This window comes from Bombus terrestris, unplaced genomic scaffold, assembly GCF_910591885.1.
Source record: "Bombus terrestris unplaced genomic scaffold, iyBomTerr1.2, whole genome shotgun sequence".
NCBI classification, from domain to species: Eukaryota; Metazoa; Arthropoda; class Insecta; order Hymenoptera; family Apidae; genus Bombus; species Bombus terrestris.
Window position 1 is genome coordinate 6170665 of NW_025963548.1, and position 144179 is coordinate 6314843.

Here is a 144179-nt window from a genome sequence, read left to right on the forward strand (position 1 = left end):
TTATATTGCATCACTATGTGACGTATAACGTTATATACAATTACGTTGTGGAGGAATAACGTTATATTGCATCACTATATGACGTATAACGTTATAGTGCATCACTGTATGACGTAGAACGTTATATACAATTACGTTGTGGAGGAATAACGTTATATTGCGTCACTACATGACGTATAACGCTATATTGCATCACTATAGGACATATTACGTTATATATTATTACGTTATAACGTATAACGTTATAGGGCATCACTATAGCAGGTATAACGTTATATTGCATCACTATATGACGTATAACGTTATATTGCATTACTAATTGACGTATAACGTTATATAGCTTCTCTTTATGACGTATAACGTTATGAACTATTACGTTATAACTTATAACATTATATTGCATCACTATATGACGTATAACGTCATATTGCATGACTATAGGACGTATAACGTTATATTGCTTCACTACATGACGTATCACGCTATATTGCATCACTACAGGACGTATTACGTTATATATTATTACGTTATAACGTATAACGTTATACGGCATCACTATGGCACGTATAACGTTATATTGCATCACTATATGACGTATAACGTTATATTGCATTACTAAATGACGTATAACGTTATGAACTACTACGTCATAACGTGTAACGTTATATTGCATCACTATATGACGTATAACGTCATATTGCATGACTACAGGACGTATAACGTTATATTGCATCACTATAGGATGTAATACGTTATGATATATTACGTTATTACGTATAACGTTATATTGCATCAGTACTGATCTTATAACGTTATATACTATTACGTTATAACGTATAACGTTGTATTGCATCACTATAGGACGTATAACGTTATATTGCATCACTATGTGACGTATAACGTTATATACAATTACGTTGTGGAGGAATAACGTTATATTGCATCACTATATGACGTATAACGTTATAGTGTATCACTGTATGACGTATAACGGTATATACTATTACGTTATAACGTATAACGTTATCTTTCACCACTGTAGGACGTATAACGTTATAATGCATCACTATATGACGTATAACGTTATATTGCATCACTATAGGACGTATTACGTTATATACTATCACGTTATAACGTATAATGTTATACTGCATCACTATATGACGTAGAACGTTATATACAATTACGTTGTGGAGGAATAACGTTATATTGCGTCACTACATGACGTATAACGCTATATTGCATCACTATAGGACATATTACGTTATATATTATTACGTTATAACGTATAACGTTATAGGGCATCACTATAGCAGGTATAACGTTATATTGCATCACTATATGACGTATAACGTTATATTGCATTACTAATTGACGTATAACGTTATATAGCTTCTCTTTATGACGTATAACGTTATGAACTATTACGTTATAACTTATAACATTATATTGCATCACTATATGACGTATAACGTCATATTGCATGACTATAGGACGTATAACGTTATATTGCTTCACTACATGACGTATCACGCTATATTGCATCACTATAGGACGTATTACGTTATATATTATTACGTTATAACGTATAACGTTATACGGCATCACTATGGCACGTATAACGTTATATTGCATCACCATATGACGTATAACGTTATATTGCATTACTAAATGACGTGTAACGTTATGAACTACTACGTCATAACGTGTAACGTTATATTGCATCACTATATGACGTATAACGTCATATTGCATGACTACAGGACGTATAACGTTATATTGCATCACTATAGGATGTAATACGTTATGATATATTACGTTCTTACGTATAACGTTATATTGCATCAGTACTGATCTTATAACGTTATATACTATTACGTTATAACGTATAACGTTGTATTGCATCACTATAGGACGTATAACGTTATATTGCATCACTATGTGACGTATAACGTTATATACAATTACGTTGTTGAGGAATAACGTTATATTGCATCACTATATGACGTATAACGTTATAGTGCATCACTGTATGACGTATAACGGTATATACTATTACGTTATAACGTATAACGTTATCTTTCACCACTATAGGACGTATAACGTTATAATGCATCACTATATGACGTATAACGTTATATTGCATCACTATAGGACGTATTACGTTATATACTATCACGTTATAACGTATAATGTTATACTGCATCACTATATGACGTAGAACGTTATATACAATCACGTTGTGGAGGAATAACGTTATATTGCGTCACTACATGACGTATAACGCTATATTGCATCACTATAGGACGTATTACGTTATATATTATTACGTTATAACGTATAACGTTATAGGGCATCACTATAGCACGTATAACGTTATATTGCATCACTATATGACGTATAACGTTATATTGCATTACTAACTGACGTATAACGTTATATAGCTTCTCTTTATGACGTATAACGTTATGAACTATTACGTTATAACTAATAACATTATATTGCATCACTATATGACGTATAACGTCATATTGCATGACTATAGGACGTATAACGTTATATTGCTTCACTACATGACGTATAACGCTATATTGCATCACTATAGGACGTATTACGTTATATATTATTACGTTATAACGTATAACGTTATACGGCATCACTATAACACGTATAACGTTATATTGCATCAGTATATGACGTATAACGTTATATTGCATTACTAAATGACGTATAACGTTATATACAATTACGTTGTGGAGGAATAACGTTATATTGCATCACTATATGACGTATAACGTTATAGTGCATCACCGTATGACGTATAACGGTATATACTATTACGTTATAACGTATAACGTTATCTTTCACCACTATAGGACGTATAACGTTATATTGCATCACTACTGGTCGTATAACGTTATATACTGTTACGTTATAACGTATAACGTTGTATTGCATCACTATAGGACGTATAACGTTATATTGCATCACTATATGACGTATAACGTTATATACAATTACGTTGTGGAGGAATAACGTTATATTGCATCACTATATGACGTATAACGTTATAGTGCATCACTGTATGACGTATAATGGTATATACTATTACGTTATAACGTATAACGTTATCTTTCATCACTATAGGACGTATAACGATATATTGCATCACTATATGACGTATAACGTTATATTGCATCACTATAGGACGTATTACGTTATATACTATCACGTTATAACGTATAACGTTATATTGCATCACTATATGACGGATAACGATATATTGCATGACTACAGTACGTATAACGTTATATTGCATCACTATAGGATGTAATACGTTATGATATATTACGTTATTACGTATAACCTTATATTGCATCAGTACTGATCATATAACGTTATATACTATTACGTTATAACGTATAACGTTGTATTGCATCACTATAGGACGTATAACGTTATATTGCATCACTATGTGACGTATAACGTTATATACAATTACGTTGTGGAGGAATAACGTTATATTGCATCACTATATGACGTATAACGTTATAGTGCATCACTGTATGACGTATAACGGTATATACTATTACGTTATAACGTATAACGTTATCTTTCACCACTGTAGGACGTATAACGTTATAATGCATCACTATATGACGTATAACGTCATATTGCATCACTATAGGACGTATTACGTTATATACTATCACGTTATAACGTATAATGTTATACTGCATCACTATATGACGTAGAACGTTATATACAATTACGTTGTGGAGGAATAACGTTATATTGCGTCACTACATGACGTATAACGCTATATTGCATCACTATAGGACATATTACGTTATATATTATTACGTTATAACGTATAACGTTATAGGGCATCACTATAGCAGGTATAACGTTATATTGCATCACTATATGACGTATAACGTTATATTGCATTACTAATTGACGTATAACGTTATGAACTACTACGTCATAACGTGTAACGTTATATTGCATCACTATATGACGTATAACGTCATATTGCATGACTACAGGACGTATAACGTTATATATTATTACGTTATAACGTATAAAGTTATAGGGCATCACTATAGTAGGTATAACGTTATATAGCTTCTCTTTATGACGTATAACGTTATGAACTATTACGTTATAACTTATAACATTATATTGCATCACTATATGACGTATAACGTCATATTGCATGACTATAGGACGTATAACGTTATATTGCTTCACTACATGACGTATCACGCTATATTGCATCACTATAGGACGTATTACGTTATATATTATTACGTTATAACGTATAACGTTATACGGCATCACTATGGCACGTATAACGTTATATTGCATCACTATATGACGTATAACGTTATATTGCATTACTAATTGACGTATAACGTTATGAACTACTACGTCATAACGTGTAACGTTATAATGCATCACTATATGACGTATAACGTCATATTGCATGACTACAGGACGTATAACGTTATATATTATTACGTTATAACGTATAAAGTTATAGGGCATCACTATAGTAGGTATAACGTTATATAGCTTCTCTTTATGACGTATAACGTTATGAACTACTACATCATATCGTGTAACGTTATATTGCATCACTATAGGACGTATTACGTTATATGCTATCACGTTATAACGTATAATGTTATACTGCGTCACTATATGACGTAGAACGTTATATACAATTACGTTGTGGAGGAATAACGTTATATTGCGTCACTACATGACGTATAACGCTATATTGCATCACTATAGGACATATTAAGTTATATATTATTACGTTATAACGTATAACGTTATAGGGCATCGCTATAGCACGTATAACGTTATATTGCATCACTATATGACGTATAACGTTATATTGCATTACTAATTGACGTATAACGTTATATAGCTTCTCTTTATGACGTATAACGTTATGAACTATTACGTTATAACTTATAACATTATATTGCATCACTATATGACGTATAACGTCATATTGCATGACTATAGGACGTATAACGTTATATTGCTTCACTACATGACGTATAACGCTATATTGCATCACTATAGGACGTATTACGTTATATATTATTACGTTATAACGTATAACGTTATACGGCATCACTATAGCACGTATAACGTTATATTGCATCACTATATGACGTATAACGTTATATTGCATTACTAAATGACGTATAACGTTATGAACTACTACGTCATAACGTGTAACGTTATATTGCATCACTATATGACGTATAACGTTATATACAATTACGTTGTGGAGGAATAACGTTATATTGCATCACTATATGACGTATAACGTTATAATTCGTCACTGTATGACGTACAATGTTATATACTATTACGTTATAACGTATAACGTTATCTTTCATCACTATAGGACGTATAACGATATATTGCATCACTATATGACGTATAACGTTATATTGCATCACTATAGGACGTATTACGTTATATACTATCACGTTATAACGTATAACGTTATATTGCATCACTATATGACGGATAACGATATATTGCATTACTAAATGACGTATAACGTTATATACAATTACGTTGTGGAGGAATAGCGTTATATTGCATCACTATATGACGTATAACGTTATAGTGCATCACTGTATGACGTATAACGTTATATTGCATCACTATAGGACGTATAACGTTATATTGCATCACTATGTGACGTATAACGTTATATACAATTACGTTGTGGAGGAATAACGTTATATTGCATCACTATATGACGTATAACGTTATAGTGCATCACCGTATGACGTATAACGGTATATACTATTACGTTATAACGTATAACGTTATCTTTCACCACTATAGGACGTATAAAGTTATAATGCATCACTATATGACGTATTACGTTATATACTATCACGTTATAACGTATAATGTTATACTGCATCACTATATGACGTAGAACGTTATATACAATTACGTTGTGGAGGAATAACGTTATATTGCGTCACTACATGACGTATAACGCTATATTGCATCACTATAGGACATATTACGTTATATATTATTACGTTATAACGTATAACGTTATAGGGCATCACTATAGCAGGTATAACGTTATATTGCATCACTATATGACGTATAACGTTATATTGCATTACTAATTGACGTATAACGTTATATAGCTTCTCCTTATGACGTATAACGTTATGAACTATTACGTTATAACTTATAACATTATATTGCATCACTATATGACGTATAACGTCATATTGCATGACTATAGGACGTATAACCTTATATTGCTTCACTACATGACGTATCACGCTATATTGCATCACTATAGGACGTATTACGTTATATATTATTACGTTATAACGTATAACGTTATACGGCATCACTATGGCACGTATAACGTTATATTGCATCACTATATGACGTATAACGTTATATTGCATTACTAATTGACGTATAACGTTATGAACTACTACGTCATAACGTGTAACGTTATAATGCATCACTATATGACGTATAACGTCATATTGCATGACTACAGGACGTATAACGTTATATATTATTACGTTATAACGTATAAAGTTATAGGGCATCACTATAGTAGGTATAACGTTATATAGCTTCTCTTTATGACGTATAACGTTATGAACTACTACGTCATATCGTGTAACGTTATATTGCATCACTATAGGACGTATTACGTTATATACTATCACGTTATAACGTATAATGTTATACTGCGTCACTATATGACGTAGAACGTTATATACAATTACGTTGTGGAGGAATAACGTTATATTGCGTCACTACATGACGTATAACGCTATATTGCATCACTATAGGACATATTAAGTTATATATTATTACGTTATAACGTATAACGTTATAGGGCATCGCTATAGCACGTATAACGTTATATTGCATCACTATATGACGTATAACGTTATATTGCATTACTAATTGACGTATAACGTTGTATAGCTTCTCTTTATGACGTATAACGTTATGAACTATTACGTTATAACTTATAACATTATATTGCATCACTATATGACGTATAACGTCATATTGCATGACTATAGGACGTATAACGTTATATTGCTTCACTACATGACGTATAACGCTATATTGCATCACTATAGGACGTATTACGTTATATATTATTACGTTATAACGTATAACGTTATACGGCATCACTATAGCACGTATAACGTTATATTGCATCACTATATGACGTATAACGTTATATTGCATTACTAAATGACGTATAACGTTATGAACTACTACGTCATAACGTGTAACGTTATATTGCATCACTATATGACGTATAACGTTATATACAATTACGTTGTGGAGGAATAACGTTATATTGCATCACTATATGACGTATAACGTTATAATTCATCACTGTATGACGTACAATGTTATATACTATTACGTTATAACGTATAACGTTATCTTTCATCACTATAGGACGTATAACGATATATTGCATCACTATATGACGTATAACGTTATATTGCGTCACTATAGGACGTATTACGTTATATACTATCACGTTATAACGTATAACGTTATATTGCATCACTATATGACGGATAACGATATATTGCATTACTAAATGACGTATAACGTTATATACAATTACGTTGTGGAGGAATAGCGTTATATTGCATCACTATATGACGTATAACGTTATAGTGCATCACTGTATGACGTATAACGTTATATTGCATCACTATAGGACGTATAACGTTATATTGCATCACTATGTGACGTATAACGTTATATACAATTACGTTGTGGAGGAATAACGTTATATTGCATCACTATATGACGTATAACGTTATAGTGCATCACCGTATGACGTATAACGGTATATACTATTACGTTATAACGTATAACGTTATCTTTCACCACTATAGGACGTATAACGTTATAATGCATCACTATATGACGTATTACGTTATATACTATCACGTTATAACGTATAATGTTATACTGCATCACTATATGACGTAGAACGTTATATACAATTACGTTGTGGAGGAATAACGTTATATTGCGTCACTACATGACGTATAACGCTATATTGCATCACTATAGGACATATTACGTTATATATTATTACGTTATAACGTATAACGTTATAGGGCATCACTATAGCAGGTATAACGTTATATTGCATCACTATATGACGTATAACGTTATATTGCATTACTAATTGACGTATAACGTTATATAGCTTCTCTTTATGACGTATAACGTTATGAACTATTACGTTATAGCTTATAACATTATATTGCATCACTATATGACGTATAACGTCATATTGCATGACTATAGGACGTATAACCTTATATTGCTTCACTACATGACGTATCACGCTATATTGCATCACTATAGGACGTATTACGTTATATATTATTACGTTATAACGTATAACGTTATACGGCATCACTATGGCACGTATAACGTTATATTGCATCACTAAATGACGTATAACGTTATATTGCATTACTAATTGACGTATAACGTTATGAACTACTACGTCATAACGTGTAACGTTATAATGCATCACTATATGACGTATAACGTCATATTGCATGACTACAGGACGTATAACGTTATATATTATTACGTTATAACGTATAAAGTTATAGGGCATCACTATAGTAGGTATAACGTTATATAGCTTCTCTTTATGACGTATAACGTTATGAACTACTACGTCATATCGTGTAACGTTATATTGCATCACTATAGGACGTATTACGTTATATACTATCACGTTATAACGTATAATGTTATACTGCGTCACTATATGACGTAGAACGTTATATACAATTACGTTGTGGAGGAATAACGTTATATTGCGTCACTACATGACGTATAACGCTATATTGCATCACTATAGGACATATTAAGTTATATATTATTACGTTATAACGTATGACGTTATAGGGCATCGCTATAGCACGTATAACGTTATATTGCATCACTATATGACGTATAACGTTATATTGCATTACTAATTGACGTATAACGTTATATAGCTTCTCTTTATGACGTATAACGTTATGAACTATTACGTTATAACTTATAACATTATATTGCATCACTATATGACGTATAACGTCATATTGCATGACTATAGGACGTATAACGTTATATTGCTTCACTACATGACGTATAACGCTATATTGCATCACTATAGGACGTATTACGTTATATATTATTACGTTATAACGTATAACGTTATACGGCATCACTATAGCACGTATAACGTTATATTGCATCACTATATGACGTATAACGTTATATTGCATTACTAAATGACGTATAACGTTATGAACTACTACGTCATAACGTGTAACGTTATATTGCATCACTATATGACGTATAACGTTATATACAATTACGTTGTGGAGGAATAACGTTATATTGCATCACTATATGACGTATAACGTTATAATTCGTCACTGTATGACGTACAATGTTATATACTATTACGTTATAACGTATAACGTTATCTTTCATCACTATTGGACGTATAACGATATATTGCATCACTATATGACGTATAACGTTATATTGCATCACTATAGGACGTATTACGTTATATACTATCACGTTATAACGTATAACGTTATATTGCATCACTATATGACGGATAACGATATATTGCATTACTAAATGACGTATAACGTTATATACAATTACGTTGTGGAGGAATAGCGTTATATTGCATCACTATATGACGTATAACGTTATAGTGCATCACTGTATGACGTATAACGTTATATTGCATCACTATAGGACGTATAACGTTATATTGCATCACTATGTGACGTATAACGTTATATACAATTACGTTGTGGAGGAATAACGTTATATTGCATCACTATATGACGTATAACGTTATAGTGCATCACCGTATGACGTATAACGGTATATACTATTACGTTATAACGTATAACGTTATCTTTCACCACTATAGGACGTATAACGTTATAATGCATCACTATATGACGTATTACGTTATATACTATCACGTTATAACGTATAATGTTATACTGCATCACTATATGACGTAGAACGTTATATACAATTACGTTGTGGAGGAATAACGTTATATTGCGTAACTACATGACGTATAACGCTATATTGCATCACTATAGGACATATTACGTTATATATTATTACGTTATAACGTATAACGTTATAGGGCATCACTATAGCAGGTATAACGTTATATTGCATCACTATATGACGTATAACGTTATATTGCATTACTAATTGACGTATAACGTTATATAGCTTCTCTTTATGACGTATAACGTTATGAACTATTACGTTATAACTTATAACATTATATTGCATCACTATATGACGTATAACGTCATATTGCATGACTATAGGACGTATAACCTTATATTGCTTCACTACATGACGTATCACGCTATATTGCATCACTATAGGACGTATTACGTTATATATTATTACGTTATAACGTATAACGTTATACGGCATCACTATGGCACGTATAACGTTATATTGCATCACTATATGACGTATAACGTTATATTGCATTACTAAATGACGTATAACGTTATGAACTACTACGTCATAACGTGTAACGTTATATTGCATCACTATATGACGTATAACGTCATATTGCATGACTACAGGACGTATAACGTTATATTGCATCACTATAGGATGTAATACGTTATGATATATTACGTTATTACGTATAACGTTATATTGCATCAGTACTGATCTTATAACGTTATATACTATTACGTTATAACGTATAACGTTGTATTGCATCACTATAGGACGTATAACGTTATATTGCATCACTATGTGACGTATAACGTTATATACAATTACGTTGTTGAGGAATAACGTTATATTGCATCACTATATGACGTATAACGTTATAGTGCATCACTGTATGACGTATAACGGTATATACTATTACGTTATAACGTATAACGTTATCTTTCACCACTATAGGACGTATAACGTTATAATGCATCACTATATGACGTATAACGTTATATTGCATCACTATAGGACGTATTACGTTATATACTATCACGTTATAACGTATAATGTTATACTGCGTCACTATATGACGTAGAACGTTATATACAATTACGTTGTGGAGGAATAACGTTATATTGCGTCACTACATGACGAATAACGCTATATTGCATTACTATAGGACATATTACGTTATATATTATTACGTTATAACGTATAACGTTATAGGGCATCACTATAGCAGGTATAACGTTATATTGCATCACTATATGACGTATAACGTTATATTGCATTACTAATTGACGTATAACGTTATGAACTACTACGTCATAACGTGTAACGTTATATTGCATCACTATATGACGTATAACGTCATATTGCATGACTACAGGACGTATAACGTTATATATTATTACGTTATAACGTATAAAGTTATAGGGCATCACTATAGTAGGTATAACGTTATATAGCTTCTCTTTATGACGTATAACGTTATGAACTATTACGTTATAACTTATAACATTATATTGCATCACTATATGACGTATAACGTCATATTGCATGACTATAGGACGTATAACGTTATATTGCTTCACTACATGACGTATCACGCTATATTGCATCACTATAGGACGTATTACGTTATATATTATTACGTTATAACGTATAACGTTATACGGCATCACTATGGCACGTATAACGTTATATTGCATCACTATATGACGTATAACGTTATATTGCATTACTAATTGACGTATAACGTTATGAACTACTACGTCATAACGTGTAACGTTATAATGCATCACTATATGACGTATAACGTCATATTGCATGACTACAGGACGTATAACGTTATATATTATTACGTTATAACGTATAAAGTTATAGGGCATCACTATAGTAGGTATAACGTTATATAGCTTCTCTTTATGACGTATAACGTTATGAACTACTACGTCATATCGTGTAACGTTATATTGCATCACTATATGACGTATAACGTCATATTGCATGACTACAGGACGTATAACGTTATATTGCATCACTATAGGATGTAATACGTTATGATATATTACGTTATTACGTATAACGTTATATTGCATCAGTACTGATCTTATAACGTTATATACTATTACGTTATAACGTATAACGTTGTATTGCATCACTATAGGACGTATAACGTTATATTGCATCACTATGTGACGTATAACGTTATATACAATTACGTTGTTGAGGAATAACGTTATATTGCATCACTATATGACGTATAACGTTATAGTGCATCACTGTATGACGTATAACGGTATATACTATTACGTTATAACGTATAACGTTATCTTTCACCACTATAGGACGTATAACGTTATAATGCATCACTATATGACGTATAACGTTATATTGCATCACTATAGGACGTATTACGTTATATACTATCACGTTATAACGTATAATGTTATACTACGTCACTATATGACGTAGAACGTTATATACAATTACGTTGTGGAGGAATAACGTTATATTGCGTCACTACATGACGTATAACGCTATATTGCATCACTATAGGACATATTACGTTATATATTATTACGTTATAACGTATAACGTTATAGGGCATCGCTATAGCACGTATAACGTTATATTGCATCACTATATGACGTATAACGTTATATTGCATTACTAATTGACGTATAACGTTATATAGCTTCTCTTTATGACGTATAACGTTATGAACTATTACGTTATAACTTATAACATTATATTGCATCACTATATGACGTATAACGTCATATTGCATGACTATAGGACGTATAACGTTATATTGCTTCACTACATGACGTATAACGCTATATTGCATCACTATAATACGTATTACGTTATATATTATTACGTTATAACGTATAACGTTATACGGCATCACTATAGCACGTATAACGTTATATTGCATCACTATATGACGTATAACGTTATATTGCATTACTAAATGACGTATAACGTTATGAACTACTACGTCATAACGTGTAACGTTATATTGCATCACTATATGACGTATAACGTTATATACAATTACGTTGTGGAGGAATAACGTTATATTGCATCACTATATGACGTATAACGTTATAATTCGTCACTGTATGACGTACAATGTTATATACTATTACGTTATAACGTATAACGTTATCTTTCATCACTATAGGACGTATAACGATATATTGCATCACTATATGACGTATAACGTTATATTGCATCACTATAGGACGTATTACGTTATATACTATCACGTTATAACGTATAACGTTATATTGCATCACTATATGACGGATAACGATATACTGCATTACTAAATGACGTATAACGTTATATACAATTACGTTGTGGAGGAATAGCGTTATATTGCATCACTATATGACGTATAACGTTATAGTGCACCACTGTATGACGTATAACGTTATATTGCATCACTATAGGACGTATAACGTTATATTGCATCACTATGTGACGTATAACGTTATATACAATTACGTTGTGGAGGAATAACGTTATATTGCATCACTATATGACGTATAACGTTATAGTGCATCACTGTATGACGTATAACGGTATATACTATTACGTTATAACGTATAACGTTATCTTTCACCACTATAGGACGTATAACGTTATAATGCATCACTATATGACGTATTACGTTATATACTATCACGTTATAACGTATAATGTTATACTGCATCACTATATGACGTAGAACGTTATATACAATTACGTTGTGGAGGAATAACGTTATATTGCGTCACTACATGACGTATAACGCTATATTGCATCACTATAGGACATATTACGTTATATATTATTACGTTATAACGTATAACGTTATAGGGCATCACTATAGCAGGTATAACGTTATATTGCATCACTATATGACGTATAACGTTATATTGCATTACTAATTGACGAATAACGTTATATAGCTTCTCTTTATGACGTATAACGTTATGAACTATTACGTTATAACTTATAACATTATATTGCATCACTATATGACGTATAACGTCATATTGCATGACTATAGGACGTATAACCTTATATTGCTTCACTACATGACGTATCACGCTATATTGCATCACTATAGGACGTATTACGTTATATATTATTACGTTATAACGTATAACGTTATACGGCATCACTATGGCACGTATAACGTTATATTGCATCACTATATGACGTATAACGTTATATTGCATTACTAAATGAGGTATAACGTTATGAACTACTACGTCATAACGTGTAACGTTATATTGCATCACTATATGACGTATAACGTCATATTGCATGACTACAGGACGTATAACGTTATATTGCATCACTATAGGATGTAATACGTTATGATATATTACGTTATTACGTATAACGTTATATTGCATCAGTACTGATCTTATAACGTTATATACTATTACGTTATAACGTATAACGTTGTATTGCATCACTATAGGACGTATAACGTTATATTGCATCACTATGTGACGTATAACGTTATATACAATTACGTTGTTGGGGAATAACGTTATATTGCATCACTATATGACGTATAACGTTATAGTGCATCACTGTATGACGTATAACGGTATATACTATTACGTTATAACGTATAACGTTATCTTTCACCACTATAGGACGTATAACGTTATAATGCATCACTATATGACGTATAACGTTATATTGCATCACTATAGGACGTATTACGTTATATACTATCACGTTATAACGTATAATGTTATACTACGTCACTATATGACGTAGAACGTTATATACAATTACGTTGTGGAGGAATAACGTTATATTGCGTCACTACATGACGTATAACGCTATATTGCATCACTATAGGACATATTACGTTATATATTATTACGTTATAACGTATAACGTTATAGGGCATCGCTATAGCACGTATAACGTTATATTGCATCACTATATGACGTATAACGTTATATTGCATTACTAATTGACGTATAACGTTATATAGCTTCTCTTTATGACGTATAACGTTATGAACTATTACGTTATAACTTATAACATTATATTGCATCACTATATGACGTATAACGTCATATTGCATGACTATAGGACGTATAACGTTATATTGCTTCACTACATGACGTATAACGCTATATTGCATCACTATAGGACGTATTACGTTATATATTATTACGTTATAGCGTATAACGTTATACGGCATCACTATAGCACGTATAACGTTATATTGCATCACTATATGACGTATAACGTTATATTGCATTACTAAATGACGTATAACGTTATGAACTACTACGTCATAACGTGTAACGTTATATTGCATCACTATATGACGTATAACGTTATATACAATTACGTTGTGGAGGAATAACGTTATATTGCATCACTATATGACGTATAACGTTATAATTCATCACTGTATGACGTATAATGTTATATACTATTACGTTATAACGTATAACGTTATCTTTCATCACTATAGGACGTATAACGATATATTGCATCACTATATGACGTATAACGTTATATTGCATCACTATAGGACGTATTACGTTATATACTATCACGTTATAACGTATAACGTTATATTGCATCACTATATGACGGATAACGATATATTGCATTACTAAATGACGTATAACGTTATATAGCTTCTCTTTATGACGTGTAACGTTATGAACTATTAAGTTATAACGTATAACGTTATATTGCATCCCTATATGACGTATAACGTTATATTGCATGACTACAGGACGTATAACGTTATATTGCATCACTATAGGATGTAATACGTTATGATATATTACGTTATTACGTATAACGTTGTATTGCATCACTATAGGACGTATAACGTTATATTGCATCACTATGTGACGTATAACGTTATATACAATTACGTTGTGGAGGAATAACGTTATATTGCATCACTATATGACGCATAACGTTATAGTGCATCACCGTATGACGTATAACGGTATATACTATTACGTTATAACGTATAACGTTATCTTTCACCACTATAGGACGTATAACGTTATAATCCATCACTATATGACGTATAACGTTATATTGCATCACTATAGGACGTATTACGTTATATACTATCACGTTATAACGTATAATGTTATACTGCATCACTATATGACGTAGAACGTTATTTACAATCACGTTGTGGAGGAATAACGTTATATTGCGTCACTATATGACGTATAACGTTATAGTGCATCACTGTATGACGTATAACGTTATATACAATTACGTTGTGGAGGAATAACGTTATATTGCGTCACTATATGACGTATAACGTTATATTGCATCAGTATATGACGTATAACATTATATTGCATTACTAAATGACGTATAACGTTATATACAATTACGTTGTGGAGGAATAACGTTATATTGCATCACTATATGACGTATAACGTTATAGTGCATCACCGTATGACGTATAACGGTATATACTATTACGTTATAACGTATAACGTTATCTTTCACCACTATAGGACGTATAACGTTATATTGCATCACTACTGGTCGTATAACGTTATATACTGTTACATTATAACGTATAACGTTGTATTGCATCACTATAGGACGTATAACGTTATATTGCATCACTATATGACGTATAACGTTATATACAATTACGTTGTGGAGGAATAACGTTATATTGCATCACTATATGACGTATAACGTTATAGTGCATCACTGTATGACGTATAATGGTATATACTATTACGTTATAACGTATAACGTTATCTTTCATCACTATAGGACGTATAACGATATATTGCATCACTATATGACGTATAACGTTATATTGCATCACTATAGGACGTATTACGTTATATACTATCACGTTATAACGTATAACGTTATATTGCATCACTATATGACGGATAACGATATATTGCACGACTACAGTACGTATAACGTTATATTGCATCACTATAGGATGTAATACGTTATGATATATTACGTTATTACGTATAACCTTATATTGCATCAGTACTGATCTTATAACGTTATATACTATTACGTTATAACGTATAACGTTGTATTGCATCACTATAGGACGTATAACGTTATATTGCATCACTATGTGACGTATAACGTTATATACAATTACGTTGTGGAGGAATAACGTTATATTGCATCACTATATGACGTATAACGTTATAGTGCATCACTGTATGACGTATAACGGTATATACTATTACGTTATAACGTATAACGTTATCTTTCACCACTGTAGGACGTATAACGTTATAATGCATCACTATATGACGTATAACGTTATATTGCATCACTATAGGACGTATTACGTTATATACTATCACGTTATAACGTATAATGTTATACTGCATCACTATATGACGTAGAACGTTATATACAATTACGTTGTGGAGGAATAACGTTATATTGCGTCACTACATGACGTATAACGCTATATTGCATCACTATAGGACATATTACGTTATATATTATTACGTTATAACGTATAACGTTATAGGGCATCACTATAGCAGGTATAACGTTATATTGCATCACTATATGACGTATAACGTTATATTGCATTACTAATTGACGTATAACGTTATGAACTACTACGTCATAACGTGTAACGTTATATTGCATCACTATATGACGTATAACGTCATATTGCATGACTACAGGACGTATAACGTTATATATTATTACGTTATAACGTATAAAGTTATAGGGCATCACTATAGTAGGTATAACGTTATATAGCTTCTCTTTATGACGTATAACGTTATGAACTATTACGTTATAACTTATAACATTATATTGCATCACTATATGACGTATAACGTCATATTGCATGACTATAGGACGTATAACGTTATATTGCTTCACTACATGACGTATCACGCTATATTGCATCACTATAGGACGTATTACGTTATATATTATTACGTTATAACGTATAACGTTATACGGCATCACTATGGCACGTATAACGTTATATTGCATCACTATATGACGTATAACGTTATATTGCATTACTAAATGACGTATAACGTTATGAACTACTACGTCATATCGTGTAACGTTATATTGCATCACTATATGACGTATAACGTCATATTGCATGACTACAGGACGTATAACGTTATATTGCATCACTATAGGATGTAATACGTTATGATATATTACGTTATTACGTATAACCTTATATTGCATCAGTACTGATCTTATAACGTTATATACTATTACGTTATAACGTATAACGTTGTATTGCATCACTATAGGACGTATAACGTTATATTGCATCACTATGTGACGTATAACGTTATATACAATTACGTTGTTGAGGAATAACGTTATATTGCATCACTATATGACGTATAACGTTATAGTGCATCACTGTATGACGTATAACGGTATATACTATTACGTTATAACGTATAACGTTATCTTTCACCACTATAGGACGTATAACGTTATAATGCATCACTATATGACGTATAACGTTATATTGCATCACTATAGGACGTATTACGTTATATACTATCACGTTATAACGTATAATGTTATACTGCGTCACTATATGACGTAGAACGTTATATACAATTACGTTGTGGAGGAATAACGTTATATTGCGTCACTACATGACGTATAACGCTATATTGCATCACTATAGGACATATTACGTTATATATTATTACGTTATAACGTATAACGTTATAGGGCATCGCTATAGCACGTATAACGTTATATTGCATCACTATATGACGTATAACGTTATATTGCATTACTAATTGACGTATAACGTTATATAGCTTCTCTTTATGACGTATAACGTTATGAACTATTACGTTATAACTTATAACATTATATTGCATCACTATATGATGTATAACGTCATATTGCATGACTATAGGACGTATAACGTTATATTGCTTCACTACATGACGTATAACGCTATATTGCATCACTATAGGACGTATTACGTTATATATTATTACGTTATAACGTATAACGTTATACGGCATCACTATAGCACGTATAACGTTATATTGCATCACTATATGACGTATAACGTTATATTGCATTACTAAATGACGTATAACGTTATGAACTACTACGTCATAACGTGTAACGTTATATTGCATCACTATATGACGTATAACGTTATATACAATTACGTTGTGGAGGAATAACGTTATATTGCATCACTATATGACGTATAACGTTATAATTCGTCACTGTATGACGTATAATGTTATATACTATTACGTTATAACGTATAACGTTATCTTTCATCACTATAGGACGTATAACGATATATTGCATCACTATATGACGTATAACGTTATATTGCATCACTATAGGACGTATTACGTTATATACTATCACGTTATAACGTATAACGTTATATTGCATCACTATATGACGGATAACGATATATTGCATTACTAAATGACGTATAACGTTATATACAATTACGTTGTGGAGGAATAGCGTTATATTGCATCACTATATGACGTATAACGTTATAGTGCATCACTGTATGACGTATAACGTTATATTGCATCACTATAGGACGTATAACGTTATATTGCATCACTATGTGACGTATAACGTTATATACAATTACGTTGTGGAGGAATAACGTTATATTGCATCACTATATGACGTATAACGTTATAGTGCATCACCGTATGACGTATAACGGTATATACTATTACGTTATAACGTATAACGTTATCTTTCACCACTATAGGACGTATAACGTTATAATGCATCACTATATGACGTATAACGTTATATTGCATCACTATAGGACGTATTACGTTATATACTATCACGTTATAACGTATAATGTTATACTGCATCACTATATGACGTAGAACGTTATATACAATCACGTTGTGGAGGAATAACGTTATATTGCGTCACTACATGACGTATAACGCTATATTGCATCACTATAGGACGTATTACGTTATATATTATTACGTTATAACGTATAACGTTATAGGGCATCACTATAGCACGTATAACGTTATATTGCATCACTATATGACGTATAACGTTATATTGCATTACTAACTGACGTATAACGTTATATAGCTTCTCTTTATGACGTATAACGTTATGAACTATTACGTTATAACTAATAACATTATATTGCATCACTATATGACGTATAACGTCATATTGCATGACTATAGGACGTATAACGTTATATTGCTTCACTACATGACGTATAACGCTATATTGCATCACTATAGGACGTATTACGTTATATATTATTACGTTATAACGTATAACGTTATACGGCATCACTATAGCACGTATAACGTTATATTGCATCACTATATGACGTATAACGTTATATTGCATTACTAAATGACGTATAACGTTATGAACTACTACGTCATAACGTGTAACGTTATATTGCATCACTATATGACGTATAACGTTATATACAATTACGTTGTGGAGGAATAGCGTTATATTGCATCACTATATGACGTATAACGTTATAGTGCATCACTGTATGACGTATAACGTTATATACTATTACGTTATAACGTATAACGTTGTTTTGCATCACTATAGGACGTATAACGTTATATTGCATCACTATATGACGTATAACGTTATATACAATTACGTTGTGGAGGAATAACGTTATATGGCGTCACTATATGACGTATAACGTTATATTGCATCACTATAGGACGTATTACGTTATATACTATCACGTTATAACGTATAACGTTATATTGCATCACTATATGACGGATAACGATATATTGCATTACTAAATGACGTATAACGTCATATTGCATGACTACAGGACGTATAATGTTATATTGCATCACTATAGGATGTAATACGTTATGATATATTACGTTATTACGTATAACGTTATATTGCATCAGTACTGATCGTATAACGTTATATACTATTACGTTATAACGTATAACGTTGTATTGCATCACTATAGGACGTATAACGTTATATTGCATCTCTACGTGACGTATAACGTTATATACAATTACGTTGTGGAGGAATAGCGTTATATTGCATCACTATATGACGTATAACGTTATAGTGCATCACTGTATGACGTATAACGTTATATACTATTACGTTATAACGTATAACGTTGTATTGCATCACTATAGGACGTATAACGTTATATTGCATCACTATATGACGTATAACGCTATATACAATTACGTTGTGGAGGAATAACGTTATATTGCGTCACTAAATGACGCATAACGTTATATACAATTACGTTGTGGAGGAATAACGTTATAGTGCATCACTGTATGACGTATAACGTTATATACTATTACGTTATAACGTATAACGTTATCTTGCATCACTATATGTCGTATAACGTTATATTGCATCACTACTGATCGTATAACGTTATATACTGTTACGTTATAACGTATAACGTTGTATTGCATCACTATAGGACGTATAACGTTATATTGCATCACTATATGACGTATAACGTTATATACAATTACGTTGTGGAGGAATAACGTTATATTGCATCACTATATGACGTATAACGTTATAGTGCATCACTGTATGACGTATAACGGTATATACTATTACGTTATAACGTATAACGTTATCTTTCATCACTATAGGACGTATAACGATATATTGCATCACTATATGACGTATAACGTTATATTGCATCACTATAGGACGTATTACGTTATATACTATCACGTTATGACGTATAACGTTATATTGCATCACTATATGACGGATAACGATATATTGCATGACTACAGTACGTATAACGTGATATTGCATCACTATAGGATGTAATACGTTATGATATATTACGTTATTACGTATAACGTTATATTGCATCAGTACTGATCTTATAACGTTATATACTATTACGTTATAACGTATAACGTTGTATTGCATCACTATAGGACGTATAACTTTATATTGCATCACTATGTGACGTATAACGTTATATACAATTACGTTGTGGAGGAATAACGTTATATTGCATCACTATATGACGTATAACGTTATAGTGCATCACTGTATGACGTATAACGGTATATACTATTACGTTATAACGTATAACGTTATCTTTCACCACTATAGGACGTATAACGTTATAATGCATCACTATATGACGTATAACGTTATATTGCATCACTATAGGACGTATTACGTTATATACTATCACGTTATAACGTATAATGTTATACTGCATCACTATATGACGTAGAACGTTATATACAATTACGTTGTGGAGGAATAACGTTATATTGCGTCACTACATGACGTATAACGCTATATTGCATCACTATAGGACATATTACGTTATATATTATTACGTTATAACGTATAACGTTATAGGGCATCGCTATAGCACGTATAACGTTATATTGCATCACTATATGACGTATAACGTTATATTGCATTACTAATTGACGTATAACGTTATATAGCTTCTCTTTTTGACGTATAACGTTATGAACTATTACGTTATAACTTATAACATTATATTGCATCACTATATGACGTATAACGTCATATTGCATGACTGTAGGACGTATAACGTTATATTGCTTCACTACATGACGTATAACGCTATATTGCATCACTATAGGACGTATTACGTTATATATTATTACGTTATAACGTATAACGTTATGGGGCATCACTATAGCACGTGTAACGTTATATTGCATCACTATATGACGTATAACGTTATATTGCATTACTAAATGACGTATAACGTTATGAACTACTACGTCATAACGTGTAACGTTATATTGCATCACTATATGACGTATAACGTTATATACAATTACGTTGTGGAGGAATAACGTCATATTGCATGACTACAGGACGTATAACGTTATATTGCATCACTATAGGATGTAATACGTTATGATATATTACGTTATTACGTATAACGTTATATTGCATCACTATATGACGTATAACGTCATATTGCATGACTACAGGACGTATAACGTTATATTGCATCACTATAGGATATAATACGTTATGATATATTACGTTATTACGTATAACGTTATATTGCATCAGTACTGATCGCATAACGTTATATACTATTACGTTATAACGTATAACGTTGTATTGCATCACTATAGGACGTATAACGTTATATTGCATCACTATATGACGTATAACGTTATAATTCATCACTGTATGACGTATAATGTTATATACTATTACGTTATAACGTATAACGTTATCTTTCATCACTATAGGACGTATAACGATATATTGCATCACTATATGACGTATAACGTTATATTGCATCACTATAGGACGTATTACGTTATATACTATCACGTTATAACGTATAACGTTATATTGCATCACTATATGACGGATAACGATATATTGCATTACTAAATGACGTATAACGTTATATAGCTTCTCTTTATGACGTGTAACGTTATGAACTATTAAGTTATAACGTATAACGTTATATTGCATCCCTATATGACGTATAACGTCATATTGCATGACTGCAGGACGTATAACGTTATATTGCATCACTATAGGATGTAATACGTTATGATATATTACGTTATTACGTATAACGTTGTATTGCATCACTATAGGACGTATAACGTTATATTGCATCACTATGTGACGTATAACGTTATATACAATTACGTTGTGGAGGAATAACGTTATATTGCATCACTATATGACGTATAACGTTATAGTGCATCACCGTATGACGTATAACGGTATATACTATTACGTTATAACGTATAACGTTATCTTTCACCACTATAGGACGTATAACGTTATAATGCATCACTATATGACGTATAACGTTATATTGCATCACTATATGACGTATAACGTTATATTGCATTACTAATTGACGTATAACGTTATATAGCTTCTCTTTATGACGTATAACGTTATGAACTATTACCTTATAACTTATAAAATTATATTGCATCACTATATGACGTATAACGTCATATTGCATGACTATAGGACGTATAACGTTATATTGCTTCACTACATGACGTATCACGCTATATTGCATCACTATAGGACGTATTACGTTATATATTATTACGTTATAACGTATAACGTTATACGGCATCACTATAGCACGTATAACGTTATATTGCATCACTATATGACGTATAACGTTATATTGCATTACTAAATGACGTATAACGTTATGAACTACTACGTCATAACGTGTAACGTTATATTGCATCACTATATGACGTATAACGTTATATACAATTACGTTGTGGAGGAATAACGTTATATTGCATCACTATATGACGTATAACGTTATATTGCCTCACTATAGGACGTATTACGTTATATACTATCACGTTATAACGTATAACGTTATATTGCATCACTATATGACGGATAACGATATATTGCATTACTAAATGACGTATAACGTTATATAGCTTCTCTTTATGACGTGTAACGTTATGAACTATTAAGTTATAACGTATAACGTTATATTGCATCCCTATATGACGTATAACGTCATATTGCATGACTGCAGGACGTATAACGTTATATTGCATCACTATAGGACGTATAACGTTATATTGCATCACTATGTGACGTATAACGTTATATACAATTACGATGTGGAGGAATAACGTTATATTGCATCACTATATGACGTATAACGTTATAGTGCATCACCGTATGACGTATAACGGTATATACTATTACGTTATAACGTATAACGTTATCTTTCACCACTATAGGACGTATAACGTTATAATGCATCACTATATGACGTATAACGTTATATTGCATCACTATAGGACGTATTACGTTATATACTATCACGTTATAACGTATAATGTTATACTGCATCACTATATGACGTAGAACGTTATATACAATTACGTTGTGGAGGAATAACGTTATATTGCGTCACTACATGACGTATAACGCTATATTGCATCACTATAGGACGTATTACGTTATATATTATTACGTTATAACGTATAACGTTATAGGGCATCACTATAGCACGTATAACGTTATATTGCATCACTATATGACGTATAACGTTATATTGCATTACTAACTGACGTATAACGTTATATAGCTTCTCTTTATGACGTATAACGTTATGAACTATTACGTTATAACTTATAACATTATATTGCATCACTATATGACGTATAACGTCATATTGCATGACTATAGGACGTATAACGTTATATTGCTTCACTACATGACGTATAACGCTATATTGCATCACTATAGGACGTATTACGTTGTATATTATTACGTTATAACGTATAACGTTATACGGCATCACTATAGCACGTATAACGTTATATTGCATCACTATATGACGTATAACGTTATATTGCATTACTAAATGACGTATAACGTTATGAACTACTACGTCATAACGTGTAACGTTATATTGCATCACTATATGACGTATAACGTTATATACAATTACGTTGTGGAGGAATAGCGTTATATTGCATGACTATATGACGTATAACGTTATAGTGCATCACTGTATGACGTATAACGTTATATACTATTACGTTATAACGTATAACGTTGTTTTGCATCACTATAGGACGTATAACGTTATATTGCATCACTATATGACGTATAACGTTATATACAATTACGTTGTGGAGGAATAACGTTATGTGGCGTCACTATATGACGTATAACGTTATATACAATTACGTTGAGGAGGAATAACGTTATAGTGCATCACTGTATGACGTATAACGTTATATACTATTACGTTATAACGTATAATGTTATCTTGCATCACTATATGTCGTACAACGTTATATTGCATCACTACTGATCGTATAACGTTATATACTGTTACGTTATAACGTATAACGTTGTATTGCATCACTATAGGACGTATAACGTTATATTGCATCACTATATGACGTATAACGTTATATACAATTACGTTGTGGAGGAATAACGTTATATTGCATCACTATAGGACGTATAACGTTATATTGCATCACTATATGACGTATAACGTTATATTGCATCACTATAGGACGTAATACGTTATATACTATCACGTTATAACGTATAACGTTATATTGCATCACTATATGACGGATAACGATATATTGCATTACTAAATGACGTATAACGTTATATAGCTTCTCTTTATGACGTGTAACGTTATGAACTATTACGTTATAACGTATAACGTTATATTGCATCACTATATGACGTATAACGTCATATTGCATGACTACAGGACGTATAACGTTATATTGCATCACTATAGGATGTAATACGTTATGATATATTACGTTATTACGTATAACGTTATATTGCATCAGTACTGATCGCATAACGTTATATACTATTACGTTATAACGTATAACGTTGTATTGCATCACTATGTGACGTATAACGTTATATACAATTACGTTGTGGAGGAATAACGTTATATTGCATCACTATATGACGTATAACGTTATAATTCATCACTGCATGACGTATAACGTTATATACTATTACGTTATAACGTATAACGTTATCTTTCATCACTATAGGACGTATAACGTTATATTGCATCACTATATGACGTATAACGTTATATTGCATCATCATAGGACGTATTACGTTATATACTATTACGTTATAACGTATAACGTTATACGGCATCACTATAGCACGTATAACGTTATATCGCGTTACTGAATGACGTATAACGTTATATAGCTTCTCTTTATGACGTATAACGTTATGAACTATTACGTTATAACTTATAACATTATATTGCATCACTGTATGACGTATAACGTCATATTGCATGACTATAGGACGTATAACGTTATATTGCTTCACTACATGACGTATAACGCTATATTGCATCACTATAGGACGTATTACGTTATATACTATTACGTTATAACGTATAACGTTATACGGCATCACTATAGCACGTATAACGTTATATCGCATTACTGAATGACGTATAACGTTATATAGCTTCTCTTTATGACGTATAACGTTATGAACTATTACGTTATAACGTATAACGTTATATTGCATCACTATATGACGTATAACGTCATATTGCATGACTAAAGGACGTATAACGTTATATTGCATCACTATATGACGTATAACGTTATAGTGCATCACTGCATGACGTATAACGTTATATACTATTACGTTATAACGTATAACGTTGTATTGCATCACTATAGGACGTATAACGTTATATTGCATCACTATATGACGTATAACGTTATATACAATTACGTTGTGGAGGAATAACGTTATATTGCGTCACTAAATGACGCATAACGTTATATACAATTACGTTGTGGAGGAATAACGTTATAGTGCATCACTGTATGACGTATAACGTTATATACTATTACGTTATAACGTATAACGTTATCTTTCATCACTATAGGACGTATAACGATATATTGCATCACTATATGACGTATAACGTTATATTGCATCACCATAGGACGTATTACGTTATATACTATCACGTTATAACGTATAATGTTATACTGCATCAATATATGACGTAGAACGTTATATACAATTACGTTGTGGAGGAATAACGTTATATTGCGTCACTACATGACGTATAACGCTATATTGCATCACTATAGGACGTATTACGTTATATATTATTACGTTATAACGTATAACGTTATCTTTCATCACTGTAGGACGTATAACGTTATATTGCATCAGTACTGATCGTATAACGTTATATACTATTACGTTATAACGTATAACGTTGTATTGCATCACTATAGGACGTATAACGTTATATTGCATCAGTATGTGACGTATAACGTTATATACAATTACGTTGTGGAGGAATAACGTTATATTGCCTCACTATATGACGTATAGCGTTATAGTTCATTACTATATGACGTATAACGTTATATTGGATCACTATAGGACGTATTACGTTATATGCTATTACGTTATAACGTATAACGTTATACGGCATCACTATAGCACGTATAACGTTATATCGCATTACTGAATGACGTATAACGTTATATAGCTTCTCTTTATGACATATAACGTTATGAACGATTACGTTATAACTTATAACATTATATTGCATCACTGTATGACGTATAACGTCATGTTGCATGACTATAGGACGTATAACGTTGTATTGCATCGCTATAAGACCTATAACGTTATATTGGATCACTATAGGACGTATTACGTTATGATCTTTAACGTCATATCGTGTAACGTTATATTGCATCACTACTGATCGTATAACGTTATATACTATTACGTCATAACGTACAACGTTGTATTGCATCACTATAGGGCGTATAACGTTATATTGCATCACTACATGACGTATAACGTTATATACAATTACGTTGTGGAGGAATAACGTTATATTGCCTCACTATATGACGTATAACGTTATAGTTCATTACTATATGACGTATAACGTTATATTGCATTACTAAATGACGTATAACGTTATATCGCTTCTGTTTATGACGTATAACGTTATGAACTACTACTTTATAACGTATAACGTTATATTGCATCACTATATGACGTATAACGTCATATTGCATGACTATAGGACGTATAACGTTATATTGCATCGCTATAAGACGTATACCGTTATATTGGATCACTATAGGACGTATTACGTTATGATCTTTAACGTCACAACGTGTAACGTTATATTGCATCTCTATATGACGTATAACGTTATATACAATTACGTTGTGGAGGAATAACGTTATATTGCATCACTATATGACGTATAACGTTATAGCGCATCACTGTATGACGTATAACGTTATATACTATTACGTTATAACGTATAACGTTGTATTGCATCACTATAGGACGTATAACGTTATATTGCATCACTATATGAAGTATAACGTTATATACAATTACGTTGTGGAGGAATAACGTTATATTGCGTCACTATATGACGTATAACGTTATAGTGCATCACTGTATGACGTATAGCGGTATATACTATTACGTTGTAACGTATAACGTTATCTTTCAACACTATAGGACGTATAACGATATATTGCATCACTATATGACGTATAACGCTATATTGCATCACTATAGGACGTATTACGTTATATACTATCACGTTATAACGTATAACGTTATATTGCATCACTATATGACGGATAACGATATATTGCATTACTAAATGACGTATAACGTTATATAGCTTCTCTTTATGACGTGTAACGTTATGAACTATTACGTTATAACGTATAACGTTATATTGCATCACTATATGACGTATAACGTCATATTGCATGACTACAGGACGTATAACGTTATATTGCATCACTATAGTATGTAATACGTTATGATATATTACGTTATTACGTATAACGTTATATTGCATCAGTACTGATCGTATAACGTTATATACTATTACGTTATAACGTATAACGTTGTATTGCATCACTATAGGACGTATAACGTTTTATTGCATCTCTATGTGACGTATAACGTTATATACAATTACGTTGTGGAGGAATAGCGTTATATTGCATCACTATATGACGTATAACGTTATAGTGCATCACTGTATGACGTATAACGTTATATACTATTACGTTATAACGTATAACGTTGTATTGCATCACTATATGACGTATAACGTTATATACAATTATGTTGTGGAGGAATAACGTTATATTGCATCACTATAGGACGTATAACGTTATATTGCATCACTATATGACGTATAACGTTATATTGCATCACTATAGGACGTAATACGTTATATACTATCACGTTATAACGTATAACGTTATATTGCATCACTATATGACGGATAACGATATATTGCATTACTAAATGACGTATAACGTTATATAGCTTCTCTTTATGACGTGTAACGTTATGAACTATTACGTTATAACGTATAACGTTATATTGCATCACTATATGACGTATAACGTCATATTGCATGACTACAGGACGTATAACGTTATATTGCATCACTATAGGATGTAATACGTTATGATATATTACGTTATTACGTATAACGTTATATTGCATCAGTACTGATCGCATAACGTTATATACTATTACGCTATAACGTATAACGTTGTATTGCATCACTATGTGACGTATAACGTTATATACAATTACGTTGTGGAGGAATAACGTTATATTGCATCACTATATGACGTATAACGTTATAATTCATCACTGTATGACGTATAACGTTATATACTATTACGTTATAACGTATAACGTTATCTTTCATCACTATAGGACGTATAACGTTATATTGCATCACTATATGACGTATAACGTTATATTGCATCATCATAGGACGTATTACGTTATATACTATTACGTTATAACGTATAACGTTATACGGCATCACTATAGCACGTATAACGTTATATCGCGTTACTGAATGACGTATAACGTTATATAGCTTCTCTTTATGACGTATAACGTTATGAACTATTACGTTATAACTTATAACATTATATTGCATCACTGTATGACGTATAACGTCATATTGCATGACTATAGGACGTATAACGTTATATTGCTTCACTACATGACGTATAAAGCTATATTGCATCACTATAGGACGTATTACGTTATATACTATTACGTTATAACGTATAACGTTATACGGCATCACTATAGCACGTATAACGTTATATCGCATTACTGAATGACGTATAACGTTATATAGCTTCTCTTTATGACGTATAACGTTATGAACTATTACGTTATAACGCATAACGTTATATTGCATCACTATATAACGTAGAACGTCATATTGCATGACTATAGGACGTATAACGTTATATTGCATCACTACATGACGTATAACGTTATATTGCATCACTATAGGACGTATTACGTTATTTACTATCTCGTTATAATGTATAACGTTATATTGCATCACTATATGACGTATAACGATATATTGCATTACTAAATGACGTATAACGTTATATAGCTTCTCTTTATGACGTGTAACGTTATGAACTATTACGTTATAACGTATAACGTTATATTGCATCACTATATGACGTATAACGTCATATTGCTTGACTACAGGACGTATAACGTTATATTGCATCACTACATGACGTATAACGTTATATTGCATCACTATAGGACGTATTACGTTATATACTATCTCGTTATAATGTATAACGTTATATTGCATCACTATATGACGTATAACGTCATATTGCATGACTACAGGACGTATAACGTTATATTGCATCACTATAGGATGTAACACGTTATGATATATTACGTTATTACGTATAACGTTATACGGCATCACTATAGCACGTATAACGTTATATCGCATTACTGAATGACGTATAACGTTATATAGCTTCTCTTTATGACGTATAACGTTATGAACTATTACGTTATAACGCATAATGTTATATTGCATCACTATATGACGTAAAACGTCATATTGCATGACTATAGGACGTATAACGTTATATTGCATCACTACATGACGTATAACGTTATATTGCATCACTATAGGACGTATTACGTTATATACTATCTCGTTATAATGTATAACGTTATATTGCATCACTATATGACGTATAACGTCATATTGCATGACTACAGGACGTATAACGTTATATTGCATCACTATAGGATGTAACACGTTATGATATATTACGTTATTACGTATAACGTTTTATTGCATCACTATATGAGGTATAACGTTATATACTATAACGTTATGAATTAATATCGTTATATTGCATCACTGTATGACGTATAATGTTATACTGCATCACTATACGACGTAGAACGTTGTATTGCATTACTATATGACGTATAACGTTATATACAATTACGTTGTGGAGGAATAACGTTATATTGCATCACTATAGGACGTATAACGTTATATTGCATCACTATATGACGTATAACGTTATATTGCATCACTATAGGACGTAATACGTTATATACTATCACGTTATAACGTATAACGTTATATTGCATCACTATATGACGTATAACGTCATATTGCATGACTACAGGACGTATAACGTTATATTGCATCACTATAGGATGTAATACGTTATGATATATTACGTTATTACGTATAACGTTATATTGCATCAGTACTGATCGCATAACGTTATATACTATTACGTTATAACGTATAACGTTGTATTGCATCACTATGTGACGTATAACGTTATATACAATTACGTTGTGGAGGAATAACGTTATATTGCATCACTATATGACGTATAACGTTATAATTCATCACTGCATGACGTATAACGTTATATACTATTACGTTATAACGTATAACGTTATCTTTCATCACTATAGGACGTATAACGTTATATTGCATCACTATATGACGCGTAACGTTATATTGCATCATCATAGGACGTATTACGTTATATACTATTACGTTATAACGTATAACGTTATACGGCATCACTATAGCACGTATAACGTTATATCGCGTTACTGAATGACGTATAACGTTATATAGCTTCTCTTTATGACGTATAACGTTATGAACTATTACGTTATAACGCATAACGTTATATTGCATCACTATATGACGTAGAACGTCATATTGCATGACTATAGAACGTATAACGTTATATTGCATCACTACATGACGTATAACGTTATATTGCATCACTATAGGACGTATTACGTTATGTACTATCTCGTTATAATGTATAACGTTATATTGCATCACTATATGACGTATAACGATATATTGCATTACTAAATGACGTATAACGTTATATAGCTTCTCTTTATGACGTGTAACGTTATGAACTATTACGTTATAACGTATAACGTTATATTGCATCACTATATGACGTATAACGTCATATTGCATGACTATAGGACGTATAACGTTATATTGCTTCACTACATGACGTATAACGCTATATTGCATCACTATAGGACGTATTACGTTATATACTATTACGTTATAACGTATAACGTTATATTGCATCACTATATGACGTAGAACGTCATATTGCATGACTATAGAACGTATAACGTTATATTGCATCACTACATGACGTATAACGTTATATTGCATCACTATAGGACGTATTACGTTATGTACTATCTCGTTATAATGTATAACGTTATATTGCATCACTATATGACGTATAACGATATATTGCATTACTAAATGACGTATAACGTTATATAGCTTCTCTTTATGACGTGTAACGTTATGAACTATTACGTTATAACGTATAACGTTATATTGCATCACTGTATGACGTATAACGTCATATTGCATGACTATAGGACGTATAACGTTATATTGCTTCACTACATGACGTATAACGCTATATTGCATCACTATAGGACGTATTACGTTATATACTATTACGTTATAACGTATAACGTTATACGGCATCACTATAGCACGTATAACGTTATATCGCATTACTGAATGACGTATAACGTTATATAGCTTCTCTTTATGACGTATAACGTTATGAACTATTACGTTATAACGCATAACGTTATATTGCATCACTATATGACGTAGAACGTCATATTGCATGACTATAGAACGTATAACGTTATATTGCATCACTACATGACGTATAACGTTATATTGCATCACTATAGGACGTATTACGTTATGTACTATCTCGTTATAATGTATAACGTTATATTGCATCACTATATGACGTATAACGATATATTGCATTACTAAATGACGTATGACGTTATATAGCTTCTCTTTATGACGTGTAACGTTATGAACTATTACGTTATAACGTATAACGTTATATTGCATCACTATATGACGTATAACGTCATATTGCATGACTATAGGACGTATAACGTTATATTGCTTCACTACATGACGTATAACGCTATATTGCATCACTATAGGACGTATTACGTTATATACTATTACGTTATAACGTATAACGTTATACGGCATCACTATAGCACGTATAACGTTATATCGCATTACTGAATGACGTATAACGTTATATAGCTTCTCTTTATGACGTATAACGTTATGAACTATTACGTTATAACGCATAATGTTATATTGCATCACTATATGACGTAAAACGTCATATTGCATGACTATAGGACGTATAACGTTATATTGCATCACTACATGACGTATAACGTTATATTGCATCACTATAGGACGTATTACGTTATATACTATCTCGTTATAATGTATAACGTTATATTGCATCACTATATGACGTATAACGATATATTGCATTACTAAATGACGTATAACGTTATATAGCTTCTCTTTATGACGTGTAACGTTATGAACTATTACGTTATAATGTATATCGTTATACTGCATCACTATATGACGTATAACGTCATATTGCATGACTATAGGACGTATAACGTTATATTGCATCACGATATGACGTATAACGTCATATTGCATGACTACAGGACGTATAACGTTATATTGCATCACTATAGGATGTAACACGTTATGATATATTACGTTATTACGTATAACGTTTTATTGCATCACTATATGAGGTATAACGTTATATACTATAACGTTATGAATTAATATCGTTATATTGCATCACTGTATGACGTATAATGTTATACTGCATCACTATACGACGTAGAACGTTGTATTGCATTACTAATTGACGTATAACGTTATATAGCTTCTCTTTATGACGTATAACGTTATGAACTATTACGTTATAACTTATAACATTATATTGCATCACTATATGACGTATAACGTCATATTGCATGACTATAGGACGTATTACGATATATACTATTACGTTATAACGTATAACGTTATACTGCATCACTATATGACGTATAACGATATATTGCATTACTAAATGACGCTTAACGTTATATAGCTTCTCTTTATGACGTGTAACGTTATGAACTATTACGTTATAACGTATAACGTTATATTGCATCACTATATGACGTATAACGTCATATTGCATGACTAAAGGACGTATAACGTTATATTGCATCACTATATGACGTATAACGTTATAGTGCATCACTGCATGACGTATAACGTTATATACTATTACGTTATAACGTATAACGTTGTATTGCATCACTATAGGACGTATAACGTTATATTGCATCACTATATGACGTATAACGTTATATACAATTACGTTGTGGAGGAATAACGTTATATTGCGTCACTACATGACGTATAACGCTATATTGCATCACTATAGGACGTATTACGTTATATATTATTACGTTATAACGTATAACGTTATCTTTCATCACTGTAGGACGTATAACGTTATATTGCATCAGTACTGATCGTATAACGTTATATACTATTACGTTATAACGTATCACGTTGTATTGCATCACTATAGGACGTATAACGTTATATTGCATCAGTATGTGACGTATAACGTTATATACAATTACGTTGTGGAGGAATAACGTTATATTGCCTCACTATATGACGTATAGCGTTATAGTTCATTACTATATGACGTATAACGTTATATTGGATCACTATAGGACGTATTACGTTATATGCTATTACGTTATAACTTATAACATTATATTGCATCACTGTATGACGTATAACGTCATGTTGCATGACTATAGGACGTATAACGTTGTATTGCATCGCTATAAGGCCTATAACGTTATATTGGATCACTATAGGACGTATTACGTTATGATCTTTAACGTCATATCGTGTAACGTTATATTGCATCACTACTGATCGTATAACGTTATATACTATTACGTCATAACGTACAACGTTGTATTGCATCACTATAGGGCGTATAACGTTATATTGCATCACTACATGACGTATAACGTTATATACAATTACGTTGTGGAGGAATAACGTTATATTGCCTCACTATATGACGTATAACGTTATAGTTCATTACTATATGACGTATAACGTTATATTGCATTACTAAATGACGTATAACGTTATATCGCTTCTGTTTATGACGTATAACGTTATGAACTACTACGTTATAACGTATAACGTTATATTGCATCACAATATGACGTATAACGTCATATTGCATGACTATAGGACGTATAACGTTATATTGCATCGCTATAAGACGTATACCGTTATATTGGATCACTATAGGACGTATTACGTTATGATCTTTAACGTCACAACGTGTAACGTTATATTGCATCTCTATATGACGTATAACGTTATAAACAATTACGTTGTGGAGGAATAACGTTATATTGCATCACTATATGACGTATAACGTTATAGCGCATCACTGTATGACGTATAACGTTATATACTATTACGTTATAACGTATAACGTTGTATTGCATCACTATAGGACGTATAACGTTATATTGCATCACTATATGACGTATAACGTTATATACAATTACGTTGTGGAGGAATAACGTTATATTGCCTCACTATATGACGTATAGCGTTATAGTTCATTACTATATGACGTATAACGTTATATTGGATCACTATAGGACGTATAACGTTGTATTGCATCGCTATAAGACCTATAACGTTATATTGGATCACTAAATGACGCATAACGTTATATACAATTACGTTGTGGAGGAATAACGTTATAGTGCATCACTGTATGACGTATAACGTTATATACTATTACGTTATAACGTATAACGTTATCTTGCATCACTATATGTCGTATAACGTTATATTGCACCACTACTGATCGTATAACGTTATATACTGTTACGCTATAACGTATAACGTTGTATTGCATCACTATAGGACGTATAACGTTATATTGCATCACTATATGACGTATAACGCTATATACAATTACGTTGTGGAGGAATAACGTTATATTGCATCACTACATGACGTATAACGTTATAGTGCATCACTCTATGACGTTTAACGGTATATACTATTACGTTATAACGTATAACGTTATCTTTCATCACTATAGGACGTATAACGATATATTGCATCACTATATGACGTATAACGTTATATTGCATCACTATAGGACGTACTACGTTATATACTATCACGTTATAACGTATAACGTTATATTGCATCACTATGTGACGTATAACGTTATATACAATTACGTTGTGGAGGAATAACGTTATATTGCATCACTATATGACGTATAACGTTATATACAATTACGTTGTGGAGGAATAACGTTATATTGCATCACTATATGACGTATAACGTTATATTGCATCACTATAGGACGTATTACGTTATATACTATCACGTTATAACGTATAACGTTATATTGCATCACTATATGACGGATAACGATATATTGCATTACTAAATGACGTATAACGTTATATAGCTTCTCTTTATGACGTGTAACGTTATGAACTATTACGTTATAACGTATAACGTTATATTGCATCACTATATGACGTATAACGTCATATTGCATGACTACAGGACGTATAACGTTATATTGCATCACTATACTATGAAATACGTTATGATATATTACGTTATTACGTATAACGTTATATTGCATCAGTACTGATCTTATAACGTTATATACTATTACGTTATAACGTATAACGTTGTATTGCATCACTATAGGACGTATAACGTTATATTGCATCACTATGTGACGTATAACGTTATATACAATTACGTTGTGGAGGAATAACGTTATATTGCATCACTATATGACGTATAACGTTATAGTGCATCACTGTATGACGTATAACGGTATATACTATCACGTTATAACGTATAACGTTATATTGCATCACTATATGCCGGATAACGATATATTGCATTACTAAATGACGTATAACGTTATATAGCATCTCCTTTATGACGTGTAACGTTATGAACTATTACGTTATAACGTATAATGTTATACTGCATCACTATATGACGTAGAACGTTATATACAATTACGTTGTGGAGGAATAACTTTATATTGCGTCACTACATGACGTATAACGCTATATTGCATCACTATAGGACGTATTACGTTATATATTATTACGTTATAACGTATAACGTTATAGGGCATCACTATAGCACGTATAACGTTATATTGCATCACTATATGACGTATAACGTTATATTGCATTACTAATTGACGTAAAACGTTATATAGCTTCTCTTTATGACGTATAACGTTATGAACTATTACGTTATAACTTATAACATTATATTGCATCACTATATGACGTATAACGTCATATTGCATGACTATAGGAAGTATAACGTTATATTGCTTCACTACATGACGTATAACGCTATATTGCATCACTATAGGACGTATTACGTTATATATTATTACGTTATAACGTATAACGTTATACGGCATCACTATAGCACGTATAACGTTATATTGCATCACTATATGACGTATAACGTTATACTGCATTACTAAATGACGTATAACGTTATGAACTACTACGTCATAACGTGTAACGTTATATTGCATCACTATATGACGTATAACGTTATATACAATTACGTTGTGGAGGAATAACGTTATATTGCATCACTATATGACGTATAACGTTATATACAATTACGTTGTGGAGGAATTACGTTATATGGCGTCACTATATGACGTATAACGTTATATACAATTACGTTGTGGAGGAATAACGTTATAGTGCATCACTGTATGACGTATAACGTTATATACTATTACGTTATAACGTATAACGTTATCTTGCATCACTATATGTCGTACAACGTTATATTGCATCACTACTGATCGTATAACGTTATATACTGTTACGTTATAACGTATAACGTTGTATTGCATCACTATAGGACGTATAACGTTATATTGCATCACTATATGACGTATAACGTTATATACAATTACGTTGTGGAGGAATAACGTTATATTGCATCACTATACGACGTATAACGTTATAGTGCATCACTGTATGGCGTATAACGGTATATACTATTATGTTATAACGTATAACGTTATCTTTCATCACTATAGGACGTATAACGTTATATTGCATCACTATATGACGAATAACGTTATGATCTATTTCGTTATAACGTATACCGTTATATTGCATCACTATATGACGTACAACGTTATATACTATTGCGCTATAACGTAAAACGTTGTATTGCATCACTATAGGACGTATAACGTTATATTGCATCACTATGTGACGTATAACGTTATATACAATTACGTTGTGGAGGAATAACGTTATATTGCATCACTATATGACGTATAACGTTATAGTTCATCACTGTATGACGTATAACGGTATATACTATTACGTTATAACGTATAACGTTATCTTTCATCACTGTAGGACGTATAACGTTATATTGCATCAGTACTGATCGTATAACGTTATATACTATTACGTTATAACGTATAACGTTGTATTGCATCACTATAGGACGTATAACGTTATATTGCATCAGTATGTGACGTATAACGTTATATACAATTACGTTGTGGAGGAATAACGTTATATTGCCTCACTATATGACGTATAGCGTTATAGTTCATTACTATATGACGTATAACGTTATATTGCATCACTATAGGACGTATTACGTTATATGCTACTACGTTATAACGTATAACGTTATACGGCATCACTATAGCACGTATAACGTTATATCGCATTACTGAATGACGTATAACGTTATATAGCTTCTCTTTATGACGTATAACGTTATGAACTATTACGTTATAACTTATAACATTATATTGCATCACTGTATGACGTATAACGTCATGTTGCATGACTATAGGACGTATAACGTTATATTGCATCGCTATAAGACGTATAACGTTATATTGGATCACTATAGGACGTATTACGTTATGATCTTTAACGTCATATCGTGTAACGTTATATTGCATCACTACTGATCGTATAACGTTATATACTATTACGTCATAACGTACAACGTTGTATTGCATCACTATAGGGCGTATAACGTTATATTGCATCACTACATGACGTATAACGTTATATACAATTACGTTGTGGAGGAATAACGTTATATTGCCTCACTATATGACGTATAACGTTATAGTTCATTACTATATGACGTATAACGTTATATTGCATCACTGTATGACGTATAACGTTATATACTATTACGTTATAACGTATAACGTTATATTGCATCACTATATGACGGATAACGATATATTGCATTACTAAATGACGTATAACGTTATATAGCTTCTCTTTATGACGTATAACGTTATATACTATTACGTTATAACGTATAACGTTGTATTGCATCACTATAGGACGTATAACGTTATATTGCATGACTATAGGACGTATAACGTTATATTGCATCACTACATGACGTGTAACGTTATATTGCATCACTATAGGACGTATAACGTTATATTGCATCACTATAGGACGTATTACGTTATATACTATTACGTTAGAACGTATAACGTTATATTACATCACTATATGACGTATAACATTATATTGCATCACTATATGACGTATAACGTTATATTGCATCACTATATGACGTATAACGTTATATTGCATTACTAATTGACGTATAACGTTATATAGCTTCTCTTTATGACGTATAACGTTATGAACTATTACGTTATAACTTATAACATTATATTGCATCACTATATGATGTATAACGTCATATTGCATGACTATAGGACGTATAACGTTATATTACTTCACTACATGACGTATAACGCTATATTGCATCACTATAGGACGTATTACGTTATATATTATTACGTTATAACGTATAACGTTATACGGCATCACTATAGCACGTATAACGTTATATTGCATCACTATATGACGTATAACGTTATATTGCATCACTATATGACGTATAACGTCATATTGCATGACTATAGGACGTATAACGTTATATTACCTCACTACATGACGTATAACGCTATATTGCATCACTATAGGACGTATTACGTTATATATTATTACGTTATAACGTATAACGTTATACGGCATCACTATAGCACGTATAACGTTATATTGCATCACTATATGACGTATAACGTTATATTGCATTACTAAATGACGTATAACGTTATGAACTACTACGTCATAACGTGTAACGTTATATTGCATCACTATATGACGTATAACGTTATATACAATTACGTTGTGGAGGAATAACGTTATATTGCATCACTATATGACGTATAACGTTATATTGCATCACTATAGGACGTATTACGTTATATAATATCACGTTATAACGTATAACGTTATATTCCAACACTATATGACGGATAACGATATATTGCATTACTAAATGACGTATAACGTTATATAGCTTCTCTTTATGACGTGTAACGTTATGAACTATTACGTTATAACGTATAACGTTATATTGCATCACTATAGGATGTAATACGTTATGATATATTACGTTATTACGTATAACGTTATATTGCATCAGTACTGATCGCATAACGTTATATACTATTACGTTATAACGTATAACGTTGTATTGCATCACTATAGGACGTATAACGTTATATTGCATCACTATGTGACGTATAACGTTATATACAATTACGTTGTGGAGGAATAACGTTATATTGCATCACTATATCACGTATAACGTTATAATTCATCACTGTATGACGTATAATGTTATATACTATTACGTTATAACGTATAACGTTATCTTTCATCACTATAGGACGTATAACGATATATTGCATCACTATATGACGTATAACGTTATATTGCATCACTATAGGACGTATTACGTCATATACTATCACGTTATAACGTATAACGTTATATTGCATCACTATATGACGGATAACGATATATTGCATTACTAAATGACGTATAACGTTATATAGCTTCTCTTTATGACGTGTAACGTTATGAACTATTAAGTTATAACGTATAACGTTATATTGCATCCCTATATGACGTATAACGTCATATTGCATGACTACAGGACGTATAACGCTATATTGCATCACTATAGGATGTAATACGTTATGATATATTACGTTATTACGTATAACGTTGAATTGCATCACTATAGGACGTATAACGTTATATTGCATCACTATGTGACGTATAACGTTATATACAATTACGTTGTGGAGGAATAACGTTATATTGCATCACTATATGACGTATAACGTTATAGTGCATCACCGTATGACGTATAACGGTATATACTATTACGTTATAACGTATAACGTTACCTTTCACCACTATAGGACGTATAACGTTATAATGCATCACTATATGACGTATAACGTTATATTGCATCACTATAGGACGTATTACGTTATATACTATCACGTTATAACGTATAATGTTATACTGCATCACTATATGACGTAGAACGTTATATACAATTACGTTGTGGAGGAATAACGTTATATTGCGTCACTACATGACGTATAACGCTATATTGCATCACTATAGGACGTATTACGTTATATATTATTACGTTATAACGTATAACGTTATCTTTCATCACTGTAGGACGTATAACGTTATATTGCATCAGTACTGATCGTATAACGTTATATACTATTACGTTATAACGTATAACGTTGTATTGCATCACTATAGGACGTATAACGTTATATTGCATCAGTATGTGACGTATAACGTTATATACAATTACGTTGTGGAGGAATAACGTTATATTGCCTCACTATATGACGTATAGCGTTATAGTTCATTACTATATGACGTATAACGTTATATTGCATCACTATAGGACGTATTACGTTATATGCTATTACGTTATAACGTATAACGTTATACGGCATCACTATAGCACGTATAACGTTATATCGCATTACTGAATGACGTATAACGTTATATAGCTTCTCTTTATGACGTATAACGTTATGAACTATTACGTTATAACTTATAACATTATATTGCATCACTGTATGACGTATAACGTCATGTTGCATGACTATAGGACGTATAACGTTATATTGCATCGCTATAAGACGTATAACGTTATATTGCATCACTATAGGACGTATAACGTTATATTGCATCACTATATGACGTATAACGTTATATACAATTACGTTGTGGAGGAATAACGTTATATTGCGTCACTAAATGACGCATAACGTTATATACAATTACGTTGTGGAGGAATAACGTTATAGTGCATCACTGCATGACGTATAACGTTATATACTATTACGTTATAACGTATAACGTTATATTGCATCACTATATGACGGATAACGATATATTGCATTACTAAATGACGTATAACGTTATATAGCTTCTCTTTATGACGTATAACGTTATATACTATTACGTTATAACGTATAACGTTGTATTGCATCACTGTAGGACGTATAACGTTATATTGCATGACTATAGGGCGTATAACGTTATATTGCATCACTACATGACGTGTAACGTTATATTGCATCACTATAGGACGTATAACGTTATATTGCATCACTATAGGACGTATTACGTTATATACTATTACGTTAGAACGTATAACGTTATATTACATCACTATATGACGTATAACATTATATTGCATCACTATATGACGTATAATGTTATATTGCATTACTAAATGACGTATAACGTTATATCGCTTCTGTTTATGACGTATAACGTTATGAACTACTACGTTATAACGTATAACGTTATATTGCATCACTATATGACGTATAACGTCATATTGCATGACTATAGGACGTATAACGTTATATTGCATCGCTATAAGACGTATACCGTTATATTGGATCACTATAGGACGTATTACGTTATGATCTTTAACGTCACAACGTGTAACGTTATATTGCATCTCTATATGACGTATAACGTTATATACAATTACGTTGTGGAGGAATAACGTTATATTGCATCACTATATGACGTATAACGTTATAGTGCATCACTATATGACGTATAACGTTATATACAATTACGTTGTGGAGGAATAACGTTATATTGCATCACTACTGATCGTATAACGTTATATACTGTTACGTTATAACGTATAACGTTGTATTGCATCACTATAGGTCGTATAACGTTATATTGCATCACTATATGACGTATAACGTTATATACAATTACGTTGTGGAGGAGTAACGTTATATTGCATCACTATATGACGTATAACGTTATAGTGCATCACTGTATGACGTATAGCGGTATATACTATTACGTTATAACGTATAACGTTATCTTTCATCACTATAGGACGTATAACGATATATTGCATCACTATATGACGTATAACGTTATATTGCATCACTATAGGACGTATTACGTTATATACTATCACGTTATAACGTATAACGTTATATTGCATCACTATATGACGGATAACGATATATTGCATTACTAAATGACGTATAACGTTATATTGCATCACTATAGGATGTAATACGTTATGATATATTACGTTATTACGGATAACGTTATATTGCATCAGTACTGATCGTATAACGTTATATACTATTACGTTATAACGTATAACGTTGTATTGCATCACTATAGGACGTATAACGTTATATTGCATCTCTATGTGACGTATAACGTTATATACAATTACGTTGTGGAGGAATAGCGTTATATTGCATCACTATATGACGTATACCGTTATAGTGCATCACTGTATGACGTATAACGTTATATACTATTACGTTATAACGTATAACGTTGTATTGCATCACTATAGGACGTATAACGTTCTATTGCATCACTATATGACGTATAACGTTATATACAATTACGTTATGGAGGAATAACGTTATATTGCGTCACTAAATGACGCATAACGTTATATACAATTACGTTGTGGAGGAATAACGTTATAGTGCATCACTGTATGACGTATAACGTTATATACTATTACGTTATAACGTATAACGTTATCTTGCATCACTATATGTCGTATAACGTTATATTGCATCACTACTGATCGTATAACGTTATATACTGTTACGTTATAACGTATAACGTTGTATTGCATCACTATAGGACGTATAACGTTATATTGCATCACTATATGACGTATAACGTTATATACAATTACGTTGTGGAGGAATAACGTTATATTGCATCACTATATGACGTATAACGTTATATTGCATCACTATAGGACGTATTACGTTATATACTATCACGTTATAACGTATAACGTTATATTGCATCACTATATGACGGATAACGATATATTGCATGACTACAGGACGTATAACGTTATATTGCAACACTATAGGATGTAATACGTTATGATATATTACGTTATTACGTATAACGTTATATTGCATCAGTACTGATCTTATAACGTTATATACTATTACGTTATAACGTATAACGTTGTATTGCATCACTATAGGACGTATAACGTTGTATTGCATCACTATGTGACGTATAACGTTATATACAATTACGTTGTGGAGGAATAACGTTATATTGCATCACTATATGACGTATACCGTTATAGTGCATCACTGTATGACGTATAACGGTATATACTATTACGTTATAACGTATAACGTTATCTTTCACCACTATAGGACGTATAACGTTATAATGCATCACTATATGACGTATAACGTTATATTGCATCACTATAGGACGTATTACGTTATATACTATCACGTTATAACGTATAATGTTATACTGCGTCACTATATGACGTAGAACGTTATATACAATTACGTTGTGGAGGAATAACGTTATATTGCGTCACTACATGACGTATAACGCTATATTGCATCACTATAGGACATATTACGTTATATATTATTACGTTATAACGTATAACGTTATAGGGCGTCGCTATAGCACGTATAACGTTATATTGCATCACTATATGACGTATAACGTTATATTGCATTACTAATTGACGTATAACGTTATATACTGTTACGTTATAACGTATAACGTTGTATTGCATCACTATAGGACGTATAACGTTATATTGCATCACTATATGACGTATAACGTTATATACAATGACGTTGTGGAGGAATAACGTTATATTGCGTCACTACATGACGTATAACGCTATATTGCATCACTATAGGACATATTACGTTATATATTATTACGTTATAACGTATAACGTTATAGGGCATCACTATAGCACGTATAACGTTATATTGCATCACTATATGACGTATAACGTTATATTGCATTACTAATTGACGTATAACGTTATATAGCTTCTCTTTATGACGTATAACGTTATGAACTATTACGTTATAACTTATAACATTATATTGCATCACTATATGACGTATAACGTCATATTGCATGACTATAGGACGTATAACGTTATATTGCTTCACTACATGACGTATCACGCTATATTGCATCACTATAGGACGTATTACGTTATATATTATTACGTTATAACGTATAACGTTATACGGCATCACTATGGCACGTATAACGTTATATTGCATTACTATATGACGTATAACGTTATATTGCATTACTAAATGACGTATAACGTTATGAACTACTACGTCATAACGTGTAACGTTATATTGCATCAGTATATGACGTATAACGTCATATTGCATGACTACAGGACGTATAACGTTATATTGCATCACTATAGGATGTAATACGTTATGATATATTACGTTATTACGTATAACGTTATATTGCATCAGTACTGATCTTATAACGTTATATACTATTACGTTATAACGTATAACGTTGTATTGCATCACTATAGGTCGTATAACGTTATATTGCATCACTATGTGACGTATAACGTTATATACAATTACGTTGTTGAGGAATAACGTTATATTGCATCACTATATGACGTATAACGTTATAGTGCATCACTATATGACGTATAACGTTATAGTGCATCACTGTATGACGTATAACGGTATATACTATTACGTTATAACGTATAATGTTATACTGCGTCACTATATGACGTAGAACGTTATATACAATTACGTTGTGGAGGAATAACGTTATATTGCGTCACTACATGACGTATAACGCTATATTGCATCACTATAGGACATATTACGTTATATATTATTACGTTATAACGTATAACGTTATAGGGCATCGCTATAGCACGTATAACATTATATTGCATCACTATATGACGTATAACGTCATATTGCATGACTATAGGACGTATAACGTTATATTGCTTCACTACATGACGTATAACGCTATATTGCATCACTATAGGACGTATTACGTTATATATTATTACGTTATAACGTATAACGTTATACGGCATCACTATAGCACGTATAACGTTATATTGCATCACTATATGACGTATAACGTTATATTGCATTACTAAATGACGTATAACGTTATGAACTACTACGTCATAACGTGTAACGTTATATTGCATCACTATATGACGTATAACGTTATATACAATTACGTTGTGGAGGAATAACGTTATATTGCATCACTATATGACGTATAACGTTATATTGCATCACTATAGGACGTATTACGTTATATACTATCACGTTATAACGTATAACGTTATATTGCATCACTATATGACGGATAACGATATATTGCATTACTAAATGACGTATAACGTTATATAGCTTCTCTTTATGACGTGTAACGTTATGAACTATTACGTTATAACGTATAACGTTATATTGCATCACTATATGACGTATAACGTCATATTGCATGACTACAGGACGTATAACGTTATATTGCATCACTATAGGATGTAATACGTTATGATATATTACGTTATTACGTATAACGTTATATTGCATCAGTACTGATCGCATAACGTTATATACTATTACGTTATAACGTATAACGTTGTATTGCATCACTATAGGACGTATAACGTTATATTGCATCACTATGTGACGTATAACGTTATATACAATACGTTGTGGAGGAATAACGTTATATTGCATCACTATATGACGTATAACGTTATAATTCATCACTGTATGACGTATAATGTTATATACTATTACGTTATAACGTATAACGTTATCTTTCATCACTATAGGACGTATAACGATATATTGCATCACTATATGACGTATAACGTTATATTGCATCACTATAGGACGTATTACGTTATATACTATCACGTTATAACGTATAACGTTATATTGCATCACTATATGACGGATAACGATATATTGCATTACTAAATGACGTATAACGTTATATAGCTTCTCTTTATGACGTGTAACGTTATGAACTATTAAGTTATAACGTATAACGTTGTATTGCATCACTATAGGACCTATAACGTTCTATTGCATCACTATATGACGTATAACGTTATATACAATTACGTTGTGGAGGAATAACGTTATATTGCGTCACTAAATGACGCATAACGTTATATACAATTACGTTGTGGAGGAATAACGTTATAGTGCATCACTGTATGACGTATAACGTTATATACTATTACGTTATAACGTATAACGTTATCTTGCATCACTATATGTCGTATAACGTTATATTGCATCACTACTGATCGTATAACGTTATATACTGTTACGTTATAACGTATAACGTTGTATTGCATCACTATAGGACGTATAACGTTATATTGCATCACTATATGACGTATAACGTTATATACAATTACGTTGTGGAGGAATAACGTTATATTGCATCACTATATGACGTATAACGTTATATTGCATCACTATAGGACGTATTACGTTATATACTATCACGTTATAACGTATAACGTTATATTGCATCACTATATGACGGATAACGATATATTGCATGACTACAGGACGTATAACGTTATATTGCATCACTATAGGATGTAATACGTTATGATATATTACGTTATTACGTATAACGTTATATTGCATCAGTACTGATCTTATAACGTTATATACTATTACGTTATAACGTATAACGTTGTATTGCATCACTATAGGACGTATAACGTTATATTGCATCACTATGTGACGTATAACGTTATATACAATTACGTTGTTGAGGAATAACGTTATATTGCATCACTATATGACGTATAACGTTATAGTGCATCACTGTATGACGTATAACGGTATATACTATTACGTTATAACGTATAACGTTATCTTTCACCACTATAGGACGTATAACGTCATATTGCATCACTATGTGACGTATAACGTTATATACAATTACGTTGTGGAGGAATAACGTTATATTGCATCACTATATGACGTATAACGTTATAGTGCATCACTGTATGACGTATAACGGTATATACTATTACGTTATAACGTATAACGTTATCTTTCACCACTATAGGACGTATAACGTTATAATGCATCACTATATGACGTATAACGTTATATTGCATCACTATAGGACGTATTACGTTATATACAATCACGTTATAACGTATAATGTTATACTGCATCACTATATGACGTAGAACGTTATATACAATTACGTTGTGGAGGAATAACGTTATATTGCGTCACTACATGACGTATAACGCTATATTGCATCACTATAGGACATATTACGTTATATATTATTACGTTATAACGTATAACGTTATAGGGCATCACTATAGCACGTATAACGTTATATTGCATCACTATATGACGTATAACGTTATATTGCATTACTAATTGACGTATAACGTTATATAGCTTCTCTTTATTACGTATAACGTTATGAACTATTACGTTATAACTTATAACATTATATTGCATCACTATATGACGTATAACGTCATATTGCATGACTATAGGACGTATAACGTTATATTGCTTCACTACATGACGTATCACGCTATATTGCATCACTATAGGACGTATTACGTTATATATTATTACGTTATAACGTATAACGTTATACGGCATCACTATGGCACGTATAACGTTATATTGCATTACTATATGACGTATAACGTTATATTGCATTACTAAATGACGTATAACGTTATGAACTACTACGTCATAACGTGTAACGTTATATTGCATCACTATATGACGTATATCGTCATATTGCATGACTACAGGACGTATAACGTTATATTGCATCACTATAGGATGTAATACGTTATGATATATTACGTTATTACGTATAACGTTATATTGCATCAGTACTGATCTTATAACGTTATATACTATTACGTTATAACGTATAACGTTGTATTGCATCACTATAGGACGTATAACGTTATATTGCATCACTATGTGACGTATAACGTTATATACAATTACGTTGTTGAGGAATAACGTTATATTGCATCACTATATGACGTATAACGTTATAGTGCATCACTGTATGACGTATAACGGTATATACTATTACGTTATAACGTATAACGTTATCTTTCACCACTATAGGACGTATAACGTTATAATGCATCACTATATGACGTATAACGTTATATTGCATCACTATAGGACGTATTACGTTATATACTATCACGTTATAACGTATAATGTTATACTGCGTCACTATATGACGTAGAACGTTATATACAATTACGTTGTGGAGGAATAACGTTATATTGCGTCACTACATGACGTATAACGCTATATTGCATCACTATAGGACATATTACGTTATATATTATTACGTTATAACGTATAACGTTATAGGGCATCGCTATAGCACGTATAACATTATATTGCATCACTATATGACGTATAACGTCATATTGCATGACTATAGGACGTATAACGTTATATTGCTTCACTACATGACGTATAACGCTATATTGCATCACTATAGGACGTATTACGTTATATATTATTACGTTATAACGTATAAGGTTATACGGCATCACTATAGCACGTATAACGTTATATTGCATCACTATATGACGTATAACGTTATATTGCATTACTAAATGACGTATAACGTTATGAACTACTACGTCATAACGTGTAACGTTATATTGCATCACTATATGACGTATAACGTTATATACAATTACGTTGTGGAGGAATAACGTTATATTGCATCACTATATGACGTATAACGTTATATTGCATCACTATAGAACGTATTACGTTATATACTATCACGTTATAACGTATAACGTTATATTGCATCACTATATGACGGATAACGATATATTGCATTACTAAGTGACGTATAACGTTATATAGCTTCTCTTTATGACGTGTAACGTTATGAACTATTACGTTATAACGTATAACGTTATATTGCATCACTATATGGCGTATAACGTCATATTGCATGACTACAGGACGTATAACGTTATATTGCATCACTATAGGATGTAATACGTTATGATATATTACGTTATTACGTATAACGTTATATTGCATCACTATATGACGTATAACGTCATATTGCATGACTACAGGACGTATAACGTTATATTGCATCACTATAGGATATAATACGTTATGATATATTACGTTATTACGTATAACGTTATATTGCATCAGTACTGATCGCATAACGTTATATACTATTACGTTATAACGTATAACGTCGTATTGCATCACTATAGGACGTATAACGTTATATTGCATCACTATGTGACGTATAACGTTATATACAATTACGTTGTGGAGGAATAACGTTATATTGCATCACTATATGACGTATAACGTTATAATTCATCACTGTATGACGTATAATGTTATATACTATTACGTTATAACGTATAACGTTATCTTTCGACACTATAGGACGTATAACGATATATTGCATCACTATATGACGTATAACGTTATATTGCATCACTATAGGACGTATTACGTTATATACTATCACGTTATAACGTATAACGTTATATTGCATCACTATATGACGGATAACGATATATTGCATTACTAAATGACGTATAACGTTATATAGCTTCTCTTTATGACGTGTAACGTTATGAACTATTAAGTTATAACGTATAACGTTATATTGCATCCCTATATGACGTATAACGTTATATTGCATGACTACAGGACGTATAACGTTATATTGCATCACTATAGGATGTAATACGTTATGATATATTACGTTATTACGTATAACGTTGTATTGCATCACTATAGGACGTATAACGTTATATTGCATCACTATGTGACGTATAACGTTATATACAATTACGTTGTGGAGGAATAACGTTATATTGCATCACTATATGACGTATAACGTTATAGTGCATCACCCTATGACGTATAACGGTATATACTATTACGTTATAACGTATAACGTTATCTTTCACCACTATAGGACGTATAACGTTATAATGCATCACTATATGACGCATAACGTTATATTGCATCACTATAGGACGTATTACGTTATATACTATCACGTTATAACGTATAATGTTATACTGCATCACTATATGACGTAGAACGTTATATACAATCACGTTGTGGAGGAATAACGTTATATTGCGTCACTACATGACGTATAACGCTATATTGCATCACTATAGGACGTATTACGTTATATATTATTACGTTATAACGTATAACGTTATAGGGCATCACTATAGCACGTATAACGTTATATTGCATCACTATATGACGTATAACGTTATATTGCATTACTAACTGACGTATAACGTTATATAGCTTCTCTTTATGACGTATAACGTTATGAACTATTACGTTATAACTAATAACATTATATTGCATCACTATATGACGTATAACGTCATATTGCATGACTATAGGACGTATAACGTTATATTGCTTCACTACATGACGTATAACGCTATATTGCATCACTATAGGACGTATTACGTTATATATTATTACGTTATAACGTATAACGTTATACGGCGTCACTATAGCACGTATAACGTTATATTGCATTACTAAATGACGTATAACGTTATGAACTACTACGTCATAACGTGTAACGTTATATTGCATCACTATATGACGTATAACGTTATATACAATTACGTTGTGGAGGAATAGCGTTATATTGCATCACTATATGACGTATAACGTTATAGTGCATCACTGTATGACGTATAACGTTATATACTATTACGTTATAACGTATAACGTTGTATTGCATCACTATAGGACGTATAACGTTATATTGCATCACTATATGACGTATAACGTTATATACAATTACGTTGTGGAGGAATAACGTTATATGGCGTCACTATATGACGTATTACGTTATATACAATTACGTTGAGGAGGAATAACGTTATAGTGCATCACTGTATGACGTATAACGTTATATAGTATTACGTTATAACGTATAACGTTATCTTGCATCACTATATGTCGTACAACGTTATATTGCATCACTACTGATCGTATAACGTTATATACTGTTACGTTATAACGTATAACGTTGTATTGCATCACTATAGGACGTATAACGTTATATTGCATCACTATATGACGTATAACGTTATATACAATTACGTTGTGGAGGAATAACGTTATATTGCATCACTATATGACGTATAACGTTATAGTGCATCACTGTATGACGTATAGCGGTATATACTATTACGTTATAACGTATAACGTTATCTTTCATCACTATAGGACGTATAACGATATATTGCATCACTATATGACGTATAACGTTATATTGCATCACTATAGGACGTATTACGTTATATACTATCACGTTATAACGTATAACGTTATATTGCATCACTATATGACGGATAACGATATATTGCATTACTAAATGACGTATAACGTTATATAGCTTCTCTTTATGACGTGTAACGTTATGAACTATTACGTTATAACGTATAACGTTATATTGCATCACTATATGACGTATAACGTCATATTGCATGACTACAGGACGTATAACGTTATATTGCATCACTATAGGATGTAATACGTTATGATATATTACGTTATTACGTATAACGTTATATTGCATCACTATATGACGTATAACGTCATATTGCATGACTACAGGACGTATAACGTTATATTGCATCACTATAGGATGTAATACTTTATGATATATTACGTTATTACGTATAACGTTATATTGCATCAGTACTGATGGCATAACGTTATATACTATTACGTTATAACGTATAACGTTGTATTGCATCACTATAGGACGTATAGCGTTATATTGCATCACTATGTGACGTATAACGTTATATACAATTACGTTGTGGAGGAATAACGTTATATTGCATCACTATATGACGTATAACGTTATAATTCATCACTGTATGACGTATAATGTTATATACTATTACGTTATAACGTATAACGTTATCTTTCATCACTATAGGACGTATAACGATATATTGCATCACTATATGACGTGTAACGTTATATTGCATCACTATAGGACGTATAACGTTATATTGCATCACTATAGGACGTATTACGTTATATACTATTACGTTAGAACGTATAACGTTATATTACATCACTATAGGACGTATAACGTTATATTGCATCACTATATGACGTATAACGTTATATTGCATTACTAAATGACGTATAACGTTATATCGCTTCTGTTTATGACGTATAACGTTATGAACTACTACGTTATAACGTATAACGTTATATTGCATCACTATATGACGTATAACGTCATATTGCATGACTATAGGACGTATAACGTTATATTGCATCGCTATAAGACGTATACCGTTATATTGGATCACTATAGGACGTATTACGTTATGATCTTTAACGTCACAACGTGTAACGTTATATTGCATCTCTATATGACGTATAACGTTATATACAATTACGTTGTGGAGGAATAACGTTATATTGCATCACTATATGACGTATAACGTTATAGTGCATCACTGTATGACGTATAACGTTATATACTATTACGTTATAACTTATAACGTTGTATTGCATCACTGTAGGACGTATAACGTTATATTGCATCACTATATGACGTATAACGTTATATACAATTACGTTGTGGAGGAATAACGTTATATTGCGTCACTATATGACGTATAACGTTATATACAACTACGTTGCGGAGGAATAACGTTATAGTGCATCACTGTATGACGTATAACGTTATATACTATTACGTTATAACGTATAACGTTATCTTGCATCACTGTATGTCGTATAACGTTATATTGCATCACTACTGATCGTATAACGTTATATACTGTTACGTTATAACGTATAACGTTGTATTGCATCACTATAGGACGTATAACGTTATATTGCATCACTATATGACGTATAACGTTATATACAATTACGTTGTGGAGGAGTAACGTTATATTGCATCACTATATGACGTATAACGTTATAGTGCATCACTGTATGACGTATAGCGGTATATACTATTACGTTATAACGTATAACGTTATCTTTCATCACTATAGGACGTATAACGATATATTGCATCACTATATGACGTATAACGTTATATTGCATCACTATAGGACGTATTACGTTATATACTATCACGTTATAACGTATGACGTTATATTGCATCACTATATGACGGATAACGATATATTGCATTACTAAATGACGTATAACGTTATATAGCTTCTCTTTATGACGTGTAACGTTATGAACTATTACGTTATAACGTATAACGTTATATTGCATCACTATATGACGTATAACGTCATATTGCATGACTACAGGACGTATAACGTTATATTGCATAACTATAGGATGTAATACGTTATGATATATTACGTTATTACGTATAACGTTATATTGCATCAGTACTGATCGTATAACGTTATATACTATTACGTTATAACGTATAACGTTGTATTGCATCACTATAGGACGTATAACGTTATATTGCATCTCTATGTGACGTATAACGTTATATACAATTACGTTGTGGAGGAATAGCGTTATATTGCATCACTATATGACGTATAACGTTATAGTGCATCACTGTATGACGTATAACGTTATATACTATTACGTTATAACGTATAACGTTGTATTGCATCACTATAGGACGTATAACGTTATATTGCATCACTATATGACGTATAACGTTATATACAATTACGTTGTGGAGGAATAACGTTATATTGCGTCACTAAATGACGCATAACGTTATATACAATTACGTTGTGGAGGAATAACGTTATAGTGCATCACTGTATGACGTATAACGTTATATACTATTACGTTATAACGTATAACGTTATCTTGCATCACTATATGTCGTATAACGTTATATTGCATCACAACTGATCGTATAACGTTATATACTGTTACGTTATAACGTATAACGTTGTATTGCATCACTATAGGACGTATAACGTTATATTGCATCACTATATGACGTATAACGTTATATACAATTACGTTGTGGAGGAATAACGTTATATTGCATCACTATATGACGTATAACGTTATAGTGCATCACTGTATGACGTATAATGGTATATACTATTACGTTATAACGTATAACGTTATCTTTCATCACTATAGGACGTATAACGATATATTGCATCACTATATGACGTATAACGTTATATTGCATCACTATAGGACGTATTACGTTATATACTATCACGTTATAACGTATAACGTTATATTGCATCACTATATGACGGATAACGATATATTGCATGACTACAGGACGTATAACGTTATATTGCATCACTATAGGATGTAATACGTTATGATATATTACGTTATTACGTATAACGTTATATTGCATCAGTACTGATCTTATAACGTTATATACTATTACGTAATAACGTATAACGTTGTATTGCATCACTATAGGACGTATAACGTTATATTGCATCACTATGTGACGTATAACGTTATATACAATTACGTTGTGGAGGAATAACGTTATATTGCATCACTATATGACGTATAACGTTATAGTGCATCACTGTATGACGTATAACGGTATATACTATTACGTTATAACGTATAACGTTATCTTTCACCACTATAGGACGTATAACGTTATAATGCATCACTATATGACGTATAACGTTATATTGCATCAGTATAGGACGTATTACGTTATATACTATCACGTTATAACGTATAATGTTATACTGCATCACTATATGACGTAGAACGTTATATACAATTACGTTGTGGAGGAATAACGTTATATTGCGTCACTACATCACGTATAACGCTATATTGCATCACTATAGGACATATTACGTTATATATTATTACGTTATAACGTATAACGTTATAGGGCATCACTATAGCACGTATAACGTTATATTGCATCACTATATGACGTATAACGTTATATTGCATTACTAATTGACGTATAACGTTATATAGCTTCTCTTTATGACGTATAACGTTATGAACTATTACGTTATAACTTATAGCATTATATTGCATCACTATATGACGTATAACGTCATATTGCATGACTATAGGACGTATAACGTTATATTGCTTCACTACATGACGTATCACGCTATATTGCATCACTATAGGACGTATTACGTTATATATTATTACGTTATAACGTATAACGTTATACGGCATCACTATGGCACGTATAACGTTATATTGCATTACTATATGACGTATAACGTTATATTGCATTACTAAATGACGTATAACGTTATGAACTACTACGTCATAACGTGTAACGTTATATTGCATCACTATATGACGTATAACGTCATATTGCATGACTACAGGACGTATAACGTTATATTGCATCACTATAGGATGTAATACGTTATGATATATTACGTTATTACCTATAACGTTATATTGCATCAGTACTGATCTTATAACGTTATATACTATTACGTTATAACGTATTACGTTGTATTGCATCACTATAGGACGTATAACGTTATATTGCATCACTATGTGACGTATAACGTTATATACAATTACGTTGTTGAGGAATAACGTTATATTGCATCACTATATGACGTATAACGTTATAGTGCATCACTGTATGACGTATAACGGTATATACTATTACGTTATAACGTATAACGTTATCTTTCACCACTATAGGACGTATAACGTTATAATGCATCACTATATGACGTATAACGTTATATTGCATCACTATAGGACGTATTACATTATATACTATCACGTTATAACGTATAATGTTATACTGCGTCACTATATGACGTAGAACGTTATATACAATTACGTTGTGGAGGAATAACGTTATATTGCGTCACTACATGACGTATAACGCTATATTGCATCACTATAGGACATATTACGTTATATATTATTACGTTATAACGTATAACGTTATAGGGCATCGCTATAGCACGTATAACATTATATTGCATCACTATATGACGTATAACGTCATATTGCATGACTATAGGACGTATAACGTTATATTGCTTCACTACATGACGTATAACGCTATATTGCATCACTATAGGACGTATTACGTTATATATTATTACGTTATAACGTATAAGGTTATACGGCATCACTATAGCACGTATAACGTTATATTGCATCACTATATGACGTATAACGTTATATTGCATGACTACAGGACGTATAACGTTATATTGCATCACTATAGGATGTAATACGTTATGATATATTACGTTATTACGTATAACGTTATATTGCATCACTATATGACGTATAACGTCATATTGCATGACTACAGGACGTATAACGTTATATTGCATCACTATAGGATATAATACGTTATGATATATTACGTTATTACGTATAACGTTATATTGCATCAGTACTGATCGCATAACGTTATATACTATTACGTTATAACGTATAACGTTATCTTTCATCACTATTGGACGTATAACGATATATTGCATCACTATATGACGTATAACGTTATATTGCATCACTATAGGACGTATTACGTTATATACTATCACGTTATAACGTATAACGTTATATTGCATCACTATATGACGGATAACGATATATTGCATTACTAAATGACGTATAACGTTATATAGCTTCTCGTTATGACGTGTAACGTTATGAACTATTAAGTTATAACGTATAACGTTATATTGCATCCCTATATGACGTATAACGTTATATTGCATGACTACAGGACGTATAACGTTATATTGCATCACTATAGGATGTAATACGTTATGATATATTACGTTATTACGTATAACGTTGTATTGCATCACTATAGGACGTATAACGTTATATTGCATCACTATGTGACGTATAACGTTATATACAATTACGTTGTGGAGGAATAACGTTATATTGCATCACTATATGACGTATAACGTTATAGTGCATCACTATAGGACGTATTACGTTATATATTATTACGTTATAACGTATAACGTTATATTGCATCACTATATGACGGATAACGATATATTGCATTACTAAATGACGTATAACGTTATATAGCTTCTCTTTATGACGTGTAACGTTATGAACTATTAAGTTATAACGTATAACGTTATATTGCATCCCTATATGACGTATAACGTTATATTGCATGACTACAGGACGTATAACGTTATATTGCATCACTATAGGATGTAATACGTTATGATATATTACGTTATTACGTATAACGTTGTATTGCATCACTATATGACGTATAACGTTATAATTCATCACTGTATGACGTATAATGTTATATACTATTACGTTATAACGTATAACGTTATCTTTCACCACTATAGGACGTATAACGTTATAATGCATCACTATATGACGCATAACGTTATATTGCATCACTATAGGACGTATTACGTTATATACTATCACGTTATAACGTATAATGTTATACTGCATCACTATATGACGTAGAACGTTATATACAATCACGTTGTGGAGGAATAACGTTATATTGCGTCACTACATGACGTATAACGCTATATTGCATCACTATAGGACGTATTACGTTATATATTATTACGTTATAACGTATAACGTTATAGGGCATCACTATAGCACGTATAACGTTATATTGCATCACTATATGACGTATAACGTTATATTGCATTACTAACTGACGTATAACGTTATATAGCTTCTCTTTATGACGTATAACGTTATGAACTATTACGTTATAACTAATAACATTATATTGCATCACTATATGACGTATAACGTCATATTGCATGACTATAGGACGTATAACGTTATATTGCTTCACTACATGACGTATAACGCTATATTGCATCACTATAGGACGTATTACGTTATATATTATTACGTTATAACGTATAACGTTATACGGCATCACTATAGCACGTATAACGTTATATTGCATTACTAAATGACGTATAACGTTATGAACTACTACGTCATAACGTGTAACGTTATATTGCATCACTATATGACGTATAACGTTATATACAATTACGTTGTGGAGGAATAGCGTTATATTGCATCACTATATGACGTATAACGTTATAGTGCATCACTGTATGACGTATAACGTTATATACTATTACGTTATAACGTATAACGTTGTATTGCATCACTATAGGACGTATAACGTTATATTGCATCACTATATGACGTATAACGTTATATACAATTACGTTGTGGAGGAATAACGTTATATGGCGTCACTATATGACGTATTACGTTATATACAATTACGTTGAGGAGGAATAACGTTATAGTGCATCACTGTATGACGTATAACGTTATATAGTATTACGTTATAACGTATAACGTTATCTTGCATCACTATATGTCGTACAACGTTATATTGCATCACTACTGATCGTATAACGTTATATACTGTTACGTTATAACGTATAACGTTGTATTGCATCACTATAGGACGTATAACGTTATATTGCATCACTATATGACGTATAACGTTATATACAATTACGTTGTGGAGGAATAACGTTATATTGCATCACTATATGACGTATAACGATATAGTGCATCACTGTATGACGTATAGCGGTATATACTATTACGTTATAACGTATAACGTTATCTTTCATCACTATAGGACGTATAACGATATATTGCATCACTATATGACGTATAACGTTATATTGCATCACTATAGGACGTATTACGTTATATACTATCACGTTATAACGTATAACGTTATATTGCATCACTATATGACGGATAACGATATATTGCATTACTAAATGACGTATAACGTTATATAGCTTCTCTTTATGACGTGTAACGTTATGAACTATTACGTTATAACGTATAACGTTATATTGCATCACTATATGACGTATAACGTCATATTGCATGACTACAGGACGTATAACGTTATATTGCATCACTATAGGATGTAATACGTTATGATATATTACGTTATTACGTATAACGTTGTATTGCATCAGTACTGATCGTATAACGTTATATACTATTACGTTATAACGTATAACGTTGTATTGCATCACTATAGGACGTATAACGTTATATTGCATCTCTATGTGACGTATAACGTTATATACAATTACGTTGTGGAGGAATAGCGTTATATTGCATCACTATATGACGTATAACGTTATAGTGCATCACTGTATGACGTATAACGTTATATACTATTACGTTATAACGTATAACGTTGTATTGCATCACTATAGGACGTATAACGTTATATTGCATCACTATATGACGTATAACGTTATATACAATTACGTTGTGGAGGAATAACGTTATATTGCGTCACTAAATGACGCATAACGTTATATACAATTACGTTGTGGAGGAATAACGTTATAGTGCATCACTGTATGACGTATAACGTTATATACTATTACGTTATAACGTATAACGTTATCTTGCATCACTATATGTCGTATAACGTTATATTGCATCACTACTGGTCGTATAACGTTATATACTGTTACGTTATAACGTATAACGTTGTATTGCATCACTATAGGACGTATAACGTTATATTGCATCACTATATGACGTATAACGTTATATACAATTACGTTGTGGAGGAATAACGTTATATTGCATCACTATATGACGTATAACGTTATAGTGCATCACTGTATGACGTATAACGGTATATACTATTACGTTATAACGTATAACGTTATCTTTCATCACTATAGGACGTATAACGATATATTGCATCACTATATGACGTATAACGTTATATTGCATCACTATAGGACGTATTACGTTATATACTATCACGTTATAACGTATAATGTTATACTGCATCACTATATGACGTAGAACGTTATATACAATTACGTTGTGGAGGAATAACGTTATATTGCGTCACTACATGACGTATAACGCTATATTGCATCACTGTAGGACGTATTACGTTATATATTATTACGTTATAACGTATAACGTTATACGGCATCACTATGGCACGTATAACGTTATATCGCATTACTGAATGACGTATAACGTTATACAGCTTCTCTTTATGACGTATAACGTTATGAACTATTACGTTATAACTTATAACATTATATTGCATCACTGTATGACGTATAACGTCATGTTGCATGACTATAGGACGTATAACGTTATATTGCATCGCTATAAGACGTATAACGTTATATTGGATCACTATAGGACGTATTACGTTATGATCTTTAACGTCATATCGTGTAACGTTATATTGCATCACTACTGATCGTATAACGTTATATACTATTACGTCATAACGTACAACCTTGTATTGCATCACTATAGGGCGTATAACGTTATATTGCATCACTACATGACGTATAACGTTATATACAATTACGTTGTGGAGGAATAACGTTATATTGCCTCACTATATGACGTATAACGTTATAGTTCATTACTATATGACGTATAACGTTATATCGCTTCTGTTTATGACGTATAACGTTATGAACTACTACGTTATAACGTATAACGTTATATTGCATCACTATATGACGTATAACGTCATATTGCATGACTATAGGACGTATAACGTTATATTGCATCGCTATAAGACGTATACCGTTATATTGGATCACTATAGGACGTATTACGTTATGATCTTTAACGTCACAACGTGTAACGTTATATTGCATCTCTATATGACGTATAACGTTATATACAATTACGTTGTGGAGGAATAACGTTATATTGCATCACTATATGACGTATAACGTTATAGTGCATCACTGTATGACGTATAACGTTATATACTATTACGTTATAACGTATAACGTTGTATTGCATCACTATAGGACGTATAACGTTATATTGCATCACTATATGACGTATAACGTTATATACAATTACGTTGTGGAGGAATAACGTTATATTGCATCACTATATGACGTATAACGTTATAGTGCATCACTGTATGACGTATAATGGTATATACTATTACGTTATAACGTATAACGTTATCTTTCATCACTATAGGACGTATAACGATATATTGCATCACTATATGACGTATAACGTTATATTGCATCACTATAGGACGTATTACGTTATATACTATCACGTTATAACGTATAACGTTATATTGCATCACTATATGACGGATAACGATATATTGCATGACTACAGGACGTATAACGTTATATTGCATCACTATAGGATGTAATACGTTATGATATATTACGTTATTACGTATAACCTTATATTGCATCAGTACTGATCTTATAACGTTATATACTATTACGTTATAACGTATAACGTTGTATTGCATCACTATAGGACGTATAACGTTATATTGCATCACTATGTGACGTATAACGTTATATACAATTACGTTGTGGAGGAATAACGTTATATTGCATCACTATATGACGTATAACGTTATAGTGCATCACTGTATGACGTATAACGGTATATACTATTACGTTATAACGTATAACGTTATCTTTCACCACTGTAGGACGTATAACGTTATAATGCATCACTGTATGACGTATAACGCTATATTGCATCACTATAGGACATATTACGTTATATATTATTACGTTATAACGTATAACGTTATAGGGCATCACTATAGCAGGTATAACGTTATATTGCATCACTATATGACGTATAACGTTATATTGCATTACTAATTGACGTATAACGTTATATAGCGTCTCTTTATGACGTATAACGTTATGAACTATTACGTTATAACTTATAACATTATATTGCATCACTATATGACGTATAACGTCATATTGCATGACTATAGGACGTATAACGTTATATTGCTTCACTACATGACGTATCACGCTATATTGCATCACTATAGGACGTATTACGTTATATATTATTACGTTATAACGTATAACGTTATACGGCATCACTATGGCACGTATAACGTTATATTGCATCACTATATGACGTATAACGTTATATTGCATTACTAAATGACGTATAACGTTATGAACTACTACGTCATAACGTGTAACGTTATATTGCATCACTATATGACGTATAACGTTATATACAATTACGTTGTGGAGGAATAGCGTTATATTGCATCACTATATGACGTATAACGTTATAGTGCATCACTGTATGACGTATAACGTTGTATACTATTACGTTATAACGTATAACGTTGTATTGCATCACTATAGGACGTATAACGTTATATTGCATCACTATATGACGTATAACGTTATATACAATTACGTTGTGGAGGAATAACGTTATATTACATCACTATATGACGTATAACGTTATATTGCATCAGTACTGATCGTATAACGTTATATACTATTACGTTATAACGTATAACGTTGTATTGCATCACTATAGGACGTATAACGTTATATTGCATCAGTATGTGACGTATAACGTTATATACAATTACGTTGTGGAGGAATAACGTTATATTGCCTCACTATATGACGTATAGCTTTATAGTTCATTACTATATGACGTATAACGTTATATTACATCACTATAGGACGTATTACGTTATATGCTATTACGTCATAACGTACAACGTTGTATTGCATCACTATAGGGCGTATAACGTTATATTGCATCACTACATGACGTATAACGTTATATACAATTACGTTGTGGAGGAATAACGTTATATTGCCTCACTATATGACGTATAACGTTATAGTTCATTACTATATGACGTATAACGTTATATTGCATTACTAAATGACGTATAACGTTATATCGCTTCTGTTTATGACGTATAACGTTATATACTATTACGTTATAACGTATAACGTTGTATTGCATCACTATAGGACGTATAACGTTATATTGCATCACTATGTGACGTATAACGTTATATACAATTACGTTGTGGAGGAATAACGTTATATTGCATCACTATATGACGTATAACGTTATAGTGCATCACTGTATGACGTAGAACGTTATATACAATTACGTTGTGGAGGAATAACGTTATATTGCGTCACTACATGACGTATAACGCTATATTGCATCACTATAGGACATATTACGTTATATATTATTACGTTATAACGTATAACGTTATAGGGCATCACTATAGCAGGTATAACGTTATATTGCATCACTATATGACGTATAACGTTATATTGCATTACTAATTGACGTATAACGTTATATAGCTTCTCTTTATGACGTATAACGTTATGAACTATTACGTTATAACTTATAACATTATATTGCATCACTATATGACGTATAACGTCATATTGCATGACTATAGGACGTATAACGTTATATTGCTTCACTACATGACGTATCACGCTATATTGCATCACTACAGGACGTATTACGTTATATATTATTACGTTATAACGTATAACGTTATACGGCATCACTATGGCACGTATAACGTTATATTGCATCACTATATGACGTATAACGTTATATTGCATTACTAAATGACGTATAACGTTATGAACTACTACGTCATAACGTGTAACGTTATATTGCATCACTATATGACGTATAACGTCATATTGCATGACTACAGGACGTATAACGTTATATTGCATCACTATAGGATGTAATACGTTATGATATATTACGTTATTACGTATAACGTTATATTGCATCAGTACTGATCTTATAACGTTATATACTATTACGTTATAACGTATAACGTTGTATTGCATCACTATAGGACGTATAACGTTATATTGCATCACTATGTGACGTATAACGTTATATACAATTACGTTGTGGAGGAATAACGTTATATTGCATCACTATATGACGTATAACGTTATAGTGCATCACTGTATGACGTATAACGGTATATACTATTACGTTATAACGTATAACGTTATCTTTCACCACTGTAGGACGTATAACGTTATAATGCATCACTATATGACGTATAACGTTATATTGCATCACTATAGGACGTATTACGTTATATACTATCACGTTATAACGTATAATGTTATACTGCATCACTATATGACGTAGAACGTTATATACAATTACGTTGTGGAGGAATAACGTTATATTGCGTCACTACATGACGTATAACGCTATATTGCATCACTATAGGACATATTACGTTATATATTATTACGTTATAACGTATAACGTTATAGGGCATCACTATAGCAGGTATAACGTTATATTGCATCACTATATGACGTATAACGTTATATTGCATTACTAATTGACGTATAACGTTATATAGCTTCTCTTTATGACGTATAACGTTATGAACTATTACGTTATAACTTATAACATTATATTGCATCACTATATGACGTATAACGTCATATTGCATGACTATAGGACGTATAACGTTATATTGCTTCACTACATGACGTATCACGCTATATTGCATCACTATAGGACGTATTACGTTATATATTATTACGTTATAACGTATAACGTTATACGGCATCACTATGGCACGTATAACGTTATATTGCATCACTATATGACGTATAACGTTATAGTGCATCACTGTATGACGTATAACGGTATATACTATTACGTTATAACGTATAACGTTATCTTTCACCACTATAGGACGTATAACGTTATAATGCATCACTATATGACGTATAACGTTATATTGCATCACTATAGGACGTATTACGTTATATACTATCACGTTATAACGTATAATGTTATACTGCATCACTATATGACGTAGAACGTTATATACAATCACGTTGTGGAGGAATAACGTTATATTGCGTCACTACATGACGTATAACGCTATATTGCATCACTATAGGACGTATTACGTTATATATTATTACGTTATAACGTATAACGTTATAGGGCATCACTATAGCACGTATAACGTTATATTGCATCACTATATGACGTATAACGTTATATTGCATTACTAACTGACGTATAACGTTATATAGCTTCTCTTTATGACGTATAACGTTATGAACTATTACGTTATAACTAATAACATTATATTGCATCACTATATGACGTATAACGTCATATTGCATGACTATAGGACGTATAACGTTATATTGCTTCACTACATGACGTATAACGCTATATTGCATCACTATAGGACGTATTACGTTATATATTATTACGTTATAACGTATAACGTTATACGGCATAACTATAACACGTATAACGTTATATTGCATCAGTATATGACGTATAACGTTATATTGCATTACTAAATGACGTATAACGTTATATACAATTACGTTGTGGAGGAATAACGTTATATTGCATCACTATATGACGTATAACGTTATAGTGCATCACCGTATGACGTATAACGGTATATACTATTACGTTATAACGTATAACGTTATCTTTCACCACTATAGGACGTATAACGTTATATTGCATCACTACTGGTCGTATAACGTTATATACTGTTACGTTATAACGTATAACGTTGTATTGCATCACTATAGGACGTATAACGTTATATTGCATCACTATATGACGTATAACGTTATATACAATTACGTTGTGGAGGAATAACGTTATATTGCATCACTATATGACGTATAACGTTATAGTGCATCACTGTATGACGTATAATGGTATATACTATTACGTTATAACGTATAACGTTATCTTTCATCACTATAGGACGTATAACGATATATTGCATCACTATATGACGTATAACGTTATATTGCATCACTATAGGACGTATTACGTTATATACTATCACGTTATAACGTATAACGTTATATTGCATCACTATATGACGGATAACGATATATTGCATGACTACAGTACGTATAACGTTATATTGCATCACTATAGGATGTAATACGTTATGATATATTACGTTATTACGTATAACCTTATATTGCATCAGTACTGATCTTATAACGTTATATACTATTACGTTATAACGTATAACGTTGTATTGCATCACTATAGGACGTATAACGTTATATTGCATCACTATGTGACGTATAACGTTATATACAATTACGTTGTGGAGGAATAACGTTATATTGCATCACTATATGACGTATAACGTTATAGTGCATCACTGTATGACGTATAACGGTATATACTATTACGTTATAACGTATAACGTTATCTTTCACCACTGTAGGACGTATAACGTTATAATGCATCACTATATGACGTATAACGTCATATTGCATCACTATAGGACGTATTACGTTATATACTATCACGTTATAACGTATAATGTTATACTGCATCACTATATGACGTAGAACGTTATATACAATTACGTTGTGGAGGAATAACGTTATATTGCGTCACTACATGACGTATAACGCTATATTGCATCACTATAGGACATATTACGTTATATATTATTACGTTATAACGTATAACGTTATAGGGCATCACTATAGCAGGTATAACGTTATATTGCATCACTATATGACGTATAACGTTATATTGCATTACTAATTGACGTATAACGTTATGAACTACTACGTCATAACGTGTAACGTTATATTGCATCACTATATGACGTATAACGTCATATTGCATGACTACAGGACGTATAACGTTATATATTATTACGTTATAACGTATAAAGTTATAGGGCATCACTATAGTAGGTATAACGTTATATAGCTTCTCTTTATGACGTATAACGTTATGAACTATTACGTTATAACTTATAACATTATATTGCATCACTATATGACGTATAACGTCATATTGCATGACTATAGGACGTATAACGTTATATTGCTTCACTACATGACGTATCACGCTATATTGCATCACTATAGGACGTATTACGTTATATATTATTACGTTATAACGTATAACGTTATACGGCATCACTATGGCACGTATAACGTTATATTGCATCACTATATGACGTATAACGTTATATTGCATTACTAATTGACGTATAACGTTATGAACTACTACGTCATAACGTGTAACGTTATAATGCATCACTATATGACGTATAACGTCATATTGCATGACTACAGGACGTATAACGTTATATATTATTACGTTATAACGTATAAAGTTATAGGGCATCACTATAGTAGGTATAACGTTATATAGCTTCTCTTTATGACGTATAACGTTATGAACTACTACATCATATCGTGTAACGTTATATTGCATCACTATAGGACGTATTACGTTATATGCTATCACGTTATAACGTATAATGTTATACTGCGTCACTATATGACGTAGAACGTTATATACAATTACGTTGTGGAGGAATAACGTTATATTGCGTCACTACATGACGTATAACGCTATATTGCATCACTATAGGACATATTAAGTTATATATTATTACGTTATAACGTATAACGTTATAGGGCATCGCTATAGCACGTATAACGTTATATTGCATCACTATATGACGTATAACGTTATATTGCATTACTAATTGACGTATAACGTTATATAGCTTCTCTTTATGACGTATAACGTTATGAACTATTACGTTATAACTTATAACATTATATTGCATCACTATATGACGTATAACGTCATATTGCATGACTATAGGACGTATAACGTTATATTGCTTCACTACATGACGTATAACGCTATATTGCATCACTATAGGACGTATTACGTTATATATTATTACGTTATAACGTATAACGTTATACGGCATCACTATAGCACGTATAACGTTATATTGCATCACTATATGACGTATAACGTTATATTGCATTACTAAATGACGTATAACGTTATGAACTACTACGTCATAACGTGTAACGTTATATTGCATCACTATATGACGTATAACGTTATATACAATTACGTTGTGGAGGAATAACGTTATATTGCATCACTATATGACGTATAACGTTATAATTCATCACTGTATGACGTACAATGTTATATACTATTACGTTATAACGTATAACGTTATCTTTCATCACTATAGGACGTATAACGATATATTGCATCACTATATGACGTATAACGTTATATTGCATCACTATAGGACGTATTACGTTATATACTATCACGTTATAACGTATAACGTTATATTGCATCACTATATGACGGATAACGATATATTGCATTACTAAATGACGTATAACGTTATATACAATTACGTTGTGGAGGAATAGCGTTATATTGCATCACTATATGACGTATAACGTTATAGTGCATCACTGTATGACGTATAACGTTATATTGCATCACTATAGGACGTATAACGTTATATTGCATCACCATGGGACGTATAACGTTATATACAATTACGTTGTGGAGGAATAACGTTATATTGCATCACTATATGACGTATAACGTTATAGTGCATCACCGTATGACGTATAACGGTATATACTATTACGTTATAACGTATAACGTTATCTTTCACCACTATAGGACGTATAACGTTATAATGCATCACTATATGACGTATTACGTTATATACTATCACGTTATAACGTATAATGTTATACTGCATCACTATATGACGTAGAACGTTATATACAATTACGTTGTGGAGGAATAACGTTATATTGCGTCACTACATGACGTATAACGCTATATTGCATCACTATAGGACATATTACGTTATATATTATTACGTTATAACGTATAACGTTATAGGGCATCACTATAGCAGGTATAACGTTATATTGCATCACTATATGACGTATAACGTTATATTGCATTACTAATTGACGTATAACGTTATATAGCTTCTCCTTATGACGTATAACGTTATGAACTATTACGTTATAACTTATAACATTATATTGCATCACTATATGACGTATAACGTCATATTGCATGACTATAGGACGTATAACCTTATATTGCTTCACTACATGACGTATCACGCTATATTGCATCACTATAGGACGTATTACGTTATATATTATTACGTTATAACGTATAACGTTATACGGCATCACTATGGCACGTATAACGTTATATTGCATCACTATATGACGTATAACGTTATATTGCATTACTAATTGACGTATAACGTTATGAACTACTACGTCATAACGTGTAACGTTATAATGCATCACTATATGACGTATAACGTCATATTGCATGACTACAGGACGTATAACGTTATATATTATTACGTTATAACGTATAAAGTTATAGGGCATCACTATAGTAGGTATAACGTTATATAGCTTCTCTTTATGACGTATAACGTTATGAACTACTACGTCATATCGTGTAACGTTATATTGCATCACTATAGGACGTATTACGTTATATACTATCACGTTATAACGTATAATGTTATACTGCGTCACTATATGACGTAGAACGTTATATACAATTACGTTGTGGAGGAATAACGTTATATTGCGTCACTACATGACGTATAACGCTATATTGCATCACTATAGGACATATTAAGTTATATATTATTACGTTATAACGTATAACGTTATAGGGCATCGCTATAGCACGTATAACGTTATATTGCATCACTATATGACGTATAACGTTATATTGCATTACTAATTGACGTATAACGTTATATAGCTTCTCTTTATGACGTATAACGTTATGAACTATTACGTTATAACTTATAACATTATATTGCATCACTATATGACGTATAACGTCATATTGCATGACTATAGGACGTATAACGTTATATTGCTTCACTACATGACGTATAACGCTATATTGCATCACTATAGGACGTATTACGTTATATATTATTACGTTATAACGTATAACGTTATACGGCATCACTATAGCACGTATAACGTTATATTGCATCACTATATGACGTATAACGTTATATTGCATTACTAAATGACGTATAACGTTATGAACTACTACGTCATAACGTGTAACGTTATATTGCATCACTATATGACGTATAACGTTATATACAATTACGTTGTGGAGGAATAACGTTATATTGCATCACTATATGACGTATAACGTTATAATTCGTCACTGTATGACGTACAATGTTATATACTATTACGTTATAACGTATAACGTTATCTTTCATCACTATAGGACGTATAACGATATATTGCATCACTATATGACGTATAACGTTATATTGCATCACTATAGGACGTATTACGTTATATACTATCACGTTATAACGTATAACGTTATATTGCATCACTATATGACGGATAACGATATATTGCATTACTAAATGACGTATAACGTTATATACAATTACGTTGTGGAGGAATAGCGTTATATTGCATCACTATATGACGTATAACGTTATAGTGCATCACTGTATGACGTATAACGTTATATTGCATCACTATAGGACGTATAACGTTATATTGCATCACTATGTGACGTATAACGTTATATACAATTACGTTGTGGAGGAATAACGTTATATTGCATCACTATATGACGTATAACGTTATAGTGCATCACCGTATGACGTATAACGGTATATACTATTACGTTATAACGTATAACGTTATCTTTCACCACTATAGGACGTATAACGTTATAATGCATCACTATATGACGTATTACGTTATATACTATCACGTTATAACGTATAATGTTATACTGCATCACTATATGACGTAGAACGTTATATACAATTACGTTGTGGAGGAATAACGTTATATTGCGTCACTACATGACGTATAACGCTATATTGCATCACTATAGGACATATTACGTTATATATTATTACGTTATAACGTATAACGTTATAGGGCATCACTATAGCAGGTATAACGTTATATTGCATCACTATATGACGTATAACGTTATATTGCATTACTAATTGACGTATAACGTTATATAGCTTCTCCTTATGACGTATAACGTTATGAACTATTACGTTATAACTTATAACATTATATTGCATCACTATATGACGTATAACGTCATATTGCATGACTATAGGACGTATAACCTTATATTGCTTCACTACATGACGTATCACGCTATATTGCATCACTATAGGACGTATTACGTTATATATTATTACGTTATAACGTATAACGTTATACGGCATCACTATGGCACGTATAACGTTATATTGCATCACTATATGACGTATAACGTTATATTGCATTACTAATTGACGTATAACGTTATGAACTACTACGTCATAACGTGTAACGTTATAATGCATCACTATATGACGTATAACGTCATATTGCATGACTACAGGACGTATAACGTTATATATTATTACGTTATAACGTATAAAGTTATAGGGCATCACTATAGTAGGTATAACGTTATATAGCTTCTCTTTATGACGTATAACGTTATGAACTACTACGTCATATCGTGTAACGTTATATTGCATCACTATAGGACGTATTACGTTATATACTATCACGTTATAACGTATAATGTTATACTGCGTCACTATATGACGTAGAACGTTATATACAATTACGTTGTGGAGGAATAACGTTATATTGCGTCACTACATGACGTATAACGCTATATTGCATCACTATAGGACATATTAAGTTATATATTATTACGTTATAACGTATAACGTTATAGGGCATCGCTATAGCACGTATAACGTTATATTGCATCACTATATGACGTATAACGTTATATTGCATCACTATATGACGTATAACGTTATATAGCTTCTCTTTATGACGTATAACGTTATGAACTATTACGTTATAACTTATAACATTATATTGCATCACTATATGACGTATAACGTCATATTGCATGACTATAGGACGTATAACGTTATATTGCTTCACTACATGACGTATAACGCTATATTGCATCACTATAGGACGTATTACGTTATATATTATTACGTTATAACGTATAACGTTATACGGCATCACTATAGCACGTATAACGTTATATTGCATCACTATATGACGTATAACGTTATATTGCATTACTAAATGACGTATAACGTTATGAACTACTACGTCATAACGTGTAACGTTATATTGCATCACTATATGACGTATAACGTTATATACAATTACGTTGTGGAGGAATAACGTTATATTGCATCACTATATGACGTATAACGTTATAATTCGTCACTGTATGACGTACAATGTTATATACTATTACGTTATAACGTATAACGTTATCTTTCATCACTATAGGACGTATAACGATATATTGCATCACTATATGACGTATAACGTTATATTGCATCACTATAGGACGTATTACGTTATATACTATCACGTTATAACGTATAACGTTATATTGCATCACTATATGACGGATAACGATATATTGCATTACTAAATGACGTATAACGTTATATACAATTACGTTGTGGAGGAATAACGTTATATTGCATCACTATATGACGTATAACGTTATAGTGCATCACTGTATGACGTATAACGTTATATTGCATCACTATAGGACGTATAACGTTATATTGCATCACTATGTGACGTATAACGTTATATACAATTACGTTGTGGAGGAATAACGTTATATTGCATCACTATATGACGTATAACGTTATAGTGCATCACCGTATGACGTATAACGGTATATACTATTACGTTATAACGTATAACGTTATCTTTCACCACTATAGGACGTATAACGTTATAATGCATCACTATATGACGTATTACGTTATATACTATCACGTTATAACGTATAATGTTATACTGCATCACTATATGACGTAGAACGTTATATACAATTACGTTGTGGAGGAATAACGTTATATTGCGTCACTACATGACGTATAACGCTATATTGCATCACTATAGGACATATTACGTTATATATTATTACGTTATAACGTATAACGTTATAGGGCATCACTATAGCAGGTATAACGTTATATTGCATCACTATATGACGTATAACGTTATATTGCATTACTAATTGACGTATAACGTTATATAGCTTCTCTTTATGACGTATAACGTTATGAACTATTACGTTATAGCTTATAACATTATATTGCATCACTATATGACGTATAACGTCATATTGCATGACTATAGGACGTATAACCTTATATTGCTTCACTACATGACGTATCACGCTATATTGCATCACTATAGGACGTATTACGTTATATATTATTACGTTATAACGTATAACGTTATACGGCATCACTATGGCACGTATAACGTTATATTGCATCACTATATGACGTATAACGTTATATTGCATTACTAATTGACGTATAACGTTATGAACTACTACGTCATAACGTGTAACGTTATAATGCATCACTATATGACGTATAACGTCATATTGCATGACTACAGGACGTATAACGTTATATATTATTACGTTATAACGTATAAAGTTATAGGGCATCACTATAGTAGGTATAACGTTATATAGCTTCTCTTTATGACGTATAACGTTATGAACTACTACGTCATATCGTGTAACGTTATATTGCATCACTATAGGACGTATTACGTTATATACTATCACGTTATAACGTATAATGTTATACTGCGTCACTATATGACGTAGAACGTTATATACAATTACGTTGTGGAGGAATAACGTTATATTGCGTCACTACATGACGTATAACGCTATATTGCATCACTATAGGACATATTAAGTTATATATTATTACGTTATAACGTATAACGTTATAGGGCATCGCTATAGCACGTATAACGTTATATTGCATCACTATATGACGTATAACGTTATATTGCATTACTAATTGACGTATAACGTTATATAGCTTCTCTTTATGACGTATAACGTTATGAACTATTACGTTATAACTTATAACATTATATTGCATCACTATATGACGTATAACGTCATATTGCATGACTATAGGACGTATAACGTTATATTGCTTCACTACATGACGTATAACGCTATATTGCATCACTATAGGACGTATTACGTTATATATTATTACGTTATAACGTATAACGTTATACGGCATCACTATAGCACGTATAACGTTATATTGCATCACTATATGACGTATAACGTTATATTGCATTACTAAATGACGTATAACGTTATGAACTACTACGTCATAACGTGTAACGTTATATTGCATCACTATATGACGTATAACGTTATATACAATTACGTTGTGGAGGAATAACGTTATATTGCATCACTATATGACGTATAACGTTATAATTCGTCACTGTATGACGTACAATGTTATATACTATTACGTTATAACGTATAACGTTATCTTTCATCACTATTGGACGTATAACGATATATTGCATCACTATATGACGTATAACGTTATATTGCATCACTATAGGACGTATTACGTTATATACTATCACGTTATAACGTATAACGTTATATTGCATCACTATATGACGGATAACGATATATTGCATTACTAAATGACGTATAACGTTATATACAATTACGTTGTGGAGGAATAGCGTTATATTGCATCACTATATGACGTATAACGTTATAGTGCATCACTGTATGACGTTTAACGTTATATTGCATCACTATAGGACGTATAACGTTATATTGCATCACTATGTGACGTATAACGTTATATACAATTACGTTGTGGAGGAATAACGTTATATTGCATCACTATATGACGTATAACGTTATAGTGCATCACCGTATGACGTATAACGGTATATACTATTACGTTATAACGTATAACGTTATCTTTCACCACTATAGGACGTATAACGTTATAATGCATCACTATATGACGTATTACGTTATATACTATCACGTTATAACGTATAATGTTATACTGCATCACTATATGACGTAGAACGTTATATACAATTACGTTGTGGAGGAATAACGTTATATTGCGTCACTACATGACGTATAACGCTATATTGCATCACTATAGGACATATTACGTTATATATTATTACGTTATAACGTATAACGTTATAGGGCATCACTATAGCAGGTATAACGTTATATTGCATCACTATATGACGTATAACGTTATATTGCATTACTAATTGACGTATAACGTTATATAGCTTCTCTTTATGACGTATAACGTTATGAACTATTACGTTATAACTTATAACATTATATTGCATCACTATATGACGTATAACGTCATATTGCATGACTATAGGACGTATAACCTTATATTGCTTCACTACATGACGTATCACGCTATATTGCATCACTATAGGACGTATTACGTTATATATTATTACGTTATAACGTATAACGTTATACGGCATCACTATGGCACGTATAACGTTATATTGCATCACTATATGACGTATAACGTTATATTGCATTACTAAATGACGTATAACGTTATGAACTACTACGTCATAACGTGTAACGTTATATTGCATCACTATATGACGTATAACGTCATATTGCATGACTACAGGACGTATAACGTTATATTGCATCACTATAGGATGTAATACGTTATGATATATTACGTTATTACGTATAACGTTATATTGCATCAGTACTGATCTTATAACGTTATATACTATTACGTTATAACGTATAACGTTGTATTGCATCACTATAGGACGTATAACGTTATATTGCATCACTATGTGACGTATAACGTTATATACAATTACGTTGTTGAGGAATAACGTTATATTGCATCACTATATGACGTATAACGTTATAGTGCATCACTGTATGACGTATAACGGTATATACTATTACGTTATAACGTATAACGTTATCTTTCACCACTATAGGACGTATAACGTTATAATGCATCACTATATGACGTATAACGTTATATTGCATCACTATAGGACGTATTACGTTATATACTATCACGTTATAACGTATAATGTTATACTGCGTCACTATATGACGTAGAACGTTATATACAATTACGTTGTGGAGGAATAACGTTATATTGCGTCACTACATGACGAATAACGCTATATTGCATTACTATAGGACATATTACGTTATATATTATTACGTTATAACGTATAACGTTATAGGGCATCACTATAGCAGGTATAACGTTATATTGCATCACTATATGACGTATAACGTTATATTGCATTACTAATTGACGTATAACTTTATGAACTACTACGTCATAACGTGTAACGTTATATTGCATCACTATATGACGTATAACGTTATATACAATTACGTTGTGGAGGAATAACGTTATATTGCATCACTATATGACGTATAACGTTATAATTCATCACTGTATGACGTATAATGTTATATACTATTACGTTATAACGTATAACGTTATCTTTCATCACTATAGGTCGTATAACGATATATTGCATCACTATATGACGTATAACGTTATATTGCATCACTATAGGACGTATTACGTTATATACTATCACGTTATAACGTATAACGTTATATTGCATCACTATATGACGGATAACGATATATTGCATTACTAAATGACGTATAACGTTATATAGCTTCTCTTTATGACGTGTAACGTTATGAACTATTAAGTTATAACGTATAACGTTATATTGCATCCCTATATGACGTATAACGTTATATTGCATGACTACAGGACGTATAACGTTATATTGCATCACTATAGGATGTAATACGTTATGATATATTACGTTATTACGTATAACCTTATATTGCATCAGTACTGATCTTATAACGTTATATACTATTACGTTATAACGTATAACGTTGTATTGCATCACTATAGGACGTATAACGTTATATTGCATCACTATGTGACGTATAACGTTATATACAATTACGTTGTGGAGGAATAACGTTATATTGCATCACTATATGACGTATAACGTTATAGTGCATCACTGTATGACGTATAACGGTATATACTATTACGTTATAACGTATAACGTTATCGTTCACCACTGTAGGACGTATAACGTTATAATGCATCACTATATGACGTATAACGTTATATTGCATCACTATAGGACGTATTACGTTATATACTATCACGTTATAACGTATAATGTTATACTGCATCACTATATGACGTAGAACGTTATATACAATTACGTTGTGGAGGAATAACGTTATATTGCGTCACTACATGACGTATAACGCTATATTGCATCACTATAGGACATATTACGTTATATATTATTACGTTATAACGTATAACGTTATAGGGCATCACTATAGCAGGTATAACGTTATATTGCATCACTATATGACGTATAACGTTATATTGCATTACTAATTGACGTATAACGTTATGAACTACTACGTCATAACGTGTAACGTTATATTGCATCACTATATGACGTATAACGTCATATTGCATGACTACAGGACGTATAACGTTATATATTATTACGTTATAACGTATAAAGTTATAGGGCATCACTATAGTAGGTATAACGTTATATAGCTTCTCTTTATGACGTATAACGTTATGAACTATTACGTTATAACTTATAACATTATATTGCATCACTATATGACGTATAACGTCATATTGCATGACTATAGGACGTATAACGTTATATTGCTTCACTACATGACGTATCACGCTATATTGCATCACTATAGGACGTATTACGTTATATATTATTACGTTATAACGTATAACGTTATACGGCATCACTATGGCACGTATAACGTTATATTGCATCACTATATGACGTATAACGTTATATTGCATTACTAATTGACGTATAACGTTATGAACTACTACGTCATAACGTGTAACGTTATAATGCATCACTATATGACGTATAACGTCATATTGCATGACTACAGGACGTATAACGTTATATATTATTACGTTATAACGTATAAAGTTATAGGGCATCACTATAGTAGGTATAACGTTATATAGCTTCTCTTTATGACGTATAACGTTATGAACTACTACGTCATATCGTGTAACGTTATATTGCATCACTATATGACGTATAACGTCATATTGCATGACTACAGGACGTATAACGTTATATTGCATCACTATAGGATGTAATACGTTATGATATATTACGTTATTACGTATAACGTTATATTGCATCAGTACTGATCTTATAACGTTATATACTATTACGTTATAACGTATAACGTTGTATTGCATCACTATAGGACGTATAACGTTATATTGCATCACTATGTGACGTATAACGTTATATACAATTACGTTGTTGAGGAATAACGTTATATTGCATCACTATATGACGTATAACGTTATAGTGCATCACTGTATGACGTATAACGGTATATACTATTACGTTATAACGTATAACGTTATCTTTCACCACTATAGGACGTATAACGTTATAATGCATCACTATATGACGTATAACGTTATATTGCATCACTATAGGACGTATTACGTTATATACTATCACGTTATAACGTATAATGTTATACTGCGTCACTATATGACGTAGAACGTTATATACAATTACGTTGTGGAGGAATAACGTTATATTGCGTCACTACATGACGTATAACGCTATATTGCATCACTATAGGACATATTACGTTATATATTATTACGTTATAACGTATAACGTTATAGGGCATCGCTATAGCACGTATAACGTTATATTGCATCACTATATGACGTATAACGTTATATTGCATTACTAATTGACGTATAACGTTATATAGCTTCTCTTTATGACGTATAACGTTATGAACTATTACGCTATAACTTATAACATTATATTGCATCACTATATGACGTATAACGTCATATTGCATGACTATAGGACGTATAACGTTATATTGCTTCACTACATGACGTATAACGCTATATTGCATCACTATAATACGTATTACGTTATATATTATTACGTTATAACGTATAACGTTATACGGCATCACTATAGCACGTATAACGTTATATTGCATCACTATATGACGTATAACGTTATATTGCATTACTAAATGACGTATAACGTTATGAACTACTACGTCATAACGTGTAACGTTATATTGCATCACTATATGACGTATAACGTTATATACAATTACGTTGTGGAGGAATAACGTTATATTGCATCACTATATGACGTATAACGTTATAATTCGTCACTGTATGACGTACAATGTTATATACTATTACGTTATAACGTATAACGTTATCTTTCATCACTATAGGACGTATAACGATATATTGCATCACTATATGACGTATAACGTTATATTGCATCACTATAGGACGTATTACGTTATATACTATCACGTTATAACGTATAACGTTATATTGCATCACTATATGACGGATAACGATATATTGCATTACTAAATGACGTATAACGTTATATACAATTACGTTGTGGAGGAATAGCGTTATATTGCATCACTATATGACGTATAACGTTATAGTGCACCACTGTATGACGTATAACGTTATATTGCATCACTATAGGACGTATAACGTTATATTGCATCACTATGTGACGTATAACGTTATATACAATTACGTTGTGGAGGAATAACGTTATATTGCATCACTATATGACGTATAACGTTATAGTGCATCACTGTATGACGTATAACGGTATATACTATTACGTTATAACGTATAACGTTATCTTTCACCACTATAGGACGTATAACGTTATAATGCATCACTATATGACGTATTACGTTATATACTATCACGTTATAACGTATAATGTTATACTGCATCACTATATGACGTAGAACGTTATATACAATTACGTTGTGGAGGAATAACGTTATATTGCGTCACTACATGACGTATAACGCTATATTGCATCACTATAGGACATATTACGTTATATATTATTACGTTATAACGTATAACGTTATAGGGCATCACTATAGCAGGTATAACTTTATATTGCATCACTATATGACGTATAACGTTATATTGCATTACTAATTGACGAATAACGTTATATAGCTTCTCTTTATGACGTATAACGTTATGAACTATTACGTTATAACTTATAACATTATATTGCATCACTATATGACGTATAACGTCATATTGCATGACTATAGGACGTATAACCTTATATTGCTTCACTACATGACGTATCACGCTATATTGCATCACTATAGGACGTATTACGTTATATATTATTACGTTATAACGTATAACGTTATACGGCATCACTATGGCACGTATAACGTTATATTGCATCACTATATGACGTATAACGTTATATTGCATTACTAAATGAGGTATAACGTTATGAACTACTACGTCATAACGTGTAACGTTATATTGCATCACTATATGACGTATAACGTCATATTGCATGACTACAGGACGTATAACGTTATATTGCATCACTATAGGATGTAATACGTTATGATATATTACGTTATTACGTATAACGTTATATTGCATCAGTACTGATCTTATAACGTTATATACTATTACGTTATAACGTATAACGTTGTATTGCATCACTATAGGACGTATAACGTTATATTGCATCACTATGTGACGTATAACGTTATATACAATTACGTTGTTGAGGAATAACGTTATATTGCATCACTATATGACGTATAACGTTATAGTGCATCACTGTATGACGTATAACGGTATATACTATTACGTTATAACGTATAACGTTATCTTTCTCCACTATAGGACGTATAACGTTATAATGCATCACTATATGACGTATAACGTTATATTGCATCACTATAGGACGTATTACGTTATATACTATCACGTTATAACGTATAATGTTATACTACGTCACTATATGACGTAGAACGTTATATACAATTACGTTGTGGAGGAATAACGTTATATTGCGTCACTACATGACGTATAACGCTATATTGCATCACTATAGGACATATTACGTTATATATTATTACGTTATAACGTATAACGTTATAGGGCATCGCTATAGCACGTATAACGTTATATTGCATCACTATATGACGTATAACGTTATATTGCATTACTAATTGACGTATAACGTTATATAGCTTCTCTTTATGACGTATAACGTTATGAACTATTACGTTATAACTTATAACATTATATTGCATCACTATATGACGTATAACGTCATATTGCATGACTATAGGACGTATAACGTTATATTGCTTCACTACATGACGTATAACGCTATATTGCATCACTATAGGACGTATTACGTTATATATTATTACGTTATAGCGTATAACGTTATACGGCATCACTATAGCACGTATAACGTTATATTGCATCACTATATGACGTATAACGTTATATTGCATTACTAAATGACGTATAACGTTATGAACTACTACGTCATAACGTGTAACGTTATATTGCATCACTATATGACGTATAACGTTATATACAATTACGTTGTGGAGGAATAACGTTATATTGCATCACTATATGACGTATAACGTTATAATTCATCACTGTATGACGTATAATGTTATATACTATTACGTTATAACGTATAACGTTATCTTTCATCACTATAGGACGTATAACGATATATTGCATCACTATATGACGTATAACGTTATATTGCATCACTATAGGACGTATTACGTTATATACTATCACGTTATAACGTATAACGTTATATTGCATCACTATATGACGGATAACGATATATTGCATTACTAAATGACGTATAACGTTATATAGCTTCTCTTTATGACGTGTAACGTTATGAACTATTAAGTTATAACGTATAACGTTATATTGCATCCCTATATGACGTATAACGTTATATTGCATGACTACAGGACGTATAACGTTATATTGCATCACTATAGGATGTAATACGTTATGATATATTACGTTATTACGTATAACGTTGTATTGCATCACTATAGGACGTATAACGTTATATTGCATCACTATGTGACGTATAACGTTATATACAATTACGTTGTGGAGGAATAACGTTATATTGCATCACTATATGACGCATAACGTTATAGTGCATCACCGTATGACGTATAACGGTATATACTATTACGTTATAACGTATAACGTTATCTTTCACCACTATAGGACGTATAACGTTATAATCCATCACTATATGACGTATAACGTTATATTGCATCACTATAGGACGTATTACGTTATATACTATCACGTTATAACGTATAATGTTATACTGCATCACTATATGACGTAGAACGTTATTTACAATCACGTTGTGGAGGAATAACGTTATATTGCGTCACTATATGACGTATAACGTTATAGTGCATCACTGTATGACGTATAACGTTATATACAATTACGTTGTGGAGGAATAACGTTATATTGCGTCACTATATGACGTATAACGTTATATTGCATCAGTATATGACGTATAACGTTATATTGCATTACTAAATGACGTATAACGTTATATACAATTACGTTGTGGAGGAATAACGTTATATTGCATCACTATATGACGTATAACGTTATAGTGCATCACCGTATGACGTATAACGGTATATACTATTACGTTATAACGTATAACGTTATCTTTCACCACTATAGGACGTATAACGTTATATTGCATCACTACTGGTCGTATAACGTTATATACTGTTACATTATAACGTATAACGTTGTATTGCATCACTATAGGACGTATAACGTTATATTGCATCACTATATGACGTATAACGTTATATACAATTACGTTGTGGAGGAATAACGTTATATTGCATCACTATATGACGTATAACGTTATAGTGCATCACTGTATGACGTATAATGGTATATACTATTACGTTATAACGTATAACGTTATCTTTCATCACTATAGGACGTATAACGATATATTGCATCACTATATGACGTATAACGTTATATTGCATCACTATAGGACGTATTACGTTATATACTATCACGTTATAACGTATAACGTTATATTGCATCACTATATGACGGATAACGATATATTGCATGACTACAGTACGTATAACGTTATATTGCATCACTATAGGATGTAATACGTTATGATATATTACGTTATTACGTATAACCTTATATTGCATCAGTACTGATCTTATAACGTTATATACTATTACGTTATAACGTATAACGTTGTATTGCATCACTATAGGACGTATAACGTTATATTGCATCACTATGTGACGTATAACGTTATATACAATTACGTTGTGGAGGAATAACGTTATATTGCATCACTATATGACGTATAACGTTATAGTGCATCACTGTATGACGTATAACGGTATATACTATTACGTTATAACGTATAACGTTATCTTTCACCACTGTAGGACGTATAACGTTATAATGCATCACTATATGACGTATAACGTTATATTGCATCACTATAGGACGTATTACGTTATATACTATCACGTTATAACGTATAATGTTATACTGCATCACTATATGACGTAGAACGTTATATACAATCACGTTGTGGAGGAATAACGTTATATTGCGTCACTACATGACGTATAACGCTATATTGCATCACTATAGGACATATTACGTTATATATTATTACGTTATAACGTATAACGTTATAGGGCATCACTATAGCACGTATAACGTTATATTGCATCACTATATGACGTATAACGTTATATTGCATTACTAATTGACGTATAACGTTATGAACTACTACGTCATAACGTGTAACGTTATATTGCATCACTATATGACGTATAACGTCATATTGCATGACTACAGGACGTATAACGTTATATATTATTACGTTATAACGTATAAAGTTATAGGGCATCACTATAGTAGGTATAACGTTATATAGCTTCTCTTTATGACGTATAACGTTATGAACTATTACGTTATAACTTATAACATTATATTGCATCACTATATGACGTATAACGTCATATTGCATGACTATAGGACGTATAACGTTATATTGCTTCACTACATGACGTATCACGCTATATTGCATCACTATAGGACGTATTACGTTATATATTATTACGTTATAACGTATAACGTTATACGGCATCACTATGGCACGTATAACGTTATATTGCATCACTATATGACGTATAACGTTATATTGCATTACTAAATGACGTATAACGTTATGAACTACTACGTCATATCGTGTAACGTTATATTGCATCACTATATGACGTATAACGTCATATTGCATGACTACAGGACGTATAACGTTATATTGCATCACTATAGGATGTAATACGTTATGATATATTACGTTATTACGTATAACGTTATATTGCATCAGTACTGATCTTATAACGTTATATACTATTACGTTATAACGTATAACGTTGTATTGCATCACTATAGGACGTATAACGTTATATTGCATCACTATGTGACGTATAACGTTATATACAATTACGTTGTGGAGGAATAACGTTATATTGCATCACTATATGACGTATAACGTTATAGTGCATCACTGTATGACGTATAACGGTATATACTATTACGTTATAACGTATAACGTTATCTTTCACCACTATAGGACGTATAACGTTATAATGCATCACTATATGACGTATAACGTTATATTGCATCACTATAGGACGTATTACGTTATATACTATCACGTTATAACGTATAATGTTATACTACGTCACTATATGACGTAGAACGTTATATACAATTACGTTGTGGAGGAATAACGTTATATTGCGTCACTACATGACGTATAACGCTATATTGCATCACTATAGGACATATTACGTTATATATTATTACGTTATAACGTATAACGTTATAGGGCATCGCTATAGCACGTATAACGTTATATTGCATCACTATATGACGTATAACGTTATATTGCATTACTAATTGACGTATAACGTTATATAGCTTCTCTTTATGACGTATAACGTTATGAACTATTACGTTATAACTTATAACATTATATTGCATCACTATATGACGTATAACGTCATATTGCATGACTATAGGACGTATAACGTTATATTGCTTCACTACATGACGTATAACGCTATATTGCATCACTATAGGACGTATTACGTTATATATTATTACGTTATAACGTATAACGTTATACGGCATCACTATAGCACGTATAACGTTATATTGCATCACTATATGACGTATAACGTTATATTGCATTACTAAATGACGTATAACGTTATGAACTACTACGTCATAACGTGTAACGTTATATTGCATCACTATATGACGTATAACGTTATATACAATTACGTTGTGGAGGAATAACGTTATATTGCATCACTATATGACGTATAACGTTATAATTCGTCACTGTATGACGTATAATGTTATATACTATTACGTTATAACGTATAACGTTATCTTTCATCACTATAGGACGTATAACGATATATTGCATCACTATATGACGTATAACGTTATATTGCATCACTATAGGACGTATTACGTTATATACTATCACGTTATAACGTATAACGTTATATTGCATCACTATATGACGGATAACGATATATTGCATTACTAAATGACGTATAACGTTATATACAATTACGTTGTGGAGGAATAGCGTTATATTGCATCACTATATGACGTATAACGTTATAGTGCATCACTGTATGACGTATAACGTTATATTGCATCACTATAGGACGTATAACGTTATATTGCATCACTATGTGACGTATAACGTTATATACAATTACGTTGTGGAGGAATAACGTTATATTGCATCACTATATGACGTATAACGTTATAGTGCATCACCGTATGACGTATAACGGTATATACTATTACGTTATAACGTATAACGTTATCTTTCACCACTATAGGACGTATAACGTTATAATGCATCACTATATGACGTATAACGTTATATTGCATCACTATAGGACGTATTACGTTATATACTATCACGTTATAACGTATAATGTTATACTGCATCACTATATGACGTAGAACGTTATATACAATCACGTTGTGGAGGAATAACGTTATATTGCGTCACTACATGACGTATAACGCTATATTGCATCACTATAGGACGTATTACGTTATATATTATTACGTTATAACGTATAACGTTATAGGGCATCACTGTAGCACGTATAACGTTATATTGCATCACTATATGACGTATAACGTTATATTGCATTACTAACTGACGTATAACGTTATATAGCTTCTCTTTATGACGTATAACGTTATGAACTATTACGTTATAACTAATAACATTATATTGCATCACTATATGACGTATAACGTCATATTGCATGACTATAGGACGTATAACGTTATATTGCTTCACTACATGACGTATAACGCTATATTGCATCACTATAGGACGTATTACGTTATATATTATTACGTTATAACGTATAACGTTATACGGCATCACTATAGCACGTATAACGTTATATTGCATCACTATATGACGTATAACGTTATATTGCATTACTAAATGACGTATAACGTTATGAACTACTACGTCATAACGTGTAACGTTATATTGCATCACTATATGACGTATAACGTTATATACAATTACGTTGTGGAGGAATAGCGTTATATTGCATCACTATATGACGTATAACGTTATAGTGCATCACTGTATGACGTATAACGTTATATACTATTACGTTATAACGTATAACGTTGTTTTGCATCACTATAGGACGTATAACGTTATATTGCATCACTATATGACGTATAACGTTATATACAATTACGTTGTGGAGGAATAACGTTATATGGCGTCACTATATGACGTATAACGTTATATACAATTACGTTGAGGAGGAATAACGTTATAGTGCATCACTGTATAACGTATAACGTTATATACTATTACGTTATAACGTATAACGTTATCTTGCATCACTATATGTCGTACAACGTTATATTGCATCACTACTGATCGTATAACGTTATATACTGTTACGTTATAACGTATAACGTTGTATTGCATCACTATAGGACGTATAACGTTATATTGCATCACTATATGACGTATAACGTTATATACAATTACGTTGTGGAGGAATAACGTTATATTGCATCACTATATGACGTATAACGTTATAGTGCATCACTGTATGACGTATAGCGGTATATACTATTACGTTATAACGTATAACGTTATCTTTCATCACTATAGGACGTATAACTATATATTGCATCACTATATGACGTATAACGTTATATTGCATCACTATAGGACGTATTACGTTATATACTATCACGTTATAACGTATAACGTTATATTGCATCACTATATGACGGATAACGATATATTGCATTACTAAATGACGTATAACGTTATATAGCTTCTCTTTATGACGTGTAACGTTATGAACTATTACGTTATAACGTATAACGTTATATTGCATCACTATATGACGTATAACGTCATATTGCATGACTACAGGACGTATAATGTTATATTGCATCACTATAGGATGTAATACGTTATGATATATTACGTTATTACGTATAACGTTATATTGCATCAGTACTGATCGTATAACGTTATATACTATTACGTTATAACGTATAACGTTGTATTGCATCACTATAGGACGTATAACGTTATATTGCATCTCTACGTGACGTATAACGTTATATACAATTACGTTGTGGAGGAATAGCGTTATATTGCATCACTATATGACGTATAACGTTATAGTGCATCACTGTATGACGTATAACGTTATATACTATTACGTTATAACGTATAACGTTGTATTGCATCACTATAGGACGTATAACGTTATATTGCATCACTATATGACGTATAACGCTATATACAATTACGTTGTGGAGGAATAACGTTATATTGCGTCACTAAATGACGCATAACGTTATATACAATTACGTTGTGGAGGAATAACGTTATAGTGCATCACTGTATGACGTATAACGTTATATACTATTACGTTATAACGTATAACGTTATCTTGCATCACTATATGTCGTATAACGTTATATTGCATCACTACTGATCGTATAACGTTATATACTGTTACGTTATAACGTATAACGTTGTATTGCATCACTATAGGACGTATAACGTTATATTGCATCACTATATGACGTATAACGTTATATACAATTACGTTGTGGAGGAATAACGTTATATTGCATCACTATATGACGTATAACGTTATAGTGCATCACTGTATGACGTATAACGGTATATACTATTACGTTATAACGTATAACGTTATCTTTCATCACTATAGGACGTATAACGATATATTGCATCACTATATGACGTATAACGTTATATTGCATCACTATAGGACGTATTACGTTATATACTATCACGTTATGACGTATAACGTTATATTGCATCACTATATGACGGATAACGATATATTGCATGACTACAGTACGTATAACGTGATATTGCATCACTATAGGATGTAATACGTTATGATATATTACGTTATTACGTATAACGTTATATTGCATCAGTACTGATCTTATAACGTTATATACTATTACGTTATAACGTATAACGCTATATTGCATCACTATAGGACATATTACGTTATATATTATTACGTTATAACGTATAACGTTATGGGGCATCACTATAGCACGTGTAACGTTATATTGCATCACTATATGACGTATAACGTTATATTGCATTACTAAATGACGTATAACGTTATGAACTACTACGTCATAACGTGTAACGTTATATTGCATCACTATATGACGTATAACGTTATATACAATTACGTTGTGGAGGAATAACGTTATATTGCATCACTATATGACGTATAACGTTATACTGCCTCACTATAGGACGTATTACGTTATATACTATCACGTTATAACGTATAACGTTATATTGCATCACTATATGACGGATAACGATATATTGCATTACTAAATGACGTATAACGTTATATAGCTTCTCTTTATGACGTGTAACGTTATGAACTATTACGTTATAACGTATAACGTTATATTGCATCACTATATGACGTATAACGTCATATTGCATGACTACAGGACGTATAACGTTATATTGCATCACTATAGGATGTAATACGTTATGATATATTACGTTATTACGTATAACGTTATATTGCATCACTATATGACGTATAACGTCATATTGCATGACTACAGGACGTATAACGTTATATTGCATCACTATAGGATATAATACGTTATGATATATTACGTTATTACGTATAACGTTATATTGCATCAGTACTGATCGCATAACGTTATATACTATTACGTTATAACGTATAACGTTGTATTGCATCACTATAGGACGTATAACGTTATATTGCATCACTATATGACGTATAACGTTATAATTCATCACTGTATGACGTATAATGTTATATACTATTACGTTATAACGTATAACGTTATCTTTCATCACTATAGGACGTATAACGATATATTGCATCACTATATGACGTATAACGTTATATTGCATCACTATAGGACGTATTACGTTATATACTATCACGTTATAACGTATAACGTTATATTGCATCACTATATGACGGATAACGATATATTGCATTACTAAATGACGTATAACGTTATATAGCTTCTCTTTATGACGTGTAACGTTATGAACTATTAAGTTATAACGTATAACGTTATATTGCATCCCTATATGACGTATAACGTCATATTGCATGACTGCAGGACGTATAACGTTATATTGCATCACTATAGGATGTAATACGTTATGATATATTACGTTATTACGTATAACGTTGTATTGCATCACTATAGGACGTATAACGTTATATTGCATCACTATGTGACGTATAACGTTATATACAATTACGTTGTGGAGGAATAACGTTATATTGCATCACTATATGACGTATAACGTTATAGTGCATCACCGTATGACGTATAACGGTATATACTATTACGTTATAACGTATAACGTTATCTTTCACCACTATAGGACGTATAACGTTATAATGCATCACTATATGACGTATAACGTTATATTGCATCACTATATGACGTATAACGTTATATTGCATTACTAATTGACGTATAACGTTATATAGCTTCTCTTTATGACGTATAACGTTATGAACTATTACCTTATAACTTATAAAATTATATTGCATCACTATATGACGTATAACGTCATATTGCATGACTATAGGACGTATAACGTTATATTGCTTCACTACATGACGTATCACGCTATATTGCATCACTATAGGACGTATTACGTTATATATTATTACGTTATAACGTATAACGTTATACGGCATCACTATAGCACGTATAACGTTATATTGCATCACTATATGACGTATAACGTTATATTGCATTACTAAATGACGTATAACGTTATGAACTACTACGTCATAACGTGTAACGTTATATTGCATCACTATATGACGTATAACGTTATATACAATTACGTTGTGGAGGAATAACGTTATATTGCATCACTATATGACGTATAACGTTATATTGCCTCACTATAGGACGTATTACGTTATATACTATCACGTTATAACGTATAACGTTATATTGCATCACTATATGACGGATAACGATATATTGCATTACTAAATGACGTATAACGTTATATAGCTTCTCTTTATGACGTGTAACGTTATGAACTATTAAGTTATAACGTATAACGTTATATTGCATCCCTATATGACGTATAACGTCATATTGCATGACTGCAGGACGTATAACGTTATATTGCATCACTATAGGACGTATAACGTTATATTGCATCACTATGTGACGTATAACGTTATATACAATTACGATGTGGAGGAATAACGTTATATTGCATCACTATATGACGTATAACGTTATAGTGCATCACCGTATGACGTATAACGGTATATACTATTACGTTATAACGTATAACGTTATCTTTCACCACTATAGGACGTATAACGTTATAATGCATCACTATGTGACGTATAACGTTATATTGCATCACTATAGGACGTATTACGTTATATACTATCACGTTATAACGTATAATGTTATACTGCATCACTATATGACGTAGAACGTTATATACAATTACGTTGTGGAGGAATAACGTTATATTGCGTCACTACATGACGTATAACGCTATATTGCATCACTATAGGACGTATTACGTTATATATTATTACGTTATAACGTATAACGTTATAGGGCATCACTATAGCACGTATAACGTTATATTGCATCACTATATGACGTATAACGTTATATTGCATTACTAACTGACGTATAACGTTATATAGCTTCTCTTTATGACGTATAACGTTATGAACTATTACGTTATAACTTATAACATTATATTGCATCACTATATGACGTATAACGTCATATTGCATGACTATAGGACGTATAACGTTATATTGCTTCACTACATGACGTATAACGCTATATTGCATCACTATAGGACGTATTACGTTGTATATTATTACGTTATAACGTATAACGTTATACGGCATCACTATAGCACGTATAACGTTATATTGCATCACTATATGACGTATAACGTTATATTGCATTACTAAATGACGTATAACGTTATGAACTACTACGTCATAACGTGTAACGTTATATTGCATCACTATATGACGTATAACGTTATATACAATTACGTTGTGGAGGAATAGCGTTATATTGCATCACTATATGACGTATAACGTTATAGTGCATCACTGTATGACGTATAACGTTATATACTATTACGTTATAACGTATAACGTTGTTTTGCATCACTATAGGACGTATAACGTTATATTGCATCACTATATGACGTATAACGTTATATACAATTACGTTGTGGAGGAATAACGTTATGTGGCGTCACTATATGACGTATAACGTTATATACAATTACGTTGAGGAGGAATAACGTTATAGTGCATCACTGTATGACGTATAACGTTATATACTATTACGTTATAACGTATAATGTTATCTTGCATCACTATATGTCGTACAACGTTATATTGCATCACTACTGATCGTATAACGTTATATACTGTTACGTTATAACGTATAACGTTGTATTGCATCACTATAGGACGTATAACGTTATATTGCATCACTATATGACGTATAACGTTATATACAATTACGTTGTGGAGGAATAACGTTATATTGCATCACTATAGGACGTATAACGTTATATTGCATCACTATATGACGTATAACGTTATATTGCATCACTATAGGACGTAATACGTTATATACTATCACGTTATAACGTATAACGTTATATTGCATCACTATATGACGGATAACGATATATTGCATTACTAAATGACGTATAACGTTATATAGCTTCTCTTTATGACGTGTAATGTTATGAACTATTACGTTATAACGTATAACGTTATATTGCATCACTATATGACGTATAACGTCATATTGTATGACTACAGGACGTATAACGTTATATTGCATCACTATAGGATGTAATACGTTATGATATATTACGTTATTACGTATAACGTTATATTGCATCAGTACTGATCGCATAACGTTATATACTATTACGTTATAACGTATAACGTTGTATTGCATCACTATGTGACGTATAACGTTATATACAATTACGTTGTGGAGGAATAACGTTATATTGCATCACTATATGACGTATAACGTTATAATTCATCACTGCATGACGTATAACGTTATATACTATTACGTTATAACGTATAACGTTATCTTTCACAACTATAGGACGTATAACGTTATATTGCATCACTATATGACGTATAACGTTATATTGCATCATCATAGGACGTATTACGTTATATACTATTACGTTATAACGTATAACGTTATACGGCATCACTATAGCACGTATAACGTTATATCGCGTTACTGAATGACGTATAACGTTATATAGCTTCTCTTTATGACGTATAACGTTATGAACTATTACGTTATAACTTATAACATTATATTGCATCACTGTATGACGTATAACGTCATATTGCATGACTATAGGACGTATAACGTTATATTGCTTCACTACATGACGTATAACGCTATATTGCATCACTATAGGACGTATTACGTTATATACTATTACGTTATAACGTATAACGTTATACGGCATCACTATAGCACGTATAACGTTATATCGCATTACTGAATGACGTATAACGTTATATAGCTTCTCTTTATGACGTATAACGTTATGAACTATTACGTTATAACGTATAACGTTATATTGCATCACTATATGACGTATAACGTCATATTGCATGACTAAAGGACGTATAACGTTATATTGCATCACTATATGACGTATAACGTTATAGTGCATCACTGCATGACGTATAACGTTATATACTATTACGTTATAACGTATAACGTTGTATTGCATCACTATAGGACGTATAACGTTATATTGCATCACTATATGACGTATAACGTTATATACAATTACGTTGTGGAGGAATAACGTTATATTGCGTCACTAAATGACGCATAACGTTATATACAATTACGTTGTGGAGGAATAACGTTATAGTGCATCACTGTATGACGTATAACGTTATATACTATTACGTTATAACGTATAACGTTATCTTGCATCACTATATGTCGTATAACGTTATATTGCATCACTACTGATCGTATAACGTTATATACTGTTACGTTATAACGTATAACGTTGTATTGCATCACTATAGAACGTATAACGTTATATTGCATCACTATATGACGTATAACGTTATATACAATTACGTTGTGGAGGAATATCGTTATATTGCATCACTATATGACGTATAACGTTATAGTGCATCACTGTATGACGTATAACGGTATATACTATTACGTTATAACGTATAACGTTATCTTTCATCACTATAGGACGTATAACGATATATTGCATCACTATATGACGTATAACGTTATATTGCATCACCATAGGACGTATTACGTTATATACTATCACGTTATAACGTATAATGTTATACTGCATCAATATATGACGTAGAACGTTATATACAATTACGTTGTGGAGGAATAACGTTATATTGCGTCACTACATGACGTATAACGCTATATTGCATCACTATAGGACGTATTACGTTATATATTATTACGTTATAACGTATAACGTTATCTTTCATCACTGTAGGACGTATAACGTTATATTGCATCAGTACTGATCGTATAACGTTATATACTATTACGTTATAACGTATAACGTTGTATTGCATCACTATAGGACGTATAACGTTATATTGCATCAGTATGTGACGTATAACGTTATATACAATTACGTTGTGGAGGAATAACGTTATATTGCCTCACTATATGACGTATAGCGTTATAGTTCATTACTATATGACGTATAACGTTATATTGGATCACTATAGGACGTATTACGTTATATGCTATTACGTTATAACGTATAACGTTATACGGCATCACTATAGCACGTATAACGTTATATCGCATTACTGAATGACGTATAACGTTATATAGCTTCTCTTTATGACATATAACGTTATGAACTATTACGTTATAACTTATAACATTATATTGCATCACTGTATGACGTATAACGTCATGTTGCATGACTATAGGACGTATAACGTTGTATTGCATCGCTATAAGACCTATAACGTTATATTGGATCACTATAGGACGTATTACGTTATGATCTTTAACGTCATATCGTGTAACGTTATATTGCATCACTACTGATCGTATAACGTTATATACTATTACGTCATAACGTACAACGTTGTATTGCATCACTATAGGGCGTATAACGTTATATTGCATCACTACATGACGTATAACGTTATATACAATTACGTTGTGGAGGAATAACGTTATATTGCCTCACTATATGACGTATAACGTTATAGTTCATTACTATATGACGTATAACGTTATATTGCATTACTAAATGACGTATAACGTTATATCGCTTCTGTTTATGACGTATAACGTTATGAACTACTACGTTATAACGTATAACGTTATATTGCATCACTATATGACGTATAACGTCATATTGCATGACTATAGGACGTATAACGTTATATTGCATCGCTATAAGACGTATACCGTTATATTGGATCACTATAGGACGTATTACGTTATGATCTTTAACGTCACAACGTGTAACGTTATATTGCATCTCTATATGACGTATAACGTTATATACAATTACGTTGTGGAGGAATAACGTTATATTGCATCACTATATGACGTATAACGTTATAGCGCATCACTGTATGACGTATAACGTTATATACTATTACGTTATAACGTATAACGTTGTATTGCATCACTATAGGACGTATAACGTTATATTGCATCACTATATGAAGTATAACGTTATATACAATTACGTTGTGGAGGAATAACGTTATATTGCGTCACTATATGACGTATAACGTTATAGTGCATCACTGTATGACGTATAGCGGTATATACTATTACGTTGTAACGTATAACGTTATCTTTCAACACTATAGGACGTATAACGATATATTGCATCACTATATGACGTATAACGCTATATTGCATCACTATAGGACGTATTACGTTATATACTATCACGTTATAACGTATAACGTTATATTGCATCACTATATTAAGGATAACGATATATTGCATTACTAAATGACGTATAACGTTATATACTATCTCGTTATAATGTATAACGTTATATTGCATCACTATATGACGTATAACGATATATTGCATTACTAAATGACGTATAACGTTATATAGCTTCTCTTTATGACGTGTAACGTTATGAACTATTACGTTATAATGTATATCGTTATACTGCATCACTATATGACGTATAACGTCATATTGCATGACTATAGGACGTATAACGTTATATTGCATCACTATATGACGGATAACGATATATTGCATTACTAAATGACGTATAACGTTATATAGCTTCTCTTTATGACGTGTAACGTTATGAACTATTACGTTATAACGTATAACGTTATATTGCATCACTATATGACGTATAACGTCATATTGCATGACTACAGGACGTATAACGTTATATTGCATCACTATAGGATGTAATACGTTATGATATATTACGTTATTACGTATAACGTTATATTGCATCAGTACTGATCGCATAACGTTATATACTATTACGCTATAACGTATAACGTTGTATTGCATCACTATGTGACGTATAACGTTATATACAATTACGTTGTGGAGGAATAACGTTATATTGCATCACTATATGACGTATAACGTTATAATTCATCACTGTATGACGTATAACGTTATATACTATTACGTTATAACGTATAACGTTATCTTTCATCACTATAGGACGTATAACGTTATATTGCATCACTATATGACGTATAACGTTATATTGCATCATCATAGGACGTATTACGTTATATACTATTACGTTATAACGTATAACGTTATACGGCATCACTATAGCACGTATAACGTTATATCGCGTTACTGAATGACGTATAACGTTATATAGCTTCTCTTTATGACGTATAACGTTATGAACTATTACGTTATAACTTATAACATTATATTGCATCACTGTATGACGTATAACGTCATATTGCATGACTATAGGACGTATAACGTTATATTGCTTCACTACATGACGTATAAAGCTATATTGCATCACTATAGGACGTATTACGTTATATACTATTACGTTATAACGTATAACGTTATACGGCATCACTATAGCACGTATAACGTTATATCGCATTACTGAATGACGTATAACGTTATATAGCTTCTCTTTATGACGTATAACGTTATGAACTATTACGTTATAACGCATAACGTTATATTGCATCACTATATAACGTAGAACGTCATATTGCATGACTATAGGACGTATAACGTTATATTGCATCACTACATGACGTATAACGTTATATTGCATCACTATAGGACGTATTACGTTATGTACTATCTCGTTATAATGTATAACGTTATATTGCATCACTATATGACGTATAACGATATATTGCATTACTAAATGACGTATAACGTTATATAGCTTCTCTTTATGACGTGTAACGTTATGAACTATTACGTTATAACGTATAACGTTATATTGCATCACTATATGACGTATAACGTCATATTGCATGACTATAGGACGTATAACGTTATATTGCTTCACTACATGACGTATAACGTTATATTGCATCACTATAGGACGTATTACGTTATATACTATCTCGTTATAATGTATAACGTTATATTGCATCACTATATGACGTATAACGATATATTGCATTACTAAATGACGTATAACGTTATATAGCTTCTCTTTATGACGTGTAACGTTATGAACTATTACGTTATAATGTATATCGTTATACTGCATCACTATATGACGTATAACGTCATATTGCATGACTATAGGACGTATAACGTTATATTGCATCACTATATGACGTATAACGTCATATTGCATGACTACAGGACGTATAACGTTATATTGCATCACTATAGGATGTAACACGTTATGATATATTACGTTATTACGTATAACGTTTTATTGCATCACTATATGAGGTATAACGTTATATACTATAACGTTATGAATTAATATCGTTATATTGCATCACTGTATGACGTATAATGTTATACTGCATCACTATACGACGGAGAACGTTGTATTGCATTACTAATTGACGTATAACGTTATATAGCTTCTCTTTATGACGTATAACGTTATGAACTATTACGTTATAACTTATAACATTATATTGCATCACTATATGACGTATAACGTCATATTGCATGACTATAGGACGTATTACGATATATACTATTACGTTATAACGTATAACGTTATACTGCATCACTATATGACGTATAACGATATATTGCATTACTAAAGGACGCTTAACGTTATATAGCTTCTCTTTATGACGTGTAACGTTATGAACTATTACGTTATAACGTATAACGTTATATTGCATCACTATATGACGTATAACGTTATATACAATTACGTTGAGGAGGAATAACGTTATAGTGCATCACTGTATGACGTATAACGTTATATACTATTACGTTATAACGTATAACGTTATCTTGCATCACTATATGTCGTACAACGTTATATTGCATCACTACTGATCGTATAACGTTATATACTGTTACGTTATAACGTATAACGTTGTATTGCATCACTATAGGACGTATAACGTTATATTGCATCACTATATGACGTATAACGTTATATACAATTACGTTGTGGAGGAATAACGTTATATGGCGTCACTATATGACGTATAACGTTATATACAATTACGTTGAGGAGGAATAACGTTATAGTGCATCACTGTATGACGTATAACGTTATATACTATTACGTTATAACGTATAACGTTATCTTGCATCACTATATGTCGTACAACGTTATATTGCATCACTACTGATCGTATAACGTTATATACTGTTACGTTATAACGTATAACGTTGTATTGCATCACTATAGGACGTATAACGTTATATTGCATCACTATATGACGTATAACGTTATATACAATTACGTTGTGGAGGAATAACGTTATATTGCATCACTATAGGACGTATAACGTTATATTGCATCACTATATGACGTATAACGTTATATTGCATCACTATAGGACGTAATACGTTATATACTATCACGTTATAACGTATAACGTTATATTGCATCACTATATGACGGATAACGATATATTGCATTACTAAATGACGTATAACGTTATATAGCTTCTCTTTATGACGTGTAACGTTATGAACTATTACGTTATAACGTATAACGTTATATTGCATCACTATATGACGTATAACGTCATATTGCATGACTACAGGACGTATAACGTTATATTGCATCACTATAGGATGTAATACGTTATGATATATTACGTTATTACGTATAACGTTATATTGCATCAGTACTGATCGCATAACGTTATATACTATTACGTTATAACGTATAACGTTGTATTGCATCACTATGTGACGTATAACGTTATATACAATTACGTTGTGGAGGAATAACGTTATATTGCATCACTATATGACGTATAACGTTATAATTCATCACTGCATGACGTATAACGTTATATACTATTACGTTATAACGTATAACGTTATCTTTCATCACTATAGGACGTATAACGTTATATTGCATCACTATATGACGTATAACGTTATATTGCATCATCATAGGACGTATTACGTTATATACTATTACGTTATAACGTATAACGTTATACGGCATCACTATAGCACGTATAACGTTATATCGCGTTACTGAATGACGTATAACGTTATATAGCTTCTCTTTATGACGTATAACGTTATGAACTATTACGTTATAACTTATAACATTATATTGCATCACTGTATGACGTATAACGTCATATTGCATGACTATAGGACGTATAACGTTATATTGCTTCACTACATGACGTATAACGCTATATTGCATCACTATAGGACGTATTACGTTATATACTATTACGTTATAACGTATAACGTTATACGGCATCACTATAGCACGTATAACGTTATATCGCATTACTGAATGACGTATAACGTTATATAGCTTCTCTTTATGACGTATAACGTTATGAACTATTACGTTGTAACGCATAACGTTATATTGCATCACTATATGACGTAGAACGTCATATTGCATGACTATAGGACGTATAACGTTATATTGCATCACTACATGACGTATAACGTTATATTGCATCACTATAGGACGTATTACGTTATGTACTATCTCGTTATAATGTATAACGTTATATTGCATCACTATATGACGTATAACGATATATTGCATTACTAAATGACGTATAACGTTATATAGCTTCTCTTTATGACGTGTAACGTTATGAACTATTACGTTATAACGCATAACGTTATATTGCATCACTATATGACGTATAACGTCATATTGCATGACTATAGGACGTATAACGTTATATTGCTTCACTACATGACGTATAACGCTATATTGCATCACTATAGGACGTATTACGTTATATACAATTACGTTATAACGTATAACGTTATACGGCATCACTATAGCACGTATAACGTTATATCGCATTACTGAATGACGTATAACGTTATATAGCTTCTCTTTATGACGTATAACGTTATGAACTATTACGTTATAACGCATAATGTTATATTGCATCACTATATGACGTAAAACGTCATATTGCATGACTATAGGACGTATAACGTTATATTGCATCACTACATGACGTATAACGTTATATTGCATCACTATAGGACGTATTACGTTATATACTATCTCGTTATAATGTATAACGTTATATTGCATCACTATATGACGTATAACGATATATTGCATTACTAAATGACGTATAACGTTATATAGCTTCTCTTTATGACGTGTAACGTTATGAACTATTACGTTATAATGTATATCGTTATACTGCATCACTATATGACGTATAACGTCATATTGCATGACTATAGGACGTATAACGTTATATTGCATCACGATATGACGTATAACGTCATATTGCATGACTACAGGACGTATAACGTTATATTGCATCACTATAGGATGTAACACGTTATGATATATTACGTTATTACGTATAACGTTTTATTGCATCACTATATGAGGTATAACGTTATATACTATAACGTTATGAATTAATATCGTTATATTGCATCACTGTATGACGTATAATGTTATACTGCATCACTATACGACGTAGAACGTTGTATTGCATTACTAATTGACGTATAACGTTATATAGCTTCTCTTTATGACGTATAACGTTATGAACTATTACGTTATAACTTATAACATTATATTGCATCACTATATGACGTATAACGTCATATTGCATGACTATAGGACGTATTACGATATATACTATTACGTTATAACGTATAACGTTATACTGCATCACTATATGACGTATAACGATATATTGCATTACTAAATGACGCTTAACGTTATATAGCTTCTCTTTATGACGTGTAACGTTATGAACTATTACGTTATAACGTATAACGTTATATTGCATCACTATATGACGTATAACGTCATATTGCATGACTAAAGGACGTATAACGTTATATTGCATCACTATATGACGTATAACGTTATAGTGCATCACTGCATGACGTATAACGTTATATACTATTACGTTATAACGTATAACGTTGTATTGCATCACTATAGGACGTATAACGTTATATTGCATCAGTATGTGACGTATAACGTTATATACAATTACGTTGTGGAGGAATAACGTTATATTGCCTCACTATATGACGTATAGCGTTATAGTTCATTACTATATGACGTATAACGTTATATTGGATCACTATAGGACGTATTACGTTATATGCTATTACGTTATAACGTATAACGTTATACGGCATCACTATAGCACGTATAACGTTATATCGCATTACTGAATGACGTATAACGTTATATAGCTTCTCTTTATGACATATAACGTTATGAACTATTACGTTATAACTTATAACATTATATTGCATCACTGTATGACGTATAACGTCATGTTGCATGGCTATAGGACGTATAACGTTGTATTGCATCGCTATAAGGCCTATAACGTTATATTGGATCACTATAGGACGTATTACGTTATGATCTTTAACGTCATATCGTGTAACGTTATATTGCATCACTACTGATCGTATAACGTTATATACTATTACGTCATAACGTACAACGTTGTATTGCATCACTATAGGGCGTATAACGTTATATTGCATCACTACATGACGTATAACGTTATATACAATTACGTTGTGGAGGAATAACGTTATATTGCCTCACTATATGACGTATAACGTTATAGTTCATTACTATATGACGTATAACGTTATATTGCATTACTAAATGACGTATAACGTTATATCGCTTCTGTTTATGACGTATAACGTTATGAACTACTACGTTATAACGTATAACGTTATATTGCATCACTATATGACGTATAACGTCATATTGCATGACTATAGGACGTATAACGTTATATTGCATCGCTATAAGACGTATACCGTTATATTGGATCACTATAGGACGTATTACGTTATGATCTTTAACGTCACAACGTGTAACGTTATATTGCATCTCTATATGACGTATAACGTTATAAACAATTACGTTGTGGAGGAATAACGTTATATTGCATCACTATATGACGTATAACGTTATAGCGCATCACTGTATGACGTATAACGTTATATACTATTACGTTATAACGTATAACGTTGTATTGCATCACTATAGGACGTATAACGTTATATTGCATCACTATATGACGTATAACGTTATATACAATTACGTTGTGGAGGAATAACGTTATATTGCGTCACTATATGACGTATAACGTTATATACAATTACGTTGCGGAGGAATAACGTTATAGTGCATCACTGTATGACGTATAACGTTATATACTATTACGTTATAACGTATAACGTTATCTTGCATCACTGTATGTCGTATAACGTTATATTGCATCACTACTGATCGTATAACGTTATATACTGTTCCGTTATAACGTATAACGTTGTATTGCATCACTATAGGACGTATAACGTTATATTGCATCACTATATGACGTATAACGTTATAGTGCATCACTGTATGACGTATAGCGGTATATACTATTACGTTGTAACGTATAACGTTATCTTTCATCACTATAGGACGTATAACGATATATTGCATCACTATATGACGTATAACGTTATATTGCATCACTATATGACGTATAACGTCATATTGCATGACTACAGGACGTATAACGTTATATTGCATCACTATAGTATGTAATACGTTATGATATATTACGTTATTACGTATAACGTTATATTGCATCAGTACTGATCGTATAACGTTATATACTATTACGTTATAACGTATAACGTTGTATTGCATCACTATAGGACGTATAACGTTTTATTGCATCTCTATGTGACGTATAACGTTATATACAATTACGTTGTGGAGGAATAGCGTTATATTGCATCACTATATGACGTATAACGTTATAGTGCATCACTGTATGACGTATAACGTTATATACTATTACGTTATAACGTATAACGTTGTATTGCATCACTATATGACGTATAACGTTATATACAATTACGTTGTGGAGGAATAACGTTATATTGCATCACTATAGGACGTATAACGTTATATTGCATCACTATATGACGTATAACGTTATATTGCATCACTATAGGACGTAATACGTTATATACTATCACGTTATAACGTATAACGTTATATTGCATCACTATATGACGGATAACGATATATTGCATTACTAAATGACGTATAACGTTATATAGCTTCTCTTTATGACGTGTAACGTTATGAACTATTACGTTATAACGTATAACGTTATATTGCATCACTATATGACGTATAACGTCATATTGCATGACTACAGGACGTATAACGTTATATTGCATCACTATAGGATGTAATACGTTATGATATATTACGTTATTACGTATAACGTTATATTGCATCAGTACTGATCGCATAACGTTATATACTATTACGCTATAACGTATAACGTTGTATTGCATCACTATGTGACGTATAACGTTATATACAATTACGTTGTGGAGGAATAACGTTATATTGCATCACTATATGACGTATAACGTTATAATTCATCACTGTATGACGTATAACGTTATATACTATTACGTTATAACGTATAACGTTATCTTTCATCACTATAGGACGTATAACGTTATATTGCATCACTATATGACGTATAACGTTATATTGCATCATCATAGGACGTATTACGTTATATACTATTACGTTATAACGTATAACGTTATACGGCATCACTATAGCACGTATAACGTTATATCGCGTTACTGAATGACGTATAACGTTATATAGCTTCTCTTTATGACGTATAACGTTATGAACTATTACGTTATAATGTATATCGTTATACTGCATCACTATATGACGTATAACGTCATATTGCATGACTATAGGACGTATAACGTTATATTGCATCACTATATGACGTATAACGTCATATTGCATGACTACAGGACGTATAACGTTATATTGCATCACTATAGGATGTAACACGTTATGATATATTACGTTATTACGTATAACGTTTTATTGCATCACTATATGAGGTATAACGTTATATACTATAACGTTATGAATTAATATCGTTATATTGCATCACTGTATGACGTATAATGTTATACTGCATCACTATACGACGGAGAACGTTGTATTGCAATTACTAATTGACGTATAACGTTATATAGCTTCTCTTTATGACGTATAACGTTATGAACTATTACGTTATAACTTATAACATTATATTGCATCACTATATGACGTATAACGTCATATTGCATGACTATAGGACGTATTACGATATATACTATTACGTTATAACGTATAACGTTATACTGCATCACTATATGACGTATAACGATATATTGCATTACTAAATGACGCTTAACGTTATATAGCTTCTCTTTATGACGTGTAACGTTATGAACTATTACGTTATAACGTATAACGTTATATTGCATCACTATATGACGTATAACGTTATATACAATTACGTTGAGGAGGAATAACGTTATAGTGCATCACTGTATGACGTATAACGTTATATACTATTACGTTATAACGTATAACGTTATCTTGCATCACTATATGTCGTACAACGTTATATTGCATCACTACTGATCGTATAACGTTATATACTGTTACGTTATAACGTATAACGTTGTATTGCATCACTATAGGACGTATAACGTTATATTGCATCACTATATGACGTATAACGTTATATACAATTACGTTGTGGAGGAATAACGTTATATGGCGTCACTATATGACGTATAACGTTATATACAATTACGTTGAGGAGGAATAACGTTATAGTGCATCACTGTATGACGTATAACGTTATATACTATTACGTTATAACGTATAACGTTATCTTGCATCACTATATGTCGTACAACGTTATATTGCATCACTACTGATCGTATAACGTTATATACTGTTACGTTATAACGTATAACGTTGTATTGCATCACTATAGGACGTATAACGTTATATTGCATCACTATATGACGTATAACGTTATATACAATTACGTTGTGGAGGAATAACGTTATATTGCATCACTATAGGACGTATAACGTTATATTGCATCACTATATGACGTATAACGTTATATTGCATCACTATAGGACGTAATACGTTATATACTATCACGTTATAACGTATAACGTTATATTGCATCACTATATGACGGATAACGATATATTGCATTACTAAATGACGTATAACGTTATATAGCTTCTCTTTATGACGTGTAACGTTATGAACTATTACGTTATAACGTATAACGTTATATTGCATCACTATATGACGTATAACGTCATATTGCATGACTACAGGACGTATAACGTTATATTGCATCACTATAGGATGTAATACGTTATGATATATTACGTTATTACGTATAACGTTATATTGCATCAGTACTGATCGCATAACGTTATATACTATTACGTTATAACGTATAACGTTGTATTGCATCACTATGTGACGTATAACGTTATATACAATTACGTTGTGGAGGAATAACGTTATATTGCATCACTATATGACGTATAACGTTATAATTCATCACTGCATGACGTATAACGTTATATACTATTACGTTATAACGTATAACGTTATCTTTCATCACTATAGGACGTATAACGTTATATTGCATCACTATATGACGTATAACGTTATATTGCATCATCATAGGACGTATTACGTTATATACTATTACGTTATAACGTATAACGTTATACGGCATCACTATAGCACGTATAACGTTATATCGCGTTACTGAATGACGTATAACGTTATATAGCTTCTCTTTATGACGTATAACGTTATGAACTATTACGTTATAACTTATAACATTATATTGCATCACTGTATGACGTATAACGTCATATTGCATGACTATAGGACGTATAACGTTATATTGCTTCACTACATGACGTATAACGCTATATTGCATCACTATAGGACGTATTACGTTATATACTATTACGTTATAACGTATAACGTTATACGGCATCACTATAGCACGTATAACGTTATATCGCATTACTGAATGACGTATAACGTTATATAGCTTCTCTTTATGACGTATAACGTTATGAACTATTACGTTGTAACGCATAACGTTATATTGCATCACTATATGACGTAGAACGTCATATTGCATGACTATAGGACGTATAACGTTATATTGCATCACTACATGACGTATAACGTTATATTGCATCACTATAGGACGTATTACGTTATGTACTATCTCGTTATAATGTATAACGTTATATTGCATCACTATATGACGTATAACGATATATTGCATTACTAAATGACGTATAACGTTATATAGCTTCTCTTTATGACGTGTAACGTTATGAACTATTACGTTATAACGCATAACGTTATATTGCATCACTATATGACGTATAACGTCATATTGCATGACTATAGGACGTATAACGTTATATTGCTTCACTACATGACGTATAACGCTATATTGCATCACTATAGGACGTATTACGTTATATACTATTACGTTATAACGTATAACGTTATACGGCATCACTATAGCACGTATAACGTTATATCGCATTACTGAATGACGTATAACGTTATATAGCTTCTCTTTATGACGTATAACGTTATGAACTATTACGTTGTAACGCATAACGTTATATTGCATCACTATATGACGTAGAACGTCATATTGCATGACTATAGGACGTATAACGTTATATTGCATCACTACATGACGTATAACGTTATATTGCATCACTATAGGACGTATTACGTTATGTACTATCTCGTTATAATGTATAACGTTATACGGCATCACTATAGCACGTATAACGTTATATCGCGTTACTGAATGACGTATAACGTTATATAGCTTCTCTTTATGACGTATAACGTTATGAACTATTACGTTATAATGTATATCGTTATACTGCATCACTATATGACGTATAACGTCATATTGCATGACTATAGGACGTATAACGTTATATTGCATCACTATATGACGTATAACGTCATATTGCATGACTACAGGACGTATAACGTTATATTGCATCACTATAGGATGTAACACGTTATGATATATTACGTTATTACGTATAACGTTTTATTGCATCACTATATGAGGTATAACGTTATATACTATAACGTTATGAATTAATATCGTTATATTGCATCACTGTATGACGTATAATGTTATACTGCATCACTATACGACGGAGAACGTTGTATTGCATTACTAATTGACGTATAACGTTATATAGCTTCTCTTTATGACGTATAACGTTATGAACTATTACGTTATAACTTATAACATTATATTGCATCACTATATGACGTATAACGTCATATTGCATGACTATAGGACGTATTACGATATATACTATTACGTTATAACGTATAACGTTATACTGCATCACTATATGACGTATAACGATATATTGCATTACTAAATGACGCTTAACGTTATATAGCTTCTCTTTATGACGTGTAACGTTATGAACTATTACGTTATAACGTATAACGTTATATTGCATCACTATATGACGTATAACGTTATATACAATTACGTTGAGGAGGAATAACGTTATAGTGCATCACTGTATGACGTATAACGTTATATACTATTACGTTATAACGTATAACGTTATCTTGCATCACTATATGTCGTACAACGTTATATTGCATCACTACTGATCGTATAACGTTATATACTGTTACGTTATAACGTATAACGTTGTATTGCATCACTATAGGACGTATAACGTTATATTGCATCACTATATGACGTATAACGTTATATACAATTACGTTGTGGAGGAATAACGTTATATGGCGTCACTATATGACGTATAACGTTATATACAATTACGTTGAGGAGGAATAACGTTATAGTGCATCACTGTATGACGTATAACGTTATATACTATTACGTTATAACGTATAACGTTATCTTGCATCACTATATGTCGTACAACGTTATATTGCATCACTACTGATCGTATAACGTTATATACTGTTACGTTATAACGTATAACGTTGTATTGCATCACTATAGGACGTATAACGTTATATTGCATCACTATATGACGTATAACGTTATATACAATTACGTTGTGGAGGAATAACGTTATATTGCATCACTATAGGACGTATAACGTTATATTGCATCACTATATGACGTATAACGTTATATTGCATCACTATAGGACGTAATACGTTATATACTATCACGTTATAACGTATAACGTTATATTGCATCACTATATGACGGATAACGATATATTGCATTACTAAATGACGTATAACGTTATATAGCTTCTCTTTATGACGTGTAACGTTATGAACTATTACGTTATAACGTATAACGTTATATTGCATCACTATATGACGTATAACGTCATATTGCATGACTACAGGACGTATAACGTTATATTGCATCACTATAGGATGTAATACGTTATGATATATTACGTTATTACGTATAACGTTATATTGCATCAGTACTGATCGCATAACGTTATATACTATTACGTTATAACGTATAACGTTGTATTGCATCACTATGTGACGTATAACGTTATATACAATTACGTTGTGGAGGAATAACGTTATATTGCATCACTATATGACGTATAACGTTATAATTCATCACTGCATGACGTATAACGTTATATACTATTACGTTATAACGTATAACGTTATCTTTCATCACTATAGGACGTATAACGTTATATTGCATCACTATATGACGTATAACGTTATATTGCATCATCATAGGACGTATTACGTTATATACTATTACGTTATAACGTATAACGTTATACGGCATCACTATAGCACGTATAACGTTATATCGCGTTACTGAATGACGTATAACGTTATATAGCTTCTCTTTATGACGTATAACGTTATGAACTATTACGTTATAACTTATAACATTATATTGCATCACTGTATGACGTATAACGTCATATTGCATGACTATAGGACGTATAACGTTATATTGCTTCACTACATGACGTATAACGCTATATTGCATCACTATAGGACGTATTACGTTATATACTATTACGTTATAACGTATAACGTTATACGGCATCACTATAGCACGTATAACGTTATATCGCATTACTGAATGACGTATAACGTTATATAGCTTCTCTTTATGACGTATAACGTTATGAACTATTACGTTGTAACGCATAACGTTATATTGCATCACTATATGACGTAGAACGTCATATTGCATGACTATAGGACGTATAACGTTATATTGCATCACTACATGACGTATAACGTTATATTGCATCACTATAGGACGTATTACGTTATGTACTATCTCGTTATAATGTATAACGTTATATTGCATCACTATATGACGTATAACGATATATTGCATTACTAAATGACGTATAACGTTATATAGCTTCTCTTTATGACGTGTAACGTTATGAACTATTACGTTATAACGCATAACGTTATATTGCATCACTATATGACGTATAACGTCATATTGCATGACTATAGGACGTATAACGTTATATTGCTTCACTACATGACGTATAACGCTATATTGCATCACTATAGGACGTATTACGTTATATACAATTACGTTATAACGTATAACGTTATACGGCATCACTATAGCACGTATAACGTTATATCGCATTACTGAATGACGTATAACGTTATATAGCTTCTCTTTATGACGTATAACGTTATGAACTATTACGTTATAACGCATAATGTTATATTGCATCACTATATGACGTAAAACGTCATATTGCATGACTATAGGACGTATAACGTTATATTGCATCACTACATGACGTATAACGTTATATTGCATCACTATAGGACGTATTACGTTATATACTATCTCGTTATAATGTATAACGTTATATTGCATCACTATATGACGTATAACGATATATTGCATTACTAAATGACGTATAACGTTATATAGCTTCTCTTTATGACGTGTAACGTTATGAACTATTACGTTATAATGTATATCGTTATACTGCATCACTATATGACGTATAACGTCATATTGCATGACTATAGGACGTATAACGTTATATTGCATCACGATATGACGTATAACGTCATATTGCATGACTACAGGACGTATAACGTTATATTGCATCACTATAGGATGTAACACGTTATGATATATTACGTTATTACGTATAACGTTTTATTGCATCACTATATGAGGTATAACGTTATATACTATAACGTTATGAATTAATATCGTTATATTGCATCACTGTATGACGTATAATGTTATACTGCATCACTATACGACGTAGAACGTTGTATTGCATTACTAATTGACGTATAACGTTATATAGCTTCTCTTTATGACGTATAACGTTATGAACTATTACGTTATAACTTATAACATTATATTGCATCACTATATGACGTATAACGTCATATTGCATGACTATAGGACGTATTACGATATATACTATTACGTTATAACGTATAACGTTATACTGCATCACTATATGACGTATAACGATATATTGCATTACTAAATGACGCTTAACGTTATATAGCTTCTCTTTATGACGTGTAACGTTATGAACTATTACGTTATAACGTATAACGTTATATTGCATCACTATATGACGTATAACGTCATATTGCATGACTAAAGGACGTATAACGTTATATTGCATCACTATATGACGTATAACGTTATAGTGCATCACTGCATGACGTATAACGTTATATACTATTACGTTATAACGTATAACGTTGTATTGCATCACTATAGGACGTATAACGTTATATTGCATCACTATATGACGTATAACGTTATATACAATTACGTTGTGGAGGAATAACGTTATATTGCGTCACTACATGACGTATAACGCTATATTGCATCACTATAGGACGTATTACGTTATATATTATTACGTTATAACGTATAACGTTATCTTTCATCACTGTAGGACGTATAACGTTATATTGCATCAGTACTGATCGTATAACGTTATATACTATTACGTTATAACGTATAACGTTGTATTGCATCACTATAGGACGTATAACGTTATATTGCATCAGTATGTGACGTATAACGTTATATACAATTACGTTGTGGAGGAATAACGTTATATTGCCTCACTATATGACGTATAGCGTTATAGTTCATTACTATATGACGTATAACGTTATATTGGATCACTATAGGACGTATTACGTTATATGCTATTACGTTATAACGTATAACGTTATACGGCATCACTATAGCACGTATAACGTTATATCGCATTACTGAATGACGTATAACGTTATATAGCTTCTCTTTATGACATATAACGTTATGAACTATTACGTTATAACTTATAACATTATATTGCATCACTGTATGACGTATAACGTCATGTTGCATGGCTATAGGACGTATAACGTTGTATTGCATCGCTATAAGGCCTATAACGTTATATTGGATCACTATAGGACGTATTACGTTATGATCTTTAACGTCATATCGTGTAACGTTATATTGCATCACTACTGATCGTATAACGTTATATACTATTACGTCATAACGTACAACGTTGTATTGCATCACTATAGGGCGTATAACGTTATATTGCATCACTACATGACGTATAACGTTATATACAATTACGTTGTGGAGGAATAACGTTATATTGCCTCACTATATGACGTATAACGTTATAGTTCATTACTATATGACGTATAACGTTATATTGCATTACTAAATGACGTATAACGTTATATCGCTTCTGTTTATGACGTATAACGTTATGAACTACTACGTTATAACGTATAACGTTATATTGCATCACTATATGACGTATAACGTCATATTGCATGACTATAGGACGTATAACGTTATATTGCATCGCTATAAGACGTATACCGTTATATTGGATCACTATAGGACGTATTACGTTATGATCTTTAACGTCACAACGTGTAACGTTATATTGCATCTCTATATGACGTATAACGTTATAAACAATTACGTTGTGGAGGAATAACGTTATATTGCATCACTATATGACGTATAACGTTATAGCGCATCACTGTATGACGTATAACGTTATATACTATTACGTTATAACGTATAACGTTGTATTGCATCACTATAGGACGTATAACGTTATATTGCATCACTATATGACGTATAACGTTATATACAATTACGTTGTGGAGGAATAACGTTATATTGCGTCACTATATGACGTATAACGTTATATACAATTACGTTGCGGAGGAATAACGTTATAGTGCATCACTGTATGACGTATAACGTTATATACTATTACGTTATAACGTATAACGTTATCTTGCATCACTGTATGTCGTATAACGTTATATTGCATCACTACTGATCGTATAACGTTATATACTGTTCCGTTATAACGTATAACGTTGTATTGCATCACTATAGGACGTATAACGTTATATTGCATCACTATATGACGTATAACGTTATAGTGCATCACTGTATGACGTATAGCGGTATATACTATTACGTTGTAACGTATAACGTTATCTTTCATCACTATAGGACGTATAACGATATATTGCATCACTATATGACGTATAACGTTATATTGCATCACTATAGGACGTAATACGTTATATACTATCACGTTATAACGTATAACGTTATATTGCATCACTATATGACGGATAACGATATATTGCATTACTGAATGACGTATAACGTTATATAGCTTCTCTTTATGACGTGTAACGTTATGAACTATTACGTTATAACGTATAACGTTATATTGCATCACTATATGACGTATAACGTCATATTGCATGACTACAGGACGTATAACGTTATATTGCATCACTATGGGATGTAATACGTTATGATATATTACGTTATTACGTATAACGTTATATTGCATCAGTACTGATCGCATAACGTTATATACTATTACGTTATAACGTATAACGTTGTATTGCATCACTATGTGACGTATAACGTTATATACAATTACGTTGTGGAGGAATAACGTTATATTGCATCACTATATGACGTATAACGTTATAATTCATCACTGTATGACGTATAACGTTATATACTATTACGTTATAACGTATAACGTTATCTTTCATCACTATAGGACGTATAACGTTATATTGCATCACTATATGACGTATAACGTTATATTGCATCATCATAGGACGTATTACGTTATATACTATTACGTTATAACGTATAACGTTATACGGCATCACTATAGAACGTATAACGTTATATCGCGTTACTGAATGACGTATAACGTTATACAGCTTCTCTTTATGACGTATAACGTTATGAACTATTACGTTATAACTTATAACATTATATTGCATCACTGTATGACGTATAACGTCATATTGCATGACTATAGGACGTATAACGTTATATTGCTTCACTACATGACGTATAACGCTATATTGCATCACTATAGGACGTATTACGTTATGTACTATCTCGTTATAATGTATAACGTTATATTGCATCACTATATGACGTATAACGATTTATTGCATTACTAAATGACGTATAACGTTATATAGCTTCTCTTTATGACGTGTAACGTTATGAACTATTACGTTATAACGTATAATGTTATATTGCATCACTATATGACGTAAAACGTCATATTGCATGACTATAGGACGTATAACGTTATATTGCATCACTACATGACGTATAACGTTATATTGCATCACTATAGGACGTATTACGCTATATACTATCTCGTTATAATGTATAACGTTATATTGCATCACTATATGACGTATAACGATATATTGCATTACTAAATGACGTATAACGTTATATAGCTTCTCTTTATGACGTGTAACGTTATGAACTATTACGTTATAATGTATATCGTTATACTGCATCACTATATGACGTAAAACGTCATATTGCATGACTATAGGACGTATAACGTTATATTGCATCACTACATGACGTATAACGTTATATTGCATCACTATAGGACGTATTACGTTATATACTATCTCGTTATAATGTATAACGTTATATTGCATCACTATATGACGTATAACGATATATTGCATTACTAAATGACGTATAACGTTATATAGCTTCTCTTTATGACGTGTAACGTTATGAACTATTACGTTATAATGTATATCGTTATACTGCATCACTATATGACGTATAACGTCATATTGCATGACTATAGGACGTATAACGTTATATTGCATCACTATATGACGTATAACGTCATATTGCATGACTACAGGACGTATAACGTTATATTGCATCACTATAGGATGTAACACGTTATGATATATTACGTTATTACGTATAACGTTTTATTGCATCACTATATGAGGTATAACGTTATATACTATAACGTTATGAATTAATATCGTTATATTGCATCACTGTATGACGTATAATGTTATACTGCATCACTATACGACGTAGAACGTTGTATTGCATTACTAATTGACGTATAACGTTATATAGCTTCTCTTTATGACGTATAACGTTATGAACTATTACGTTATCACGTATAACGTTATATTGCATCAGTCTATGACGAATAACGTTATGATCTATTACGTTGCAACGTATTTCGTTATATTGCATTATTATATGAAGTGTAACGTTACATACTATAACGTTATGAATTAATATCGTTATATTGCATCACTATATGAAGTATAACGCTATATTGCATTACTAAATGACGTATAACGTTATATAGCTTCTCTTTATGATGTATAACGTTATGAACTATTACGTTATAACGTATAACGTTATGAACTATTACGTTATAACGTATAACGTTATGAACTATTACGTTATAACGTATAACGTTATGAACTGTTACGTTATAACGTATAACGTTATATTGTATCACTATATGACGTATAACGTCATATTGCATGACTATAGGACGTATTACGATATATACTATTACGTTATAACGTATAACGTTATACTGCATCACTATATGACGTATAACGATATATTGCATTACTAAATGACGCTTAACGTTATATAGCTTCTCTTTATGACGTGTAACGTTATTAACTATTACGTTATAACGTATAACGTTATATTGCATCACTATATGACGTATAACGTCATATTGCATGACTAAATGACGTATAACGTTATATAGCTTCCCTTTATGTCGTATAACGTTATGAACTATTACGTTATAACGTATAACGTTATATTGCATCACTATAGGACGTATAACGTTCTGATCTATTACCTTATAACGTGTAACGATATATTGCATCACTATATGACGAATAACGTTATGATCTATTACGTTGTAACGTATTACGTTATATTGCACCATTATATGACTTGTAACGTTATATACTATGTCGTTATGAATTAATATCGTTATATTGCATCACGATATGACGTACAACGTTATATTGCATTACTAAATGACGTATAATGTTATGAACTATTACGTTATCACGTATAACGTTATATTGCATCACTCTAAGACGAATAACGTTATGATCTATTACGTTGCAACGTATTTCGTTATATTGCATTATTATATGAAGTGTAACGTTACATACTATAACGTTATGAATTAATATCGTTATATTGCATCACTATATGAGGTATAACGCTATATTGCATTACTAAATGACGTATAACGTTATATAGCTTCTCTTTATGATGTATAACGTTATGAACTATTACGTTATAACGTATAACGTTATATTGCATCACTATATGACGTATAACGTCATATTGAATGACTATAGGACGTATAACGTTATATTGCTTCACTACATGACGTATAACGTTATATTGCATCACTATATGACGTATAACGTCATATTGCATGACTATAGGACGTATAACGTTATATTGCATCACTACATGACGTGTAACGTTATATTGCATCACTATAGGACGTACTACGTTGTATACTATTACGTTATAACGTATAACGTTATCTTGCATCACTATATGTCGTATAACGTTATATTGCATCACTATATGACGTATAACGTTATATACAATTACTTTGTGGAGGAATAACGTTATACTGCATCACTATATGACGTATAACGTTGTAGTGCATCACTGTATGACGTATAACGGTATATACTATTACGTTATAACGTATAACGTTATCTTTCATCACTATAGGACGTATAACGTTATATTGCATCACTATAGGACGTATTACGTTATATACTATCACGTTATAACGTATAACGTTATATTGCATCACTATATGACGGATAACGATATATTGCATTACTAAATGACGTATAACGTTATATAGCTTCTCCTTACGACGTGTAACGTTATGAACTATTACGTTATAACGTATAACGTTATATTGCATCACTATATGACGTATAACGTCATATTGCATGACTACAGGACGTATAACGTTATATTGCATCGCAATAAGACGTATAACGTTATATTGCATTCCTAATTGACGTATAACGTTATATTGCATCACTACATGACGTATAACGTTATATTGCATCACTATATGACGTATAACGATATATTGCATTACTAAATGACGTATAACGTTATATAGCTTCTCTTTATGACGTGTAACGTTATGAACTATTACGTTATAACGTCTAACGTTATATTGCATCACTATATGACGTATAACGTCATATTGAATGACTATAGGACGTATAACGTTATATTGCTTCACTACATGACGTATAACGCTATATTGCATCACTATAGGACGTATTACGTTATATACTATTACGTTATAACGTATAACGTTATACGGCATCACTATAGCACATATAACGTTATATCGCATTACTGAATGACGTATAACGCTATATAGCTTCTCTTTATGACGTATAACGTTATGAACTATTACGTTATAACGCATAACGTTATATTGCATCACTATATGACGTAAAACGTCATATTGCATGACTATAGGACGTATAACGTTATATTGCATCACTACATGACGTATAACGTTATATTGCATCACTATAGGACGTATTACGTTATACTATCTCGTTATAATGTATAACGTTATATTGCATCACTATATGACGTATAACGATATATTGCATTACTAAATAACGTATAACGTTATATAGCTTCTCTTTATGACGTGTAACGTTATGAACTATTACGTTATAACGTATAACGTTATACTGCATCACTATATGACGTATAACGTCATATTGCATGACTATAGGACGTATAACGTTATATTGCATCACTATATGACGTATAACGTCATATTGCATGACTACAGGACGTATAACGTTATATTGCATCACTATAGGATGTAACACGTTATGATATATTACGTTATTACGTATAGCGTTTTATTGCATCACTATATGACGTATAACGTTATATACTATAACGTTATGAATTAATATCGTTATATTGCATCACTGTATGACGTATAATGTTATACTGCATCACTATATGACGTAGAACGTTGTATTGCATTACTAATTGACGTATAACGTTATATAGCTTCTCTTTATGACGTATAACGTTATGAACTATTACGTTATAACGTATAACGTTATATTGCATCACTATATGACGTATAACGTCATATTGAAATGACTAAATGACGTATAACTTTATATATCTTCCCTTTATGTCGTATAACGTTATGAACTATTACGTTATAACGTATAACGTTATATTGCATCACTATAGGACGTATAACGTTCTGATCTATTACCTTATAAAGTGTAACGATATATTGCATCACTATATGACGAATAACGTTATGATCTATTACGTTGTAACGTATTACGTTATATTGCACCATTATATGACTTGTAACGTTATATACTATGTCGTTATGAATTAATATCGTTATATTGCATCACTATATGACGTACAACGTTATATTGCATCACTATAGGACATATTACGTTATATACTATCACGTTATAACCTATAACATTATATTGCATCACTATATGACGTATAACGTCATATTGCATGACTATAGGACGTATTACGATATATACTATTACGTTATAACGTATAACGTTATACTGCATCACTATATGACGTATAACGATATATTGCATTACTAAATGACGCTTAACGTTATATAGCTTCTCTTTATGACGTGTAACGTTATGAACTATTACGTTATAACGTATAACGTTATATTGCATCACTATATGACGTATAACGTCATGTTGCATGACTAAATGACGTATAACGTTATATATCTTCCCTTTATGTCGTATAACGTTATGAACTATTACGTTATAACGTATAACGTTATATTGCATCACTATAGGACGTATAACGTTCTGATCTATTACCTTATAACGTGTAACGATATATTGCATCACTATATGACGAATAACGTTATGATCTATTACGTTGTAACGTATTACGTTATATTGCACCATTATATGACTTGTAACGTTATATACTATGTCGTTATGAATTAATATCGTTATATTGCATCACTATATGACGTGCAACGTTATATTGCATTACTAAATGACGTATAACGTTATATAGCTTCTCTTTATGACGTATAACGTTATGAACTATTACGTTATCACGTATAACGTTATATTGCATCACTATATGTCGTATAACGTTATATTGCATCACTATATGACGTATAACGTTATATACAATTACTTTGTGGAGGAATAACGTTATATTGCATCACTATATGACGTATAACGTTGTAGTGCATCACTGTATGACGTATAACGGTATATACTATTACGTTATAACGTATAACGTTATCTTTCATCACTATAGGACGTATAACGTTATATTGCATCACTATAGGACGTATCACGTTATATACTATCACGTTATAACGTATAACGTTATATTGCATCACTATATGACGGATAACGATATATTGCATTACTAAATGACGTATAACGTTAGATAGCTTCTCTTTACGACGTGTAACGTTATGAACTATTACGTTATAACGTATAACGTTATATTGCATCACTATATGACGTATAACGTCATATTGCATGACTACAGGACGTATAACGTTATATTGCATCGCTATAAGACGTATAACGTTATATTGGATCACTATAGGACGTATTACGTTATGATCTTTAACGTCATATCGTGAAACGTTATATTGCATCACTACTGATCGTATAACGTTATATACTATTACGTTATAACGTACAACGTTGTATTGCATCACTATAGGACGTATAACGTCATATTGCATCACTACATGACGTATAACGTTATATACAATTACGTTGTGGAGGAATAACGTTATATTGCATCACTATAGGACGTATTACGTTATATACTATCACGTTATAACGTATAACGTTATATCGCATCACTATATGACGGATAACGATATATTGCATTACTAAATGACGTATAACGTTATATAGCTTCTCTTTATGACGTATAACGTTATGAACTATTACGTTATAACACATAACGTTATATTGCATCACTATATGACGTATAACGTCATATTGCATGACTATAGGACGTATAACGTTATATTGCATCACTACATGACGTATAACGTTATATTGCATCACTATAGGACGTATTACGTTATATACTATTACGTTATAACGCATCACGTTATACTGCATCACTATATGACGTATAACGATATATTGCATTACTAAATGACGTATAACGTTATATAGCTTCTCTTTATGACGTGTAACGTTATGAACTATTATGTTATAACGTATAACGTTATATTGCATCACTACATGACGTATAACGTCATATTGCATGACTACAGGTCGTATAACGTTATATTGCATCACTATAGGATGTAATACGTTATGATATATTACGTTATTACGTATAACGTTTTATTGCATAACTATATGACGTATAACGTTATATACTATAACGTTATGAATTAATATCTTTATATTGCTTCACTATATGGCGCATAACGTTATATTGCATTACTAAATGACGTATAACGATATATAGCTTCCCTTTATGACTTATAACGTTATGAACTATTACGTTATAACGTATAACGTTATGAACTGTTACGTTATAACGTATAACGTTATATTGCATCACTATATGACGTACAACGTCATATTGCATGACTATAGGACGTATAACGTTATAGTGCATCACTGTATGACGTATAACGTTATATACTATTACGTTATAACGTATAACGTTATATTGCATCACTATATGACGGATAACGATATATTGCATTACTAAATGATGTATAACGTTATATAGCTTCTCTTTATGACGTATAACGTTATATACTATTACGTTATAACGTATAACGTTGTATTGCATCACTATAGGACGTATAACGTTATATTGCATGACTATAGGGCGTATAACGTTATATTGCATCACTACATGACGTGTAACGTTATATTGCAGCACTATAGGACGTATTATGTTGTATACTATTACGTTATAACGTATAACGTTATACTGCATCACTATATGACGTAAAACGATATATTGCATTACTAAATGACGTATAACGTTATATAGCTTCTCTTTATGACGTATAACGTTATGAACTATTACGTTATGACGTATAACGTTATATTGCATCACTATATGACGTATAACGTCATATTGCATGACTATAGGACGTATAACGTTATATTGCATCACTATATGACGTATAACGCTATATTGCATCACTGTAGGACGTATTACGTTATATACTATTACGTTAGAACGTATAACGTTATATTGTATCACTATAAGACGTATAACGTTATATTGCATCACTGTAGGACGTATTACGTTATATACTATTACGTTAGAACGTATAACGTTATATTGTATCACTATAAGACGTATAACGTTATATTGCATCACTATAGGACGTATTACGTTATGATCTTTAACGTCATACCGTGTAACGTTATATTGCATCACTATATGACGTATAACGTTATATTGCATCACTATAGGACGTATTACGTTATATACTATCACGTTATAACGTATAATGTTATACTGCATCACTATATGACGTAGAACGTTGTATTGCATTCCTAATTGACGTATAACGTTATATTGCATCACTACATGACGTACAACGTTATATTGCATCACTATAGGACGTATTACGTTATATACTATTACGTTATAACGTATAACGTTATACTGCATCACTATATGACGTATAACGATATATTGCATTACTAAATGACGTATAACGTTATATAGCTTCTCTTTATGACGTGTAACGTTATGAGCTATTACGTTATAACGTATAACGTTATCTTGCATCACTATATGTCGTATAACGTTATATTGCATCACTACTGATCGTATAACGTTATATACTATTACGTTATAACGTGCAACGTTGTATTGCATCACTATAGGACGTATAACGTTATATTGCATAACTACATGACGTGTAACGTTATATACAATTACGTTGTGGAGGAATAACGTTATATTGCATCACTATATGACGTATAACGTTATAGTGCATCACTGTATGACGTATAACGGTATATACTATTACGATATAACGTATAACGTTATCTTTCATCACCATAGGACGTATAACGTTATATTGCATCACTATATGACGTATAACGTTATATTGCATCACTATAGGACAGTGTTACGTTATATACGATCACGTTATAAAGTATAACGTTATATTGCATCACTATATGACGGATAACGATATATTGCATTACAAAATGAAGTATAACGTTATATAGCATCTCTTTATGACGTATAACGTTATGAACTATTACGTTATAACACATAACGTTATATTGCATCACTATATGACGTATAACGTCATATTGCATGACTATAGGACGTATAACGTTATATTGCATCACAACATGACGTATAACGTTATATTGCATCACTATAGGACGTATAACGTCATATTGCATGACTACAGGTCGTATAACGTTATCTTTCATCACCATAGGACGTATAACGTTATATTGCATCACTATATGACGTATAACGTTATATTGCATCACTATAGGACATATTACGTTATATACGATCACGTTATAACGTATAACGTTATATTGCATCACTATATGACGGATAACGATATATTGCATTACAAAATGACGTATAACGTTATATAGCATCTCTTTATGACGTATAACGTTATGAACTATTACGTTATAACACATAACGTTATCTTTCATCACTATAGGACGTATAACGTTATATTGCATCACTATATGACGTATAACGTCATATTGCATGACTACAGGTCGTATAACGTTATCTTTCATCACCATAGGACGTATAACTTTATATTGCATCACTACATGACGTATAACGTTATATTGCATCACTATAGGACGTATTACGTTATATACTATTACGTTATAACGTATAACGTTATACTGCATCACTATATGACGTATAACGATATATTGCATTACTAAATGACGTATAACGTTATATAGCTTCTCTCTATGACGTGTAACGTTATGAACTATTACGTTATAACGTATAACGTTATATTGCATCACTATATGACGTATAACGTCATATTGCGTGACTACAGGTCGTATAACGTTATATTGCATCACTATAGGACGTATAACGTTATATTGCATTCCTAATTGACGTATAACGTTATATTGCATCACTACATGACGTATAACGTTATATTGCATCACTATATGACGTATAACGATATATTGCATTACTAAATGACGTATAACGTTATATTGCATGACTATAGGACGTATAACGTTATATTGCTTCACTACATGACGTATAACGCTATATTGCATCACCATAGGACGTATTACGTTATATACTATTACGATATAACGTATAACGTTATACGGCATCACTATAGCACGTATAACGTTATATCGCATTACTGAATGACGTATAACGCTATATAGCTTCTCTTTATGACGTATAACGTTATAAACTATTACGTTATAACGCATAACGTTATATTGCATCACTATATGACGTAAAACGTCATATTGCATGACTATAGGACGTATAACGTTATATTGCATCACTACATGACGTATAACGTTATATTGCATCACTATAGGACGTATTACGTTATATACTATCTCGTTATAATGTATAACGTTATATTGCATCACTATATGACGTATAACGATATATTGCATTACTAAATGACGTATAATGTTATATAGCTTCTCTTTATGACGTGTAACGTTATGAACTATTACGTTATAACGTATAACGTTATACTGCATCACTATATGACGTATAACGTCATATTGCATGACTAAAGGACGTATAACGTTATATTGCATCACTATATGACGTATAACGTCATATTGCGTGACTACAGGACGTATAACGTTATATTGCATCACTATAGGATGTAACACGTTATGATATATTACGTTATTACGTATAACGTTTTATTGCATCACTATATGACGTATAACGTTATATACTATAACGTTATGAATTAATATCGTTATATTGCATCTCTGTATGACGTATAATGTTATACTGCATCACTATATGACGTAGAACGTTGTATTGCATTCCTAATTGACGTATAACGTTATATTGCATCACTACATGACGTATAACGTTATATTGCATCACTATAGGACGTATTACGTTATATACTATTACGTTATAACGTATAACGTTATACTGCATCACTATATGACGTATAACGATATATTGCATTACTAAATGACGTATAATGTTATATAGCTTCTCTTTATGACGTGTAACGTTATGAACTATTACGTTATAACGTATAACGTTATCTTGCATCACTATATGTCGTATAACGTTATATTGCATCACTACTGATCGTATAACGTTATATACTATTACGTTATAACGTACAACGTTGTATTGCATCACTATAGGACGTATAACGTTATATTGCATAACTACATGACGTATAACGTTATATACAATTACGTTGTGGAGGAATAACGTTATATTGCATCACTATATGACGTATAACGTTATAGTGCATCACTGTATGACGTATAACGGTATATACTATTACGATATAACGTATAACGTTATCTTTCATCACCATAGGACGTATAACGTTATATTGCATCACTATATGACGTATAACGTTATATTGCATCACTATAGGACAGTGTTACGTTATATACGATCAGGTTATAAAGTATAACGTTATATTGCATCACTATATGACGGATAACGATATATTGCATTACAAAATGAAGTATAACGTTATATAGCATCTCTTTATGACGTATAACGTTATGAACTATTACGTTATAACACATAACGTTATATTGCATCACTATATGACGTATAACGTCATATTGCATGACTATAGGACGTATAACGTTATATTGCATCACTACATGACGTATAACGTTATATTGCATCACTATAGGACGTATAACGTCATATTGCATGACTACAGGTCGTATAACGTTATCTTTCATCACCATAGGACGTATAACGTTATATTGCATCACTATATGACGTATAACGTTATATTGCATCACTATAGGACATATTACGTTATATACGATCACGTTATAACGTATAACGTTATATTGCATCACTATATGACGGATAACGATATATTGCATTACAAAATGACGTATAACGTTATATAGCATCTCTTTATGACGTATAACGTTATGAACTATTACGTTATAACACATAACGTTATCTTTCATCACTATAGGACGTATAACGTTATATTGCATCACTATATGACGTATAACGTCATATTGCATGACTACAGGTCGTATAACGTTATCTTTCATCACCATAGGACGTATAACTTTATATTGCATCACTACATGACGTATAACGTTATATTGCATCACTATAGGACGTATTACGTTATATACTATTACGTTATAACGTATAACGTTATACTGCATCACTATATGACGTATAACGATATATTGCATTACTAAATGACGTATAACGTTATATAGCTTCTCTCTATGACGTGTAACGTTATGAACTATTACGTTATAACGTATAACGTTATATTGCATCACTATATGACGTATAACGTCATATTGCGTGACTACAGGTCGTATAACGTTATATTGCATCACTATAGGACGTATAACGTTATATTGCATTCCTAATTGACGTATAACGTTATATTGCATCACTACATGACGTATAACGTTATATTGCATCACTATATGACGTATAACGATATATTGCATTACTAAATGACGTATAACGTTATATTGCATGACTATAGGACGTATAACGTTATATTGCTTCACTACATGACGTATAACGCTATATTGCATCACCATAGGACGTATTACGTTATATACTATTACGATATAACGTATAACGTTATACGGCATCACTATAGCACGTATAACGTTATATCGCATTACTGAATGACGTATAACGCTATATAGCTTCTCTTTATGACGTATAACGTTATGAACTATTACGTTATAACGAATAACGTTATATTGCATCACTATATGACGTAAAACGTCATATTGCATGACCATAGGACGTATAACGTTATATTGCATCACTACATGACGTATAACGTTATATTGCATCACTATAGGACGTATTACGTTATATACTATCTCGTTATAATGTATAACGTTATATTGCATCACTATATGACGTATAACGATATATTGCATTACTAAATGACGTATAACGTTATATAGCTTCTCTTTATGACGTGTAACGTTATGAACTATTACGTTATAACGTATAACGTTATACTGCATCACTATATGACGTATAGCGTCATATTGCATGACTAAAGGACGTATAACGTTATATTGCATCACTATATGACGTATAACGTCATATTGCGTGACTACAGGACGTATAACGTTATATTGCATCACTATAGGATGTAACACGTTATGATATATTACGTTATTACGTATAACGTTTTATTGCATCACTATATGACGTATAACGTTATATACTATAACGTTATGAATTAATATCGTTATATTGCATCTCTGTATGACGTATAATGTTATACTGCATCACTATATGACGTAGAACGTTGTATTGCATTACTAATTGACGTATAACGTTATATAGCTTCTCTTTATGACGTATAACGTTATGAACTATTACGTTATAACTTATAACATTATATTGTATCACTATATGACGTATAACGTCATATTGCATGACTATAGGACGTATTACGATATATACTATTACGTTATAACGTATAACGTTATACTGCATCACTATATGACGTATAACGATATATTGCATTACTAAATGACGCTTAACGTTATATAGCTTCTCTTTATGACGTGTAACGTTATGAACTATTACGTTATAACGTATAACGTTATATTGCATCACTATATGACGTATAACGTCATGTTGCATGACTAAATGACGTATAACGTTATATAGCTTCCCTTTATGTCGTATAACGTTATGAACTATTACGTTATAACGTATAACGTTATATTGCATCACTATAGGACGTATAACGTTCTGATCTATTACCTTATAACGTGTAACGATATATTGCATCACTATATGACGAATAACGTTATGATCTATTACGTTGTAACGTATTACGTTATATTGCACCATTATATGACTTGTAACGTTATATACTATGTCGTTATGAATTAATATCGTTATATTGCATCACTATATGACGTACAACGTTATATTGCATTACTAAATGACGTATAACGTTATATAGCTTCTCTTTATGACGTATAACGTTCTGAACTATTACGTTATCACGTATAACGTTATATTGCATCACTATATGACGAATAACGTTATGATCTATTACGTTGCAACGTATTTCGTTATATTGCATTATTATATGAAGTGTAACGTTACATACTATAACGTTATGAATTAATATCGTTATATTGCATCACTATATGAAGTATAACGCTATATTGCATTACTAAATGACGTATAACGTTATATAGCTTCTCTTTATGATGTATAACGTTATGAACTATTACGTTATAACGCATAACGTTATATTGCATCACTATATGACGTAAAACGTCATATTGCATGACTATAGGACGTATAACGTTATATTGCATCACTACATGACGTATAACGTCATATTGCATGACTATAGGACGTATTACGATATATACTATTACGTTATAACGTATAACGTTATACTGCATCACTATATGACGTATAACGATATATTGCATTACTAAATGACGCCTAACGTTATATAGCTTCTCTTTATGACGTGTAACGTTATGAACTATTACGTTATAACGTATATCGTTATATTGCATCACTATATGACGTACAACGTTATATTGCACTACTAAATGACGTATAACGTTATATAGCTTCTCTTTATGACGTGTAACGTTATGAACTATTACGTTATAACGTATAACGTTATATTGCATCACTATATGACGTATAACGTCATATTGCATGACTACAGGACGTATAACGTTATATTGCATCACTATAGGATGTAATACGTTATGATATATTACGTTATTACGTATAACGTTATATTGCATCAGTACTGATCGCATAACGTTATATACTATTACGTTATAACGTATAACGTTGTATTGCATCACTATGTGACGTATAACGTTATATACAATTACGTTGTGGAGGAATAACGTTATATTGCATCACTATATGACGTATAACGTTATAATTCATCACTGCATGACGTATAACGTTATATACTATTACGTTATAACGTATAACGTTATCTTTCATCACTATAGGACGTATAACGATATATTGCATCACTATATGACGTATAACGTTATATTGCATCACTATAGGACGTAATACGTTATATACTATCACGTTATAACGTATAACGTTATATTGCATCACTATATGACGGATAACGATATATTGCATTACTGAATGACGTATAACGTTATATAGCTTCTCTTTATGACGTGTAACGTTATGAACTATTACGTTATAACGTATAACGTTATATTGCATCACTATATGACGTATAACGTCATATTGCATGACTACAGGACGTATAACGTTATATTGCATCACTATGGGATGTAATACGTTATGATATATTACGTTATTACGTATAACGTTATATTGCATCAGTACTGATCGCATAACGTTATATACTATTACGTTATAACGTATAACGTTGTATTGCATCACTATGTGACGTATAACGTTATATACAATTACGTTGTGGAGGAATAACGTTATATTGCATCACTATATGACGTATAACGTTATAATTCATCACTGTATGACGTATAACGTTATATACTATTACGTTATAACGTATAACGTTATCTTTCATCACTATAGGACGTATAACGTTATATTGCATCACTATATGACGTATAACGTTATATTGCATCATCATAGGACGTATTACGTTATATACTATTACGTTATAACGTATAACGTTATACGGCATCACTATAGAACGTATAACGTTATATCGCGTTACTGAATGACGTATAACGTTATACAGCTTCTCTTTATGACGTATAACGTTATGAACTATTACGTTATAACTTATAACATTATATTGCATCACTGTATGACGTATAACGTCATATTGCATGACTATAGGACGTATAACGTTATATTGCTTCACTACATGACGTATAACGCTATATTGCATCACTATAGGACGTATTACGTTATGTACTATCTCGTTATAATGTATAACGTTATATTGCATCACTATATGACGTATAACGATTTATTGCATTACTAAATGACGTATAACGTTATATAGCTTCTCTTTATGACGTATAACGTTATGAACTATTACGTTATAACGCATAATGTTATATTGCATCACTATATGACGTAAAACGTCATATTGCATGACTATAGGACGTATAACGTTATATTGCATCACTACATGACGTATAACGTTATATTGCATCACTATAGGACGTATTACGTTATATACTATCTCGTTATAATGTATAACGTTATATTGCATCACTATATGACGTATAACGATATATTGCATTACTAAATGACGTATAACGTTATATAGCTTCTCTTTATGACGTGTAACGTTATGAACTATTACGTTATAATGTATATCGTTATACTGCATCACTATATGACGTATAACGTCATATTGCATGACTATAGGACGTATAACGTTATATTGCATCACGATATGACGTATAACGTCATATTGCATGACTACAGGACGTATAACGTTATATTGCATCACTATAGGATGTAACACGTTATGATATATTACGTTATTACGTATAACGTTTTATTGCATCACTATATGAGGTATAACGTTATATACTATAACGTTATGAATTAATATCGTTATATTGCATCACTGTATGACGTATAATGTTATACTGCATCACTATACGACGTAGAACGTTGTATTGCATTACTAATTGACGTATAACGTTATATAGCTTCTCTTTATGACGTATAACGTTATGAACTATTACGTTATAACTTATAACATTATATTGCATCACTATATGACGTATAACGTCATATTGCATGACTATAGGACGTATTACGATATATACTATTACGTTATAACGTATAACGTTATACTGCATCACTATATGACGTATAACGATATATTGCATTACTAAATGACGCTTAACGTTATATAGCTTCTCTTTATGACGTGTAACGTTATGAACTATTACGTTATAACGTATAACGTTATATTGCATCACTATATGACGTATAACGTCATATTGCATGACTAAAGGACGTATAACGTTATATTGCATCACTATATGACGTATAACGTTATAGTGCATCACTGCATGACGTATAACGTTATATACTATTACGTTATAACGTATAACGTTGTATTGCATCACTATAGGACGTATAACGTTATATTGCATCACTATATGACGTATAACGTTATATACAATTACGTTGTGGAGGAATAACGTTATATTGCGTCACTACATGACGTATAACGCTATATTGCATCACTATAGGACGTATTACGTTATATATTATTACGTTATAACGTATAACGTTATCTTTCATCACTGTAGGACGTATAACGTTATATTGCATCAGTACTGATCGTATAACGTTATATACTATTACGTTATAACGTATAACGTTGTATTGCATCACTATAGGACGTATAACGTTATATTGCATCAGTATGTGACGTATAACGTTATATACAATTACGTTGTGGAGGAATAACGTTATATTGCCTCACTATATGACGTATAGCGTTATAGTTCATTACTATATGACGTATAACGTTATATTGGATCACTATAGGACGTATTACGTTATATGCTATTACGTTATAACGTATAACGTTATACGGCATCACTATAGCACGTATAACGTTATATCGCATTACTGAATGACGTATAACGTTATATAGCTTCTCTTTATGACATATAACGTTATGAACTATTACGTTATAACTTATAACATTATATTGCATCACTGTATGACGTATAACGTCATGTTGCATGGCTATAGGACGTATAACGTTGTATTGCATCGCTATAAGGCCTATAACGTTATATTGGATCACTATTGGACGTATTACGTTATGATCTTTAACGTCATATCGTGTAACGTTATATTGCATCACTACTGATCGTATAACGTTATATACTATTACGTCATAACGTACAACGTTGTATTGCATCACTATAGGGCGTATAACGTTATATTGCATCACTACATGACGTATATCGTTATATACAATTACGTTGTGGAGGAATAACGTTATATTGCCTCACTATATGACGTATAACGTTATAGTTCATTACTATATGACGTATAACGTTATATTGCATTACTAAATGACGTATAACGTTATATCGCTTCTGTTTATGACGTATAACGTTATGAACTACTACGTTATAACGTATAACGTTATATTGCATCACTATATGACGTATAACGTCATATTGCATGACTATAGGACGTATAACGTTATATTGCATCGCTATAAGACGTATACCGTTATATTGGATCACTATAGGACGTATTACGTTATGATCTTTAACGTCACAACGTGTAACGTTATATTGCATCTCTATATGACGTATAACGTTATAAACAATTACGTTGTGGAGGAATAACGTTATATTGCATCACTATATGACGTATAACGTTATAGCGCATCACTGTATGACGTATAACGTTATATACTATTACGTTATAACGTATAACGTTGTATTGCATCACTATAGGACGTATAACGTTATATTGCATCACTATATGACGTATAACGTTATATACAATTACGTTGTGGAGGAATAACGTTATATTGCGTCACTATATGACGTATAACGTTATATACAATTACGTTGCGGAGGAATAACGTTATAGTGCATCACTGTATGACGTATAACGTTATATACTATTACGTTATAACGTATAACGTTATCTTGCATCACTGTATGTCGTATAACGTTATATTGCATCACTACTGATCGTATAACGTTATATACTGTTCCGTTATAACGTATAACGTTGTATTGCATCACTATAGGACGTATAACGTTATATTGCATCACTATATGACGTATAACGTTATAGTGCATCACTGTATGACGTATAGCGGTATATACTATTACGTTGTAACGTATAACGTTATCTTTCATCACTATAGGACGTATAACGATATATTGCATCACTATATGACGTATAACGTTATATTGCATCACTATAGGACGTAATACGTTATATACTATCACGTTATAACGTATAACGTTATATTGCATCACTATATGACGGATAACGATATATTGCATTACTGAATGACGTATAACGTTATATAGCTTCTCTTTATGACGTGTAACGTTATGAACTATTACGTTATAACGTATAACGTTATATTGCATCACTATATGACGTATAACGTCATATTGCATGACTACAGGACGTATAACGTTATATTGCATCACTATGGGATGTAATACGTTATGATATATTACGTTATTACGTATAACGTTATATTGCATCAGTACTGATCGCATAACGTTATATACTATTACGTTATAACGTATAACGTTGTATTGCATCACTATGTGACGTATAACGTTATATACAATTACGTTGTGGAGGAATAACGTTATATTGCATCACTATATGACGTATAACGTTATAATTCATCACTGTATGACGTATAACGTTATATACTATTACGTTATAACGTATAACGTTATCTTTCATCACTATAGGACGTATAACGTTATATTGCATCACTATATGACGTATAACGTTATATTGCATCATCATAGGACGTATTACGTTATATACTATTACGTTATAACGTATAACGTTATACGGCATCACTATAGAACGTATAACGTTATATCGCGTTACTGAATGACGTATAACGTTATACAGCTTCTCTTTATGACGTATAACGTTATGAACTATTACGTTATAACTTATAACATTATATTGCATCACTGTATGACGTATAACGTCATATTGCATGACTATAGGACGTATAACGTTATATTGCTTCACTACATGACGTATAACGCTATATTGCATCACTATAGGACGTATTACGTTATGTACTATCTCGTTATAATGTATAACGTTATATTGCATCACTATATGACGTATAACGATTTATTGCATTACTAAATGACGTATAACGTTATATAGCTTCTCTTTATGACGTGTAACGTTATGAACTATTACGTTATAACGTATAATGTTATATTGCATCACTATATGACGTAAAACGTCATATTGCATGACTATAGGACGTATAACGTTATATTGCATCACTACATGACGTATAACGTTATATTGCATCACTATAGGACGTATTACGCTATATACTATCTCGTTATAATGTATAACGTTATATTGCATCACTATATGACGTATAACGATATATTGCATTACTAAATGACGTATAACGTTATATAGCTTCTCTTTATGACGTGTAACGTTATGAACTATTACGTTATAATGTATATCGTTATACTGCATCACTATATGACGTAAAACGTCATATTGCATGACTATAGGACGTATAACGTTATATTGCATCACTACATGACGTATAACGTTATATTGCATCACTATAGGACGTATTACGTTATATACTATCTCGTTATAATGTATAACGTTATATTGCATCACTATATGACGTATAACGATATATTGCATTACTAAATGACGTATAACGTTATATAGCTTCTCTTTATGACGTGTAACGTTATGAACTATTACGTTATAATGTATATCGTTATACTGCATCACTATATGACGTATAACGTCATATTGCATGACTATAGGACGTATAACGTTATATTGCATCACTATATGACGTATAACGTCATATTGCATGACTACAGGACGTATAACGTTATATTGCATCACTATAGGATGTAACACGTTATGATATATTACGTTATTACGTATAACGTTTTATTGCATCACTATATGAGGTATAACGTTATATACTATAACGTTATGAATTAATATCGTTATATTGCATCACTGTATGACGTATAATGTTATACTGCATCACTATACGACGTAGAACGTTGTATTGCATTACTAATTGACGTATAACGTTATATAGCTTCTCTTTATGACGTATAACGTTATGAACTATTACGTTATCACGTATAACGTTATATTGCATCAGTCTATGACGAATAACGTTATGATCTATTACGTTGCAACGTATTTCGTTATATTGCATTATTATATGAAGTGTAACGTTACATACTATAACGTTATGAATTAATATCGTTATATTGCATCACTATATGAAGTATAACGCTATATTGCATTACTAAATGACGTATAACGTTATATAGCTTCTCTTTATGATGTATAACGTTATGAACTATTACGTTATAACGTATAACGTTATGAACTGTTACGTTATAACGTATAACGTTATATTGTATCACTATATGACGTATAACGTCATATTGCATGACTATAGGACGTATTACGATATATACTATTACGTTATAACGTATAACGTTATACTGCATCACTATATGACGTATAACGATATATTGCATTACTAAATGACGCTTAACGTTATATAGCTTCTCTTTATGACGTGTAACGTTATTAACTATTACGTTATAACGTATAACGTTATATTGCATCACTATATGACGTATAACGTCATATTGCATGACTAAATGACGTATAACGTTATATAGCTTCCCTTTATGTCGTATAACGTTATGAACTATTACGTTATAACGTATAACGTTATATTGCATCACTATAGGACGTATAACGTTCTGATCTATTACCTTATAACGTGTAACGATATATTGCATCACTATATGACGAATAACGTTATGATCTATTACGTTGTAACGTATTACGTTATATTGCACCATTATATGACTTGTAACGTTATATACTATGTCGTTATGAATTAATATCGTTATATTGCATCACGATATGACGTACAAGGTTATATTGCATTACTAAATGACGTATAATGTTATGAACTATTACGTTATCACGTATAACGTTATATTGCATCACTCTAAGACGAATAACGTTATGATCTATTACGTTGCAACGTATTTCGTTATATTGCATTATTATATGAAGTGTAACGTTACATACTATAACGTTATGAATTAATATCGTTATATTGCATCACTATATGAAGTATAACGCTATATTGCATTACTAAATGACGTATAACGTTATATAGCTTCTCTTTATGATGTATAACGTTATGAACTATTACGTTATAACGTATAACGTTATATTGCATCACTATATGACGTATAACGTCATATTGAATGACTATAGGACGTATAACGTTATATTGCTTCACTACATGACGTATAACGTTATATTGCATCACTATATGACGTATAACGTCATATTGCATGACTATAGGACGTATAACGTTATATTGCATCACTACATGACGTGTAACGTTATATTGCATCACTATAGGACGTACTACGTTGTATACTATTACGTTATAACGTATAACGTTATCTTGCATCACTATATGTCGTATAACGTTATATTGCATCACTATATGACGTATAACGTTATATACAATTACTTTGTGGAGGAATAACGTTATACTGCATCACTATATGACGTATAACGTTGTAGTGCATCACTGTATGACGTATAACGGTATATACTATTACGTTATAACGTATAACGTTATCTTTCATCACTATAGGACGTATAACGTTATATTGCATCACTATAGGACGTATTACGTTATATACTATCACGTTATAACGTATAACGTTATATTGCATCACTATATGACGGATAACGATATATTGCATTACTAAATGACGTATAACGTTATATAGCTTCTCCTTACGACGTGTAACGTTATGAACTATTACGTTATAACGTATAACGTTATATTGCATCACTATATGACGTATAACGTCATATTGCATGACTACAGGACGTATAACGTTATATTGCATCGCAATAAGACGTATAACGTTATATTGCATTCCTAATTGACGTATAACGTTATATTGCATCACTACATGACGTATAACGTTATATTGCATCACTATATGACGTATAACGATATATTGCATTACTAAATGACGTATAACGTTATATAGCTTCTCTTTATGACGTGTAACGTTATGAACTATTACGTTATAACGTCTAGCGTTATATTGCATCACTATATGACGTATAACGTCATATTGAATGACTATAGGACGTATAACGTTATATTGCTTCACTACATGACGTATAACGCTATATTGCATCACTATAGGACGTATTACGTTATATACTATTACGTTATAACGTATAACGTTATACGGCATCACTATAGCACATATAACGTTATATCGCATTACTGAATGACGTATAACGCTATATAGCTTCTCTTTATGACGTATAACGTTATGAACTATTACGTTATAACGCATAACGTTATATTGCATCACTATATGACGTAAAACGTCATATTGCATGACTATAGGACGTATAACGTTATATTGCATCACTACATGACGTATAACGTTATATTGCATCACTATAGGACGTATTACGTTATATACTATCTCGTTATAATGTATAACGTTATATTGCATCACTATATGACGTATAACGATATATTGCATTACTAAATAACGTATAACGTTATATAGCTTCTCTTTATGACGTGTAACGTTATGAACTATTACGTTATAACGTATAACGTTATACTGCATCACTATATGACGTATAACGTCATATTGCATGACTATAGGACGTATTACGTTATATTGCATCACTATATGACGTATAACGTCATATTGCATGACTACAGGACGTATAACGTTATATTGCATCACTATAGGATGTAACACGTTATGATATATTACGTTATTACGTATAGCGTTTTATTGCATCACTATATGACGTATAACGTTATATACTATAACGTTATGAATTAATATCGTTATATTGCATCACTGTATGACGTATAATGTTATACTGCATCACTATATGACGTAGAACGTTGTATTGCATTACTAATTGACGTATAACGTTATATAGCTTCTCTTTATGACGTATAACGTTATGAACTATTACGTTATAACGTATAACGTTATATTGCATCACTATATGACGTATAACGTCATATTGAAATGACTAAATGACGTATAACTTTATATATCTTCCCTTTATGTCGTATAACGTTATGAACTATTACGTTATAACGTATAACGTTATATTGCATCACTATAGGACGTATAACGTTCTGATCTATTACCTTATAACGTGTAACGATATATTGCATCACTATATGACGAATAACGTTATGATCTATTACGTTGTAACGTATTACGTTATATTGCACCATTATATGACTTGTAACGTTATATACTATGTCGTTATGAATTAATATCGTTATATTGCATCACTATATGACGTACAACGTTATATTGCATCACTATAGGACATATTACGTTATATACTATCACGTTATAACCTATAACATTATATTGCATCACTATATGACGTATAACGTCATATTGCATGACTATAGGACGTATTACGATATATACTATTACGTTATAACGTATAACGTTATACTGCATCACTATATGACGTATAACGATATATTGCATTACTAAATGACGCTTAACGTTATATAGCTTCTCTTTATGACGTGTAACGTTATGAACTATTACGTTATAACGTATAACGTTATATTGCATCACTATATGACGTATAACGTCATGTTGCATGACTAAATGACGTATAACGTTATATATCTTCCCTTTATGTCGTATAACGTTATGAACTATTACGTTATAACGTATAACGTTATATTGCATCACTATAGGACGTATAACGTTCTGATCTATTACCTTATAACGTGTAACGATATATTGCATCACTATATGACGAATAACGTTATGATCTATTACGTTGTAACGTATTACGTTATATTGCACCATTATATGACTTGTAACGTTATATACTATGTCGTTATGAATTAATATCGTTATATTGCATCACTATATGACGTGCAACGTTATATTGCATTACTAAATGACGTATAACGTTATATAGCTTCTCTTTATGACGTATAACGTTATGAACTATTACGTTATCACGTATAACGTTATATTGCATCACTATATGTCGTATAACGTTATATTGCATCACTATATGACGTATAACGTTATATACAATTACTTTGTGGAGGAATAACGTTATATTGCATCACTATATGACGTATAACGTTGTAGTGCATCACTGTATGACGTATAACGGTATATACTATTACGTTATAACGTATAACGTTATCTTTCATCACTATAGGACGTATAACGTTATATTGCATCACTATAGGACGTATCACGTTATATACTATCACGTTATAACGTATAACGTTATATTGCATCACTATATGACGGATAACGATATATTGCATTACTAAATGACGTATAACGTTAGATAGCTTCTCTTTACGACGTGTAACGTTATGAACTATTACGTTATAACGTATAACGTTATATTGCATCACTATATGACGTATAACGTCATATTGCATGACTACAGGACGTATAACGTTATATTGCATCGCTATAAGACGTATAACGTTATATTGGATCACTATAGGACGTATTACGTTATGATCTTTAACGTCATATCGTGAAACGTTATATTGCATCACTACTGATCGTATAACGTTATATACTATTACGTTATAACGTACAACGTTGTATTGCATCACTATAGGACGTATAACGTCATATTGCATCACTACATGACGTATAACGTTATATACAATTACGTTGTGGAGGAATAACGTTATATTGCATCACTATAGGACGTATTACGTTATATACTATCACGTTATAACGTATAACGTTATATCGCATCACTATATGACGGATAACGATATATTGCATTACTAAATGACGTATAACGTTATATAGCTTCTCTTTATGACGTATAACGTTATGAACTATTACGTTATAACACATAACGTTATATTGCATCACTATATGACGTATAACGTCATATTGCATGACTATAGGACGTATAACGTTATATTGCATCACTACATGACGTATAACGTTATATTGCATCACCATAGGACGTATTACGTTATATACTATTACGTTATAACGCATAACGTTATACTGCATCACTATATGACGTATAACGATATATTGCATTACTAAATGACGTATAACGTTATATAGCTTCTCTTTATGACGTGTAACGTTATGAACTATTATGTTATAACGTATAACGTTATATTGCATCACTACATGACGTATAACGTCATATTGCATGACTACAGGTCGTATAACGTTATATTGCATCACTATAGGATGTAATACGTTATGATATATTACGTTATTACGTATAACGTTTTATTGCATAACTATATGACGTATAACGTTATATACTATAACGTTATGAATTAATATCTTTATATTGCTTCACTATATGGCGTATAACGTTATATTGCATTACTAAATGACGTATAACGATATATAGCTTCCCTTTATGACTTATAACGTTATGAACTATTACGTTATAACGTATAACGTTATGAACTGTTACGTTATAACGTATAACGTTATATTGCATCACTATATGACGTACAACGTCATATTGCATGACTATAGGACGTATAACGTTATAGTGCATCACTGTATGACGTATAACGTTATATACTATTACGTTATAACGTATAACGTTATATTGCATCACTATATGACGGATAACGATATATTGCATTACTAAATGATGTATAACGTTATATAGCTTCTCTTTATGACGTATAACGTTATATACTATTACGTTATAACGTATAACGTTGTATTGCATCACCATAGGACGTATAACGTTATATTGCATGACTATAGGGCGTATAACGTTATATTGCATCACTACATGACGTGTAACGTTATATTGCAGCACTATAGGACGTATTATGTTGTATACTATTACGTTATAACGTATAACGTTATACTGCATCACTATATGACGTAAAACGATATATTGCATTACTAAATGACGTATAACGTTATATAGCTTCTCTTTATGACGTATAACGTTATGAACTATTACGTTATGACGTATAACGTTATATTGCATCACTATATGACGTATAACGTCATATTGCATGACTATAGGACGTATAACGTTATATTGCATCACTATATGACGTATAACGTTATATTGCATCACTGTAGGACGTATTACGTTATATACTATTACGTTAGAACGTATAACGTTATATTGTATCACTATAAGACGTATAACGTTATATTGCATCACTGTAGGACGTATTACGTTATATACTATTACGTTAGAACGTATAACGTTATATTGTATCACTATAAGACGTATAACGTTATATTGCATCACTATAGGACGTATTACGTTATGATCTTTAACGTCATACCGTGTAACGTTATATTGCATGACTATATGACGTATAACGTTATATTGCATCACTAGAGGACGTATTACGTTATATACTATCACGTTATAACGTATAATGTTATACTGCATCACTATATGACGTAGAACGTTGTATTGCATTCCTAATTGACGTATAACGTTATATTGCATCACTACATGACGTACAACGTTATATTGCATCACTATAGGACGTATTACGTTATATACTATTACGTTATAACGTATAACGTTATACTGCATCACTATATGACGTATAACGATATATTGCATTACTAAATGACGTATAACGTTATATAGCTTCTCTTTATGACGTGTAACGTTATGAGCTATTACGTTATAACGTATAACGTTATCTTGCATCACTATATGTCGTATAACGTTATATTGCATCACTACTGATCGTATAACGTTATATACTATTACGTTATAACGTGCAACGTTGTATTGCATCACTATAGGACGTATAACGTTATATTGCATAACTACATGACGTGTAACGTTATATACAATTACGTTGTGGAGGAATAACGTTATATTGCATCACTATATGACGTATAACGTTATAGTGCATCACTGTATGACGTATAACGGTATATACTATTACGATATAACGTATAACGTTATCTTTCATCACCATAGGACGTATAACGTTATATTGCATCACTATATGACGTATAACGTTATATTGCATCACTATAGGACAGTGTTACGTTATATACGATCACGTTATAAAGTATAACGTTATATTGCATCACTATATGACGGATAACGATATATTGCATTACAAAATGAAGTATAACGTTATATAGCATCTCTTTATGACGTATAACGTTATGAACTATTACGTTATAACACATAACGTTATATTGCATCACTATATGACGTATAACGTCATATTGCATGACTATAGGACGTATAACGTTATATTGCATCACAACATGACGTATAACGTTATATTGCATCACTATAGGACGTATAACGTCATATTGCATGACTACAGGTCGTATAACGTTATCTTTCATCACCATAGGACGTATAACGTTATATTGCATCACTATATGACGTATAACGTTATATTGCATCACTATAGGACATATTACGTTATATACGATCACGTTATAACGTATAACGTTATATTGCATCACTATATGACGGATAACGATATATTGCATTACAAAATGACGTATAACGTTATATAGCATCTCTTTATGACGTATAACGTTATGAACTATTACGTTATAACACATAACGTTATCTTTCATCACTATAGGACGTATAACGTTATATTGCATCACTATATGACGTATAACGTCATATTGCATGACTACAGGTCGTATAACGTTATCTTTCATCACCATAGGACGTATAACTTTATATTGCATCACTACATGACGTATAACGTTATATTGCATCACTATAGGACGTATTACGTTATATACTATTACGTTATAACGTATAACGTTATACTGCATCACTATATGACGTATAACGATATATTGCATTACTAAATGACGTATAACGTTATATAGCTTCTCTCTATGACGTGTAACGTTATGAACTATTACGTTATAACGTATAACGTTATATTGCATCACTATATGACGTATAACGTCATATTGCGTGACTACAGGTCGTATAACGTTATATTGCATCACTATAGGACGTATAACGTTATATTGCATTCCTAATTGACGTATAACGTTATATTGCATCACTACATGACGTATAACGTTATATTGCATCACTATATGACGTATAACGATATATTGCATTACTAAATGACGTATAACGTTATATTGCATGACTATAGGACGTATAACGTTATATTGCTTCACTACATGACGTATAACGCTATATTGCATCACCGTAGGACGTATTACGTTATATACTATTACGATATAACGTATAACGTTATACGGCATCACTATAGCACGTATAACGTTATATCGCATTACTGAATGACGTATAACGCTATATAGCTTCTCTTTATGACGTATAACGTTATAAACTATTACGTTATAACGCATAACGTTATATTGCATCACTATATGACGTAAAACG